Source organism: Balaenoptera musculus, chromosome 1, assembly GCF_009873245.2.
Source record: "Balaenoptera musculus isolate JJ_BM4_2016_0621 chromosome 1, mBalMus1.pri.v3, whole genome shotgun sequence".
Classification (NCBI taxonomy): domain Eukaryota; kingdom Metazoa; phylum Chordata; class Mammalia; order Artiodactyla; family Balaenopteridae; genus Balaenoptera; species Balaenoptera musculus.
In genome coordinates, this window is record NC_045785.1 from 161,113,052 (window position 1) to 161,234,947 (window position 121,896).

Here is a 121,896-nt window from a genome sequence, read left to right on the forward strand (position 1 = left end):
TGTGCAGTGAAGCGGAGCCCACCTCACACCCCCGCTCGGCAGAACCACGTGAGTGTCCCCGGCCTCAACTCCTCTCTGGCTTTGGCTCCCCAGGGCTAGGGCTGAAGTCACAGTCTGAAGGTTAGGGACTACCACCACTACCCCTCTTCTTCCTCCTCTTCCTCCTCTTCCTTTCCTTCCCCTTGAATGTCCCTGAACCTAGATATTCAGTGCACTCCACAGATTAGCAAGAACAAAACTCATGTTCATTCCCTCAGTATATTCAGGGTAGGAAGGAAGGACCAGCAGCATTTGCTGGCAATAGAATAAGAAAGTCTATCTAGACAGCTGCTCCTCCAATACAGCAGTCACGAGCCATAAATGGCTATTTAAATTTAAATGAGTTTAAAAAGTTTAAAATTCAACCCCTCAGCTACATGAGCCACATTTCAAGTGTTCAAGAGCCACATGTGGCTACTAGTCACTGAGCTGGACAGTGCAGGACACAGAATTGAACATTTCCATCATCATAGAAGGTTCTATCTGCCAGTAGTTCCACTCCTAGGTTTATACCCTAGAGAAACCTTCACATATGTGTTCCAGGAGAAACCACAAGAATCTTTAGAGCAAAATAATCTATAATAGCAAAACACTAGAAACAGCTTCAATGTTCATCTTATGCACAGACTATATGGACTACAATGGAAATTAATAACATCTTTACACATTTGTGTGGATAAATCTCACATAATGTTCAATTTAAAAAAGCAAGTCAGGGACTTCCCTGGTGGCACAGTGGTTAAGAGTCCACCTGCCAATGCAGGGGACACGGGTTCGATCCCCGGTCCGGGAAGATTCCACATGCCGTGGAACAACTAAGCCCGTGTGCCACAATTACTGAGCCTGTGCTCTAGAGCCCGTGAGCCACAACTACTGAAGCCCGCGTGCCTAGAGCCTGTGCTCCACAACAAGAGAAGCCACTGCAATGAGAAGCCCGTGCACCGCAACGAAGAGTAGCCCCCGCTCTCCGCAACTAGAGAAAGCCCGCGCACAGCAACGAAGACCCAACGCAGCCAAAAATAAATAAACTTATAAAATAAATAAATAAATAAATAATAAAATAAAAGAGCAAGTCAGCCTTCCCTGGTGGCACAGTGGTTAAGAATCCGCCTGCCAATGCAGGGGACACGGGTTCGAGCCCTGGTTCAGGAAGATCCCACATGCCACGGAGCAACTAAGCCCGTGCGGCACAACTACTGAGCCCACGCACCTAGAGCCCGTGCTCTGCCACAAGAGAAGCCACAGCAATGAGAAGCCCGCGCACTGCAACGAAGAGAAGCCTCCGCTCACCGCGACTAGAGAAAGCCTGTGTGCAGCAATGAAGACCCAACACAGCCAAAAGTAAAAATAAATAAATTTATTTAAGAAAAAAAAGCAAGTCTCCATCAATGGACAAATAGATAAACAAAATGTGGCATATCCATACCATGAAATATTATTTCGTGATAAAAAGGAATGAAGTACTGATACATGCTGTGATATGGATGAATCTTGAAAACATCACACTAAGTGAAAGAAGCCAGTCACAAAAGACCACATATTATGAAAGGCCAGAATAGGCAAGTCCTATTTTTTCTGTCCTAGAGACAGGAAGTAGATTAGTGGTTGCTTAGAACTGAGGCTGGGGCTGGGGCTGGGGAGAAAGGAGAGTGATAACTAGAGTTTATTTCTGAGGTGATGAAAATGCTCTAAAATTGACTGTGGTGATGGATGCATATATCTGTGAATATACTAAAACCATTAAAATGTGTACTTTAAATGGGTGAATTGTGTGTATGGTATGTGAATTATATCTCAATATGGCTGTCTTAAAATAAAATGAAGGGACTTCCCTGGTGGTCCAGTGGGTAAGACTCCGCACTCCCAATGCAGGGGGCCTGGGTTCAATCCCTGGTCAGGGAACTAGATCCCACATGCATGCTGCAACTAAGAGTCTGCATGCCACAACTAAGAAGTCAACATGCCGCAACTAAAAGACCTCCGCGTGCCACAACTAAAGATCCTGCATGCCACAAGGAAGATCCCGCGTGCTGCAACTAAGACCCGGTGCAGCCAAAATAAACAAATATTTTAAAAATAAATAAAATAAAATGAAAAAGCAAGTCACTCAAGAATATATATATGATTCCATTTATGAAGCAGATCAAAAACAAGACCAAACAATGTATTGTGTAGCTTACATATTTGGTAAACTGTAAGGAAAACAAGGGCATGATAAACACAAAAAATCCAGGAGAATGGCTGCCTCTGGGGTGGAAAGGACAGAGACGTGGTCACGGAGGTGGACACAGAGGCCTCCAATAGTGTTGGGAATGATTCTGTTTCTTCAGCAATGTGATGGGTCACAGGGGTTTAACTCTGACATGAGAATGTCTTACAATTACTGTCAGCAGATGGCAATGATGACATAGTTGTCGTTGCCTGGAACATATCTTTTTTTTTTTTTCAAATTTTAATTTTTCAGCTGTGCCGTGCAGCGTGGGGATCTCAGTTCTCCAATCAGGGATCGAACCCGTGCCCCTTGCAGTGGAAGCACAGAGTCTTAACCACTGGACCACCAGGGGAGCCCCAATGCCTGGAACATACCTTAGTACATTTTTTTCATTTATATTTGCCTTTTTGTGTATGCACAGTTACACAGGCCATAAATCTAAATCTGAAAGACCTCTTTCAGCGAGTATAAAATTTAAAAGTCTAAGTGATAAGAAGAATACAAAACAGAGAAGAGAAGAGGGGAGAAAAAGCCATCTGGGCTGGGTGAGAGTAGAGGGCCGGGAGGGGGTGTTGAACGCGGAGCCCAGGAGAATCTGGGGTGGAATTAGGGAGCCAAGAAAGGAGTCACTAGAGGTACAGCTGGGAATTACAAATTGGCTCCTCCTCAATGCCCTTCAAGAGATTTGAGTACAGGGTGCAATCCTCTTAAATTATTTACAGCCTGTTGTTGTGATTCTTCACACGTGCCGCAGCTTCAGGTCAGAACCGCAGGGGTCAAGGAGTCTACAGGGTTGTCATGGGCAGATGGCCTTAATTTAGCATTGATTCATTTCTATCTGCCTCTTCGCAACAAAAGCAGCAGAAAAAAGGACCAGAGGTGAAGCAAGCAAGTGCATTTAATCTCCCTGAATCTCATTTTCTTCACCTGACAAATTGGGCTCCTGATGCCAAGTGTCCAGGTGTCCAGGTGACCAGGTGCGAGGCTGCAAAGATGCAACGAGAACACAGGTGAAGCACCAGCACAATTGCCTGGGACGAAGTAAAGCTCCAGAGCTGCCTACTCCCTCCCCCATAAATACCTGTGGAATCATGTGACTGTTTCAAATGAGGTAATAGGGGTAGCAACGCCCTGAAAGCAAAAAACCTCTCAGTGCACGTTGTTACTGCTGTCTTTAATTTCACGTGCTTTACAGATCTGAACTTGACGAAGGAAATGTAATAACAGCTTGTCCAAGAAACTTCAGGTATTTTACGCCTTTCCCAAAGCTCTAATGCTGGGAAAGGGAGTTGGGCAGGGAGACATTTTTAGTCCGTCTCCCTTAAAGGTGCCGCAGAGAGAGGGAGGGATGACTCACTGTTCTCTAGCTCTACCTGAACCGCCAAGGCTCAGAGAGGAGGGACCAGCCTCTGGAGTGGTGGGGTTGAGGCTTCAGCCCACCTAGTTGGACTCCTAAGTGAGCACTCCTGGCACCATTCAGCTGCACCTGATGAGGGGGGCACCAGAGCTGTAGATACAGGGGTGTAACTGTTAATAAACCAAGCCTATGGTCATCTGCCTCTCTGCCTGCGGGGGCTGTTCCGTCAAATGGGAAACCAGAACAGAACCTGGATGGGGCCCTGGCTGACCCAGCAGAGAAATTCCGTGGGAAAACTTCTCAGCCCAGCTGACTGCTCAGTTTACACTGACAGGTTGCATGAGCTGCCACTGCCCCCTGGACAGACACAGGGTTACCCACCCCACTCCTTAAAAGTTACTCCCCCTCCCAGCCAGGCTCTGCTCCAAAGAAGCTCCCGATCACCTCTAGGACTTTCCCCAGGGTCCAGGACAGGTGGGAACCAAGGTCTCAAGTTCATTTGCAAGGGATGCATACAACGGGGGTATCTCTGCACAGGCTTTGAGAATCACTTGTATTTCTTCCCCACCCACCTTCGAATCTTGCCCTTCTCCCAGGAAAGGCATGCCTTTGTCCCCACGTGCCTGACAGCCTCTTTTTGTGATTCCTAAGCATGAATTCCAACTGTCACTGGGGGGAGTGCCACCTTATTTGAACCTGTCACTGTTTCCTGCTCACTTGCCTGCCTAACCACCTACACTCACCTGCTTTTTAAAAAGGCACTTAAAGAATTTCTCCACCAGTTTCCTCTACTCCTTCTAATTGAACTTGTTTATTTGACTTATCTTTAAGAGCCTGGCGGCTCCAGAGTCAGGGCCTGGCCCAGGCCTGGCTCAACAGTATTCCAATTTGGGAGCTCCCTGGCGACCTAGTGGTTAGGATTCCGGGCTTTCACTTCCCTGGCCTTGGGTTCAATCTCTGGTTGGGGAACTGAGATCCTACAGGCCACGTGGCACAGCCCCCAAAAAAGAGTATTCCAATCTGGTGTTTCTCTGCCCACCCATCTCCAGCGTTGCCCAGTCTGCAGTGCAGAGTGACGGTAGGCAGGTGGGTGGGCAGCCCTGACCCCTCGCCTTCTCTTCCCCACCAGCCCGGGGTCCTTGCCGACACTGTCCCAGTAGGCACTGCACAGCCAGCCTTGCGTGCTGATAGCGCCCAGCCCCCGGAGCAGATACGTCATCTAACAAAATGTGAAGCAGAAACCGCACAACTCTGAAGGATTGCAGGGCCTAAGAAGAAAGATACTTCTTGGCCTGTTAAGCTGCCATCCGTCAGCCAGGAGGCCCTGCACTGGGGACTGGGGTTGAGAGTTCCAGGGAAGATTCTACCCTCGTCAAATTACACACCCGCTCCCCACCTCACCCCCAGGTTCCTGGGCCTCAAAGGGCCTCAGAAGTGCTGGCTCCAGATGCCCTGGAGACACTTCAGAGAGGATTACCAGGCTTGCTCAAACAAGATGATGGACGTGAGCCTGCTCGAAAAGCAAAGGCCCCTCGCACAGGCAAACTGCTGGTATTAGGATTATTGTGACTACTATTAAGGTAAATGCTCTGCAGGCCTAAAAGCTAGCCAGGGAGAAGCAAGAATGGCTGATCCAATAAGCCCTAAAGTGTGCTGCCCTCTTCTGGAAGTCCTAACACTACTGAAAACAGAAAAGGGGATTCTCGGAGCTGAAATGTACATGTCTCTGTCCCTCTGCAATTCACCATCTGCTATTCGCCCTCTTTAGGACGAGCTAAGGGGGTCCAGTGCCAGAAGTGCTCCTAATGACCTCAAGGAGACTCCCCGCCTGGGCCCCTACGCTGAGCGGTGGGCGCAGCCAAAGCCAAGGCCCGGAGGCTATTTTCTACTTTTCAAAAACTTCTCTCAGCTAAGATCCTTCTGCAAAAGGCTGTCTGCTGCAGGTGGGACTTCTCCCGCCCTGGTGGTTGGGCGGTGATGAGCCTGGGATGGCTCAGGGATCCAGTGCAGCCACAGCCCAGACCTGACTGTGGGACCGTGGCTCTGTCCCCACCCTCAGGGTCTCAGATCTGAAATGACAGCCCTTCCACCCTCCTCTAAGGACTGCCTTGAAGCCAAACGGGGCAGGTGTTCTAAATGCCTCCCACTCTTCTGAGCAACCTCTGCAGAGTAATAAAAAACTGTTGGAATTACAGACTGTCCTCAGCCAGTTGCGTGGAAGCAGGTGTGGGAGGAGCTTTGCCCTCAGCCTCCAGCAGAACCAGAGAGACAACCCTGGCCTTTGTGTGGCTGGGCCTCCTGGGAGGGGAGCGTGGGCACCAGCAGTGCTGGGGATGAACTACAGCCCTGCTGAGGGGACCTTTCTCCTCCTCTTCACTCCCTCAAGGGACCAAGTGGTTGTAATGTGGGCCCCAACCTGAGGCAAAACGGGGTGCGCCTGGTGTAGGCCAACCTACAGGAACCCCGTTACAGTCACCAGCTTTGAGGTAATTAGTGGAAACGAACCAGAGGCAGCTTTTCAAATTACTTATATTTGTTACAGGATTATTCAACTCAACAAAGATTACCCAGTATAAAATTATCTAAACTAACTCTTTTGATGTAAAACACACACCTTTCTTTGGAGTTGGGGTAAAAGGCCACACGTACCTTAACTTCTAGGTGGGTGTCTGGGACGGCGGGTCATCCCCCACCCCAAACTGGTTGTCGGTTTTATGTACCTGCAAATTAGGCAACCAAATATATTAATGTAGATAGGATAAGATGGCCTGCATATTAGGATGCTGGCAGCCCTCATGAGCTGGTACTGAGTCATAATTCATACACTCTACACAAATGGGCTTTAGTCTCCCTTAGCACAGAATCAAAATTCTAAGGGCAGTCCCATTAGTTCTTCTCAAACTGCCCCTTCCCAGCAAGTTCCTCAATGAGTGGGAAATGAAACCAGATGCTAATCAGTTCTCCCCTCCCCCCAGCCAAAGACAGAGCTTGTAAACATCTGGAATGCAGGCTCCTACACTGTCAGGCTTCCTACATCCCTAGCCTGATATCCCCTGCAAACAACTACACAGGGACGCAAAAGAATTTTGGATGATAATGGCAAAACATGTCCCCTACCAGAAGCCCATATGGACGGGTAGAGCTGACCCAGACTGGGCCAATCATTGTAACTTATCCTCCTGCCATAGCAATTGGTTTGGAAAGGGACATGTGACCTAATTAGAGCCAAACATAGGCTTCCCTGAGATGAATTTATGAACACTGGGAGAGACTCTCCTTCATCTGGAGTCACCAAGCCAGGAGGACATGAGACCAGGGCAACCAGCAGTCACGGTGCCTGCGATGAAGTAGCACAAGCAGGGGTAAGCTAGGCCAGATGGAAAGAGAGACAGTCCCCAAGAACTTTGTTTGAGCAACTGGATCTACTTGTGCCTAAAGTGACAGCAACCCTGTTATATCAGCAAATCGAATTTCTATTTTCAAGAAAGTTTGTTTTTTCTGTCAAACCCAGTATTTCTGATAATGTAATGGTTGTATATTCATGCTATTATTTTCATACCTCCTCATGGTGTCCACATAACATTTATCAGTGTTCACTGACTTACTAATTAAGGGTGTATACAATAGCTAAAGTTTCTCTACAACCATGGTTGCCCTCCAAGGCAGCTAAGCTAATCCCTATGGGGCCAGGACACAGGACAGAGTTCCATGGACTCTAGGTTACCGAAGCTCCCATCCTGCTCTTTTGAAACGTGTACAGAAAATGTCCATATGTCTCCTGGACAGTCTTATTACCTATAAACTTATGATTTGCCATCTTGGCCAACCAGGTCTGTGTAGTCAGATTAAAAACAGGAAATTATTATTAGGATGGGTCCGCTCATCTTGTTGTCTCTCTTTTATGATCACCCAGAACCTAATACCAGCAGTCACAATCACGATCATGATAATATTCCACACCTACACTTATCTAGGTATTTTAACATATGGTCTGGTTATTCAGTTCAGGAGGCTCAAATGTCCTCAATTCACCAGGGATGATCAGGCCTTAGCAAACTGATTTAACTGAAGTTCCAAAGAAATGACTTGAGGAACCAGAATGACTATTTATTAATTTAGAATGAGAGACATGACATTTAACCTTTAATTGACAAGATTGGAGAACCTACACTATCCGCTCTGAACATTGTCTTCTTGGTAAGAAAACCTACTTGAGAAATTGAATTAAGGAGGCCATTGGGTAAATATTAGATGAGACTAATGGTCTTGGATAGTCACGTTGTTTATGTTTCTCAGGGTGGAATAACCAGATGACTCATGCTTATCCAGTTGTCAGAGGGTCATTTCCACAGATCAGCCCATCCCCTCCAATGGACAGAGCCACCGACTTCCTAAGAAATCCTTCCATGTTCACATAACAGTTCCCTTCTCCCCTTTCCTCTCTGTGTATTCAAGTTGTTCTCATCATTCAAGGTCAATTTCAACAAAAGACTCAGAAGAAGGTAACCAAGAATGGGAAGGATCTAGAACCATCTCTGGTTGCCCACCCCTCCCTCCTAAAAGAACTCCAAGTTCTGAGTTCTGAGTTCCAGTATCATGTTCATCCCATGCAGCCCACGAGCTTCAGGGGAAGTTAAACTATCACCAGCTTTAGGAGCTGGTCTAATTAGTCTCCGGGTACTCGCATCTCCCTTGAAGTGAGTGGTTCCAGCAAGGGCATGTGACCTAATTTAAACCAATGAGGTGACGGCTTCTGGGAAGTTAGCTTCACGTTCCTCCTGTGAAAATTCTCCTATTTGACCACGAGGCTGAATTTGGGCTGCCATCTTGCACCAGCCTGAAGATGAATCCAGCACCCAGAGGAGGGCTGAGTGAGAGGCTTGCAGAGAAACAGAGCCAGAGGCTCTGGAAGGTGTCCACCCTGACACTGACCCCGCTCTAGGACTTGAGTATGCAAGACAATAGCTGTCCTTATTGTTTAAGTGAGTTGAGCTATGTCTTTTATTACCTGTGGCCATAGGCAACCTAGCTGAAACATTCCCTCATTTGAGGATTATTTGGAAAGACAGGCATGTTTGTTTGGTATCCTGGGGCAGAGCACAGTAAACTCTTTTCCTTTAACAGTTATTTGATTAGACTCTGAACCAGTGTAGGTGAATCAATGACCCCGCCCCTGCCCCCACCAGATCCCTAATTAGTTAACTCACACGCTTTATTTACTCCTACTCTTAAAGCCTGTCCAAACCCAAGAGAAAGAGAATGGAGGAAAAGGTGAGGTAATATGACTGGGGCAGAGGAGGGTTTGAGAGTTTTACATAGAACAGTTTACCAAATGAAAGGTTCAGGGAGCCTGTGGGGTGGGTAGGTCTTCTCCAGGCCTGGGCTGGGATTCTGCTGCTCACTGGGAGATGGGATGAGCACAGGGGAGGGAGGAAGCAAGAGTTACATTATTCTAAAGAGCTGTCCAAAGACAGCCCCAAGGCCCCCAGAGCCTCACCTCTCCATCTCCCAATTCCTGCCTCACCCTTCCCAGATAAGACTGCTTCAACCTTTCTTTAAAGCACAAAGTTGTTAGGGAACCTTTGACCAAAACCACCCATCTTGGCCAGGAATGATGATAGCCGCTTGCCTGACTTGCCTCACAACAGGAGGTCCCTCTAAGGAACATGGTGAAGGAATCGGGAGAATTCGGGAGGGTCCAAAAGGAGGCAGAAGACACCAGCCCATAATATGTCCTACCAACCTCTCAGAATCCTTCTTTTTTTTTTTAGATGTATTTATTTATTTATCTTTTTATTTTTGGCTGCGTTGGGTCTTTGTTGCACACAGGCTTTCTCTAGTTGCGGCGAGCAGGGGCTGGTGGTTTCTCTTGTTGCCAAGCACGGGCTCTAGGCGCACGGGCTTCATTAGTTGTGGCATGTGGGCTCAGTAGTTGTGGCTCATGGGCTTAGTTGCTCCGCAGCACGTGGGATCTTCCTAGACCAGGGCTCGAACCCGTGTCCCCTGCATTGGCAGGCTGATTCTTAACCACTGTGCCACCAAAGAAGTCCCTCAGAACCCTTCTTGCTGGAGTCCATCTTGGCTGAGAGATGCGTGTGCCACCAGGAAAGACCCTGAGTCAGACCAAATATGGACCAAGCAAGATGACTGGCCAGAGACAACCCGGAAACTAACCTCGTCACCATAAAACCCGAGACTGAGAGCCACGTGGTGGAGCAGTTCCCCTGCGGCCCCTTACCCTGCTGATCTCCACCCCGGCGCCCCTTCCCAATAAAGTCTTTTGCTTTGTCAGCACATGTGTCTCCTCGGACAATTCATTTCTGAGTGTTCCACAAGGGCCCACTCTCGGGCCCTGGAAGAGGTCTTCCTTCCTGCAACAAAATCATTAGATATGAATATTCACCAAACTACCTTTAAATAAAATTTAATATATAAATATTTTTATAAATAAACATAAATCAAAATATTGTAATGAAGAACAGACAAGGTAGGACTTCCCTGGCGGTCCAGGGGTTAAGATCCTGTGCTTCCACTGCAGGGGGCATGGGTTCGATGGCCGGTCGGGGTGCTAAGAGCCCACAAACCTCGCGGCACAGCCAAAAAAAAAAGAACGTACAAGGTAAAACAAAGCTGACTCGACAATGTATGTAAGCCAGTTATGGGAAGAAACCTCCATTTCATAAAGACATTAAGTGAGAGACCTTACATGACATGCAGTCAGAGAGCTTCCCCTGATTCTACCATGACGTTTGGCCTGGAGAAGAGAAGACACAGGGAGGACACGGGAACAGTGGTCTCGTAGAGTGAGCGCTGACTTGCTGTGTGGTCCCAGAGGGCAGGACTAACCCCAGGACAGGCTACCTCCCAAGCTTTCTTCTCCCTGCTTCCTGCCATCTCCCCGCAGATCACCGCCCTAACACGCTGGCTGGCAAAAACAGCTTCTTTGTGATTGGTACAGAGCAGGCAAAGTTATTGGTTCACTCTCTGATGCACAGATAGTAAAAATGGATTCCAGGGCAAAGTCTGATGTGAGCCCCTGCCTGAGCCTTCCCACCATCAAGGGAGAGGAGTCTGGCTGAGCAAGGAGGAGGTCCTCAACAAGTGAGAGAGAATGCAAGTGTGTTTATTCTCCAGGGAGGAGAGGCTGTTTAGATTAGAAGTTTGGCTTAAGTGGATTCTCCGCCCTGGGAATAACCTCAGGCAAGTATAGACTCCAAAGTAGCTGCAACCCTCTCCCCACCCTTCCCTTCCAGGCTGAGCACTCACCCATAGCCCTGGGGCCAAGCCCACTGTGAGAGGAGGGAGGGGGGACCTCATCAGCATTTTTAGCTACCAGAACTTAGCCTGCCTGAGACTCCAGCTTTGGTTTTCGGTTTTTGTTTTTAAAAATGTATTCTTTTTTCCCCTCCTTTCCTTTTCTTTTTACAGATGAATGATTTCTTCTTTTAATTAAAAAGTTTGCATGTTCAACTTTTTTTTTCAAATTCAGGCAAAAAAATGTAGGAAAAAATCCTACTACCTGCTAACAACTAGAAATGAATGGAACAAGAGTTGGGCAAGACCTTAAAACAAATGGAAGGACACAAAGGAAGGCTGAAACTGAAATGGCACAACTCAGATTGGGACTTGAACCCACTGTCTTTTTTTTTCTTTTTTTTTTTTTTTTTTTTTTTTTTTTTTTTTTTTTTTTTTTTTTTTTTTTTTTTTTTTTTTTTTTTTTTTTCTTTTTCTTTTTTTTTCTTTTTTCCACTGTCTTTTAATTGAGATCACACACCTGGTCTCAGGACTTAATGAAGCTCATCAGAGAAAGAATTCGGTGAGAGACAAAGTGATAGGTAAGACATGGATTTATTTAGAGAGATACACATTCTGTAGACAGAATGCGGTCCATCTCAAAAGGCGAGCATGGCCTTGGGAGAGACACACTCCACAGACAGAGTGTGGGCCATCTCAGAAGGCGAGAGGCCCTGAAATGTGTGGTGGTTATGTTTTTACGGGCTGGGTAATTTCATAGGCTAACGAGTGGGAGGATTATTCCAACTATTTTGGGGAAGGGGTGGAGATTTCCAGGAATTGGGCCACCACCCACTTTCTTGCATTTAATGGTCAGCCTTGGAACTGTCATGGTGCCTGTGGGTGTGTCACTTAGCATGCTGATATACTGATATTACAATGAGCATATAATGAGGCTCAAGGTCTAGTGGAAGTCTATTCTTCCGCCATCTTGGACCTAGTTGGCTCTAATCAGTTTATGTTGTATCTTCAACAGCTATGTCATTCTTTTCAAGGTTGTGCCCTGCCCCTTTCCCTCCTGTTTCATTACCAATGGAATATTATGCCATTTTTTTGGATAAGAAGACTCAATAAAAAATATCAGTTCTCCAAAATTTAATTTACAAATTTGAGGCAATCCATTAAAAATACCAAAAAATACTATTTTTTTTTAACCAGACAAGCTAATTATAAAGTTTATATGAAAAAAGGAACAGGAATATCTAGGAAAATGCTGAGGAAAAAAAGCAGTGACGGGTGATGAGGCCTCCCAGATATTAAAACATAGGGTAAAACTTCAATAATTAAAACAACTCAGACAGACCAATGGAACAGAAGTGAACATTTTTAACGGGCCCCCAAATATAGAAATTTTGTATATAACAAAAAGGCCCTCAGTCGATGGGAGAGAAGATGAACTATTCAATAAATGGAGTAGGGAAAACTAGGTAGTCATGTGGAAAAAATAATTAAATAGGAGTCATGCCACACAACAGCATAAGACCAGGACAAATTCCAAATAGATTAAATGTTTAAATAAAAGAAGAGAAGGAACCATAAAATTACACTGAGCCCAGTTCATTCACCCCCCAGGTTTGGGCTACTGGCTCTGTGGAGAACACTGGCCACTGATGCCATAGCCTTGTTCCCTGGCACCATCACCATCGCAGTCTCCAGGATGTTAACCAAAAGACTGAGTTCACCTCTTGGTGGCTGTTAAGCCAAAAGACACAACCAAGATGGGAAGATGGAAGGACTTACTACTCGCAGCAAGTAAGGGGAGCACCAGGGACCATTCCCAAAGCAGTGTCTCCCCAATGGCAAAACCGGGGAAGCTTTAAGCTAAGGGAACATGCAAATTCACAAAGGAGCTTGAGCAGAGGAGAATGCAGCATAGAATTGGGGTACAGGTTGCCAGAGTCCAAGCTTTAGTTGATTGAAGTCACGAGGATCAGAAAAGGTCATTCCATTCTCCACCTGAGTGGGGGGGGGGGGGTCTTAGTTCCTGCAGAACTCAAAGATATGTATCATATTGTTATGTAAATCACTTGAGGAGGATGTAGAACACTGGTTTTTTCCCTGAACTATTGTTTCTTGACTGCTTTTCCTTTGTTTATGTATTCCCTCACTTCCCTTAGACCATTAATTACTGAGACCTGTTCAAGGGCAAGTGTGGTGGCCAGACTTAGATCACAAAATGACTTAAGCCAAAAAATGGCTTCTCTTATGCCAAGAAAGCCATGCCTGGTTCTCTTTCTCTGGGGACCCACTACCCTATCTGCTTTCAGTAGGGGTCTGGCTCTGGGATAGCCTCCACAGTGACACCACAGCAGGAAACACAGCACTGAAAACACGGCCAACTCAGTCAAACCCACAGAGCCTCTGACTCCTCCCGCCACTTCCAGATTTAGATGGAGCTTGGGGCTGTGAGGTGTGAGACTTGACTGCCCAGAAAGGCCACAACCCGGAAGTCCAGAGCAATCAATACCACCACTTTTTTTTTTCACATCTTTATTGGAGTATAATTGCTTTACATTGTTGTTTAGTTTCTGCTGTATAACAAAGTGAATCAGCTATATGTATACATATATCCCCATATCCCCTCCCTCTTGAGCCTCCCTCCCTCCCTCTCTATCCCACCCCTCTAGGTGGTCACAAAGCAAGGAGCTGATCTCCCTGTGCTATGCAGCTGCTTCCCACTAGCTATCTATTTTACATTTGGTAGTGTATATAAGTCCATGCCACTCTCACTTCATCCCAGCTTACCCTTCCCCCTCTGCGTGTCCTCAAGTCCATTCTCTACATCTGCGTCTTTATTCCTGTCCTGCCCCTAGGTTCTTCAGCCCCTTTTTTTTTTTTTTTTTAGATTCCATATATGTGTGTTAGCATACAGTATTTGTTTTTCTCTTTCTGACTTACTTCACTCTGTATGACAGACTCTAGGTCCATCCACCTCACTACAAATAATTCAATTTCCTTTCTTTTTATGGCAGAGTAATATTCCACTGTGTATATGTGCCACATCTTCTTTATCCATTCATCGGTCAAGGGACACACCAATGAGAGACAAGAGTCAGGAAGGAGCAAGTGGATAATTTCTCTCCCTTCCACCTCCAAGGGGCTTTTCTGAAGCACGGCAGCAGAAGACCTGTTTGGAAGCAAACTACTATATTTCTTGTGAAGGCATGGCCTGCTTGATGACCTACTACCTTGTTCATGCCTTCCTGACTACCTTCCTCAAACCCCTTTTACCCTCTCTCTTGCTGCTCTGGGATCGCATCTCCTAATAAAGCATTTGTATATCTTTGCCTCATACTCTGTTCTCTAGATCACCTGGGCTAAGACATGAGAGAAGAGAGCGTGGTAGACTTCCATTGTAAACTTGGAATGAGAAAGGTCCTTCTAACTATGACTCAAAATCCAAGAGCCATAGAAAAAAAGATTGGCAAATTTAAATACATAAAAATCTTCTGCATGGCAGAGAACACCATAAGCTAAATCAAAGGCAAACCACAAACTAGGGGAAGTAATTGCAATTCCTATCTCAGACAAAGGGTTAATCCACCTAATGTATACAGGCCTCCTAGAAGTCAGTAAAACAAAGACTCACACCTCAATAGAAAATTGGACAAAGGATATTAATACAAAGTTCACAGAAAAAGAAATACTAATGGGTCCTAAGCATGTGAAAGGATGCTCAATTTCATACAAAATAAAAGAATGCGAATTAAATCCTCACTGAGAAATATATAAAGAACTCATAACTCAAGAAGACAACTCAATAAAAAATGAGAAAGAGATTTGAAAAGATACGTCACGAAAGATACAAATGGCCAAGAAGCACATGAAAAGAGGCTCATCGTTAATCATCAGGGAAATGAAAATTAAATCTATGATTAGATACCACCATATACCCACTAGAATGGCTAAAAGTTAAAAGACTACAAAGTGTTGATGAAAATGTGAAGCTATTAGAACTCTTATACTTTACTGATGGGAATATAAAGTGGTACAACTACTTTGGAAAGCAGTTGGCTAGTTTCGTAACAAGTTACACATACATGTTTTATATTATTCAGAAATTCCACTTCCTTTTCTTTACTGAAAAGAAATGAAAACATATAAACACAAAGAGATTTATTTGTACATGAATGTTCATAGCTGCTTTACCCATAATTGTCCCAAACTGTAAACAACTCAAATGTTCACCAACATCTCAATGAAAAACAACACAACTGGGACTTCCCTGGTGGTGCAGTGGTTAAGAATCCACCTGCCAATGCAGGGGACACTGGTTCGATCCCTGGTCTGGGAAGATCCCACATGCTGCGGAGCAACTAAGCCCGTGAGCCACAACTACTGAGCCCAGGCGCCTAGAGGCCATGCTCCGCAATAAAGAGCTCGCCGCAACTAGAGAAAGCCCGTGCACAGCAACGAAGACCCAACGCAGCCAAAAAAATATAAATTTATTAAAAAAAAACCACAACCAAAAAAATGTGGCATATTTATTCAATGGACTAATACTCTGCAAGAAAATAGACTGAACTGTTGATACATGAAACATTGTGGATGAACCTCAGAACTGTGCTGAGCAAAAGAAGCCAGTTATAAGACAATACACATTGTATGATTCCATTTCTATGAAATTCTAGAACAGGAAAAACTAATTGATTAATTAATTAAAAACTAATTAATGCATTTATTTATCATCACTAATTTATAGTGATAACTTTCAGAGCAGTGGTTTCCTGGGAAGGCATGGCGAAGGTGTTGATTAAAAAGAGGCATGAATGCACCCCAGTGTTCATTGCAGCACTATTTATAGTAGCCAAGACATGAAAACAACCTAAATGTCCATCGACAGATGAATAAAGAAGATGTGATGCATATGTACAATGGAATACTACTCAGCCATAAAAAAGAATGAAATAATGCCATCTGCAGCAACACAGATGGACCTAGAGATTATCATACTAAGTGAAGTAAGTCAGAGAGACAAATACCATATGATATCACTTATATGTGGAATCTAAAATATGACACAAGTGAACTTATCTATGAAACAGACTCACAGACACAGAGAACAGACTCATGGTTGTCTGAGGGAGAGGGGGTTGGGGAGGGATGGATTGGGAGTTTGGGACTAGCAGATGTAAACTATTATATACAGAATGGATAAACAACAAGGTCCTACTGTATAGCACAAGGAACTATATTCAGTATCCTATGATAAACCATAATGGAAAAGAATATGAAAAAGAATGTATATATATGTATAACTGAATCACTTTGCTGTACAGTAGAAATTAGCACAAAATTGTAAATCAACTATACTTCAATAAAATAAATTTTTTTAAAAAAGAGGCATGAATGAAGCTTTTGGAACAATGAAAATGTTCTATATCTTAATTGGGGGTGTTGGTTCCTCAGGTATATACGTTTGTCAAAACTCTTTGAAGTATACAATTAAAATGAGTCCACTTTATTGTATGAAAATTTAGTTCAATAAAGAAGATTTAAAAACCATACTGAGATACACATCACCTATCAGATTGACAAAATTCCAAAAATTTGATAACAAATTCTGTTGGCAAAACTGTGGGGAAAAGTCACTCTCGACAGTATACATTAGTACAATGCTTACAGAGGGTAATTGGCCAAATTAATAAAAATTACAACTTCATATACCCTTTGACCTAGCAATTACACTTCTAGGGCTGTATCCTACAGGAATACTTGTGCATATACAACATAATGTATGTACGAGGCTTTTTACTGAAACATCATTTGGAATAGCAAAAGTCTGGAAACAACGTAAAGGCCTATCAATAGGACACTGTTTTTAAAAATCATGACACTATCATGTTCTATCACAAAGGGCAACTATACAAACACCGAGGATGTTCTTTGTACTGATAAAGACCTCTGAGATATATTGTTAGGTGAAAAGGTAAGCTACAGAACAGCATGTACGTATAAAAAAGGGAGAAAATAAAAACATTTTTTTCATTTACTTGTATATGCATAAAGAAACTCTAGAAGTATACATAAGTTGTTATAATATAGGATAAACCAAAAGATATTATCATAGAAAAGAGGGGGCTCTGGAGGGAAACAGGGCAGATGGATCTATAATGAAGACTAATTACTGATTACCTTGTAAGTGTATTTTTTAGTTTGGGACCATGAGATATAATACGTATTCAGAAAATTCTGTGAAACAGTTTTGAAATTTAGCAGTATAGAAAAATGCAAAGAAAAAAAAGAAAGAAAGAAAGTAAGACAAAGAAAAAGGGAAGGGGGGGAAAGGAGAGGGGAAAGATGAGGAGAGAAAAATCTCCCAATCTCATGGCACCACAGCCGGCAGTAACATTAGGTGACCATTGGCACACACAAAGAGAAGGGTTTGGTCAAGGTCTCTCCTGGCTGTGTGTCCCGGCTGTGATAACCCCTTCCCAGGCATAGCTGGGAGAGAGCCTGCATGGTGGGAGCCCTCGCAGGCGTTGTACACATAACCAGTGTCTGGAGGCCATAGGGCCACTTCAGCAAGAAAAGCCGAGCTCTGCTAGCTCGCTCTGTCCCACCTGTCATGCTCAGATGCCAGCCATCTTCAGAAACCCGTTATTTCTGCTGCTCTCCAGGGGCACCTCAGGTGTACTACGGAACAAGTCCTGGCTGTCATGTGCCAACTGCCACTTTCCCTTCCTCTCCTGCTCTCCTGGCGCAGGCCCCTCCAGCAATGGCTACTGTTGGCCCCTTGGCTGACTACCAAGCATCGTGAAGGTGCGCTGCTGCTACTTCTGGGACTATGTGTCCCCATTAACTCTGCTGCTACTTCCCATGCTGCCACTGTTGGTGTGGCTGATATGCTGGACTCCTCAGGCTGCCCAGGCTGGGCAGTGGTCTGTGGCAGTGCAGGAACAACAGTCTCTTTCTGGAATGTTTTCCAGAGAGGTCCTGAAGCAGGACTGCCTGTGCACTGATGACGTGGGAACATCATAGTTGACGCCCTGACACCCATTCCACCCAAATGAATGGTCTAATCCAGTCCCAGTGATTGCATCCACACGTCCCATCTGGAGCTGCCAACATTGAGGCTGGCACACTAAGAGACAGAAAGAGCCCTGGAATCAACCAGCCTGAGAGTCTGATTAGCTGTAAACTTTGCTATTACATGAAGTAATAATATTGTCTAGGTCATTTTGAGTTGAGGTTTCTGTTTGAAGCAACTGGAAGAATCCTAATTGATTCCATTGAATCAGCGAATTTTAGTAAGTATAGCTCTTCACCCTCGCTCCCTCCTTGGTCCATGGGGAGCAGAACTGGTGAAAATCCAATGACAGATCTCACACTGGGCTCACAATCCCCCTCCCCCTTGGACAACCAGAAGACCATGCCAGGAGCAACTCCAGCTCATAGGCAAATGGCACTGGGTGGGTACTGGACCATGACTTCACACCTGTGAGATGGTGAAAGAGCAAAGGCTTTGGAATTTTGACCTGCACTCAAATCTCATTTCTGTCACGTGCTTGTTCTCCACCTCCAGCGAATTGTTTGCCCTCCTTAAACCTCAGGGTCTTACCTGTAAAATGGAGAGAATATAATATCTACCTCAAAGAGTTTATCCATCCATTCATTCACTCCCTGGATCTTTTTTGAGTACTGCCCACGTGCCAGCGTCCTAGGCACCAGGATATAACCAGGAAAATTAAATGACACTTGGGGTGAAAGGTGTTCAATAACCTTCTTTTTCATTGAAGTCAGGGAGCTGTAATCTCTTGGAGGTCAGGAAACCAGGGCTGGGAAAGTTGAGGGAGGCATCTCCTGTTCCCACGGGCCCAACCCACAGCAGAGGGGCGACCCCCAGAATGTGTAGACCCTCACTCCCCCTACCCGGCACCAGGACCCGGGGGTGGGGTGAGGGAGAGGCTGGACCCCGCTGTCCTGCGGCCTCCAGACACCAGGGGGCGCTGCGAGCCGGCGGGGTGGGGGCAGAGGACCATGCTGCACCCCGACACCTTGGGGCCAGGGAGCCAGACCCTGACGGTCCCCATCTCCACCCAGACCCATGCTGGGAAAGCTGGTGGCAGTGGTCGTGGAGTAGGGCGGGGCCTACGATGGTGAGGACCCATCCTCCAGAGGCAGCAGCTGTGAACCCGGGCTCCAGGGCCCTGTCATGATCCACTGTCCCATTGGACTTCACTTACAAAAGCACAAATTCACAAAATTACTCAGCATTTCAAGGGCAGCCACTACAGAGCATTAAACCGAAAGCGTGGGAGCCCTTCTGCCTGTGGACCCCTGTACCACCCATGTGCTATCACCCATGAGGCCAGCCCTGATTTGAGGCTATAGTTATAGGCTCTCAGAAAATGCTTGTTAATTAATTTGAGCCTCTCTGAGGATTTAAAGCAACTGGAAACTTTTGCTGAAGTTTATTCATTTTGCTGGACTGAGGTAGTGCTTCTCCAAGTGTGGTCCTATTGACTCCCTAGGTTAAAATGCAGATTCCTGGGTCCCACCCCAGACCTCCTTAATCAGAATTCTGGGAGTGGGGCCTGGAAATCTTCATTTCTAGACCTCCTCTTCAAGGTTCTTCTAGGATGTAAAGATTGAGAACCACTGAAATCAGGCAACGAGGGCAGAAAGCATGGGGTCTGATGAGGGACCCCTCCCTCTATGTCCCTATTCTGCCATGAACTTCACCTGCCTGGGACCCTTCTACTTTGTCTTGCATCTAGAGATGGATACGGTGTCTCACCAGCTCACCTAACAGGGCTCCTGGGAAGGCTGCTGTCTCCAGCTCCTCTCAGAACCTTACATGCTGGAGCCAAGGAACCTGATTCACAGGATTCACATCTTGTGAATGTAACCCAAGTCCTTGGCTCTTCAGCCTCGAGACTTCACTGAAGAAATGTTCATTCAATTCTGCCACCCATTCTTCTCCTTCCTCCACATCTCCTTTTCTCCTCGCCTAGTGCTGGACACTCAGCGATGGGAGGGTTTATGATGATCATGAAGGTAGTGACCTGGGTGTCAAGGGTGAGTCAGGACAAGCCGCATGCCCACCACCTCTGCTAGGTTCCCTGTCAAGGCATCTAGTTGTTTCCACCTTCCCAAGGATCAAGGCAAAAAGACAAGGGGCTGGTCCTGAGCCTGGGCTATCTGAGCCTTGGGCTACAAGGGCTCCCAGACTGGGCTCCATCAACACCTCAGACCCCTCTGAGCAGCCAAGGGGGAGGGAGGAGGAAAGAACAAGCATGGAGGCTCCCCAGAGAAACACTTCATCGCCCACTGAATTAATTTTCTCAGCAGATGTCTCCTTGAGTTTTATGAAAACCTGTTTGCATCTGATAGACTAGAGCAAATCAACAAGGGAAGCTGATACTCCCCGGGGGCTCTGTCTCTGCAGAAGGGAGTGGGTTGCTTCCCACAGACTCCCCAGCAACTGCTCTGAAGCTTGTAACCACCAGTCAGCATTCCCTCCTTTCCTGTTGCTGCAAATAGGCTGGGTTCTGTCTAAGAGCCGGGGCCTGAGGCTGGTCAGACTTATCATCATGGATTCTGAGCCGTCCCCATCACTCTGAGGGGCCAGCCATTCCTGGGTCCCCCTGCCTCGTCTATACATGGACAGTCAGTGCAGCCCCCCGCCCAGGGAGGGCCCTGGGACCCCAGTGTTCCTCCCTGCTACAAGCCCAAGATGACAGAAAACCCCACAGCTCTGTCCTAAGCTCCCGCTTGCCGCTCTGGAAGGAAGACGCAGAGCCCTGAGGCTCAGCTCCAGGGGTAAAAATCTCCCACCCCTGGCACCCCAGCCCAGAGGAAGATGTTGGGCAGAGTTCACCCTCAGAGCCCGAGGAAATTCCCAGCCCTGCCAGAGGTAAGCTGACAGCCCCAAACCAAAGCTTGGATGTCCCTCTACTGGGATAACCTAATTAGACTTCCATCCTTGTCCAGCGCTGTCTCCAGCAGGGCCGGTGCTTTCATTAATACGGTGGAGCCTGGAGCCCGCAGCTGCCCGCCAAGCCTCCAGCTAATTGGAAATTGATGACAGCCTCTGGGTGAGGGATAAATAGGCTCTGCCAGCAGCCTGGCAGCCCGGCAGCCCAAGACCCTCAGCCCAGGCTGTGTTCCCCGGGCTCTGCACCGTCCCATGGTCGACACCATGTTCGTCATTCCAGCCTCCCTTCTGATGGACACATTGGTAATCCTTCCTCAGGTGTCAGGTTCCTGAACAGGGAACAACCCAACCACACCCTCCAGGCCCCCACTGCCCTCTGTGCAATTCCAGGATGTGCAGGGCAGAGTCAAATTCTTAACCAGAGGATGTGGACAACCCGCTTCCTCATTTATAGGTGGCTATATATTTTTCACTTTCACTTATGTGAAAAAAACCTCTTAAATATGTCCAGTCAGAGTAGTGACTCAATTTAACAATTAGTCAATCCAAACCTCCGCATGTGTGCTGTGAAATTTTAAGAGTGCCAAGCAAGGGCTATCTATCCAAGCAGTTGTTCTGTTACAGGTGCTATGGAAATCCCTCCACCAAGATACAACTCCGTTTTGTGTTGGCATTACCACTGCCTTCTCTGGGCTATCCAGAATCAGAGCTGGGGACCCCAAAAGGGGCTACCCCTGGGGCATTAGGATGCTGCTGCTGGCTCGAGGCCCTGTGTTTGGGCATCTGACTGTCTGGTGAGCGGGAAAGATCCCCCGCCCAGGGCACAGATGATGAACTGCTGCCCGGGGAACCAACTGTGATCGAGGAAACTGACCAAGCACGGACCTGGCTCCCCACCACCATGCCTGACCAGCTCTCTCATCACATGCCTGTGAGATCCCACAGACAGGATGGCCACGTGGGAGGAATCTGCGGTCCGTAGCTGATGTCCCCACTGAGAGTTCCTGGACAAAGGCCCAGACACTTGCTGAAGGAGAAGGAAAGCCATCTTTAAAGATGTGTCCCAGTAAGAGCAGAAAGGCCAGCACCACCCTCCTTGCTCTCCCTTTGCCTCACAGGGACTCTCACACCTCTGTCATGAGCTTGTGACTCCGAAAATGTCAAGACAGCAGCATTGAGCCCCCAGTCGGGGCCACAGCTTGGGCCACAGGCTGAGGAGCCAAGCCCTTCTCATCACGTCCCTGTCCTCTGCCCAAAGCCATAGCTGCAGTTGGGGTATCACTCAGCGGGGTGTAAATAAAGAGTGACTGAGTGCTTCCAGCCTGTGGAAGTCCCAATTGTCCGTGTCCTGGGGGCTGGGAGGCCATATCCTTATTTCTTAGGAAGGAAATGTCTGGCTCAGTCCCTGAAGGGCTGCTATGGGAGGTGGCATTTGAAACACCCCATTTTTTATCTGGCTAACCTTACACTGCCCGCCCTGAGAGGTCTCCACGCCCAGCTCACCCAACCCTCGAGCGGTAGCCCCTGCCTGACTGTGGCCTCCACACCCCAGACAGGGGTCTTGGGTGCCAGCCTTCCAAAGAGGAAAGTCAGGGAGGTAGGGCCTTCCTTGCTGCCTGTGGCACATGCCCCCAGCACACTGCCTTCTGTCTCCTCCGCCTCAAAGGAGGCTCTCCCCTTCCCTGCGCTCACGCACCCCCCTGTCTTTCTCTCTAGGGGCTGAGAATCTCTCTGGCCTTGGCTCTCAGCCGAATGATTGAGCACTTTAATTTCTTTACCAGGAGATGCCTTTACAGCTCCGGCCTCAGTAATTCACACGGCAGCAGTCTGCTGGGATGGGTATAATTCAGTGCCGAGAGGGCTCTGGGATGTGCTGCTTGAGATAAAACTGCTGGGAAGGAGGCTTGGAGCAGCAGAGCGGGGAGAGGCCCTGCGGAAGGCGGGGGCGGGGGGGGGGGTTCTGCCCCAGCTGGGGGCTGGCTTAGTGCATTTGTGCGTTAGAATCGCCTGAGGGCCTTTAAAAACGATGCTCCCCCAGTCCCACCGCAGACCAATCAAATAAAGCATGGGTGTTTTTAAAAAGCTTCTCTGGTGATTCTAAAGTTCACCCAGAGATGAGATCAACAGGCTCAGCTACAGCTGCTGGGGAGGGAGAGAGAGGATGGGCCACCCCCGGTTGAAGGGGTGTCAATCCCGTCACCTACCTCCCCCTTTAAGGCCAGAGAACAAGGGGACAGGGGTGTAGACCCTGGGCGAGTGCCCCGGGCTCTAAGGGAGAAGGTTGGCCTTGCAAAGCTTGGCTGGAGGCAGAGTGGCGGGGGGAGTCCCCGATGCTCAGATGCCCCAGATAGTAACCGGAGAAGGGGGCAGAGAAGGGGGCACCGAAGTAGCTGGGCCTCTTGCCGTGCTTCCTGACCTCACCTCCTGCTCCCTGAGCCCTCACCCCCACTCTCATCCTCTAAATCCTCCCCATCCGCAAAGGCCCAGCTCAGATGGCACCTCCTATTCATTCAACAAGCAAATACATAGCACCTACTGTGTGCCAGGCCCTGGTTTCTGGGGTGGGAAGTGGAGACATGGTTCCAGCCTGAAGCTGCTCACGGCAGAGGGACCCTGGGAATCACAGCTCTTCATATGGTGTAGTAACTGCCATGGGGGTGCTGGGAGCCCAGAGGCAGGGCTCTTAAATCAACCTAGGTGTCTTCCCAATGGGGCTTGAGGTTTTCTGGGGGGATGTGACACTTGAGCAAAGTTTTAAGGGGCAACAACCTTCCCTGGAGGCTTTCTCAGACTCCCACAGCCTCGATTAACATCCCCCTTTTCCCTGTGACCAATGCATGGGCACCTTCTCTCCACCAGGTGTCCCGTAACAGATGTTTTGTGGCTGCATCTGTGAACAGAAGTGAGGTGCTTGGGTGGGAGGAGGGTGTCTTACCTTGGTAAACCCAAGGCCTAGCTGGGGGCCTAGTGTGCAGTAGGTACCGGATGAATGGTTGTTGAACTAAATACAGCCCCGGCTCACTTTGTTTTGTTTTGTTTTGTTTTAATTTATTTTATTTATTTATTTTTGGCTGTGTTGGGTCTTCATTCCTGCGCACGGGCTTTCTCTAGTTGCGGCGAGCAGGGTCTACTCTTCATTGCGGTGCGCAGGCTTCTCATTGCGGTGGCTTCTCTTGTTGCGGAGCACAGGCTCTAGGCGCGTGGGCTTCAGTAGTTGTGGCACGTGGGCTCAGCAGTTGTGGCGCACGGGCTTAGTTGCTCCGCGGCATGTGGGATCTTCCCGGACCAGGGCTCGAACCTGTGTCCCCTGCATTGGTGGGCGGATTCTTAGCCACTGCGCCCCCCAGGGAAGCCCCCGACTCACTTTCGTTGGGGAGGGAGCAGCACAGCAAGGCCTTTGCCGCTGCCACGTACTCAAGCCTCTGTGACGCCAGGCCCTCCGCCCCTCTGTGCTCCGAGCACAGCACAGGCAGGAGGGGAGGGCATGTTCAGTGGAGGTTACTGGTGCTGGGGCCGCTGCAGACCCTGAGGACGGCCGGCAGGAAGAAGGGGTGAGGAGGGCTGTGGGCCTGAGGTGGAGGCCAGACGCTGCCCCTGCAAGGAGGGCAGGATGGAAGCTGCAAGGACGGCCCCTCTGGAGGGCACCGAGTGGACAGGGCTTCTCACCCGGGGGGACCAGGGCCAACACCACAGATGTACTCCAGGGCTGTGCACGATTCACAGGAGGGATAAGGGACAGAGAGAGAGACTGAGCAGGGCCTGGAGGTGTTTTGTGGAGAAGAACGGGAGAAAGGAGGAAAGAAAGCACGTGAGGTGTGTGGCAGATTAAAGTGAGGTCAAAGTGGAAGAGAGACGCGAGGCCTGAGGCCCCTGGGAAAACTTGACCGGCAGCTCTGCCAGGTGGGAACCCCAGATCCCCTCACAGGGCAAGCCTGCCTGGGCCTCAGCTCCTTCTCCCACCAGATCCAGAAGTGTATGAGGATCACATGGGGAGATTTTTCAAAAAACACTGGCTCAGGGGCTTCCCTGGTGGCGCAGTGGTTGAGAATCTGCCTGCCAATGCAGGGGACACGGGTTCGAGCCCTGGTCTGGGAAGATCCCACATGCCGCGGAGCAACTAAGCCCGTGAGCCACAACTACTGAGCCTGCGCATCTGGGGCCTGTGCCCCGCAACAAGAGAGGCCGCAACAAGAGAGACCGCGACAGTGAAAGGCCCGCGCACCGCGATGAAGAGTGGCCCCCACTTGCCGCAGCTAGAGAAAGCCCTCGCACAGAAACGAAGACCCAACACAGCCAAAAATAAATAAATAAATTAATTAATTAAAAAAAACAAAAAAACACAGCTTGGTGCTTTGTGACCACCTAGAGGGGTGGGATGGGGAGGGTGGGAGGGAGGGAGATGCAAGAGGGAAGAGATATGGGAACATATTGTATATGTATAACTGATTAACTTTGTTATAAAGCAGAAGCTAACACACCATTGTAAGGCAATTATACTTCAATAAAGATGTTTAAAAAAAAAAGACAAAAAAACAAAAAAACAAAAAACACTGGCTCAGGCCCATCAGTCCCAGAGGTTTTGATCTGGACAGGGGCCCAAGATGTGTATTTGAGGGGGAATAAAGGAAATTAATACATGTAAAGTGCTTAGAAGGGCTCCCATAAGCACTCAATAAATCTTAGCTGTTTTATTCATTAGTTTCCAAAAAGCCTCCATATTTTGAGTATCTGCGCTGCACTGGAAATGCCAACGCTGATAAGCCAACCCCTCTGCCAGCTTACAGAAGGAGAGATTGAAACTAGGGAATTCAGGGAGTGCTAGATCCAACCTTTCATTGAGGCCTGTCTTTCCTGCCTCCAGACCCATCCACTGCTCTCCATCCGCGTCACGCACAGCCATGGTCCAGGCCAGCGTCCCCTCTCACCAGCATGGCTCCAACAGCCCTCTGCCTCATGTCCTGCAACCGTTCATCCAGAGAGATTGTCTAAAGGCACATCTTCCTCCTCTCCTGCCAGCCCCCACATCTCTTCTAGAGCATTCTGCCAGGAAATGAAACAAGACGACCAAACTGGGGTGGATTAGATCTTTCTTTCATCAACATCAGGCTTAGTTGTGCAGTTCCAGTGATGCATGTGTAGGGGGTGTGTATTGGACACCATCTAGTGGACAGTAGGACAACCTATTTCCAGGCTATGGAATGAACTCCCCAAGCCCTAGTCAGACTTCCTAATATCAAAGATTTAGTACATAGCCAGATTTTCAGAGCAAAGATTGCTTTGGCTCCACAATAAGGTCAATGTAGCAAAGGTGACTTACAGCCTTCTTGGAAGGCCCTGGCAGTAGCTCCAGGGAAGGGAAGATTAGGGTTGTTCCACACAGAGGGTGACCTGGCCTCAGGGCTGGCTCTGCCTCTAAATGCCTGACCATGAGCACTTTTCCTAGTGCCCAGGGCCTCCACTGCCTCATCTGTAAGCAAGCAGCTTATACTAGATGAATCCAAAATCCCTTCCAGCTCTAACAGCCTATGGTCCAATTAGATCACACTCCTCCTGCCAAGCACAGGTATCCTGGAAGTGGGGTGACCATACCATTTATCATCCAAGCCAGGACAGTGTCTTCCAAGAGAAATGCTAAACCAGATGGACACCAGCACTGCAGGTATAAGTTGGACTGTCCTATGCAAACCAGGACGAATGGCTGTCCACCTATAAAGAGGCAACTCTTTGGAACCGTCAGTCATAGGATGAGGGCATACACTCATAACCTCAATGCTTTCCATGCTTGTCCCAACGATAGAGTGAAGAGGGAGAGAGTCCCTCTTTCCAGAGTGCCTTGGTTTGGGTTCCCTCAGAAGCAAACCTGACACAAGGATTTGGGTGGTGGTTTATTGCAGAGTGGGAGGGAGGTGGACAAGAAGTGAAACAGAAGAGGGACCATCACCAAAATAGGCTGCTTTAGGTTCCCTCTGAGGGCAATTGAAGCTTAATCCGGATGGGAAACCCTGGGAGCTTCGGAATGATCCCACCCCCAGGGCAAGGGAGCTGGGGTATTTCTAGTCGTCAACCAGAGCAGATCCCAGCTACTGGAATGGAGGTGGGCACATGCTGAATAGAGGAGATGAGGGAATGTGCTGGGAGCACCCCCAGAGTCTACTACACTGGGCTTTGGGGACGTTTTCATGGTATATAGGCAATGTTTTCAAGAGAAAAGAAGGAAGGAATAAGAGATAGCTTTGCCTCATACTTATTTAATAAAAAGCTGGGACTCATAAATGTACAATGAACCCATGAGCATCCCCAAACCCACCACCATCACTGTTAAGAGGGAAGGATTCTTCCTCACTCCTGATGGGAAAGATTTTCTAAGCACATTCTTGGCCTTTCTTTCCTCCTTAAGGATGCTCGAAGTGGTCCTATGGGGTGATATCCGGTTCCCCCTGGGCCAAGGACACCTGCCCCTCCATGTCCTTGTTTACGCTACAGACAGACCCCTGCAATCAGAGGGACAGCACTCAACAGACAGGCACTGAAATGGATAGGGTTTCAAACCCCAGCAGACAAACCCACTACAGGTAGAGTCAGACTGTTCAAGGGCCGTGGGCTCCCCAACAGGTTCCTTCCCACCTCTGTGGACAGACTGGGTCAAAAGTGTTATGGAGAGCTTCCATCTAGGTTTGTTTGGCGGTGGTGTGTTGTTTGAAATTGTTTATTATGAACTATGTGAATGTGTACATTATGTGCAACCCTTTTAAAGCATAATAATAGTCATGTACTCATCATCCAGCTTGATAAATAGAATTACACCAATAACTTTGAAGCTCTCTGAGTTGTGTTTCCCTCTATCTTCCCAGAAATAACCACTATTGAATATGTGTTAATCATTTCCTTGCTTTTCTTTAATGTATCATAACATATGTGTGCAATATATTGTTAAACAATATATTGTTTAGTTTCCCACTGTTTTGAATTTTATATAAATGGATGCAGTCTAAATGAATTATTCTCTGACTTTTTTCACTCAGCATTGTGTTTTTGAGGTTCATATATATTGATACGTAGGCTGTAATTCATTCAGTTACATTGCTGTATAGTATTCCATTGAAAGATGGGTGGTTTCCATTTGGGACTGTTATGAAGAATCCTACTACCAACATTTTTGTAATGTTCTAGTCTTCCTGATGCTCATGGGCAAGTATTTTTCTAGCAATGGAATTATGGGTCAGAGGGATGAACAAGTTCAACTTTATTAGGCAATGGCTGGTTGTGATTTTATTCTGCACTGGGATTGGCTCTAAATGGGGCAGTCACCGTTGTTCATTTATTTTGCAAATATTTGTTGAGTTCTCTTTGTGCCAGTCACTGTGCTAGGTAGAATTTCAAAAATGAGCCAGATACTGCCTTTTTCCTCAAGGATTCACAGGTTAGAAGGGAAAGCCAGCTATGTGAGCAGATTATTATAAAACAGGATTCAGCACATGGTTAAGGAGAGTCCATGAGTTTAGACTCTGGGCAGCTTTGAGAGAAGCCCTCTTTGGTTGTGTCTCCAGGGCACTGTCCCTGGGTCTGGAGAGGGGCCTTGCCCTCCATGCCCCATCTATGGTATAATCCAGGTGACCAAGCCTGTCTTGGGGTTGACCTGGCTCCCTGAGTCTCCATCATCACTGGTTTGCTCACTGCTGCTTCTTTATACCCTTGCCCACACCTTTGTCTCACAATAAGAGAATGCTTCTTTCCAGAACACTAGCCCTTGACTCATATAAATTAATCTTGTTCCTTACTGGGGCAGAGTGGGGAAAGCCTGGCTGGAACAGCTGTGCTCTCTCCACTCTGCCCTCACTAGCTGGGTGACCTTTGGGAAATCACATTACCTCTGGCCTCAGCTGTAAATCCAGGAGACCAGACACAACTCCAAGATCCCTCCCTGTTTAAAAAGTCTGGGGGTGGAGAGTGGGGCTGTTGGGCTGCTATTAATGTATTCCAGGGAATTAAATTCCACTCAGTTATTTCTCAGTAAGTCAAATAACAAATCACACTACAATAGTGTTCTACTGTAATTCAAACAACCAAATCTTAAAACATTAAATTATTTGTGTGTATTTAGTTCTAACTAAATTTTCTGCCCTCTGAAATTGTACAGAAAGGAGAATCACTGATTTTGATGCTATTTTTTTTTTTTTTTTTTTTAATTTTTATAGCTACTTTATTTATTTATTTATTTATTTTTGGCTGTGTTGGGTCTTCGGTTCGTGCGAGGGCTTTCTCCAGTTGCGGCAAGTGGGGGCCACTCTTCATCGCGGTGCGGGGACCGCTCTTCATCGCGGTGCGCGGGCCTCTCACCATCGCGGCCCCTCCCGTTGCGGGGCACAGGCTCCAGACGCGCAGGCTCAGCAGCTGTGGCTCACGGGCCCAGCCGCTCCGAGGCACGTGGGATCCTCCCAGACCAGGGCTCGAACCCGCGTCCCCTGCATTAGCAGGCAGACTCCCAACCACTGCGCCACCAGGGAAGCCCTTGATGCTATTTTTAAAAAAAAAAAAATAGTTATTGAACAATAAATCATAACAGTTGAAAGGCGCCTCTGTGTGAATGCGGTTAGGAAATCTGCACTCTGATGAGAATTACGCAATGATTTCCAAAGCAGCTCTGTTTCATAAACACAAAGATTCCCAACTGCATCGTAATGTAACTGTGACTTGGGGAAGCTATTACCCTCTTGAATTGGGAAGCTACCCCTAACTTTAATTTCTTCCCTTTCCTCCTTTATATGTTTTGTAAAAGAACAAAGGAGTAAAATAAGATCGGCTTAGTCACTAAGAGAACAGGGACAGAGATCTTCAAACTAGAAACAAGGGAATGAAAATATACATTATACGTGGCTTTGCTCTCACTCGAGAAATGAGCTTGCTGCCAGCGCTTAAGTTCCTGCATCGGCCCCAGACCTACAGGCCAAGCTTTGATCTTCATCTTTCTAGAATATTTCAGTTCATCCCAACAAAGTCCCGTTCTTGACAGAAAATCAGCGTCCAGGACAATTGCGTGGGCTTAGCAGGGAACATAATTTTCTGAGGCAATTGTGAGTTTCTTTATGTCAGCCTCGTGGTTCAAAATAACGAGGCTTACTTGCTTTGTGAGAAATGCGCTCAGGAGACGGGCACAGGCCAGGGCTCAAACCCGCCGGCTGAACTGTGTCCTCCTCTGGGGGGCTCTGCTTTTCACCAGGCCCTGTTGGACTTGCCCTCACTTCTTTAAAGGCAAGTCAAAAAAACTTTTTTTACATATTTATATATGTATTCAATCATTGATTCATTCATTCAGCAAATGTTCACTAGGTGCCCACCATGTGCAGATGCGAGGCTAAGGGTAAAGAATACAAAAGAATTCATGTGTTAAAGCCTACCTCTGTTGCCAAGTAGGAGAGCTGTGTTATTCACTCACTCATTCATTCATTCATTCATTCACAGGGCACCGCGGGTATAATATGAGTAAGACTCTCAAGGAGCAAGTGCCAGTCCTCAAAGGATTTACAGTTTAGTAGGAAATGCGATTGGCACGATGAGGGTCACTGTAGGGGGGCTGCCTTCCATTCATTCATTCGTTCACTTCTAGAGAAGTTGTTTTTTCTAAATTGCCTGACCCAGGTGTCCCTTTGGAATAATCTGTGTTAAGTGTTGCCAATCACTCAAAAAGTCCAGAGCCCCCCATTACCCCTTTTTGAGGTGAGGCCTCCAAGTGTTCCCTGCCTAGGACTCCTTGGTGTGCAGATCTGGTACTGGGGGGTGGGAGAGAACAAAACTGCAGAGGCCCAAGGAGACTCTTGGGAGAAAAATGCAGACCCCAACCTCTCCACCCACTCATCAAAACTTCTCTGACTGATTGAAATGGTTCCATCCGAGGTCCACAGCAACAATGGCCTTGAGGGCCCCGAAGATGCCAGGGCTCAGACTGATGGGGAGGGGTACCGGTTACAGCACGACTGTGGACTGTATATTAAACTAAACAACTAGTCTCTCATGGAGATTCCCTGTCCCCCACCAGGGGCCCCCACGAGGGCTCCGGGCTCAAGATGCTCCTTCAGCTCAAACTACACGTCTTCCTGTTGCGCGAGGCTTAGGAGGAAGTCTTCAAAATGAGGGGGGAGCTCTGAAGTCATCCATGTCGCCGCATTTATGCCAGGCACTGCTCCAGGAGCCAGGGGCCCAGCAGTGAACAAGAACCAGACGCACAGAGGGCCTGCCCGAGGGCACCTCCTTCTGGGGTAGCCATAAAGACGTTAACAGAGCAGGAGTCTTGCATCATTTCTCATCCTCGAAGTCATGTGGCTTGGCTTTGCTTCTACAGGCTGCAAGTATTACTTATATAATCAGGAAAAACAACAAGGCTGTTTATATTGTGGCTTTTTAAAAAAGAAGACAAGGAAAGGATGGTGAGGCCACGTGCGGTGGAGGCAGCCATGGAAACAGCCCTTCTCCGCCTCTCACTCTGCACAGACCCCTGGCTTCAACCGCCCACCCCAGTCTCCCACCATCATTTCTGTCTTCCCTCCTCATGCAAGAGCATTATTTTCCTCTAGCCTCACTCTGTTAATAAACCAGGCAACATAACGTATGGTAAAGAGCATTTGGAAGTTAAGGACAAACAGGGACATAAAGTAAGACATGTTTATATCATTTAAAAAGAACTATGACTCTTAGAGTAAACAAGGTGGGGAATATTTTTTAATGGGCAAAAGGTAGAACAAGAAATTCACAGAAGAAGAAATTGAAACAGCCAACGAATATAAAAAAAGATATTCAACCTTACTGGCAATCAAACACTATTTAAATAAAAATAATATTAAAACCCGATAAGAGCACCAAAAGATATGTACATTCCAGTGGATGGTAACGAGATTTGAACCAGCCAAAAATATCCTAAATATCCATCAACAAAAGAACAGAAGTACATCGAGGTGTGGTCACCCGGTGGAATAGTACATGGCAATCTGATGAACAAAGTGCAAGCACACACAACCACGGGGTGAATCTTAACAGACGTAATGGTAAGCAAAAGAAGGCAAGCACAAAAGAACACAGAGTGTATGTGCCCATCTGCATGAAGCTTAAAAGCAAGCAAAACTATAAAGATAGGAGCTGAGCAGTGGTTGGTGGGAGGTGACAGCGGGGAAAGGGCATGATGCTTGTGAGGGGCCGCGAATGTTCTGTATCCTGAATTGGGTGGTGATCATGCAGGTAGATTCACTCAGTAAAATTCATCAAACTGTTCGCTCAAGACGTGTGCACGTCACTGTATGTTGTTCTTCAGTAACATCATTACAAGCAAATCCAGGAAGTCATTATATTCTCAGAATTTAAGGGATTGTGCATTTCCCCACACTTTCCCAATTTCCAGTGGATATTGTTAGTCTCAAGCACTGCTAGAGGAAGTATAAAGCAGTACAGCCTCCTTGAACAGCAATTTGCCAGAGTCTCTAAAAATGTTTATTTCATCATTCCACTTACAGGAATTCATCTCAGAAATCATAGCAGGGGTGTACAAAGACACACGTGTAAAGGTGAAAATGGCAGCATTATTTTTAAACCAAAAAAACAACAAAAAAACAGTAGGCAAACTAGGTTTTTATAAAAGCCAAGTGAATTAAGGGGAGACAGACTGAGTGCATGTCATCTAATATCCATCCCACCCCAAATCCATGAAGTTGGAGAAGAAATATTTTAAAGTAATGAATAAGCCCATAATAGCACAGGAAAACAAGAAAGCGTGCTGTCGGTGTATTCTTTTTTTTTTTTTAAATGGTAAGTTACCTTTTTATTTATTTATTTACTTATTTTTGCTGTGTTGGGTCTTCGTTTCTGTGCGAGGGCTTTCTCTACTTGCGGCAAGCGGGGGTCACTCTTCATCGAGGTGCGCGGGCCTCTCACTATTGCGGCCTCTCTTGTTGCGGAGCACAGGCTTCAGACGCGCAGGCTCAGTAGTTGTGGCTCACGGGCCTAGTTGCTCCGCGGCATGTGGGATCTTCCCAGACCAGGCCTCGAACCCGTGTCCCCTGCATTAGCAGGCAGATTCTCAACCACTGCGCCACCAGGGAAGCCCCCACTATCGGTGTGTTCTGATCACCTCCTCATCACCCGATTGGTGAAGGAGGGATCCCCTGCCCTAAACAGTATGAGATGGCTAAACACGTGACAGCTGACACTGGGCAGATGAGGACGACAGCAGTTTATTAATCACCTACATCACAGCCCGGGGTGGAGGACACCCCACACCAGGAAGGGCCACGCCGGGGCTGTACTCGGGAGCAGAGTGAACAAGCAGTGACTGTCAGAGGCAGGCTTTGTAGTGACAAGAAGGTGGGGAGACCTTTGGTTCCCACGGGAGAATGTGATTGGCTTATCTGAGCAAATTTTCAGACTGTCAGGAAGGTGAAACCCCTTAGGGTGGGGCTGTGAACAAAGAATATCGCCTGCCGTTTTGGTAAACAAGGACGTTGTAGCCTTCAAGTCCTCAGCCACTGCAGCCACCCCTGATGGTGCGCCCTGGGGGGATTCAAGATGGAGAAAAACAGGATACTGGCCCTAGAGAATTAAGGTGCATATCAAAGGCATAATTTCATTAAGCTCCGACTCTTGCATCTTCCCAAACATAGAAAAGTACTAAATTCATTAATTTGAGATGTCTGGTTTTTCTTTAATTAACAGTAATCTTTTTATTTATTTGTTTGTTTGTTTGTTTGTTTTTGGCTGCATTGGGTCTTCGTTGCTGCCCGCGGGCTTTCTCTAGTTGCGGCGAGCGGGGGCTACTCTTTGCTGCGGTACGCGGGCTTCTCATTGCGGTGGCTTCTCTTGTTGAGGAGCACGGGCTCTAGGCGTGCAGGCTTCAGTAGTTGTGGCTCGCCGGCTCAGTAGTTGTGCCACACAGGCTTAGTTGCTTGGCGGCATGTGGGATCTTCCTGGACCAGGGTTGGAACCCGTGTCCCCTGCATTGGCAGGCAGATTCTAATCACTGCACCACCAGGGAAGTCCCAGCAGTAATCTTTTGATGTTCAACTACCTGTTTTTTTGTTTTTTGTTTTGTTTTTTTTCAAAACCCCCTATATATCCTGGCTCCTCCCTTGTCTCTTTCGAACAGGCCCTCAGAGCTATCTGAGGGAGGCTGGCTGCCTCCTGGGCTTGAGTCCTCAGTAATGCAGCAAATAAAACATAATTCGCAACTTGTAGATTGTGCATTTTTTCCAATCAACGGGGTTCAGGTGGGTGGGGTACTGCTGGTCCAACTGATAGAGGAACTAGCTAGTGGGGAGCCTTTCTTGTCTTGTGGGGGACACACTGGTGAGAGCCGGGGAACTCAGGGTTGGGCCCTGTGAGGCCCAAAGATGGCAAAGCAGCATGTGGCATCCCAGGCCTTACAATACACAGTGGGCCAATACCTCAGGAAATCCTGAATGGTAGAGAGCAGGTAGGGTAGGATGTGTGGGGAGACCCGCAGATGACACCGCAGGAGAAGTTGCTGCAGGGGCAGGACTGGGTGTTGGAGGCTGGAGGGAATGACAAATGCCCACCGAGCTGAGAAGGCATCTTAAGACTAAAAGAATGAGGCCGGCAGCTCCATATTATAGGGTCACCTACTCACAGGGTGGGATCAGGACCGGGTAGACGACAATCAGGAAGCATTTGCAGCTGCACTCTGCACCTGGGACAATTTTATAGTGAACCTAGAGAACGGAGGTAGGTGCTTGGACACAGGACACGCATTCCTAAGTCAAGATTTACAAATGGGTAACTAGTCTCGTGGGCGCCAGGAATATATCAGCAAAGGTTTTCGTCATTGTCTGGGGAATAACAGAGCATAGAGGCTACCTGGTCCTAATGATTATTAAACAATATCTATTAACTGAGAAGCCCTTGACAACAGAGAAGTGATTCACTGCACAGTACAGTCCTGAGTAGGATCAGCAGAAGGACAGGAGAAACTGTAAGTGCCCAAGATGGTGTCAGTTATGCTAACAGCCATACAGTGGGTAAGGAAAGCTGCACACCCAGACAACAGCTGAGAGGAGGAAGAGGGGTTCAGGGGCATTAGTCAAGGCTATGAGGGCACATCTAGGGTAGATGTGGGGACTGGAGAGACTCTCATGGCTCCAGGCTTCTGCTGACCCCAGGAGGGGTGTGGGAACTCCTGAAGGCAGAAGACAACCCATGAGCACCCCCATCGCAGGAGCATGCACCCACCCTCACCTCCCCCACCTGCTTCCCACACACAAAATCACCAGTCATGGGCCATGGAAGACAAAACCGGAGATGAACATATATATAACCTCAAATACACAAATCAGCAGATGACCAAGAACCATTAAGCGTTTGAAGACTGCCGACACTACGAAAGCCACACACAGGAAAACCCAGTGACAGCTCTGGCTCAGAGTTCAGGTGATTGGTCGATTGGTCATGGTGCCCTTCTTCCCCATGCCTTGATTCTCTAATAGGGGCAAGATAAATCTTAATCTTTGGAGGAGATGGAGGTCGGGGGCATGGAGGAAAGAGCAGCCAGGTAAGGAAATGGCAAGTGACCCTCTTCAGAAGTGGAAGGCAGAGGTTGGATCCCTCTGTCCCAAGTATTCTTCAAATCCAGATTTCTGGATCAGACTGACAAAAGAGGAGATTCCTGGAAATGCTGCAGCTGTCCAGAAATCCCAGGCAGTTGCAGGACCCGAAACTGCCCTATCAATATGTAAGCCAGAGAGGACAATTGCCACCAGCTGGCTATAGTTGAAAGGCTCAGAGCAGTCCTTTTATTAATCTCACGATTATACAACCTCAAAGTTTTACGACTTGTGTTTTTTTGGGGGGACCCTTCCTGGGGTCTATAAGTACCAAACTTAGCAGAAGAACTAACACCTAAAGAAACACTATTAAAAAAGCAATAAATGCAAGAGTATATCCATAAAAACACCAACTAGAGATACTAGAAAGTAAAACATGTAATGGCTAAAATGAAAAAGCCAATAAAAGGTGGAGTGGAGAGCACAGAGGACACAGCTGAAGCACTCATTAGTGAGCTGGGAAACTGAGCTAAGAAAATCTCTCACCAACCTGCAACAGGTTAAGGAAATAAACAGAAAGTTTTGCAATTGAGAGGATATTTCCAAAATGGAAAAAGGTAAATAGTCAAAGCAATGATAGGGAAAATATTTTCCCAGAACTGAAGACCCAGCTTTTTAGATGCAATGGCCACTTCGTACTAAGAAGAATGATTCAGAACGAAACTGTAGCAGACACTGCCGGTTGTCCACAGAAATCTGTTCCGGCCTTCTTTTGGGACCCAGGCTAGATTGCATCCCCACCTCCCTTGTACCTAACATGACATGTGACTAGTGGAATGGGAACCAAGTGCATATGTGCAACCTCTGCCTCACTTGCTTGATAGGAAATCCCTGGGTGGGCTTTGGGCCCCCTTTGCAGTCAAAATTCACACCACTATATACAAAATATCTAAACAACAAGGACCTACTATAGCACAGGGAACTATATTCAATATCTTATAATAACCTACAATGGAAAAGAATCTGAAAAGGAATAGATATATATATGTATATATATAATTGAATCACTTTTCTGTACACCTGAAACATTATAAATCAACCATACTTCAACAGAAAAATCAAAAATTTAAATTAAAAAAAATTTTAATTGTGTTTCTGTGTGTCTTCTTTCATCTCTTAATCAATTCTGACAGAGTGTTTGATTTTTTAAAAAACAACTTATGAAAAAGAAGAATAAAGTTGAAGTTCTCACACTTCTTGATTTCAATACGTATTACAAAGCTACAGTAATCAAAACTGTGTGGTACCAGCTTGAAAGCAGACATACAGAGCAAAGAATAGAATATAGAGCCCACAAATAAATCCTCGCATGTATGGCCCAATGATTTTCAACAAGGATGTCAAGACCATTCAATGGGAAAAGAACAGTCTCTTCAACACATGATGCTGGGTATCCACATGCAAAAGAATAAAGTTGAACCCTTCCCTTATACCATATACAAAAATTAACTCAAAATGGATCACAGGCCTAACCATAAGAGCAAAAACTATAAAACTCTTCAGAGAAAACAGGGGAAAAGCTTCATGAAACTGGATTTAAGAATGATTTTTTGGTTATGACCAAAAACACAGGCAACAAAAGTAAAAAGAGATAAATTAGACTACATCAAAATTAAAAACTTCTGTGCATTGAGGACACATCCAACAGAGTTGGAAACCTATAGAAAGGGAGAAAATATTTGCAAATCATATATTTAATAAGGGAGATAATATTCAAAATATATATAGAAGTCTTACAACTCAACAATAAGAAAACGACTCAACTACAAAATGGGCAAAGGACTTGAATAGACATTTCTCCAGACATACAAATGCTGACAAACATATTAAAGGATGCTCAACATTACTAATCATTTAGGGAAATACAAATCAAAACCACGTTGAGATACCATCTCACACCCTTTAGGATGACTACTATAAAAAAAAAAAACCCACAGAAAATAACAAGTGTTGATGAGGATGTGGAGAAATTGAAATCCTTAAGCATTGTTGATGAGAATGTAAAATGGTACAGCTGCTGTGAAAAACAGTATGGTTGTTCCTCAAATTTTTTAAAATAGAATTACCATATATACCCAAAATATCAATATATATTCTGGGTATATACCCAAAATAATTGAACATAGGACCTTGAACAGATATTTGTACACCCATGTTCATAGCAGCATTATTCACAATAGCCAAAAGGAGGAAGCAACCCAAGTGTCCATGGACATATCAACAAAATGTGGTATATACATACAACAGTATATTATTCAGTCTTAAAAATGAAGGAAATTCTGACACATACTACATTACAACAAGGTTGAACCTTGAAGACACTATGCTGAGTGAAATAAGCCAGACACAAAAGGACAAATACTATATGATTCCACACCTATATGAGGTACCTAGAACATACCTCCAATTCACAGAGACAGAAAGTAGCATGGTAGTTGCCAGGGGCTAGAGGGCTAGAGGGAGGAACAAATGGGAAGTTGTTGTTTAATGGGTATAGACTTTCAGTTTTACAAGACAGCAAGAGATCTGGAGATTCATTGCACAACAAAATGAATTTAACACTACAGCTGAATACATTCTCTTTTTTTAATTAATTTTTATTGGAGTGTGGTTGCTTTACAATGTTGGTTAGCCTCCACTGCACAACAAAATGAATCAGCCATACACATACAGATATCCCCTCCCTTTGGACTTCCTTCCCATTTAGCTTACCACAGTGCATTAGGTAGAGTTCCCTGTGCTGTACAGTATGTTCCCGTCAGTTGTCTATTTTATACATAGTATCAATAATGTATATGTGTCAATATCAGTCTCCCAATTCCTCTCCCCCCACCTCTTTCCCTTTAGTATCCATACATTTGTTCTCTACATGTGTCTCTATTTGTGCTTTGCAAATAAGATCATCTATACCATTTTTCTAGATTCCACATATATGCATTATTATATGATATTTGCTTTTCTCTTACTTACTTCATGCAGTAAGTATGATACTCTCTAGGTCCATCCACATCTAATACATTCTCTTAAAAATGGTTCATATGCTTAAAAATGATTAAGATGGTAAATGTTATGTGTATTTCATCACAGTTAAAATAAATTTTAAAAAACCAACTTTTGGCTAGCTGATATTTTCTATTTTACCTTCATTTTTTATTTCACTGATCACTGATTTCTGCTCTTGTTTATTTTACTCTGTCTTTATACTTACCTTGAGTTTATTCTATTGTTTTTTGTCACTTCCCTTTTTTTACCTATTTTTTTAAATTGAAGTACAGTTGATTTACAATATTATGTTACTTTCAGGTGTAGAGCAAAGCAATTCAGATATATATATTATTTTTTTTCAATTCTTTTCCATTATAGGATATCATAAGATATTGACTCTAGCACCCTGTACTATACAGTAAATCCTTGTTGTTTATTATTACTTTTTAAAAATCTTTATTGGAGTATAGTTGATTTACAATGCTGTGTTAGTTTCTGCTGTACAGTAAGGTGAATCAGTTATACACATACATATATCCACTCTTTTAGATTCTTTTCCCATATAGGTCATTACAGAGTATTGAGTAGACTTCCCTGTGCTATACAGTAGGTCCTTATTAGTTACCTATTTTATATATAGTAGTGTGTATATGTCAATCCCAATCTCCCAATTTATCCCTCCCTCTCTTTCCTCCCTGGTAACATAAGTTTGTTTTCTACTTCTGTGACTCTATTTCTGTTTTGTAAATAAGTTCATTTGTATCATTTTTAGATTCCACATATAAGCGATATCATATATTTGTCTTTCTCTGTCTGACTTACTTTACTTAGTGTGGTAATCTCTAGGTCCATCCATGTTGCTGCAAATGGCATTTTTTCATTCTTTTTTATGGCTGAGTAATATTCCACTGTAATATATACCCCATCTTCTTTATCCATTCATCTGTTGATGGACATTTATTATCACTTCTTAAATATGGACATTAGCTCACTCGTTTTGAGGCTTTCTTCTTGTCTAATATAAGTATTTAAGACTATAAATTGCCCTTAGAAGGTCAATCTTGCTGGATTCCACAACTTTGAAACAAAATGTTTTCACTATCATTCAGTTCTGAGCATTTTAATTTTTTATTTAGTCTTTTTTTTAAAGAATAACCATTTTTTTAAAAATCAAGGTAGGGACTTCCCTGGTGGCGCAGTGGTTAAGACTCTGGGCTCCCAATGCAGGGGACCCAGGTTCAATCCCTGGTCCGGGAACTAGATCCCACATGCATGCCACAGCTAAGAGTTCCCATGCCACAACTAAGAAGCCATCTGCCACAACTAAGTCCCAACGAGACCTAATTAATTAATTAATTAATTTTAAAAATCAAAGTATAATTTACACACAATAAACTACACAGATCTTAAGTGTTCAGTTTGGTGAGTTTCAGCAGCTGTAAACCCCCGAGTTATTAAAACTCAAAACAAGATGCAAAACATTTCCATCACCCCAGAAAGATGCCACATGCCCCTTCCAGTCAATACCTGCCCACCCACTCCTGCTGCAATTACTGTTCTGATTTCTATCACCAGAATCATATAGTATTAATACTTTGTAGTTGGCTTCTTTTACTCAGTATGATGTTTTTAATATTTGTCTTTATTGTTATCAGTAGTTTATTGCTTTTTACTGCTGAGGCATAGTCCTTTGTAAGAATATAGTATAATTTGTTATCTATTAACCTATTGAAGGGTGTTGGGTGGTTTCTAGTGTTTGGCTACTGTAAATAAAGTTGATATGATTCTTTCAGTCTTTTTATGGCACATGTTTTCATTATTCTTGAGAATATAGGAATGGTATTCCTGGATCATGCCATAGATGTACATATATAATTTATAAGAAACCGTCAAAGAGTTCTCCAAAGTAGTTGTTCCCTTTATAATCCCACCAGCAATGTAGAGGAGCTCCACTTCCTCTACATCCTCACCAACACTTGGAATTGTCAGCCTTTTTAATAGTAGCTGTTCCGTTGGCTATGAAATAGTATCTCATTATGATTTTAATTTGCACTTCCTGCTGACTCATGCTCCTGAGCTCCTCACATGTGCTTATAAGACATCCACACATTTTCTTTTTTTTTAATTAATTAATTAAGTTATTTATTTATTTAGGCTGCATTGGGTCTTCGTTGCTGCGCTCAGGCTTCCTCTAGTTGCAGCGAGCAGGGGCTACTCTTTGTTGCGGTGTGCGGGCTTCTCATTTCAGTGGCTTCTCCTGTTGCGCAGCACGGGCCCTAGGTGCGCGGGCTTCTGTAGTTGTGGCTCACTGGCTCTAGAGTGCAGGCTCAGTAGTTGTGGCGCATGGGCTCAGTAGCTCCGCAGCATGTGGAATCTTCCCGGACCAGGGCTCGAACCTGTGTCTCCTGCATTGGCAGTCAGATTCTTAACCACTGTGCCACCAAGGAAGTCCCATCCATACATCTGCTTTCCTGAGATGTCTATTCAAGTCTTTTGCTCATCTGTATTAGGTTGCTTGCTTGTTTAATATTAACATATAGAAGCTTTTTATTGATATATAGTCTGATTTCAAATTCCTCATCAGATACACCTGTTGCAAATATATTCTATAACTTGTTTCTTTGGCGTCTTAATAGTGTCATTTGAAAAGCACAAGTTTTAAATTTTGATGAAGTACAACTTATCAGTGTTTTCTTTTACGGAAGCTCTCTTGATCATATAGACTGATACTTTTAAAACATAACTCATGTTCTTTCTCTATGTCCTCACATCTTTGTCTGTGTTCAGACCCTCCCCAAACTCTACCTCAGATGTTTCTCCAAGTTGAAGCACACTAAATCATGGGTGGCTCCTTCAAATTGGTGCTTTTTTCACTAGCATGTGGGTTATTAAGTATAGTAGTATTATTACAAGAGGGTTCCTTTGCCAGGCCCATCAGAATGTGCAGTTTCCACTTCCACTGACACTTCAGCTCTCTCTGTGTTCTTGCCTTCTTTTTTTGTGTGATCAAAATGTGGAAAGCCCTCTGAGGCCTTGCCTGTTTTCTCCCTATTTTGTCTCTTTTTCCTCATAAGGTCTGACTAACGTCTACGGTTTATGGTGAATGTGTTAATTTGCTAGTTAATCTTGATGTCCGTATCTTCTCCTATGAAAGATATCTTTCCCTCTGAAGTCTCTCTCTGATCAATACTACACCATTTTGCTGTTGGAAAATCTGATGGCAAATTGATTCTTGTTTCTTTGTGTGATCTTCTCTTTCTTTACAAAGGTTTTTACAATTTTCTCTTTATTTTTGGTATTCTTACACTTCTGTATGAGTCTATGGGTGGGTTTTTCCTTTTCTTTTCTCTCTGGAATTCTGTGGATCTTGCAACTGAATGTCTTTCATGTTTGTTGCCTTTTTTTTTTTTAATTTTGAGGAATTACCTTCATTATGTCTTTTTTCCTTTCTTTAATTTTATTTTTTTTATTGAAGTAGAGTTGATTTACAATGCTGTGCCAATCTCTGTTGTACAGCAAAGTGACTCAATTATACACATATAGACGTTCTTTTTTTAAAATATTCTTTTCCATTATGGTTTATCACAGGATATTGAATATAGTTCCCTGTGCTATACAGTAGGACCTTGTTGCATTATTTCTTGAAATATTTCCTTCTCTCCATTTCCATTCTTCTCTTTCTGGGATTCCTATTATTCAGATATTAGCATTTCTACTTCTGTCTTTAATTTGGTAGGTGGTAATGCCAATATCCAAAACAATGCATTCTGGAGAAGGATCAGGGTTGTGGAAAAACAGGAAGAGTTCACTGTCTTTATTTTAAAAGTCTTGTATTACTTGTTTAATTTAAAGCAACTCTATTTGCAATTAAAGTATTTATGGAAAATAAGAGAATAAACTTTTTCAAAAACAAACAAAAGCACAATATACATACAAAATCTGAAAAATATAGCAAAAACATAACTCAGGATAAAGTATATAGCCTTAAATACACATTGGAAAAAAGATAAAAATAAGTGACAACTCAGGGAGGGAAGGAGGTTTGATGATGAAGTAGAACTTTCATCTTTTGTTCTGTACATGTTTGTATTCTCTAAATCAACTCTGCCCAAAAGAAATATAATGCAAGACACGTATGCAATTTTTAATTTTCTACTAGCCACATTTTATTGTTTTATTGAAATATAGTTGATTTAAAATGTTGTGTTAAGTTCTGCTGTACAGCAAAGTGATTCAGCTATACATATACTGTATACATTCTTTTAAAATTTCTTTTCCATTATGGTTTATCACAGAACATTGACTATAGTTCCCTGTGACTACTAGCCACACTTTAGAAAAAGAAACATAAAATTAATTTTAATAATATATTTTATTTAACCCAATATTCCAAAATAGTATCAATTCAACATGTAATCAATATAAACCATTACTAATGTGATATTTTTTTCATACTAAGTCTCCAAAATCCAATGTGCATTTACACGTACAACACATCTCACTTCCAACGCACTGCATTTCAGGTGCTCGGTAGTCACATGCGGCTAGTGGCTGCTGTATTGAACACAGGTCTAAATATTTTACAAAAAGAATGTGTTTGTATATCATGTGTGAAATATGAAAACTCAGTATAGATAAAATAAATATAAATAACATTGTCATCTCTCCAAACAAACCAACAAAAGTATGGTTCATCTATTTTATAAATTTGCCTGCAGCCAGTGAAAGAAGTATCTCTGGGATATTAAAAAAAATGTAGAGTACAATACGTACATAATATGATCTCATGTGTGTGCGTGTGCGTGTGTGTGTGTGTATAGAGAAAGAATCTGGCAGGATATAGGAGGAACTGTAAACAGTGATGAGTGATGACCTCCGAAGTGTGGGAACAGGAACAGGGAGGGATTGATTAAAGGCTTTCACTCTTTATTCTATTTATGCCTGTATTAGTTAATTTGTTGTTTGTTTTTGTTGTTTAGTTTTATCAAAGGAAAACCACAATAAATCCCTTAAGCTCAGTCCCTCACACACACACACCCTTCCCCCACAAGACAACAATATGTGGCCTCAGGGGCTCCTCAGGCATCTCTGGAGGTCCTGAGAGGTGGTGAGCAGGTGGGGACACATTTCCTTGCTCCTACTCCGTTGCCCATCCCCACACACACCAGGAACTGGGGTTCCTTTGGAGCTGGCTAGACAACTAAGAGAAAATTGAGGGTGCTTGAAAAACAGGGATCTGATTAAATAAACGTCTTCTGAAGGCTACTAAATGCCAGGCATCAAGCTGGCATAGAGAAAAAGAGTTGGGCAAAACAGAGTCTCTGCTAAGGAAGAGCTGAAACCTAGCGAGGGGCCAGCTCTGGCCACAGCTGGCTGCAGTGTGAGGAAGGGCCTAAGACAACAGAGCTTTCAGCACAGAGAGAAGGATGGAGGAGACAGCAGCTTAACCTGTAAACTGAGAGGGAAAAGGCAGAGGTTCAGTTCTCTTCCTGGCTTGAATACCAGGTGACCTTAAGCACATCCATTCATCTCTCTGTGTCCTCGTTTTCTTACCTGAAAATGAAAGCATGTAACTTAAAAAGTGAACCCAGAGCACTGAGCACAGGATTGAGTCTGCCCTGAGAGGGGAGGGCAGCTGCCACGCTGCGAGGGAGCCCAGGCCACGTGGAGGTGTTTCAGCTGAGAGCCCCAGCTGACATCTCAGCCAGGAGCCAGCTGCAGCCACCAAAGGAAGCCTCTGAGAAGACTTCGGCCTCATCCCCCTCTGACTGCGACCACCTGAGACCCTGGGTGAGACCCACCTGGCTGAACCCAGCAAACCCCCGGAAACGTGACAGGTAATGATCATAAATGACTTTTATTGTTTTTCACCTCTTAGTTTTGAGTGGTTGATTATGCAGCAATAGATAACTACAACAGAGAAGTAGCAAGAGGTCAGAGGACAGCAACAATTGAATACTCCATTTAAAAGAGCAACCTCCATTCAGCTCCAGCCAATTGTTGCCACGTGAGAATGTAAGGGCCCAGTGATCCCACATTTCAACATTTTCAAGGAATATGCTGAAATCCAGGCTTTTATGAGAAATATCCAGGTTTTGAAATGTTGACAAATAGTTCAAAACAATTTTAAGCCTATTCAAGACAATGTCGTAGGCCGAATGTGGCCTTCAGGCCACCAGCTGTCTGGGTCTGGTTCGGCAAAGTGGAGTGACTATTGTCCGCCTAGCCCCTTCTTTCTCTGGGGACATCCCTCACCCCATTCACATGGTTTTAGGAAAGCCCCCATGTTCTTACATGACTGTACCTCTGGGTCCCTGTTCATTGGTCCAGGGGTGGGCATCTGACCCACAATGGTTTCATCAGAATTCTCAACTGGAATGTCTTATGCAAAACAGAGGAAAAAAGACCCTCCTCCTCGTGGTAGGAGCCATAAAAAAAGAGAGGTCAAGAGACATCGGTGGCCTTGATCTCTGCCGTATGTGGCAGAAGCCGGTCTCCTATGAGAAAGATGCTCTGGAGAAGCAGAGACAAGAAGCAGACAGAGTCCCAGAGGCATCTCAGTCCCTAGATCCCACCATCTCTGCTGTCCATCTGCATTTAGTCCTTCCCATGGTCTGCTTAATTCTTCCTTCTGTTCTGTAGATACCCCAGTATACCCCCTCCCCAAATCCCCCTTTTGGCCTATTTTTTTTTCAAGCCGGGTTTCTGTCACATATAATCAGAAAGTTTTAATACAGGGATTCAACAGAGGGGTTTGAGCAGGTAGAAGTCATGACCAAACTTGTTTTTAAAAAAGATAACTTTGGCAATGGACATGTTGAAAGAGGGTGAGAAGAATAATGCTGCCGGGAGAGGTGGTGAAGACAATGGCAGAGGGAGGGAGAGGAAAGAGTTAGGAGAGGCAGCAGACAAGGCTTAAATGCCCAAGGGATGAGCAAGTCTCCAGACCTGTCGGGTTCATGTTCTTACGTGAAAACGGGGATTAAAAATACCTAGAGACACTGCCGAGGCAAGTGAGAGCAAGGGGCGCCGAGCAGCTCTGTGCCTCCCTGAGGAAAAATAACTAAACACGGGCAGAGGAGGTCCTAAAAAGCCTGAGGCCAAATGGCATCATAGGCACTCTGGGTAAACTTGCTGGGAGGAGCTCAGGAAAAACCATCCAGATGCTTCGGTCAACTTCTCAAGACGTTCTTTAAAGTGCTCGGAAAGGTGGAAAGCCTTGTCTGCCAAAGAGAAAGGAAATTGGAGAAATGTCAAGAGTGGACAAGGCCCCTTATAAAACAGAAATGAAAACTTTTATTCCTCCCAAAATGGAAACCAAAAGAAGTTCAGGGATTTCAACCACCCAAAAAGCCTCCTTTGGCCTCTTTCTCGTCTTCTGAGTACCACCCCCAAACCACAGGAGATCCTGGTCTGTCTATTGGCAATGATGCAAAGAAACTGGGAGAGATGTGAGTGACAGTGCTGAGGATGGCAGGCAGCCTGAAAAGAAGGCTGTTCAGAGGAAGGAAAAGTACCGAAAGGATCTTGCTGCATCCTGAGCCAAAGGAAAGCTGATGTGGCAAAAAAAAGAAAAGGAGGCTGTCAAGGCTGATCCAGACAAGAATAAAAAGGTAGAGGAGAAAGAGAAAGAAGGAAAGATGAGGAAGAGGAAGATAAAGACAACAAAGTTGAAGATGATGATGATGAATGAAGTGGTTCTAGGGCAGCATTTTTTTTCTTGTCTATTAAGCATTTAACCTCCCTGGACACAATTCATTTTTTTTTTCATTCCTTTTAAATTAAAAAAAAAAAAATTGAAATGTAAAGCTGGGTAAGATTTTCTTTTAAACTGCCCCTTTTTGGGGTGGGGGGTTATTGTTAACAAGAATTCCCAAATAATTTTTTATACAACCCTGTCCTGGTGATATTTTCCAAGGCCACTAACCTTACCTGGTATTGTATACGGGTTGTGACCCAGCATGGGAATTCAAAGCAGGTTCTTGTAGGTGCACAGGACAAATTAATTATATAGGGGCACTGTCATTTTTTCAGTTGTCTTTCATGCAGCTTATACGAAATAATTGTTCTGTTACTGAATTCTACTCTGTAATTAGGGGTCGGGGGAGTTGTAACGGTTTTGTGACAGCCTGAATGCTTCTAAGTAAATATAATAGTTTATTAGTTTTTTGAAAAAAGAAAACTATTTTACAGCATTATAATGATAAGCAAACAAAATAATGTTTGGGAAGCCCCATTGTAAAACACGAAAATCTATATAAGTGTGAAGGAACCTTATTATTAAGCAGGTGGGCTGTGCAGAGGAAGTGCCAAGTGTGGATTCATTCATTCAACAAAATATTTTGAGTGCTTGGCACTCTTCCAGGCACTGAGAATATTACTACATGCAAAACTGATAAAAACCCCTGCCCTGGTGGAGCTTACATTTTGGTGAAAGAGACAGACAATAAACATATACATGTGTATGAAATATGCTTAGGAGTAATAAGTGCAAAGAAGAACACAAGCAGGGCAAGAAGCTGAAGATGGCATGCAGACGAAGCATCTTAGCTGGGATCATCACAGTGATGTGTGAGCAGAAGCTGAACGAAGAGAGGGAGTGAGCCCTGCACTCACTGGTAACAGGAAACGTAAATGCAGATCTCCGAATCTCCAAGGTGGGAGTGAATTTGTGGCGTTTGAGGAACAGGCAGGAAGCCGGTGTGGCTGGGGCAGCTGGAGCCCTCAGGAGAGGGTGGCCATGAAGTCAGGGTAGCAGACAGGGCTCAGATTCAACCACAGGAAGAATGGCTTTTATTACAAGTGTGATGAGAAGCCTTTGAAAGGTTTTTTGTTTTGTTTTGTTTTTAATTAATTTATTTATTTATTTATTTTTGGCAGTGTTGGGTCTTCGTTTCTGTGCGAGGGCTTTCTCTAGTTGTGGCAAGTGGGGGCCACTCTTCATCGCCGTGCGCGGGCCTCTCATTATCGCGGCCTCTCTTGTTGCGGAGCACAGGCTCCAGACGCGCAGGCTCAGCAATTGTGGCTCACGGGCCCAGTTGCTCCGCGGCATGTGGGATCTTCCCAGACCAGGGCTCGAACCCGTGTTCCCTGCACTGGCAGGCAGACTCTCAACCACTGCGCCACCAGGGAAGCCCCACAAGCAGGTCTCTTAACTACCGCAATTTAAGTAGTGATGAGCTTAATACTGAGTTCTCTCCAACAATCGTAAAGTGATACGAAAGCACCTGTGGTAACTATTGCTGACAAAGTCAGGTATTGCTAAGACTCCCGGAATCTGTATCCATGCATTAAAATTCATAATGAAGGCGATGCTAGATTTCAGTTAGTATTGGGTCCCAACGGTCTGCGGACTGCAGTTAGAACGTCCGCCGAGGGCCAGCCCAGGTTGACCTCTCTTTGGCAGATCAACCACATTCCCGAGCCAGCCCAGCGCCTTCCAGACCTGTCCGCCCTCAGGGGAGAGAGGATACACGTATTAAAAAGGGACGAGGGTGGAATTAATTGTGAGAGCATGTAAGCCCTCCTGGGGGCAAATGGTTAAAGGGGTGGCGCTTCGTCCTTCAAAGAGCTACAGGCGCTGGATAAGCCCGGCTTCGGTTCGCAGCAGCCAGGGTTGAGCTCCCGAAGCCTCAGGCGCAGGGGAAACGCCGCCCCACTGCCGGCAGGGGGCGCGCGCGCCGGCGGCCCCGCCCCGTGAGCGCGGGCGCCGGGGCGTGGCCGCCGCCAGGCATCAGCAATCTATCCGGAGCGGCGGCTGGCCTACGCGGCGTGCTCGGAGGCGGCGGCGGCTGCGTCTCTAGACGCTCGGGCGCCAGCGGGGAGCGGACCGGCGGGCGAGGCGGCGATAGCAGCAGCGGGTCTCCAGGTAGCGGCGTCGGGCTCCCGGAGCTGCAGCAGCTCGAGGAGGAGGATGGCGGAGTCATCGGACAAGCTCTACCGGGTCGAGTACGCCAAGAGCGGGCGCGCCTCTTGCAAGAAATGCAGCGAGAGCATCCCCAAGGACTCGCTCCGGATGGCCATCATGGTGCAGGTGCGGGCGGAGAGGCCGCTTTGTGCGAGACTGGGGCTTCCGCGCGTCCGGGGAGGGTGGGGGGAGGGCTGGTCGGGAGCTGCAGGCCGGGCCGGCCCCTCCGAGCCCGCGCGGGGCCTGCGGGCGCAGCTGCTTCCTCTCGTCCCGTGTATGGCCCGCCGGGTGGACCCTTCTGGAAGGTTTTGCTGATCTTGCAGCAAAAGCCCGGGAAATACGGTCAGGAGCTGGTGATGCCTTTTACTTTGTAAAAATAAGCAGCCGCTTCTGTCCTCATTTCTGGGTTTGTTTTATTGCCATTCGCCTTGGGAAGAAAACGTACGCGTGGTCTTTTGAAGCTAGTCTGGTTTTGACCTACCTTATTCTGGAAGATTTTTGTCCTACATTGATGGTGGCGACTGGCAAGTGAGGGTTTTCTTTTTTTTTTTTAATCTATTTTTGGCTATCATTTCAACACCCGCTCACTCTCATTTTTTTTTAATTATGCAAAACTATGCAAGTTGGTGTCATTTCAGTACAGTGCATTCACTTTTGGCTTAATTTATGGTTTAACATTTTCCTCAAACTTTCCAAGTTCACAGACACGTCCTCCTGATACCCTTGCAGCTATCTGGTTTGAGTAAGAGTGGCTCCTGGGGTTCCTCAACTGGGCTTCTTGACAGAGTCGGGATTTCCCTCCGGTGGTCCCTGAGGCTTGCCAGATGGCGGGAGGGGTGTTGGAGTGAGGTAGTGCGTCTGGAGGTTCCTGCCTCCTGTCTGCCTGCCTAATCAGGGTTCCCACCTGCCCTGTCTTCCCCACCCCCAATAGAAAGCTTTTATCCAAGCTTAGTGCTCATGGTAAAGGTAACTTGATTTTCCTTTTCCCTCCGGGCGGTGAGGCAGTATGTGTTTTATGAATGACCGGATGGTACTGCTGGATTTGCAGCAGTTACTGGGTGGAGGGGAGTGGGTACCATAGTGTACTCAGGCTGTCTCATTTCATACTATGGCAGAGACTGAGGTTGTCATCTTGGAATCATCCTCAGCACCATCTAGCTCAGTACCTGGCACACAATACTTATTCGTTCAGTAAACACTCGCTGAGTAGCTGCTAGGTTCTGGGCACTGTGTTAGGTACTAGGGGCACAAGGAGAGACTCCACCCCTGGGAGCTTCCAGTTTGGTTAAAGGGGTGATGACTGGTAAACATTGCTGTACAGGGGTGGGTGCCACCTGATGGAGCTGTGCCCTAGGCATGATGTGCCCAAGATGGGAGCTCACCACAGAAGTGGCAGGAAGTTGAGGATGGAGAAGTGGGCAAGGCCTACCATTTGAGGCGCTGTATCTCCCGCAGAGCATCTTTTCACCCTAATGTTTGGGCCGCCGATCGTATGAAGTTGCCATTATTGCCGGGGCTCTTAACCTGGAGTCTGTGGGATGGCAGATAGAACTCAAGAGGTCCATGAGTTTCTGTGAGAAAAAATATGCATCCCTATCTTCACTAGACTTAAGTTACAATTCATTACTTCCTACCATTATGAATGTAACCTGCAAAGCAAAGGCGCATTAGCAGTACCTGTGATTTTTGTCATCAGTAGTAGTTACTGTTATTTTCACATCACTTTACAGTTGTTGGGGATTTCTTAAAATAACCATTTACACACATCGCTACAAGATCACAGTAGTTACTAAAGTGGGTACTGTGTCTTGTTATTTAATGCTTTAAAGCTTGTAGATGACTGTATCCCAGTAAATGTTTTAAATGTTTTGATAATTATTTCAATATAGTTGATTTCCTTTGTGAGCCTATGTATTTTACCATGCACTTTAAAATGTTAGTCTGAGAAAGGGACATGCATAGCCTTCACCGGACAGCCAAGATGACCCTGTTCTATTGGGAAAGACAGACAGAAAACCTCAGTCCAGCCAGTGTGTGGAGACGAGGACACTGGTGAGGAATGAAGAGGTGGGTTGGCTCTCTCTATCGGAGTCCAGGCGGCAAGAAAGTCTAACATTCTGGATCCTCCCTCTGCGATAGTGAAGGAAATTATTATTAAAATTAAGTGTGGTTTTCTCTGTCATTGGGGGTGGAGTTTTAACTCAGAATGTAACATTGGTCTTGTAGGCTGCGCTGGCGAAGGCCAGAAAGAAAGAAGCCATTCTTCCCCGCCTGCCCGCCCCGCCCCGCCCCGCCCCACTTCCCTTGGATTTAAATACCTTCTTTTACATTTTGTATGGGAGGATTGTTCTCTGAGTATCAAATACCTGATACTTTAGCTGGCATGCCCTGGGGCAGCCTCGAGGGGATGAACTGGGCCTTCCAGCCTTTTGACTTGTTGGTGTTCTTGGGAGGGCCTGCAGCAAACTGCATGGTGACTTTCTTCGTTATAGTGGTCATTCCCTCCTTTTATGGCCCGTTTCTCTGGAAACAGACTGAGAGTGGCTGGGTGAGGACCCCGGTGTGTGGTAGGCGCTCATGTTTGCTGAGTGTACAGCCAAGGATTCTGCTGCTTGCTCGAGCCTGGTAGCTGCCGAGTGGAGCCAGTCGTCTTGTGCCCTTGGTCCAGTTCCCTTCTGGCTGTATCATTCTCAGTCCTGAGTTCTAAAGTAAAGCCTTGCCTTGGTTAAGGGGTCTTTCCTCTTTTGGGGGAGGACGGGAGCCCTAACAGTCCCCCACGCCTGTGCTGTGAGTACACCCTTGTGCAGGCCTCCTCTCTGGTGCCTGGCAGTGCGCCAGTGGTTGGGGGCATGGCACCCAGACCGAAGTTTAAGGGGCAAGTGTCAGGCCCCAGCAGAGCCAGGAAGAAATGTCACGGCCATGAGTTCCAGTGGGGGGCAAAGCCACTGAGCCACGTGCCCCCCTTTGCTCTTAGAGCAGGCTTAGACAGGGGTCCCAGGGCAGGAAGACCCAGGTCGAGGCCACCACAGATGTTGTAGCAAGACGTCCAGACGCTTAACGATGTGTCGGCTGCCTTGGTGAAAGTTTGAGAGCCAGGGCACAAGTCTACTCTCTGAAATGCCGTTTGTTGTCTGGTTGGGGGTGGGGAGAGCTGTCTTAGGTTTGGAGGGAGCGTCTTTTCCACGGCAGGAGTTCCTCCATCCCACCTTTCTTCCCTCTTCCCTCCAGACTTGGGGCACTCCACAGACACTGTTTGAGTGCCTGCCGTGAGCGGGCGTTGCCGGTTGCTAGCAAGACAGGCATCGTGCCTCTCTGGGAGCTTCTAACCCGACGCAGGACACAGACATTGATCAGATAATAACCCAAATGGATCTTGACTCTGGGGGGCCATGGGAAGGGGTGTTATGGGACCTGAGGAAGTGCTGTTCGCCCCAGGTAGGGCTGGGGCACATTCTGGGCCCAGCGAACGGCCGGTGCTGCTGTAAACCCAAGCTACTTGATGCTGAAGAGTCCTTGTGCCCCAGCCTTATTAACCCTACGCTTTATTTAATACCGTATATTAAATCCAGAGAGAGGCCGCTCACCTAGTAGGAGAGGGCCAGTTGGGAGATCTTGTCACTGCTTTTTCAGAGTACTTCCCCTGTCCGCACGACTCCATCCTGAAAGTTCTGCATGGTATTTATTTTTAATGCTGTTTTATGCCATCTGCTTGACATTTAGATTTATGTTCTATCAAAGCAGATGTTTGGGGCCTCTCTTGCTCCGGTCAGACCGTTTGTATATTTTTAAGTACCTCTTCCTGCCGAGCAGTGTAGTGGAAAGAACCAACTGTGGTCACTGTTTCAAGTTGAGGCTGAGTCACTTGCTGCCTGTCTGACCGCCACCCCCATGCAACTGTGAAATAAGGGTGCTGGCTCCCCAGAGGCAACTGCAGGGTGTCCCCTGGTGGCTGGTGAGGGGCAGGAGGGACCTCCCAGCTGCTGGGGGTGAGGTGACCCCCCGCCCCGTCCCTCTCACTCTCCCTCGTAGAAGTTCTCCATCGCATGCACATCTGCGTGGCTCGCTGCCGGCGTGACACTTCTCTGACACATTTGCTCGGCCTGGCGCCTGAGCTGGGACTTGTTCCGCGTTGTTCTAAGTGCACAGAGCCCTTTGGGCCTGGCGGCCGGGCCTGGAGGTGGGGCCTGTCCGCATGTAGGCGTGCAGGACGCAGGACTTGCGTCTCCTGTGCCCTCACTGAGCTCTGGGCTGAGCCTGTGACTGAAGCGTGGCCGCGACTTTGGTAACGGTACGCTGAACTCTTAGCGGAAACGCCGGTCAGTCCCGAGGGACGTCCTGGTCCCTGTCCCCACGGCAGGCTCAGCAGCAGGCGCAGCAGCTTTCATAGCTGAGGGGTGGGTGCTGATTGCCCATCCGTTTGCAGCTTTTCCCCTGCGACGTCGGGGAGTGGAGAGGAGGCTGCCCTTGGTTTACAGGTAAGCAGGCGGGGGCTAGGATGCCAGGTGCTGAGGGCCGGGCCTGAGACTCACTGCTCTTTTCCTCCTCTGGTTCCGCCCCTCTAGTCGCCCATGTTTGATGGGAAGGTCCCGCACTGGTACCACTTCTCCTGCTTCTGGAAGGTCGGCCACTCCATACGGCACCCTGACGTCGAGGTGGATGGGTTCTCCGAGCTCCGCTGGGACGACCAGCAGAAGGTCAAGAAGACGGCCGAGGCTGGAGGAGTGACGGGTGCGTGCACACCGGGGAGGTGCGGGGGTCGCCCCAACCCCGGAAGCTTCCTGGGTTGTCGGGGGGAGGGGGAGCTTTTCTGTGGGAGCAAAGGAAAGGTCCTTCAGCTTACCCCTCTGTTATTTCAGCAGCGCCTCAGTGACCCAGTGTTCTGTTTGGTGCAGGATATTATTTCTCCAGATGCTTGAAATGTAGCCTTTGAATTTGTTGCAGTTGTTGTCTTTAATAGACCTTGTTTTTATTTTTTGTTTTTATTTTATTTTTTTTATAAACTTTTTTTTTTTTTTAATTTTTTTAATTTATTTATTTATGGCTATGTTGGGTCTTCGTTTCTGTGCGAGGGCTCTCTCTAGTTGTGGCAAGCGGGGGCCACTCTTCATCGCGGTGCGCGGGCCTCTCATTATCGCGGCCTCTCTTGTTGCGGAGCACAGGCTCCAGACGCGCAAGCTCAGTAATTGTGGCTCATGGGCCCAGCCGCTCCGCGGCATGTGGGATCTTCCCAGACCAGGGCTCGAACCCGTGTACCCTGCATTGGCAGGCAGATTCTCAACCACTGCGCCACCAGGGAAGCCCTAGACCTTGTTTTTAAAGTAGTTTTAGGTTCACAGCAAAATTAAGCAGAAAGTACGGAGAGTTCCCATGTACCCACAGAGGCATGACCTCCGCCACCATCAACATCCCCCAGCAGATGGTCCATTTGTTACAGTCACTGAACCTGTACTGATACATCATCACCCAAAGTCCATAGTTTATATTAGTCATCACTCGTGGTGTTGTACGTCTTATATGGGTTTGGGCAAATGTATAATGACATATATCAATCATTATAACGTCGTACAGAGTATTTCCACTCTCTTATAAAATTCCTCTGTGTTCCACCTGTTAATCCTTCCCTCTCCCAACCACTGACATTTTTCCTATCTGCATAGTTTCATCTTTTCTAGAATGTCACATAGTTAGAATCAAACAGTATGCAACCTTTTCAAATTGGCTTATTTCATTTAGTAATAATGCATTTAAGGTTCCTGCATATCTTTTCACAGCTCAATAACTTACTTCTTTTGGGCACTGAATAATATTCCATTGTCTGGAGGTACCACAGTTTATCCATTCACCTATTTAAGGACACCGTGGGTGCTTCCAAGTTTTGGCAATTATGAATAAAACTGCTATAAACATCCATGTGCAGGGTTTTGGGTAGACCTAAGTTTTCAACTCATTTGGGTAAATACCAAGGCACACAATTGCTGGACTGTATGGTAAGAGTGTGTTTAGACTGCGAGCTGTCTTCTAAAGTGGCCAAACCGTTTACATTACCACCAGCAATGGATGAGAGTTCCTGTTACTCCACGTTCTTACCAGCATTTTTTACCAATGTTTTGGATTTTGGCAATCTAAAATGTTCGTAGTGATATCTCATTTTAATTTGCAGTTCCTTAGTACCATATGATGTTGAGCATCTTTTCACATGTCTATTTGCCATCTGTATATGTTCTTTGGTAAAGGGTCTGTTCAGATATTTTCCCAATTTTAGTCAGGTTCGTTTTACTGAGTTCCTCATATAGTTTGGACAACAGTCCTTGATCAGATGTGTCTTTTGCAAGTATTTTCTCCCAGTCTGTGGGTTGTCTTTTTCATTCTCTTGGCACTGTCTTTCACAGAGTAGACATTTTTGATTTTTTTTTTTTGACATTTTTGATTTTAATAAAGTCTAGCTTCTCAATTATTTCTTTAATGTACTAGGTCTGGTATTGTGTCTAAAAAGTCATCACCATACCCAAGGTAATCTAGATTTTCTCCTGTGTTATCTTCTAGGAGTTTTATAGTTTTGTGTTTTATCAATACATTTAAGTCTGTGATCCATTTTGAGTTTATATTTGCGACAGGTTTAATCTGTTGTCTAGATTAAATTTTTTTTTTTTGCACGCGGATGCCCAGTTGTCCCTGCACCACTTGTTGAAAAGGCTGTTCTCCACTGTGTTGCCTTTGCTCCTCAAACATCAGTTGATTGTATCTGTGTGGGTGTACTCCTGGGCTGTATTCTGGCATATTTATCAATTTGTGTATTTCACCAGTACCACACTGTCTTGATTATATAGCTTTATAGCAAGTCTTGCAGTCAGGCAGTGTCAGTCCCCTGACTTTGTTCCTCTTCAATATTGTATTGGCTATTCTGGGTCCTCTGCCTCTCCATATAAGCCTTGGTCAGTTTGTCAGCATCCGCAAACTTGCTGAGATGCCTTTAAATTTTAAACAGTTTTTTTTTTTTTTGTCCCCATTTGAAGGAGATCTCCTGAGACTGCATTCTCATTTCTCTGCCTTGCTGTGAACTGACCCAGTTTAACCTGTTGTTGTGACTCCAGGCTGTTGATGAGAACAAAAAGTTAAATCGTCCCAGATCCTGTAATTCAGAAAGAACTATCATTAATGTTGCAGGTGTCTTATTAGAAAATTATTTTCTATTCAAATATTGATGCGTGTGTGTTTGTGTGTTTTCATTCCTGCAGAAGTGGGATTCTACCTTAAGTATTAACTTTTTTTAATGTTCAGTCACCTTTTCTTGTGATAAAGTATACATAACACAATATTTACCATCTTAACCATTTTTAAGTGTACGTTTCAGTGGTATTAAGTGCATTCACGTTGTTATGCAGTCATCACCACCATTCACCTCCAAAACTTTGCCATCTTCCCAAACTAATACTCCATACCCATTAAACAGTAATTCCTCATTTACCTCCCCCCAGTCTCTGACAACCACTCTTATTTCTGTCTCTGTGAATTTGACTACTTCTAATTACTAAGTACCTCATATGGGTGGAATCATACAGTATTTGTCTTTTTGTGTTTGGCTTATACTATATTTGTCCGTTTGTGTCTGACTTATTTCACTCCACATAATGTCTTCAGGGTTCATTCATGTGGTGTGTGTCAGAATTTCCTTCCTTTTTAAGGCTGAATAATATTCTGTTACATGGCCATACCAGATTTTGTTTATCCATTCATTCGTTGATGGACACGTGTGTTGTTTCTGCCTTTTGGTGATAGGCGAACGTTGGTATACAAATATCTGTTCCAGACCCTGCCTTCTGTCCTCCTGTGTATATACCCAGAAGTGGAATTGCTGGATCGTATGGTTATTCTATATTCAATTTTTTGTGTAAACTGCAGTACTATTTGCCACAGCAGCTGCGGGATTATACATCCCCACCAGTAATACATGGGGTTCTGATTTCTCCACATCCGTATCAACACTTTTATTTCCTGGATTTTGGCGGGTGGGGGCGGGGGGTTGGTTTTTCAGGATTTTTTTTTTTTTTTAGTAATACTCTTCCTAATGATTTGAAGTGGTATTTCACTGCGATCTTGATTTGTATTTCCCTGTACCTACCTATTGCATTTTACAACTTAATATTTACTCTTCATGTTAAAAGTTACAGATTTCCATCATTATTGTTAAAGGTACGTAGTAGTCATTTCTTGAGGTCTTGCTAAATTTTGTGCATCATTCAAGTATTTGACATATATTAATTTCATTGAATCCTTGCCCCAGCCCTTTACCAGTTTTTCCAGTTGAGGAGCTGAGACACCTAGAGGTTAGGTAAGTGGCCCAAGGTTACGCTGGTGGTAAATGCTCGAGCTGAGATTCAAGTCCAGACTCTCTTGCTTTTGAAACTAGACTTTAAACCATTTGGCTCTATTACACATAGAGCTGCCGCAGATTTCTGGTATATCCTGGGCACCTGTCCATTTTTTTCTTTAATTCCAAGAGGGGGAAATACTGCTGAAAGAGATGAAGTATTTGAAGGCCTTCTGTGTGTGTGCCAACTTCCCTTTCAGAAAGGTTGTATCAGTTCCACTTGTACCAACAATATGAGATGTACCCATTTCTCCACTTCCACACCATCCCTAAGTATTCTCATTCCTTTTCATTTTGCTCCTAGTGACATGGAACATTTTGTCATGTGTTGATTCAGTCATTTGTGTTACTTTAATAGTTGTGTGTGTCTTTTCCTCATTTTTCTCTTAGGGTATTTTTCTTTTCCTTAGTGAAGTACAAAAGATACCAATTCTTGGTCTCATGTTTTGCAAATATTTTTCCTGGTTTGACATTTTTCTTTTAGATAGGTTTATTTTCTGTTTCATCGTATTGAAGCTTCATCTTTGACTAAATGTTCTTGTTGTCATATCTGTTTTCTCACTTAAAGTATCTGTTTTTGGTATTTTGAATAAAGTATCTGTTTTTGGTATTTTGAAATCTTTCATCCGGAATTTTAAAAATAATGTACATACAGTTATATGCACAGACTTTACGTGTACAGTTCAGTGAGTTTTGACAAATGCATACACACATCACACATATTCACCCCATCAAATTTCTGTACCCGCCACCCCCAGCAAGGTCCCTTATGCCCTTCTGAGTCATCCTCCCCCTCAGCAAGGTAACCACTGTTCTGATTTCTATCCCTTTGGATTAATTTTGTGTGATTTAGAGTTTCAGGGAAAAAGGAATAGTATCTTTTTCTCTCGTAAGCTGCTTTCGCTCAGCATAATGTCTGTGAGACTTATCCAGGTTGTCTCATGTGTCATGAGTTCTTTTTTTATTACTGAGGAGTAGTCTTTTAGTATATCACACTTGGTTTATCCATTCTCCTGTTGGTAACTTTTAAGTTGTTGACAGATTAGGGCCATTACAAATACAGCTGCTACGAACACTTGTGTACAAGCTCTGTACGTACATGTGCTCTCATTTCTCTTGGGTATATACCTAGGAATGGAGTGGTAGATCATACGTTAGATGTACGTTCAGCCTTTTAAAGAAAGTGCCAAACAGTTTTCCAAAGCAGTTGTACCATTTTACGTTGCCACCAGCACTGTTTGAGAGTTCCTCCACATCCTCATCAGCACTTGGTATGGTCACTCTTTTTGATATTAGCCATTCCAATAAGTGTGTAGTGATATCATGGTTTTAATTTGCATGTCTTTATTATTGAGTTGTAAGAGTTCTTAGAATATTCTAGGTGCGTGTCCTCTATTAGATATAAATAATGCAAATACCTTCTCCCAGTCAGAGGTTTGTCTTTTCATTTATTTACTGACTTTTTTTTTTTAATTAATTTATTTTTGGCTGCATTGGGTCTTCGTTGCTGCGCGTGGGCTTTCTCTAGTTGCGGCCAGCGGGGGCTACTCTTCATTGCGGTGCGCAGGCTTCTCATTGCAGTGGCTTCTCTTGTTGCGGAGCAGGGGCTCTAGGCGCGTGGTCTTCAGTAGTTGTGGCTCGCAGGCTCAGTAGTTGAGGCTCTCAGGCTGTAGAGTGCAGGCTCAGTAGTTGTGGCGCATGGGCTTAGTTGCTCCACGGCATGTGGGATCTTTGCAGACCAGGGCTCAAACCCGTGTCCCCTGCATTGGCAGGCGGATTCTTAACCACTGCGCCACAAGGGAAGCCCTACTGACATTTTCTGAAGAGCAATAGTTTTTCGTTTTGATGAAGTCCAATTTGTTGTTTTTTTGTGGGTTTTTTTCTCCTTTTTTGGGTAGTACTTTCTGTCTCCTAAGAAATCTTTGCCTACTCTTTAAGGTCATTGAAGGATATACTCCAGAACTACTGGGAGTTTTGTAGTTTTAGCTTATCTTAAATTATTTAATTTTATTTATCTTAAATTAACTTTTGTGTTAGGTGTGAGGCACACGTTTTTTGGTTTTTTTCCCACGTGGCTGTTATTTTGTTCCAGCACCATTTGTTGAAAAGACTTTGGCTTCCTTATCAAAATCAGTTGATGATAGGTCTGTATCTGGTCTCTATTTGGTTCCATTGATTTATACTACTCCACTGTCTTAATGATTGTAACCTTAGAGTAAGTCATGAAGTCTTATAGTGTAATTCCTCTAAATTTGTTTTTTGTTTTTTGTTTTTTTAATTTTAGTTATTTATTTTATTTATGGCTGTGTTGGGTCTTCGTTTCTGTGCGAGGGCTTTCTCTAGTTGTGGCAAGCAGGGACCACTCTTCATCGAGGTGCGCGGGCCTCTCACTATCGCGGCCTCTCTTGTTGCGGAGCACAGGCTCCAGACGCACAGGCTCAGTAATTGTGGCTCACGGGCCAAGTTGCTCCACGGCATGTGGAATCTTCCCAGACCAGGGCTCGAACTCGTGTCCCCTGCATTGGCAGGCAGATTCTCAACCACTGTGCCACCAGGGAAGCCCCCTAAATTTGTTTTTTTTCAATGGTATTTTGACCTTTCTAGGTCCTTTGTCATCGCCTTACAAATTTTGTGGTAAACTTGTCAATTTCTCCCTCAGCTTGCTAGGATTTTGATTGGCATTGCATGAAATCTGTAGATCAAATTGGGGATTATTGACATCTTAGTAAATAGAGTCTTTCGGTCCATAAACATGATACTCAGTTCTTCTTTAATTTCAGCAAAATCTTGTAGATTCAGTGTAGAGAGAGATCTTGTATGTCTTATTGTCTTATTAAATTTATCTAAGTATTCTGTGTATTTTAATGCTGTTTAAATAGTAGTGTGCTTTTCTTTAGTGTGGTTAAAAATTTCTTTTTCCAGTATGTTTATTGCTAATATATAGAAATGTTTTATATTGACCTTGTGCTCTGCAAATTTGCTAAATTCACTTAATAGTGCTAGTAGCTTTTTTGTAGATTCTTAAGACTAATCCCAGTTACAATCATGTCATCTACAAATGGAGATGGCTTTACTTGTTCTTTTCTACACTTAAGCGTTTTGTTTCTTTTTCTTGCCTACTGCACGTATTAGAGCCTCTAGTACGGTGTTGTTTGTGGTAAGAGAAGACAGCCTTGCTTTATTCCTGATCTTAGGAGAGAAACATTCAGTCTTGGAGTTTATTTTTATATAAGAAAAGAATCTAGTTTTTGTCCCAAATGGTTGGCCATTTTTCCCCAAGATTCTTTATTTTTATTTTTTATTTTTTTTAATTTTTTTTCTTTTTTTTTAAATTAATTTAATTTATTTATTTGTGGCTGTGTTGTGTCTTCGTTTCTGTGCAAGGGCTTTCTCTCGTTGCAGCAAGTGGGGGCCACTCTTCATCGCAGTGCGTGGGCCTCTCATTAGCGCAGCCTCTCTTGTTGCAGAGCACAGGCTCCAGACATGCAGGCTCAGTAATTGTGGCTCACGGGCCTAGTTGCTCCGCGGCATGTGGGATCTTCCCAGACCAGGGCTCGAACCCGTGTCCCCTGCATCGGCAGGCAGATTCTCAACCACTGCGCCACCAGGGAAGCCCAAGATTCTTTATTGAATGATTCAATCTTTCCCCGCTAATTAGGAATGCCACCTTACCACATATTTAATTTTTTTTTTCTCTTGATTATGGAGGTTTTTTTGGTTTTTTGTTGTTTTTTGTCAGCTCTCTTGTTTTTGTTTTTTTTATTGAAGTATAGTTGATGTACAATAGTATATAAATTACAGGTGTACCATAGAGTGACTCATGTAATATATTACATTTATATTTATAAAATATTGGTTATATTCCCCGTGTTGTACAATATATCCTTGTAGCTCCACATATTTAATTCTTACATATACTTTTATCTGTTCCTATATCAAGATAGTCCCTTTAACTCAACACTCAACTTTGATAATGAAAGTGTAATGGAAATTAGAAGGCAGTGTTGGAATTTAGTATGGTACAAGGTTTTCATAGTAAGCACTTAAGTTCTTTCCAAAGTGAAGAAGGGGGCTACAGAGGAAATAGAGAGAGGGGGACAGTGAGACCACCACCAGCTAACATTGTGCTGTTTCCAGGAGGCTGTCTGAGAAATTTTTTTATTTTATTGCCAGAAAAGAAGCTCTGTTAACCAACCACAGTGGTTAGAAACAAGTGTAGATGAGATGGACCAGCTGTGGTCACCCAGAACACAAGGTGTCCTGGTAGAGGAATCCCAAGAGGTAGAGGAGGAGGACAGGGGCTCCTTGGCGCTGCGTGGAGGCTGCTGAAATGAGCGTGGCTGTGTTTCATGCTTCAGGCAAAGGCCAAGGTGGAGTTGGCAGCAAGACGGAGAAGACACTGGGTGACTTTGCGGCAGAGTATGCCAAGTCCAACAGAAGCACGTGCAAGGGCTGCATGGAGAAGATCGAAAAGGTGAGAGCTTTGGACTTCACCTGTCTGACTTTCTGGATTTCTTGTGTTGGATGTCATTGGATATCTCAAAAGAAAAGAAAAAATAGGGGCTTTAGGTGCTGACTCAACACTAGTGGTTAAAAAATAAAGTGAAGATTTTAGTAGAGACAGGAGATGACAGTGACTTTTCTTCCAGGCAGGTCTGGCCCTGATTATTCATGGTCCAGTCCATGTACGTCTCTGCACCTGCTTTTAGGAGACCTGGGAGAGTTTGAAAAACATTTACACAAGGGCTCTCTCCTGGGCTCTGCAGTGGCTGGGGGAAAGCTGTGTTTTATGGTAGGATTAAGTTTAAGGAGTGTGTTTGTTCCCTGGTATGAGCCTCCAGGTTTCTTCCCCTTAATCAGGAACTTCATTAACCACCCTTCCCTACCAACTCTGATCCCTGAAGAATGACAGCTGGTCTGGCAGAATGACGGCTATCTGAGTAGCAGGGACACAGGTGGAGGGGTTGGCCTGTGCCCTTTAGCCTCATTACCCAAGATGCTTTGATCTTAGGTAAACATGCTGGTTGATTAATTCAAGGCATCGATTAAAGGTTTCTACCTCCTTGGTATTATACAGGAAATTGAGGTGAGTCAGTGGGTGTTTAGAAAGGAAAAACGTGAAATTGCTAGATCTTTTCCAGCTACCTTCAACCACAAGAATTTGAGGCAAAAGGTAAGGTTCCAGAGGGAATGCCTGAGGCTGCGTGCTGCTGAGTGTTGCTTGGCCTGAAGTGGAGTAGTGTCAGTGCTCCTTGTTCCGAGGTTTCCAGTCTGGGCTCACAGGCGTGAAACTCACTCGGAATGTCAGGCCTGGGAATTGTAAACCTGGGGAGGATGGCAGGACTAGATTCTAGCTTATAGATAGTTTATTACTGCATTTTAGGGGGTCTTCATATGTGTAAAGAGACTGAAGAGTCTGGGTGGGGGGATTGCAGAAAGTCCCTGCTAGAATTGGGGCCTGCACTGGCTCCTTCTGAGCCTGCAATAATATAGCAACCCAGGCGTTGTTCTTAGGTCTGCACCAGGTCAGCAGAACGTCCTCAGGGTAATGCTGTTACTTCCTCACTTGCACAGGCAGCTAGGTAGGTGGGTAGCTGGTTGGACTTAACCCCTTCTTAAATGGGGTGCTGAGGCTTGAGGGTAACACAATCCTTGGTGGCATAAAAGAGCCAAAACCTCCCAGCACCCCTCCCATTGCCTTCGGTGTGGACCTGGTCACCCCTGGCCCCCCGATGTTTGACCATCCTTCCTTGTCTGTCTTCGGTAACACATGTGGATTCTCCTACAGGGCCAGGTGCGCCTGTCCAAGAAGATGCTGGACCCTGAGAAGCCCCAGCTAGGCATGATCGACCGCTGGTACCACCCGAACTGCTTTGTTCAGAACAGGGAGGAGCTGGGCTTCCGGCCTGAGTACAGCGCGAGCCAGCTCAAGGGCTTCAGCCTCCTCACCGCAGAGGACAAAGAAGCCCTGAAGAAGCAGCTCCCGGGCATCAAGAGTGAAGGGTGGGTGCAGGAGCTGGCAGGGTGGAGGCTTCACACAGGCCCAGAGTCCATATCGCTCCTGTGTTCCCCTTGCTGCCCGTCAGAAAGCTGGGGGGCAGCAGAGCTCCGCCCCTTCCCCAGCTGAGGCGGCGGGGGACAGAGCAGGGAAGGACTGGGGAGCCTGCAGTGCGGGTTCCTGCCGCTCCTGGTGGTCTGTTCCCTGTCCCGCATCTGACCTCCATGGGCAGGCAGAGAGCACATCCCACTTCCCCCTGCTCCGTCTGAGCGTTCCCCTAAGCGAGAGTCCACCACCACCTTTCCTCTGACCCCTGCATGACCCACTTTCACATCCCCCTCATGTCCTCGTGTGTGGATGTGTCCCTGTGTGTCTGGGTCTCTCTTGAGAACGGCGCTGGGAGAATCTTGACTATTTTTAAATAGGGGGGTGGTGGGCAGTCGATAAGTTATCTGGTTGAGAGTTCAGAATGGTGTGGGTTTCATACGGTGCTAACATTTAGGTCTATGTTGATCCTGTGGACACTTCCTTCCTGTGTTCCCTCTGCTGGTCCCTCGGCCGCAGTCTAGTTGCTTGGTGACGAGCCCACTGAGGGGGGCGTGGCAGGGCTGTGGTGTACACTGTGCTCCTTGGACAGTGTAGGGTCGGGGTGACCCCACCTCCCCATCATCAAGCGGCCTTCGCGCAGTATTTCAGTTCAAAACGCACAAGTTTATTGCACCGCACACGTGGCTCTGGAATGTGAAAGAAAACTGGAAAGTCGGACCCACAGATTTAAAAAGCCTCAGGGTGCTTTGACATGGGGTGTAGGTGTAGGAGTGAACAAGCTCACATTTATGCTGTAACAACCAGAATTGGTTGAGCACTTTTGGTGTGCCGGGCACTATGCTAAGCCTTTTACAGAGGATATTTCATTTAACCATCACCACGATCCTACAGAGTAGATGGTATTCTTTTCCCTGTTTTTACGGATGAGGAAAAATGCAAGGGTTTGATCTCAGGCCTGTGTGATGGCTGAAAGTGAGTATTAACCACCGTGGCTGACCTGCCCTGTTTCTAGGGCCTACTGATGACCCTCAGTGCCCTCTCTTAGGTCAGGAGTGATGCTGCCGAACTTGGTCGGCAGCGTTTGCTGACCCGGCTGAGGCAGACTGGTTGGCAGCGCCTAGACCACCGCTTCTTGTTGGGCTTTAAGTGGCAGCACAGCCTCCCCGGTCTGAGAACAGCCTCTTGGCCTCAGGAGCAGCCCTGTGTCTTAGATTGAAAGGCTCAGCGCCTGGCACTGGTGCTTTGTCTTTCTGCAGTCCCTGCCCTCAGCTGTGGTCTTACCTCTGGCACAGTCCCTGCCAGAACCTTCCAGGCCATCTCATCTGTGCTGGGCCGGGTTGTTCCAGGGCCCTGGAGGGACCGCTGGCCCCTCCTGGCAGCTGTGCTTCCTGAAATGGATGACGTCAGCCACAGACACTGCCTGAGCAGAGGGCCAGCTCCTCAGTGGGCAGCGCCTGGCTGAGCCGCAGGAGAATGGCCTTAGGATGCTGTGTCGCCAGAGCTGTTGGCTTTCAGGGCTTTAATGGCTCTGGTTCTTTCCCTTACATCCTTCCTCTCTTTCAGAAAGAGAAAAGGCGACGAGGTGGATGGAATGGAGGAAGTGGCCAAGAAGAAATCTAGAAAAGAAAAAGACAAGGAGAGTAAGCTTGAAAAGGCCCTCAAGGTGAGTCCCGAGCTGGGCGTCTCCTCTCGCCATTCAGTCTCAACTCTCTTCCTCATTCTGGGAAGAAAGTTCAAGGAGGTGCGTGTGTCCTGCTTTAATGAGAGCCTTAAAAATTCCCAACTTGATAGCTGTTGTTAAATAGCCTGGCTTTTCCCCCAGGTTTTCTTCCCTCCTCCCAAAGCAACAGTTCTTATGCGAAAGCACCCACAGTGGGCTCTAGGCGCCAGAGCAGCAGTAGGCGGGCTCGGCAGGAGCTGAGCTGTCGCTTCCCGCTCGGCGGCCTCACGCTGGGGTGGGCACGTCATGCTTCAGCCACACTGTGCGTCACTGTGCCTCCCGGGCCTGTAGCACGTTGGAAGCTGCGTATTGAATTCAAGGATGCCACAGGTTCTTGGCACAGACAATGGCTGGAAGAGATGGAGTTCCATGTTTTTTAATGAAAATCTCTTGTTAAAAAAAGTAATAATAAAAGGCATGTATTAAGAGGAGCAAACTGCCCGTTAGATCAGCGGTCATAGACCAGAGAAATTTGTCACTGTGTTGGTTACGTGTGTGTCGAAACGAAGTAAAAATTGTTAACCAGAGAAAGGTGAGTGTTCGGGAAACTAGGGGAGAGCAGTCAGTCTCTTCTTGGGAATGTGATTTCCATGAGCCCTCTGCTGCGCTCTTACGTGAGTATTCCGTTTTTGCCGGTGGTGTAAAACCTTAGAAGCATGTTCTGGTGTGGTTCCAGCTGCTTGATAAGAATCACAGATTCGGTGTGGTTGTCCTTCAATTAAAAATGTGTCAGTTTGGTGCCAGCCCCAGCTGCAGTGGAGCTGGGGTGCTCTTTTGCATTTGCCCTTCGTGCCCATCTTCCCTGTCTCCAGAGTTGTCAGAGGTAAAAAGAAGGTCAGAAGCTGGGAACGCTGCCCATGGTCCCCACCCTGGCACACCCATTTGTGCTGGCCTCCCATCCTTGGTCGCGCAGATGAGATAGTTCTGCTTCTCTGATCTAACCTTATACCCTTAGACTTTTGCCTCGTGCTCCCTCATCTCCGTCACCAGTGGCCCAGCACGTGGCGCTGCAGGCAAGGATGTTATTGAGAGGCCCTTTCAGAGGCTGGGAAAGGGCGCGTGTGTGCGATGACAGTTGTCGTCAAGCGAGTTAAACTCCTCCTCGCTCGGTGCAGAGAGGGCCGGCATTTTCATGTTTTGCAGAGGTGGTGGGGTCTGAGACTGAGTCGTGAGTAACTCGCCCACCACCCTCAGACAGGAGGAAGCTCTTCCCTGCCCTGCCTCTGACGTCGGGAGGCTACTGTCTTGCTGGCCAAGGTGGTCGTGAGAGTGCGTGCGATGGCGTGAAAAGTGTCCCACGCAGAGTAGGCGCTGCATGAATATTACCACTGAGGTTTAAAGTTCCGTCTTCAGAGGAGCTTAAGTCTGTTCCTCCGCGATTCTGAGGATTGAGGAGGTGGGAGGTGTTTGGGGATTGCCCCTGCTGCTCGCTTTCAGGTTGTCGAGGAGCCGCCCCTTCCTCCCTTGGGGGCCAGGTGCTGGGGCAGATGAACCTGGTGCTTCGGGCGCGTTCCTGTGTGTCCTGGGATTTGTCTCTGGGGGGCTGGTTCCGGGGACCCCGGCGCCTGGGCCGTGGCCTCCCCACCTGCCTCGGCCCTCCCTGAGCACCCGCGCCCCAGGCCGACACCGCGGCCGCGAGCTGGGAGCACAGTCCTGGGGATGCGGCAGCCCCGGGGCAGCTCAGCTGAGCGCGGGGCTGTGACTAGAGGCAGAAGCGAGCCAGGGTGGAGTCTTCCTCCAGTTGGGTTTCTTCCTTTGAGAAGGGCTGGTCTCTCAGCTGCTGGCTCTCGTGCACAGGCCCAGAACAACCTGATCTGGAACATCAAGGACGAGCTAAAGAAAGCGTGTTCGACGAATGACCTGAAAGAGCTGCTCATCTTCAACAAGCAACAAGTGCCCTCCGGGGAGTCGGCGGTGAGCTGCCCTTGTGTTACGGGCACCGGGAGCCGAGCGGCCAGGCCGTGCGTGGTGACTGTCCCGGTGGAGTGTGGGAGGCCCTCCGGGTGAACACCTGCTGGTAGTAATTGGGAGTGAAATTCCGTAGTCATGTTGCATGGTCATCGCCATCGAGGTCGCCGTTTGCGGGGCAGGAAGGGGCAGGCGCTCAAGGACCGAGGTGGGCTGCACATCTGCCTCGTGCGTTCATGCCACAAGCTTTGGCCCGAGGAGCCCTCTCTGCTGCCTTCGTCTCACAGACTCCCCGAGGGCTGCGAGGGCTGTCTCCCCTGCAGGCCCTGCCCTGCCTTCCCTCTGGCGCAGAAACAGTGGATGTTCTGGGTCCTCCCTTTACTTCTAAGTCACCGAGGGAAAGGGGAGCTGCAGGAACCCCTCAGGCATGGAAATAAGGTCTCATAAAGCACAAAAATGCAAGCTCCAACTGTAAACCACCTTCTCCGGGGAATGTTAGGAACCTCAGGGCAGTCCCTCCCTTCTTTTTTAGCGAGTGGAGTCCGTGCAGATTCTTCATCCCACATTGGTAAACGTCCTCTCCTGTAGCTGCTCCTTTCCTCCTTGACTTGCTTCTCTTCTTCACTGGCTTCAGATCTTGGACCGAGTGGCCGACGGCATGGTGTTCGGTGCCCTCCTTCCCTGCGAGGAATGCTCAGGCCAGCTGGTCTTCAAGAGCGATGCCTATTACTGTACCGGGGATGTCACTGCCTGGACCAAGTGTATGGTCAAGACACAGACGCCCAACCGGAAGGACTGGGTGACCCCAAAGGTAAGTGGGGGTGTGGATCCTGTGATATATTTGCAGAAAAACCTGGTCCCGTCTTCTGGGCTTGTCCACACGCCAGGTCACCACGACTGCAGAGCAGAGTTTCTCAGACCTCTTTACATCGAGGCCATCGTCATAATCAGATTATAGAATTATGTCCTTGGTTCTGTACATTTACAAACTACACAGATGTAGTACCAAAGCACTTCCAACTGGAGCACAGGTTTGTCCAACTGGTGTAAAATCTTGCTTGCAAAGACTGTGAATTACTTTTATTTCTGTTTATCAAGTGCCTACCCCCTGCCAGGCACTGTTCTGGGCACAAGGGACATGGTGGTGAACAAATGGTAATTCCTGCCTTTATGATGGGAGAGTGTTTCTCAGAGCAAGACATTTCCTTGCCTTGGAGCTAGATGGGGAGTTGGGTCCAGAGTTCACGTCTCCTGTTGATCTCTCTCTCTCTCTTGAATTCTCAGAATGTAAAAAACCTCAGTTGGGGGACCTTGTTAGGAGCCGCGCTGTTGGGGGAGCCAGCAGTGTCTTGGGGGGCTTGCTGCTGGAAGGACTCTCCCGTGCCCTCAGACTCGGTGCGAGCTGGCGCCCCACCACCTGGGGCTGTCGTGGGCTCCCTGGGCTTGGGATTTGATGTCCGTCAAGTTCCCTCATCGCCCGTGCCTTCTCCCCGGGTGGTTGAGCATTTGGACCAGTGGCACATAGTAAGCGCTCCATAATTGTTGCTTGTGGGTCCTGGTGGCACTACCACCTCAGCATCCAGAGCTGAACTCCACTTTCCCGCTTGCCCCTTCCACTCATTCTTTCCTTGCCTTCTCTGTTCACTACCATAATTACTGTATACGTATCTCTATACTTCTGCTTGCTCGGTTGCTCTACAACAAGTCTGACCTTGTCCTTTCCCCACCCTTAAAACCTTAGAGTGATTCCCCATTTCTTCTAGAAATATTTTCCCAGTTTTTCTGAGAATGCCATTGTTACAGGCCCGTTTGTGGTATTTGTATCCCTTTTAATATCTTAGGTTAGGAAAAAGTAAGATCGTGATATGAACTATTTAGTATTTTATATGTCAGTTGCACTGCATCTATGTGTATTTTTAAAGGGTTATTTTAAAACGGTACCTACAGGTGCAAGACATTTTGTCAGGTGGACAGTGCTTGCTGCCCATGCAAATTCATGGATTTACAGACCATGGGTAGGGACTGTGCTGCCCCCAGGGGCTTGGATCACAGAATCACGGTCACCTCCTTAGCTTGAACTCCCCTCCCCCAAAGCCCTCCATGATCTGGCTCCAGCTACCTTCTGCAACCCCTCTTTCTGCCACCTTTTTTCTCCTCACATACCACTCACACCACCCCTACACACACACACACACACACACACACACTCACCCTCTCTCTCTCTCTCTCTCTCTCTCTCTCTCTCTCTCTCTCTCTCTCTCTCTCTCCCTCTCCCTCCCTCCCTCCCTCCCTCCCTCTCCCTGCCCCTGACTTGGCAGGTCACTGCCTCCGAGGAGCCCTCCCAGCATTCCCAGTATTGCAGGTCACTGCCTCCGAGGAGCCCTCCCAGCATTCCCAGTATTGCATCGCTTCAGCACGCCTCTGGTTTAGAAGCTAGCTCCTATGTAGAAGTTGCCTTCGTATATCTGACTGTCGGTCAAGGCTGAGCTCCTTTCTCAAAGGCAGAAACTTTTTCTAAACTCACTGTGATGTGTGGCACTGTGTTAGATGCCCAGCATACGTTTTATCCAGCAGGCAGTCGTTGACCATGGATCTAGCAGGGAGGGGCTGTTTCTTGATGGGAAGAAGGCTTAGGAGGGTAGGGACCTGGTCCCTGAGCCTGGTGTATGTGATGTTTATTGAGTGACCACTTAGAGCACAGCCCATTGTGAATCGCCTGGAATGCAGGTGGACCGTGCTGGCGGCAGAGTTAATATTGAACACTGACTGTTGATGGGCTCCCTGCATTCACGGTCCTTTCTTCTAGGAAGGGAAGGGAATTACCCTGATTTCCTTTCGGGTCATAATCTCTCTCCCAGGCTCTGAGGAGTCTGGGGGGGCTTTTGGTCATGGAATGGACATACGACCCCAGGAAGAGGCCTCTTCATTCTTGAGGGGAACAACTCCAGAATGAGGCCTGGGGGTTGTAATCAGGTTCCAGCAGTGGTTCCCTGACCAGATTATCAACTGGGTTTTTTTGTTTGTTTTGTTTTTGTTTTTTTAAGGAAAATATTTTTTCTCTTCAAACATCACAATACCAACTGTATTATAAATGTAGAAGTACTGCAAATAAGCACCATATCAGCAGTAATACTGTGTTTCGTACTAAAAGCCTCAAATTTTGCTATTTTGTGTTATTCTTTATCGTAAGAAGAAAAACATTCTTAAGTTCTTTTCTCTATCGGGTGGTTATTTCAAGGGAGAACTGGTTTCTTAACTAAAACTTACACTCCTTAGGAATTCCGAGAAATCTCTTACCTCAAGAAATTGAAGATCAGAAAGCAGGACCGTATATTCCCCCCAGAGACCAGCGCCCCGCTGGCGGCAGCACCCCTGCCCTCTGCAGCCTCAGCGCCCGCCACTGTGAACTCCGCTCCCCCAGGTGCAGCTCCGGGCCAGCCTCGGGCGGGGGGCGGGGGGGCGGGGGGCGGGGACTGGGGCCCTGAGCTTAGGGTGGGGAGGGTGTCTGTCTGGGTTCTTTGCTGGCTGATTCTGGGGGGAAGCTCTGCCCTTGTTCTCCCCATCCCACCCCCAGCAGGAGGAGGTAGGTTGGGGAGGGGGCTTCTGAGAAAGGCCAGGGAGACAGTTACCTGCGAGGGGCATTCAGACCCTCCTGCCTGACTGCGCTACGCTACAGAGCAGCGTTCCAGGGCTCAGCTTCGTGCTTCCGGGCAGCCGTGCCCTCACCAGTCATCCTGAGCCTGATGTGATGCTGGGTCTCTGTCGCCTGCAGAGACCTGCCGTACGTGTTGTGATCAGTGTCAGCGAGAAATACTCCACACCAACAAAGACAGTGAGATGAGTTTGTGTTTGTGTGGCAGAAGATACTGCTGTCTTTGTTTACTCAGGGACATGTGGCGTAGTCTAATGGTTACGGCCACCGTATGCTGGCTGGAGGATGAGGATTCTTCCGTGAACGTGAGCCCAGCAGTGACCTCCCTCCATCCTCTGGGGAGGGGACGTGTGGGCGGTCATCCCGAGTTCACCCTGCTGCTTGCAGCCTGGGTCCAAGAGCACGTGTGGTGGGCCAGGCGGGGTCGACGTCCGGGCCCTGCCCTGAGGGTCCCTTCTGCTTTCCCCTCACTTGCAGTTCACAGCTAAGTGATTCCGTTCCCTGCGGAGACCTCGGCCAACTTTCAGTTAAACCCTACGGGTATCCCTAGTTGTTCTCCCTCACAGGGACAGCTTAAAGGACTCCTCCCCACAGCATCTCTCGTGGAAGTGTGTAACCAGCTCTGTATGTTCCCGTCTGCAACAAACAGAAGGCACACCCCTGACCCAGGTCTTTCTGGCCGTGGTCAGTGCTAAATACCTAAAATGCCAGGGTTCTTGGTGCCTGAATCAGTTCTCTCAGCTCAGTGTGGTCAAGCTGACCAAAGCTTTCAGTGACTGCCGTGGACAAGGCTACTTTTTAATTTAATTTTATTTTATTTTAATTTTTTTTTGGCCACGCCGCACGGCATGCAGGGTCTTAGCTCTCCAACCAGGGATCGAACCCATGCCCCCTGCAGTGGAAGCGCGGAGCCCTAACCACTGGACTGCCAGGGAATTCCCCAAGGCTAGTTTTTTTAATGGGGTTGATTAATAAGCATCCTGTGAGAACTGTCGTTTGCTTTTAGGCATGGGGTGGGAACAGAATGACAGAAGGAATTGGGAGTTCACACGACCCCGGCGTCCCACCCTCTGGCCAGCCTCCTGGTCCTTCCTCGTCTGTCTGTGGAGCAGACCCAGGGCGCCCCCGGCCGCCTCTGCTCGAGGCCTGCTGTGGAGAAGTGTCAGTGCAGGGCTTCTCCCTGGCCGGTCCTTTCAGTGCTGAGGACTGGGTACAGGTTGCTGTCCTGTCCTCTGCTTTCCTGCTACTCTTACTCTTTTCTTCTGTTTACGTAGACTTCTCCTCAAGGAGATCCCTTTCTCCCTGATCAAAGAGGGTGCTGAGGCCATTTGAGGGCCTTGCAGCCGGTCTGGCTTTTCCCTGGGAGCTGCCGCCTGGTCTCCTGCTCCCACCCTCCACCCCGGGCAGCAGCCCTGCCTAGTGATCCTTTTCTCCCATCCCAGACAAGCCGTTATCCAACATGAAGATCCTGACTCTTGGGAAACTGTCCCAGAACAAGGACGAAGTGAAGGCCACAATCGAGAAACTCGGGGGGAAGTTGACGGGGACCGCCAACAAGGCCTCCCTGTGCATCAGTACCAAAAGTGAGTTCAATCTGCCTGTGAACCAGAGGGATCCCTGTCTCTTGTGGTTGTGTTGAGAATTAAATGAGGTGAAGTGCCGAGCGCAGTGTCTGACACACAGAGGGACCCCAAAAATGTGTCTCTTATCATCGCTGGCATTGTTCAGGTTCTCTGTAAAGGGATGTGGGCACTTGTACTTGGCATTGCTGCTCCGTGTTGTGGTCTATATTCACGTATCTAAAACTCCCAAGTAAAGACTGTAGCCTACTCTTCTCACCTTGTTCACAAGATGTTGGTAGGTTTGCCTCCAGACAAAAAGTTCGCAGCTTAAGCAGGTTTGGAAAATGCAGAGTTAAACAAAGGTGAACAGGTTTCTTTGCAGGCTTAATATGCCGACGACCATTGTAAGTCTCCAAGGCCAGAAAACAGTGCACCGCTCTTCCCATGTGAATCTGACTTCGTTTCTCTGTGTAATACCTGTTAACATCTCGTTCTGTAGAAGGGTTTGGAGAAAGCAGCTCTCACTCATCACACCTTAGAAAAAGGGGGATGTTGCTGGTGAGAGACGATTGTCGAAATGAACCAAGGCCCCAAGCACTAGATCTTGAAGGAGAGGAGAGCTGTGGGTGACGAGGGTTGGGAAGTACCCAGCAAGTAATAACTGTGTAGTGATTTGAGATTTCAAAGTTCTTTCCCTCCGATTTGAACAGAGGAGGTAGACAAGATGAATAAAAAGATGGAGGAAGTAAAAGAAGCTAACGTCCGCGTCGTGTCTGAGGATTTCCTCCAGGACATCTCCGCCTCGACCAAGAGCCTTCAGGAGTTGCTCTCAACCCACCTCTTGTCCCCCTGGGGGACCGAGGTGAAGGCGGAGCCTGTTGAAGCCGTGGCCCCAAAAGGGAAGTCGGGGGCTGTGCTCTCCAAGAAGAGCAAGGGCCCCGTCAAGGAGGAAGGTGAGGCCCCGAGCTGCCCCGCCCTGCCGTGGCCCCATCCCGCCGGGGGCCGTGGCCTCTGCCAGGCTGGCCAGGTCCGCCTGCGCACAGCCTCTCCATTGGCGCCCAAATGGTCTGTTGAACGCTGCCCACACCAGTTTTCTCATTCGTTTTCCCTGGGCGCAGGATGGTGCGAGGCAGCGTACAGATGCCATGTTGACATCTGACACAGGTGAAGGTGACCCACTCGCCCTGCCTGCCACCTTCCCCTTACTTTTTATTTATTTTTAATCTAATGTTTGCATTTCCCTATCCCCTTCCAAGGTACCAACAAATCTGAAAAGAGAATGAAATTAACTCTTAAAGGAGGAGCAGCTGTCGACCCTGATTCTGGTAAGGAAGCGGGAGTGAGCAGAGTGAGCTGTGGGCACCCCGTTGGGTGAGGGAAACCACGTGGGACAGGGCCGCGCCTCGCCCCCCAGCCTCAAGGCTCCCCGGTCCTGAGAGCGCACACGTCTTGTGGGGAACCTGCAGACCCCCTTCTCCCTGTGGGAATCGTCACAGGAGCTCTGTCCGTGACAGGTCTGGAACACAGCGCACACGTCCTGGAGAAAGGCGGGAAGGTCTTCAGCGCCACCCTCGGCCTGGTGGACATCGTTAAGGGAACCAACTCCTATTACAAGCTGCAGCTCCTGGAGGATGACAGAGAGAGCAGGTGCGCCGGGGGCGGGAGCGGCTAGCAGAGCTGTGCTGAGAGGCTCTCGGTGCTCCTGGGGAGCCAGCCGCCTCATGAAGGGCATGGGTGCGTCGTGAGGCCTGCAGTGAGGGAGGGAAGAGGCCCTCGCCCCGGACAGCCTTTCTGTCCTCACTCATCAGCGTTCCCTCGGGCTCCCCAGTTACTAAAGGCGCTTGGGTTTGCATCTGTTTGTATGTTTTATTTTGAACATAGTGGAGGCAGGTAAGAGCCAGTTCTGGGGTGCTGAGGGGCTGGGCTGGCTTGGCCACGCACACTTTTCTAGTAGGGGCAGTTCTCTGCCAAGTCAATGGGCCCTCATTGCAGCCAGCACAGAACAGGAGCTGTATGTAAGTGGGGAAGGTGTGTTAAGTTCTAAGGGTGGGGGGGAAAGCCCTTTCATATATTAAACTGACCTTTCCTTTTTAGCAAATGAAAACAATTTACACATTGGAACTCTAGGAGATCGAAAAAGCTTTCCTCGTTAAAAGGCAAACCCCTGTGAGAGTGGCAGCCCCCGGGGGATACAGTCAGCGCCCGGTGCATCTTGGCCAGACGCAGGTTGTAGGCAGTGGCAGGCTCAGGCTCTTCACATCCCTTCAGCTTCTCACCAAACCTTGCATTGAAAATGTGAATGTCAGAAGTGACCCTTAAAAGAGCACACAGTATCTGTGTGGCTACTTAGAATTTCTGAAGAAATAAAATCCTGTGTCGTTTAGTTTACTACCTACTCTTGTTGGAGATTTGAAGGTCAAAGTAGGGTATCTTGCTTGTAAAACATACCTTCCAAAAGCTAGATGTGTATTGGAGTGCAGGAGAAGGGATAGGGTTTTTGTGGAAATGTGCTGAGTGCCAGAGTGTGTTAAACAACAGGCGAATGAGAACAGAATTGTCCACCTCCAGCAAGCAAATTCTAATGGTGATTTTGGACATGGGCGTTATTCTGGTGGCCTAGATTTATTGGTTTTTAGAGGGAAAGGACAATGTGGGCTGTTAGAGTCAGAAGGTTTTTTTCAGGATAGGTCAGCATGGTGTCTTCCAAACATTTCCAGAGGGAAATAACCCAGCAGAGAATGAATTTGTATTTCTCTGGGCAGTAGCCCAAAAAAACAGCAGGAAGCCCCAAATCTTCTTTGAAATCTCTGGTTTTATTTTTAAAATGCATCCGAATCTTTCAGGGTTTCCGATATATCTGTGTTTATTGTGATGTAAAATTTAACTTATGCATGATTTCCACTAAGAAAAATGACCTCGCCCAAAGCTAGGCAGCACAGCCCGCAGGGTACCCAAGACTTGGCCCTAGATTGAGATAGAAACTGAAGATGCTAGCTGGGTCTGTAGGTGGCTGACCCTGCAGGCCAGTGACCCACCCCCTCCCATTTCATCACATCTCAGCCTCTGATCTGAGCCAAAGGTTCTTCATTATTTTTAATACATGTCGTTGATGGTTGCATCACCTTGAGCGCATGACTTCCAAGTGTTACTTGCCGTGTTTCTTTGGGGAAGAGAATTGGATATTCTTACGTGAAGGTCTGTAGGCCTCAGGATTTACTCCTCAATTTAGGCTGCCAGATCCAAGGTTAACCTGTTCTTTGGTACTTTTTATAGCCCATTTGCCAATATGATTTGGAAGGGCATTTTTTAATTACTTTAAACTTACAACGCTCAGTTTAATAAGAGTAAAATAAAGGTCCTTCATTGTAATACCAGTTCCTTTTGTTCCTCTTTGTCAGTCACCATCATTTTGGGGTGTTTGCAGTTGTTTCTCCCTCAAGGGGAATGGCAGGGAAGGGAAACTCATTCTGAAATACAACAGGCTGACCCATGAATTTGTATCTGATGTTCCTCCTCTCCTCCCACAGGTATTGGATATTCAGGTCCTGGGGCCGCGTGGGCACGGTAATTGGTAGTAACAAACTGGAGCAGATGCCATCCAAGGAGGATGCCATTGAGCAGTTTACGAAATTATATGAAGAGAAAACCGGGAATGCCTGGCACTCCAAAAACTTCACAAAATATCCCAAAAAGTTCTACCCTCTGGAGATTGACTATGGCCAGGTAATCACTTAATGCTCTTACACCTTCTAGTTCTGGTAAAAGGAAGGGACACTGTTCTTTTAAAAACATGCCATGGATCAGATGGCATCATTGGTGAATCCTGTCAAATGTTTAAAGAATTAATACTGGTGCTTCATAAACTTCTCAAAAAAGAGAGAAGAAGAGGGAACACTCTTCAAATCATTATGTGAGACCAGTATTATCCTGATACCAAAGACGAACAAAGACATCACGAGAAAACTCCAGTCCAATATCCTTATAAATATAGATGCAAAATCCTCAACAAAATACTAACAAACTGAATCTAGCAGCACATGAGGATTTATGCACCATGACTGAGTGGGATTTATCCCAGGAATGCAAGGTTGGTTCAACGTGCAAGTCAAGTCAATGTAATACAACATGAATAGAATAAAGGACAGAAGCCACACAGTCATCCTAGTAAACATAGAAAAGGCATTTCATAAAATCCAGCACCCTTTCATGAATAGAATCTACACCGTGAAATATGAGATGGCGCTTAGATGAGAACAGTGTGAGCATTTGTAAGACTGTCAAGGAGAAACAGTCTTTGAAGTTGCTCCCTAAACACAACAGGGAGTAATTCACAGATTCCAGGTGGTTTCTTATCTGAAGCTATGTTGAATCATAGATCACGTGACTTGCTTTATCATCAAGATAGAATTATAGTGATTTGACGTGCTCCAGTAGGTCCCAGTTTTTAGTCCCAAATTATTTCCTAATAATTTCCCATTATTTATATTTGTTGCTTGACCATCTGCCTATATATTACCAGACAGCCTTCCGTTGTCTCTTGGCTGATACTTGTGGCCATTGGTTTTGACAAAATGCTTACCTTGTTTTTATTTTATTTATTTTTATTTTTGGCTGTGTTGGGTCTTCGTTGCTGCACGTGGGCTTTCTCTAGCTGCAGCGAGCGGGGGCTACTCTTCTTTGCGGTGGGCGGGCTTCTCATTGAGGTGGGTTCTCTTGTTGCAGAGCACGGGCTCTAGGTGCGCAGGCTTCAGTAGTTGCAGCACGTGGGCTTCAGTAGTTGTGGCTCGCAGGCTCTAGAGCGCAGGCTCAGTGGTTGTGGCCCACGGGCTTAGTTGGTCCACGGCACGCGGGATCTTCCCGGACCAGGGATCAAACCCGTGTCCCCTGCATTGGCAGGCAAATGCTTAACCATTGTGCCACCAGGGAAGTCGCACCTTGTTTTTATATGAAAACTTACTGCTTTTATAATGGGGGGTGGTGCACACTTATTTTGCAGAAAGAAAGAGATTTGTAGATGGTACAGATTTAATTCCAAATTTTTGAGCCCTAACATGTCTTAAAGGGGGAATTCTTTAGTTTATAGAGAGTGTCATGAGCTCCACCATTAAAAATAGAAATTAGCTCTTATATAATGTTGAGGTGGAGAACTTGGAGTTTAGCGTTGCACAGACTTGGTCTAACTCAGCAGTGCCCCCTACTGAGTTTATTTTTCCCATTTCAAAAATATATACAGTTGAACAACACAGGTTTGAACTGCATGGGTCCACTTACATGTGGAATTTTTTTCATTAGCAAATACTACAGTTCCACACAATCTGTGGTTGGTTGAATCCACGGATGCAGCACTGAGGATAGGGAGAAGCCAGGAATATGGAGGACCAACTCTGTTATTCTCGGATTTTCAACTGCACAGAAGGTTAATGCCCTTAGTCCCTGAGTTGCTCAAGGGTCAACTGTATTTGTTTTAGAAAATTTTGAGAAAGACAGAGGCACAAAGAATTAAAATCATGGTATATGTCTTTATATACTTCTTTCACTTCACAGCTACTTTTCTCCACTGTAACACTGGAGTCTTTCTTTACATAATGTGTTGCCACCACCAGCTTTTGGCCTTACTGTTCTAGGAGCATTTCCTCATGTCTTCTAGAGCAATGCTGTCCAACAGAGAGAGATAGGCAGCCACTTAGGCAATTTTAAATATTCTAGTAGCTGCATTTTAAAAAGCAAAATGAAACAATGAAATTAATACCAGTTATGTATTTAACCCAGAATGTCCAAAATACTATCATTTTGATATATTAATATCATTGAGATATTTGTACCTTTTTTTTTTAACTGAATATTTGATAGCTGGTATATTTTTAGCTCTTACAACACAGCTCAATTCAGAGTGGTCACATGTCAAAACCAGTGACTACTGTATTAAACTGCACTGAACTAGAGCATCATTTCTTAAGTCTGTATAGAATTCCATCCTGTGGGTGGCCATTATTTGTAATTTACCAAACAACACTCTCCCATGCCCCAATTAGATATTTAGATTATTTCCAGGTATTTGCTATAATGATGCTGATATACTTATCTCTGTGCTTGTTATCATTAGAGATTGAGCTACCAGGTCACAGAGTATATGTATTTAAATAAGGCTTTTTAACATACTGATAGTTTGCCTTCAATGAAGTTATAACTAGAGCAGGGGTCCCCAGTCCCTGGGCCACGGACCAGTACCTACTAGGAACCGGGCCGCACAGCAGGAGGTAAGCGTCAGGCGAGGGAGCCAAGCTTCATCTCTATTTACAGCCGCTCCCCATTGCTCGCGTTACCGCCTGAGCTCCACCCTATCAAATCAGCGACAGCGTTAGATTCTCGTAGGAGTGCGAACCCTACTGTGAACTGTGCATGCGAGGGATCTAGGTTGCTCGCTCCTTAACGCGCGATGATCTGAGGTGGAGCTGAGGCGGTGATGATATCGCTGGGGAGCGGCTGCAAATACAGATTATCATTAGCAGAGAGGTTTGACTGCCCAGAGACCATAATAATAAATCAGTTGCTTGCAGACTCATATCAAAACCCTATCAATGAGTGGCAAGTGAAATCAAGCTCAGGGCTCCCACTGATTCTGCATTATGGTGAGTTGTATAATTATTTCATTATATATTACAGTGTACTAATAATAGAAATAAAGTGCACAATAAATGTAATGCGCTTGAATCATCCTGAAACCATCCCCCCACCCCCAGTCCGTGGAAAAATTGTCTTCCACAAAACCGGTCCCTGGTGCCAAAAAGATTGGGGACCACTGAGCTAGAGGATAAGAATGCATTTAAGACTTGTGTTGAAAACTTGTGTTTCAGCATTAAGAGTAGGTGTATTGTGCCCCTGACAGCAGCAGCCCTGAACACTAGCACACAGGTTCCTCTCTGCAGCTTTGTTAAGCCAAGCAGATTCCAGGCTCAAGGCCCAATGCCAGTTACCTTCATTCAAAACAAATACCAAACACCGTTAGCTGTTAGGGACACCGTGATGGTCATAGTCCCTGCCCTTGTGGGTTCAAAAGTGAGAAGGGTTAAGGCGTTTTCCGTATAGCCGGGTCTTGGCTCAGCCTGGATTCCCCAGATGGCAGGGGTAAAGGCCTGTGCTAGTAGAATATTAGGAAGAGCAATCCCAGGGAACAGGGGTGAGAGGTGCAGACTTGGGAGGGTTGATGCTAGGATGCGCTTTAACACTGTCAAGCTGCCTGGCAGGAAGTCGGACTGTTAGCTTGGTCCTCTGGCACTATAGAGAAGGCTGTGTGGATTCAGTCTTGGGGGAGGCAGGGCAAGAGAAGAAAGGAGACAAGATTTGTCCATCAGTCCAGTGTCCCCTGGGTCCAAGATCACCCTTATAGCTGCCCAGCACTTCCAGGTTGGGCATGAGTGGGCCCCGGGCAGGTTCCCAGTCCCAGGGCACCAGCAGCCCCGGCATGGGAGGCAGTGAGGGAGGAGGTGAGGGCATGAGGGGAGTGTGGGTGTCTGCGGGTCTGCCTGTACAGAGCTGGATGCTTCAGTGGCGTCTAGAATAAGAATCTGGAGCAGCCAAGAGGACTTGGAGGGGTGCACAGGAAGTATCTGATCCTGTACACACTCATATATGCCTCTCCTGGCAACTAATGCCAAACCTTTTTGATTAACAGCTTTTTTTTTTTTATTTTGGCTGGTGGCACTCCGTCCTGTGTCCTTTCTCTGCCAAACACCACCACCACTTTGCTTGGGTTGTTTAATTGTGTCCCTTCCTGATTTTCTTTTTCCCTAAAGGATGAAGAGGCAGTAAAGAAGTTGACGGTAAACCCTGGCACCAAGTCCAAGCTCCCCAAGCCAGTGCAGGACCTCATTAAGATGATCTTTGATGTGGAAAGTATGAAGAAAGCCATGGTGGAGTATGAGGTTACTGCACTTTCGTTTTATTTGTGAGCGTTTGCTGGGGTTGATGATTTGAGTGCCGAGCTGGCAGCGAGTTTGGTGGCTGGTCTTCAGCCTGAGACATGCAGGAGCTCTGAGGCCCGGGGTGCTTGCTCTTTTGCAGAGGATCGTTGGCCTGCTGTGAAATAGATGGTGTGTTGTCCCCTGGGTCCCTAGACCCACTTGCACTTTTCCCCTTGTTGCCATGATGGAGTGTGGACATGGTCTTTTGTGGCCCAACCAAGCGGGCCACCTGGAGCTGTCATGGGAAGTCCAAGACACGGCCCACTTACAGTAAAAGAACTGCTGTAACCAGCACTGACAGAAGTGCAGAGAGCTTCTGGCACTTGCTTCATCAGATAAAATTCATACCAGCTGTTTTTAAGAAGAGATTGGGCTGGGTGGGATGGGGGTGATGGAAATGTTTTTGTCCAGGAAAAGTGGCGGGGACCCTGGCCAAGGCCAGGCGTTTTCAGTTTGTTTCCCTGGGAAATGGGTGCAGAAGGGCCCCTTGTTCTTGCTGCCTCTGGCATCAGAGCTCTTGAGTGCTGACCCAAGGGGCAATTCCCACAGAGGTCATCCAGGCGCTGCTGGTATCTGGCTGGCAAACAGACTCTCCCCTCTTCTCCAGCCACCGAGCCCAGAAGCTTCAGGCTGCTCTGAAAAACAAGCAGGGACCAGCAGAGAGAGCAAGAATTGCAGATCGGCCTTGGGCATTACGCCCCTTCGCCGCTTGCTCCCTCCCTGCTTCTTCCCAGGGCCTTCCCAGAGGCTCCAGGCAGCCTTGGAGGGGGGCGGGACAAATCTGGGTGGTATAAACCACTGGCAGCCTCTCTTCCTCAGCCCGTATCTCCCTGTCTGGAGCTCAGCCTGGCAGGACTGCTCAGGCTCCACTGTTGTTAGAAAACAGAGTGTTGGGTCACCTCCTAGGAAACCCCTAATGGGTTTGAAGATAGCCAGGGCTTGTACGGACATCTTGTTCAAACAGATAAACAACCCGACTTCTGTCTGGGAGGTCTGACTAGTTTGAACAGCTTGTGGGTGGGCTCACCAGGAATGCTGGCAGAGAGACGTGCGGGGAGGCGGGGAGGAGGGCAGGAGGCATCTTCGTTTCATTAACGTTTCAAAAGAAATGTCCCACGTGTCATTTCCGGCTTCCTGTGCTGTGGCTTATCTGTGATTCATAGAATTTATCAACTGTGATCAGACCCAGTCTCTTTCTGTGAAAATGACATTTTTTTTTTTTTAGCTTGTTTTACACTCAAGACAGGGAACTAGTTGATTAGCAGGAAGCAGAGGGCCAGGGGCCTGCTGCTGGAAGGCAGGCTGTGTTGAGAATGCGGAGGGTGGGGCGCCCACTCCCAGCCTGATGGGCTCTACGTGGGATTGGGTGGCCAGGTAGATGAGTAAACATGGTACCCAGGGGAACTGAGCGCTCCCTGTGAGGCAGGTGAGTCCTGAGCCCAGAGCAGAGTCCCAGCCGAGGCTGGGAGGGTGTGTGCTGTATCCAGAGTCCGGGCTACATCTCTAGAAGGCTCCCTCTGGCTGCAGCTGTGGCTCTCAGGGCCCTGACCCCAAGGCATCTCTCCCACTTTTCACTTTCTCCCTAAACGCAGCTGCTGTGGAGCCCCTGCCCCCAGCCCACAGTCGGGAGTGGAGGCAGCTTGTGTTGGTTGAGCCCTGTTCCTGTTCTTGTGGCCTTTGTGTGTGTGTTGAGGGTGTCGGTTAGAGAGACCAGGTCTTTTTTTAAATAAACACCAAAATGAGACAGCTCAGGGAAATCGCTCCCCTCAGAGCATGTGCTCTCCCTCTGGTCACACTGCCCTTGGTCAGAGCATCTTCCGGAGTTCCTTCTTTAGAATTGCTTTCGAGCCAACTCACGGTCCATGCTAAGGTCACTCTGTTCTTTTATTTTACTGTGGTCTTGGCTCAAAGTACATTATCCACCTTCTTCCCCGGACTGAGCGCCAACTGTTTAACTCCTCCCAGAAACCAGCTCTCCCCTGGGGATGGACAGTACGGAGGGTACAGAGACGCTGACGTGCCATAGCTTGTCGTCATTAGACGCTGTCACCACTGGCCCCTGATTGGTTCCTGATGGGCTGTGAGCACTTTCACATCCTATTTCATTTAATCGGCATAGTGGTCTCATCTCTCAAGTGCTTGTCCAGCTCAGTCTTTGTTCCAGGCCCTGCAGGTGCTGGAGATGTCAAGATGGGCAAGGTGCAGTCCTGGGGCCGGGAGCTCAGAGGGTCCACTGGGAACAATCCTGGAGACAGTGGCTCAGGTTTCAGAGTGAGGGGCCCCAGGCGGCACTGAGGCGGGAGAGGGGCCGAGCCAGCGTTCGGGCAGGTCACTGCCACAGGGAGCGGGTGCCTCGCTCGCTAGCTGGCGACCAGACCTCGGCCCCCAGAGTTCATGCTTCTGCCGCGGCAGCCCGCTTGCCGCCTCCCTGGATGCTGGTTCCCAGGGTATTGCGAGCAGCACTGTCGTAGGGACAGGTGTTTAACCTGTGGGGTGACTGACTGGAAGGGCACACTGTTGATTTGGTATAAGCATGTGTGTTCAGGAGTGTGTCCTTTTAAAAATCATTTTCACTGCTTTATGGTTCTTAGTTTCCGGGTGGGAATGGCCTTGGCTCTGAGACCCCAGGGAGGGTGCACCTTCGTCCTCACTTTGGAATTAGATGGGAGTCCTGCTGTGTCACCTTCTTCCAGAAGCGTGGGGCTGTTTCAGGCTGAGTGCAGGGGTGGGCGAGCCCTGCTTGGCTTATCCCTGCCGTAAATGCAGTGAGCCGGAATCTTCCCTCACAGACTCCTGTCCCCTGCACTGGGGGCGAGGCTGCAGAGCCTGTGGAGCTGGGTCACCGGGTCTCCCCGGGAGGACCGGAAGGACTTGTGACTGCTTCTGTAAGGGCCCAGGAGGCCTGGGCTGCTGCTTGGTCTGGCTCTCCCGTCATCTCGCTGCACAGTGCTTTCAAAGGGAAAAATACCCCTGTCTCCTCAGATTGACCTTCAGAAGATGCCCTTGGGGAAGCTGAGCAAAAGGCAGATCCAGGCTGCGTACTCCATCCTTAGTGAGGTCCAGCAGGTAAGCGAGGGTCCAACCTCTCCTCCAGCTGCCCGGGGGGTCTCCTGGCTGGCCTGTCATGGCAGGGGGCGGTGGAGAGCATGCAGCAGTACATTTACTCAAGGTTACCTGGAATAGACGTACTGATTCATGATGATTTAGATGTTTTCAATTCAACAAGTATGACAAGTGCCTGCCACTTGCAAAAAGATGGTCGCAATACTAATGAATTAGCGGTGTTTTCAGTTATCAGCTATGCAGTAAACACCCTATACACCTAATGAGGAATTTCATTCTCCTGCCTCATAAAAATGTTCTGATTTTATTTTGTGTGTCCTTAAGAGAAGCTGAGTTTATTTTGCAGTTACTAGGAAATCATCAAATAGGAAGTTAAATGTTGTCTTTCTTTCATTTATGTTCATTCACCATCAATTTGCTGAGCATCTCCAACGTCCCCCAGTCCCCGGAGCCTGATTTAAGCCTCTGCCCTGAAGGGGCTGGAGGGTTCCACTTGTATTTGGGAGTGGCGTGTGAAAGAAGAAAAGCACACAGGAAGCTGAAGTGGGACCAGGGAGATGGGCTCTGGCTGGTGCTGGAGAGGAGGCCCTGAAATGTAGCAATTAAATCTGGTTACAGCCGGTCCTGAGCAGTGACCCCTTTCCTCGTTACCCACTGCCTGAGACCTGAAAGGCTTTCCTCAGCCCAGGCTCTTTCCTGTTCCAGAATGCTCAGATGGAGGGGCTGGGGTGGTGTCCTTTGCCCATAGCACAGAGCAAACTGCAGCACAGGCAGAGGTTTATGGTGTGGACAAGCCCGTGTCACAGTGAGAAGCAGACTTGGAGCTTCGTGCCTGCAGGGTGCCGAGTCGCTGCCTCTTTACTGTCCTGTGGGCCCCTGGGGTGCCTGCCAAGTATGCAGTGACTAGTGCAGCTCCTCCACCGCTTTGTGCATTTGCTGAGCACCTTCTGCATAGAGCACTGATTGGCATTGCAGCATAGGGAGGGGCTCGCCTTTCTGTGCCTGGCCCTGGCCCTCCGGGGGCACCAAAGACGAATTCCCCACCTTACAGATGAAGGTCAGTGGCCAAAGGGGCCTGACTGAATTTGATAGCAGTGGGGTTTTTTTCTCCCTTTCAGCATTTTATTACGAAATGTTTACAAACATACAAAAAGTTGAAAGCCATGAGCCCACCACCTAGATGCCGCAGGTGACGTTTTGCGGAGTGGTGGAGGTTTATGTGTCTGTAACTACACAGCTCTCTGTACAAGTGAAGTTGTGTACGAGAAGCCCCGTGTGTGCCAAGCCGCACAGTTTGAGGATGAGATCCTGCCACCGCCCAGTTGAGTGACACCCCAGGAAGGAGGTTTCCTGGCCCGTGCGCACCGCAGGCTGCCTCGGGACTCGGCTGCAGCACCCAGCTTCCAGAGGAGAAAGCCCAGCCAGGTGCTGGGGACTCAGTGCTGCTTCAGTCTGTTCCCTCTGTCCCCTCTCCTGAAGGCAGTGTCCCAGGGCAGCAGCGACTCCCAGATCCTGGATCTCTCCAATCGCTTCTACACGCTGATCCCCCACGACTTCGGGATGAAGAAGCCTCCGCTCCTGAGCAGCCCAGACAGCGTGCAGGTAGCACCGACGCTCAGCAGGGGCCCCGGGCCCCGGGCTCCGCAGGGCTGGGTGGTGCTCGCGTGCCACTGCCCCTCCGTGTCCTGATTCCTGAAGGCAGCGGCCAGTGCCGGAGGCCCACCACTGGGCCCTCGTTTTGAAGTGGGGTTTCTACCCGTATTGGGAGCCTGCCCCAGGGTAGAACGGTTGGCTTTTCCTGCCCTTGCTGGACCACGTCAATCCGGGGGAAAGGAGCCTTATGAGAGGGGGAGCGTCTTCCTCCCTGCTTTCCCTGCCTGCTTCATAAGGGAGCCAGTGATCAGTCCCCACCTGTCAACCAGTGCGTGCAAGAGGAAAGACCGTTCTTACCATCACCGTGTGGCTTCTGCCTCTTCTCCCCCAGAGAGCCAGCCTCCTTAGCATTCCAGAAATCCTTAGGAGTGTTCACTGTGAACGGATGACGGGCTGTCCCTGAGCAGCTAGGAGGCACCTCTTCACTGTCTGTGTTGGACGTTACCTGGGTGAGTCTTTCTCCCTCACCTTGGTCCTTAGCTCAGGGTTTTTCTTGTGTTCCTCCAGGCCAAGGTGGAAATGCTGGACAACCTGCTGGACATCGAGGTGGCCTACAGTCTGCTCAGGGGTGGTTCTGATGACAGCAGCAAGGACCCCATCGATGTCAACTATGAGAAGCTCAAAACTGACATTATGGTAACAGGGCCTGCCCTTTCTGAAGCATCCAAACCCTTCGTCCCAAGAGCAGTGGTCCCCAAACTTGAATGTGCGTCAGGATCTCCTGGAGAGCTTGTTGAAACAGATTCCTGGGGTCCGAGGATTGACCGTCCTAACAGGTTCCCAGGTGTTGCTGCTTGTGGTACTCTGAGAACCTCAGAGCATTTCACCTGTAAAGAAGCACCTTGTTTGCGAGGCAGGCTTCCAAGTCAAGGCCTCAACTTAGTGTAAAGACCTGTTTTTGTGGGGCCTTAAAGTTTTGTGTTTCCCCTTAATCTAGAGAGGATCTCTGTTTTTGGAGGTTGTTGAGGTGTGAACTCTGCAAGGTCTGTTACTGGTATCCTACTTCAGACGTAGAAGCGCCTGATGGCAGCTGTAATAAAACTATGGTGCCTGGGTTCATGTCGTCTGGAGTCGAAGTGGCTCTGTTGGTGCACATAGTCCTTGAACTTGGGTGTGCTGGAGGCTTGGGCAGCAATCACCCTGCCTAGGCCACCCGGTGGAGAAATTTTTGCCTCAGCTCCGAGCTTACCCTGGCCTTGAGCCTAGTCTCACATCTCCCGTGTGCCTCTCACTTCCTCAGCCCCTGTGTCCTTCCCTGCAGTGTTAGGAGGTTCAAGTGCACTAGGATCTGTTGAGCCTGGTGTTGTGTGCTTACGTCACTAGAAGAGTCTTTGCTTCGTGCTTAGGACAAAGTATCAGTCTGTGGGTGTGTGCAGGGTAGGACACCAAATGGCCTGGTTCCTCATGAAGGGATTGTTTTTCTCTCCATTTATGATTCTGAAGCCGTTTAATTAAGAGGCAATGAGGAAGACCAGAATTCCTGAATTCTCTTAACTTTGGATAAGAATATGAAAATGTAAGAGAACACACGTAGTGTTTCCCATAACACACTCATTTATTTAGGCAGAGATTGCATTATTTGATGGTTATTTGGTGGGTGTCTGCTCTGAGCCATGGTGTGCATGGCCCTGAGGATTCAGAAGAGATGGAGCATTCATCCCCATCATCAAAAGCCCTGTAGTCTGTCGGGTCCCTGCTGCTCTTCATTGCAAGTCTTGACTGCAGGGTGTCTCCTGGCCCCGGTGTTTTAACTCATGGTGAGCTGGACCGTTACCTGGGAGCCAGCTCCTTGTTCTAGAGGTTCCCTGTTCCCAGACAGTGAGCCCCGTGTTTCTAGCTTTCCTGATATCCCAAAGCACAGGGTTTTAAGGCGGAAGGAACACTGGGCTCATCCAAATAGGTGATGCAGAAGCCGATGCCTGGGGAAGTGGGGGCACTGGCCTGGCGCCTGCCCCGGAGCAAGCGTGGTAGGGCTCGGAACACAGGCTGGCTCTGCTGGCTCTGTCCCGCCCGGGCTCCACGTGGGCCGTTTATTACCTGTGCATCAGCTGAGCCTGTGATTGCTCCTCCTGCCTCTGTGCGGCTCTCTTGGGGTCTCCCTTGCTCTAATTTCCAGACGCCTTTCTTCTAGGTGGTGGACAAAGATTCTGAAGAGGCTGAGATCATTAGGAAGTATGTTAAGAACACTCACGCGACCACACACAACGCATATGACTTGGAAGTCGTCGATGTAAGGCTCTCTCCTCCCTCCGCCCCCTTTGTGTCCTGCCAGCTCTTCCCTGCTCATTCCTCCAACCTGGGCCTGGGTAGAAAGGAGCAGTTAACTTTGCTTTAAATCACCAGAGGAAGTGACTCAGTTGTTTGTAGAACACAAAAGTTCATAGTCCTATGGTTTGGGGTTGGCTTTTTATTCTGTTTTTAAAAGACATTTCCTACCCCAAAGCCTAGTTTTGCAATCAGAACTGTTATCAGAGATCCAAAAGAGCCTCAAGTGTGCATCTACACGTAGCATTAATTTTAATAGCTAGTCTCTGCTAAATGGGACCTTGACTAGCAGCGTTGCTCCGTCCCAGCCTGATTGAAGCACCTTACATACTGCAAAAGGCCTTAACGTGTTCCAGCTCTGGGGACAGCTGGTCGGTTCTCCTGTGTCTAGTCAGATCTTTCAGTTAACCAGAGTGACAAGTGGCTCCTCCTGGCCTCTCTCCTTTATTCAATACTCCGACCAGATCTTTAAGATAGAGCGTGAAGGAGAGAGCCAGCGTTACAAGCCGTTTAAGCAGCTGCATAACCGAAGGTTGCTGTGGCACGGGTCCAGGACCACCAACTTCGCTGGCATCCTGTCCCAAGGTCTCCGGATAGCCCCACCTGAAGCACCTGTGGTACGTGCCTGGCCCGGGAGCTGTGGGGAGAGAGGGGTGGGCAGTGCCTGTTTCTGCTGCTGTCTCCACCAGAGCTTTGTGGGTACTTGCGTGAGAAGTGCACATGCCCCGGTGAATAAGGGGCCTTGTTTAAAGATGTAGGTGTATAGCCATGGTTGATAAGGTGAATGTTGCCAGATGTCCCTCTCCTGACCCTCACTATCGAGAGCATAGCTGCACACGTATCAAGCACAGTTTCTGGAACAAAAGAAGTAAAGTGTCCAGGCCCTGCTTTGAATGCTAATTGGGTGTGTTGACTGACAGAGAGCAGACTTTGGCCGCAGGCCAGGCTGAGTTCAGACCTGCCTCTGCCACCTCCCAGCGGGGGACCTCCTTGAGCTTCAGCATATGCCTCGGTGAAATGTGCTGATAAATGAGTAGAGCCTGACCCAGACCTGAGCGATTGCTGTGTCACCTGCTGGGTTATAGACGTGACCCACCAGGCAGGGACTTAGGAATAGTCTTCCAAGCCCCTCGTCTTCCAAGCCCCTCGTTTTGTACTTGTAAAAAGAGGGGAGCAAAGAGGCTTAATGACCGGACTCATATGAGTGCTGTGTGGTAGGTAGCAAACACCCTAACCTCTCTGAACCTCGTTTTTCACTTACAAAAAGGAATAAATATAATAGCCATGTTTACTGGGTGTTCACATGTGCCAGGCCCTGGTCTAAGAAGCTGTTATTAACTCATTTAATTTTCACAGCAGCCCCCTGGGGTACTTTTCCCCAGTTCAGAGAAGGAAGTGGGGTCCAGAGAGATTAGGTAACTTCTCCCAGCCCCTGGGTACCCGGCAGAGCTGGGGTCTGAACAGCCTGCTCCTGAGCATGGGCCTCTACCGCCTGCCGGGGGCGCTGTGGGAAGTGGGGACACGCAGTCAGTAGGTGGTGCTGCTAACTTCCCCTGAGAAGGTTTTCAGCTGTCCCTTTTCCATCCCTCCAGACGGGCTACATGTTCGGTAAGGGGATCTATTTCGCCGACATGGTCTCTAAGAGTGCCAACTACTGCCACACATCCCAGGGAGACCCAATAGGCTTAATCCTGTTGGGAGAAGTTGCCCTTGGAAACATGTGAGTAACCCTGGCTTTGGGGCTGGTGGCACTTGATGGGGGTGGACGGGGTGAGCTGTAGGAAGGAGAGCTTCCCTTGGCTGGGGGTTGATCCTGAAAATTCCCCACCATGATTAAGAGGACCCACCAGTTAGGCAGTGGGTATCAGACGCCAGTGCATGTTAAGCAAACAAGATACAGGAACGCCTCACAAGCCCAAGGACAGGAATGCAGCCAGGCCTCAGGAACTGGCAGTGTCCATTCTTTCTTTCTGTGGACTGCGAAACAGAGAGGTCGACTTGCACAAAGGATGGCCACCTCACGGCCCCTGTCCCCCTGCTGATGTGTACATTTTCTGTCTGAGACCAACTCAGATTGAACTGGCATCTCAATCCCAGTTCCAGATTCCCTGCAGAGAAAGTCTGATTGGCCCAGCTTGGATTGATTGTCCACCTTGGTCCTATCAACCATAACCCAAAGAGAGCGGGGTTATGGAACAGACCAGGAGGGGTCCCAGGTTCATGAGCTGGACAGAAACCTCCAGAACGGCCAGCCACACCACAGCTCTAAACAGGCCCTTTCCTGAAAGCGGCCCCGTGGCCGTGATCATGGGCATAAACCATTCAAAAGGGGCTGCGCCGTCAGTTTCTAGAACCAGAGAAGGAGGGAGTTCCTAGCAGGGAAGGCGGACTGGGTTCTCTGAGTGTTTATCTCAGCAGCTGCCGTGGCCTAGCTCGGCTAGTCATACTGTTGGTCTGAGAGCCCAGTGACCTTGGGGGCTCTTCTGAACCTGTCTTCTCTCAAATAGGTATGAACTGAAGCACGCTTCGCATATCAGCAAGTTACCCAAGGGCAAGCACAGTGTCAAAGGTAATGTGTTCCAGAAGCTTGCTGCTGCAGCCCCAGGCACCCTGGATGGCGCAGGGAGGGGGCTTTCTTTCCCCCAAAGCCACAGTTCCTGTGGCTAGCTATTACAGGTTCATTAAAAAAAAAAAAAAAAAAAAAAGACTGTGGCCACTAGTATCGCAAATGCCATGGAAGGGTCCTGTTTGGAGCTCCAGTAACCAGGGGCACTGGCTCTGGGTTTTAACCTGACTGTTAGCTTCAGCACTGAGGGACCTCTGGTGGCATAGTGGTACCTGGAGCTTCTTGAATTGATGCAGCTCGTAGCCTGTGATGATTAGGACCTCCTACTGCCTAGTTGAAGCGAGGGCTTTGGAATTCTGCTCAACAGAAAGAGGGGCAGGGGCACTACTATGCTTATGAAAATCAGTTAAGGCTGATACCCTGGAACTTGATAACGTACCTACAGCTTTATGTCTGGAAGAAGGATGATGCAGTATGGGATGGGATTTGTGTGTCTTTTACATGAACACATAGATCTCATCTCACTGGAGCATTTTCAACATCTGTTGCCACAAATCATATCACTTCTGCCTTCTGTTTTGCAGGTTTAGGCAAAACTACCCCTGACCCTTCAGCTAGTATTACTATGGACGGTGTAGAGGTTCCTCTTGGGTCCGGGATTTCATCTGGTGTTAACGACACCTGTCTACTGTATAACGAGTATCCTTTTGCGAGTGTGCTGTGTGAGCCCAAAGGAATGTTCTGGGGCTGTGGAGTCACTGATAACGCAGCCAGTTAACCTGGGGTGGGCTGGCTAGAGACTATCCTGTGGTGTGTCTCATGGTGAAGACTTCCTCTCAGTGGTCTCCCTGGTCGGGGTGAGAGACCTGACCCCCCCCTCCGCCGCCGCCACCCCGTGAGGGTTTGCGGGGTGTGGCCAGTAGGCCGGCTTAGGGGCAGCAAGCGCACTCTCCGCGTGGAACCGTTTGTACCTTGACATGCTTCCCCTCCAGGTACATTGTCTATGATATTGCTCAGGTCAGTCTGAAGTATCTGCTGAAGCTGAAGTTCAACTTTAAGACATCCCTGTGGTGAGCTGTGAGGCGTGGCAGCCCAGAGACTGCGGTGTGAACTCGCCTGACATGCTTTGCACCGACTGACCAGGCAGAAACTTCAGCTGAGTTGCCGAGGGATAGTACCTTCACTAAACCTCCTTAGAAGGGATTTTATACGACACTAGGTCACATGTTAAATGATTCTCCCAACTTTTCAAATCCCTTGTTTGTGTTGCTGGGGGGGGCGGGGCGCGGGGCGGGGGGTTGCTTTGGGTTTTTCTCCTGCCAGCCATAACCCTGGTAGGTACACCTAACAATAGAGGAAAAGTTGGGGAGGGTTTTTCTGTGTGTCTAGACTAGTCCAATGAAAGAACCTTGCAAGCCACGTTAGAACGTCTGCCTTACTGGTTTCCCCAGGGAAGGAAAAAATAATCTTCCACCCTTATTTCTAAGTGTTCATCTTTAGTTTTGGAAAAATGTTAAGCATTTATTTTGAGGTTAAAATAAAAACTAATTTCATACTATTTAAATTTCCTTTTTTATTTTGCATTTGTTGTCATCCTTTTAGCTTTTTGTTGGTGGTGTTTGGTGAGGAGTGTGAGGAGACCAAAGGGAGGAACATGAACAATTTCTCATACTTAGAAACGAAAAGTGCTTTCCTTTTCTAGAGACGCTGGAACGTGGCAGCTCTCAGAATATGTAGTGTAGTAATTTTAAGTTGCATTTGAAATTCTCAACTTCCCTCTCAACAATTTTGTCTTCTAACTTAAAACTATATCACCAAAATACCAAAGGGCTAATAGTAATTCTGAATTAAAATTGAAATGGCTTCTGTACTTGTGTATTGTGTGTCTGGTCTCATTCTGAGTGCAGATCTTTTCATCTTCACAGTGCAAGGTCCACAAAGACTGTAGGGGGATTGTTTGTACCCGTATCTATGAAACCACAGAATGTGCCAGGCAACAAATGGCAGTGCCCAGTAGGAATGCCCTGTCTGAGTGACAGAAGACCAAGCATAGGAGGGCATTCTTCTTTTTCTTCAGTTTATCAGATACTTAGTGGTGATAAAACACATGTCAGCATGTTGTTCTATTCTGTGGGGTACTATTTTACATATACTATATTGCCTCATACTACTACTGTATATTTGAGTGTGGTGCTTATTAAATATTTACATTTAAGTTCCCTGAAAGCCAGGATGGTATCTTATGACACTTTTGACCTTTTACAGAGGAGAACAGGAAGTGTGGGCCAGAAGGTAGAGTCACAGGCAAGAGAAGGCAGCAGAATGAGCTGTTGTCTCAAACCCAAAGTTGCACCGGAATCTTTGGTCAGAGAAACAAAAGACAGACATCATTCTAGACAGGAAAGAAGAAAAACACATTTTCTCTGAGCTGAGCTACATCTTAGTGATTATAATGGCAGGTGCAGTTTATGAACTGTGGCTGTGTCCCGTCACAGGCATGTTTGTGACTTTCTGCAGTCAGCAAACTTTGAGGGCCACACAAACCCAAGTTAGGGTGTCTGATTTCAGATACGGACAAATCAACTTGATAACAGTCTCTGTTTTTTCAGTGTCCTTAAATTTTGATGGAAATCCTTAGCACCATTGACCTGAGGGCCCCTCTCCCGATCAGCCAGCCATTCAGTAATTCTCTCAGGCTCCGTAGATCCTGAATATTCTGTATTCTTCGCCTTTTTTATCAGCACAGAGAAAGGCAATTACCCCCACCTGATTAGACAGTATTTTTAGGTTGGAGTGATTGCTTAATAGGTTCTCTGTAATCAAAACTGATTTCTTTCTTAAAGAGAGATTCACATCTCTGATGCCGTATTTTTCTTGTAAAAGAGGGAACCTGCCATGTTATGATTCAGTATTCATATTTTGGTTTTCTTTCTTCACTTTATAAAAATTCCGGGTAGCAGCGAAAATGTGCGCAGTTAGTTTAAAATTTAAATCATACAGAAGCACAGGGTGCCCGGTGAGACAAGGTACTGCCCTTGGCCTCTCCTGGGAGCTGCCAGCCCTCCTGCCTTGGCTTGGAAATGCCCTTGCACGACAGCCGCGTCTGCCCAAGGCAGCACGTGGCTCACGTTTCAGTCCACACCGTTCCACACCGTGTAGTGCACGCCCGAGGTTTAAACTTTCTGAGCAGAAGCACCCCCCCACTGATCCGATGTGTTAGCCAGTGGGTTTGGCATTGGCTCTTCTCTCTTGCCGCTCTCTCTTGGAGACTGAGAACAGTTCCTCCGACAGCCCGGAGGACTCCTGTGAAGCTGCTGTAGTGGCATGACTGGAACTTCGCTCTGGGGTGAACCCCAAAGCACTGTGCTTTTAGGGAGTCCCCTGAGTGAAGCCCGTGGCGTGTGCAGAGCGTGTGCTCCGTGTGTTCAGTGTTCACGCTGAAAGCCCTTAGACCTCGTGTAAGGTGCTCCAGGCACCTCGTGTCTTCTCTCCACGGAGATCTGAATATCAGGAGCGGTTATCTCCAACCTGTTGGGCTCCTTGTCACCCGGCTACTTTAAGGATTTCACATTTCCAAAGGGGCCTCACTTCCCTTCCCCTTCAATTCTGTGTTTCAACTCCCCAAAGATCGGGAGTTGTTTTTTTTAAGGAATAGTGTTTCTACCACTTCAGACAAGGCCTTTTATATTGTGACTTACTGGGGGTTAATAGCCAGTTTTGAACCTCTGCCTGGAAGATGGGACAGCAGCCTCAGTTTGCCCGTTTCTCTGGCTTAAGAGAGCAGAGCCAAGCCAGGATCTAGGTTATAAGCAGGTAGATTTGGGGAGACTCGTTTTGAAAAGTAAAAAGAAAACAGGGCCTGCAAACGTTTTCCTCAGGTACGAGGTTGCCGACTGGTGGGCGGTGCTGGCGATGGGGACACCTGGACTTTAGCCCCGCTCCACCACCATGCTGTGTGCACAGCCTTGCTTCTGGGCGAGGGGCTCATCCCAGCACAGGTGGTGCGTGCAGCAGTGGCCTCGTGCCCGTGAGTCCCCGTGTTTTGCCACAGTCGCCGTCCCTCGGAAGCGGCCTGACTGAAGGCGGAATGGCTTCTGATGTTTCGGCTGTGAGGCAGCACCCTGAGGGGATGGGGCTCGAGCTTCTAGGCCCCGGAATATGCTTTTTTTCTTCTTTATAATTTTTATTGGGGTAGAGTTGACTTACAACACTGTATTAGTTTTCACGTGTACAGTGCAGTGAATCTGTTATACATATATCCACTCTTTTTAGATTCTTTTCCCATACAGGCCATTACAGAATATTGAGTAGAGTTCCCTGTGCTATACAGTAGGTCCTTCGTTATCTATTTTCTATATAGTCATGTGTATGTGTCAATCCCAATCCCAGTATATGCTTAAAATCAGAGACCAGACTATGGTCTGGGAAGCAAGGGGTGGCGTGGGAGTAGCTCCTGGCTCTTGGCACATGTGACTTCCCCTGGAGCTCTGCTGGTTTGGAAGTCCAAGGTCCTGAGGGAGACATGCTTCCCTGGGGGCCACAACAGTGGTTCCAATGAATTGGAAGATAAGGCCACCACCTGGCTGTTTGGGGCTCCTGAAAGGCCACCATCCCCACAAGCAGGGAAAGGGGTTCCTCTACTGGCTGGAGTGACTGATTACCAAGTGGGAAATTGGGATGCTGGACCGTAGAGGCGGGAGGACGGTGTCTGCAACCCAGGTGCTTTTCAGCATCACCGCGTCCATGGGGGCTGGTCAGTGGAAATCAGCAGCTCATGACAGTGGCGGGGCTTTTGAGGACTCAGACCCGCAGGAACGAAGGTTTGGGCACTTCACCAGGTCAAAAACTGATCAGCTACAGTTCTGGCTGAGGGCAGAAGAAATAGGCAATGGACAGTTGAAGAAGGAAGCTACAGGTAACAACTGTGGCTTTATGGCCAAGTATAGAAATGGTTGAAGCAACCAGATAGGGGGCTGGAGACAACTGGCCTAACTGGCCTGAGTCCAGGATTTGAGATGTTGGGTTAGAATGGCTATAAATATAAAACTGGACTCTTGTTTATGAAGTGTCTATAAATGTCAATATAGGTTACATTTGTAACCCCAAGCTCCCCACCCCGCACGTAGTTCGGTGGATCCTGAACTCTGAGGGATACTGTTGCCCCCCCTAGAGAACCGATGATGGGATCAGCTTTGGGGAAGGACCCAAAGGAGAGAGCCCCTGTATTCCCAGGGTCATCTGAGCCCTTTCAACCAGGGCTCTTTCTCTTCACCGCAGAAAGATGAATCAAGCCATTCTGAATCCCTGCAATCTTTTGGTACCTACCTCTGAGTTGCTCTGAGAATGTGTGCTAATTCCTGTAAAGTACTTAGCGTGCTTCCTGACCTTGATATGCCCTCAGTAAATCTTGGCCATTATTGCTGAAATCCTAGAGAATGCCTTTGCTGGGGTATGAGTCAAAACAGGAAGCTCCAGGTAAAACATGAGAAACCAGGGACCAGGACAAAAAAAACAAATCCTGTGCTCGTTGGGAGCCGTGGGACAGTCAGGAGGAAGAGCCCAAGACTGTAAAGGTGACCTTATGCCCACGTTGTCGATCTCTTGTGAAACCTCGCAGTGACACTGGCCTCCCCTCAGTGTGGCTTCATCTTCCCGTCCCTCCCCGTCACCCACCTTAACTGTAAAGGGACAGACTCTCCAACAGTGTTCCCCCCAGGCCCAGCCCCACTTCCAGCCAGGCCTGCTGGGGCTCAGAATAGCCCAGCTGCTGTCTCAGCAGATGGCCAGGCTAATTTTAGCCGTGTGGTGCTCACCCAGAGACCAGGCTAGGCTTTTTAGATTTGAATAAGCCAGTGTGCAACTTTGGTTTGGAGCCAATAACAAAGCTTTGAGTTGTTGTGATCTGTGTGTCTGCCTAGCGCTTTACAGGCATTCCAGAAATATAATTTTTAAAGGATTTTGTTTCTCTGAAAACCAACAAGACCCCAAACTGTAGAGCCAGCAGGCAGTCAAGCCTGCGAGGTGCTGGGGACAAGCCAGGAGGACGGTGAGAAGCAGATGATGACACCAGCTCCTGCCCTGGGCACACTTACCCCTGGCTGCTCTCTTGGTCCAAATGAAAGAAGAAAGCCTTAGCTTCCTGGTTCATCTCTGGAACCACTTCTGGTTGATGGGCTGCATTTTGATGCCGTGGAAGGACTGATCAGGAAGAAATTAACCACAGATGCAAACAAGAACCTACTTTGGCAATTTCACATACAGTCCCTTAAGACAAGGTAGCCTGAAGTAGCAGATGTGGAAACAGTGTCAGAGAGGTGAGACTGTCCCAAGTTCCCAACAGAGGTTGGAATCGAGCAGGTTGAGAACCTGTATTTTCCAGCAGGATGTTTCTTACGCATCATCCCCCAAATACGAAGACTGCCTTGCATACAAATTCCCTCAGAAAATTAAGAGACAGCCCAGTGTGGCTTGGAGATCTGTGATCCGGCCTGCCTTTGCCTCTCTGTGGGCTGATGCTTGGTCACTGAAGGAAGTTGAGGACCTGAGAAGACATCGCTAGAATGATGAGACCAGACTCTAGTTCATGGCTTCCTAAGCTGGGCCTGTGAACTCTTCGAAGATGCTGGATGGTCATCAGGAAATCCGCTGTGTCAACGGATGCTTTCAGCGACAAGAAAAGGAAAGCCCAACTAACAGCTGCTCCAACCATAAGGACATATGTAATCTCTGTCAAGAAGCGGTCAGTGGCAGGACTGGGTAATTCAGCTCTGTATTTCTCTTGGCTTTCCCTTCACGGTTGCAGGATGGCAGCTGGGCTCCTAACATCAACATCCAAAGGAGAGGGTTGCCCCCTCATCCTTCTCTTTTTACCAGAAAGACAGACTTTTCTCCGTTGCTCCTAGTAGACCAGTCTCACTGGCAAGGGTTGGGACACAGCTATAAGGGAGGTTAGACACGGACTATCTGGTATTTTCAGCCTGTTTAGAGGGAAGTGGGCTCTACCAGCAAGGACCAAGGGGGTCAAGAATGGTGGCCGAGTGCATGTCCGTCCCTGGGAAGTATATGGGAAGGGAGTTGAGGCCCAGGCACACTTTTTTCTGGGCAGTGGGTCCATAGAACCCACCAGATTCTCAGCAGTCTGTGAACGCAAGGCTTTTCCAGAACTGCAGCTGTGGAGAATCACTAAGGCTCACTCAGCTGCTCTAACATTCTGTGATTTTCGTGAAGAAAGATGCAGACCATCATGAAAATAGACACAGTTGCCCAGAATAGTTTAAATGGCAGTACTTAGTGTTCATCTCACAGACAAAGACAGGCTTCGATGACACTACGGAGGTCATGGTTAGAAACCCCTGGGACCACCAAGTTTTTCTTTTCCTCCTTAGCTTTATTTTTGTTTTTGCTGTGAACCCCAGTGTCCTTGCCCAGAGGATGGTCCTGCCCTGCTCGTCTGGAGCTGAAATCCTTCATCTGAGCAGATACTGGATTTCAATTGTACTAGTGGTGATTCCATTCCTTCTTGGGGTGGGGCAGCCACTGGAAACAGCTCCAACTGGCTGTGACAATCTGAGGAGATCTCCCAGGGAAGGGTTAGTGACTCCCTAGGGACAAGGGCCTGTGGGCCACAGGCACCAAGAGCTGCATTGAACCCGGTGAACTGCAGCCTGGTCTCCTTGGTTAACCCCCAAATTATCCCCAGTGCAGGGACCTTCTCCTGGCAGGCCCTGGCTTGTGGCAACTACTGCAAAAACACACCTAACGCCCCTGCCAAACAAAACACACCTTATCTACATTACACTGAACAAGCACAGCTTGTGATCAGAACCATTTCTTTTTCTCCCACTGCCCTTTTAAAATTGTTCAGTGAAGGAAGCTTTCTGCTGCCACCAGAAGAAAATTCTGCAGGCAGGCCCTCTGACGCTTTCCTCTATAAAGACAGATGGTCTTTTACACCCCATGGTGACTCCAAGATTCAAACCGTTTCAACTCAGCAATTGGAATGCCGAGTCCAAGATAAGAATCAAATCTCCGGACTTGGTTTCGAGTTACCATTTCTCCCTTCCTTGGCTCCGTTGGGCCTACTTCAGCCTGGAGGCCTGTGGCGGGAAAGGGACACAGTTGTTCTCTATTTGTCGGCCTCTCCTCTTCCTGTCTGAGTTTCTGGCCAGTTTCAGGGCCCCAGGGAGGTGAAGGGGAGCAAAGGCTGAGGGCTGGGAAAGGTCTCCCCTAAGCTGGCACCTGCTTAGTCTGGCTCTGGCAGGTATGTGACACTGGCTCTTTCTTAGGGTGCATTCTTTGTCTTTGCAGGGGGTCCCTGGGTGCGTGTCTATTGTGGTCGCCTGGGCAGGCTTAGCAATCAGACGCTCACCTCCAGCTTCCCGCTGCCAGGCTCCTCCCCACACACAGGCAGCCCCACTGGACAGGCCCCGAGAGGACCCCCCGCTGCACTTCCCCGGTCCCCCACCATCCCCTGCCCTGACCGTCTCTAGGAGCTTGGCCAATCCCACTGCAGTGGCACTCCCCAACCTCTCCTGCAAAGCACTCAATCTGTCCTATCTTTACCTGGTGGGAGACGGACCCCAGTCCACCAAGCCCCCAGCAGAAGGGTTCCAGATAAACCTTCCGAGGAGACAAGCCACCCACTTCCCCTTCCTGGGGGAGGAGGATGGGCTCTCGGCACAGCTTTCTTCTAAGATAGCCTTCTTACAAGGTGCTCCCCTTCCACACGCTGATTTCCTTTATATCCCCGACCTGGCTGAAGGTTCTAAGAGTCATAAAACTCTTCTCAGACTGTTTCCTTTGCACTTTGTATTTTGGAATCTCCACCTGAACTTCAATCCTAACATCCTCTTGCACACTGTTTAATTTCATCCTCATGCCAACCCTGTGAGGTAGATATTATCCATGGTCTACAGATGGGAAACAGGCAGAGTGAGGCTAAGTGACTTGTCCAAGGTCATACAGCTAGTAGATGACTATTCTACACATGCCTTTCATTGCCTGACCCCTACACAAATCCTGCTGAATGGGTGGACCAAGTGACAACCACCTTCACCTAACCCAAGGCCAGCAACTGATGCCCAATGTGTTCAGTAATTTGTACAAAGGAAAAAATGATTGCTCCTCCACGGGATCCTTTTCAGGTGATGGAAATGTTATGTATCTTGACTGCGGTGTCAAAGTCACTGAGTTGCACACTTTAAACAGATGTATCTTATTGTTATTAAGTTACACCTTAGTGAAGTTGATTTTGAAATAGCAGTCGATTAAATAATAATAATAACCTCTTGCCCCTCAGTGGTGAAAACTAGAGCTGAGATGTCATTATGCAGACGTGGATCTGGGAACAAACTTGGACTCTGCATGAAGAGCTAGTGGAAGTTATGAAAGGGAAGGTAGGTGCCCAGCAGAGTTCCAGAGAAGTCACAGGACCCACACCTAAAAGGGAAGAGAAGACCTCAGCTCCTGACTTTCTACTTCCCACTTCCTGTTTCCCACAGATCCAGATCCCCTCTGTTTCCTTCCTTTGGACTCCCAAGGCCTCTGTAACTTTATCGTAAGCCTTCCTCTTTTCTTGAGCCAGACAAGTGGACGACTGTTCCCCACCCCAGCATGTGCACCAAGGGGACCCAAGTGCAGGCTCTTGGGCCCGAATTCCCTGCCTGTGTTCCCGACTGTCACGTTTCTGCTGGGCTGGCCCTCTCCTTCTGGGGCTTGCGTACTCATCCAGGTACCCTGATATCTGACAAGCTCACCCTCACATCCCTACAGAGTGCCACCAGGGCCTCTCTGGGAAAAGGGCCAATGAACAGTGAAATGTATGATGATTGTGTGAGGCCAGACACAGTCTGCTCCCTGCTGGTGTGGCTCCTGCTTGGAGAAATGAGGCAGAGAGAAGCCATAGAGACTAACGAAGCAGGTTAGGCAAAGGGAGCATCTGAGCCTGCTCTCTGCATGAGGGGACAAGAGGGATGGAGCCACTGATGCCTGAAATGAAGCAAGCACTGGATTTGCCCAAACGTAGGAGGTTACTGTGACTGTTCTGAACCCCTGTAGCTTGAAGGGCAGGGGGCCTGGCGTGGTGAGCCCACAGCCCAAGCCCAGGGGAGGAGAGCATGGTCTCCAGCCACACTGCCTGGGCTTGAAGTGACCTCGGACAGGTTACTAAACCTCTCTGGGCCTCATATTCCTCATCTGTAGGTAGGGATCACGGTACCTACTCATGGAGTTGTTCTCAGGGCTTGGGGTAATTTTTATCTCTTTAGTTTCTACGAGTTAGAGGTGTGGCGTACTTACATCAGTGCCTGATATAGTTGTGACTTGTGTAGCCACAGCAGCAGGGACCACATGGCTTCGGAAAGTCCCCTGAGAGTCAACAGTGAGCACTTCCCATCCCCCCAGCCCCCAACACTCCCTCCTCTCAGCCACCTCTGCCAATTTTAAACATTTCAACTTGCTTAAAGACATTTCAGTTTAAAACAAACTTGCCTTTAAACATTTCACTTGCTTATCACACTATCTACATATACTCATCTCATTAAAATTGAAATTAGATTTAAAATTTAATTCACAAATTAAATTTTTTAAAGCTATATTCTACAACATGATGCAGTTCTATAAGAAAAAATGAAAATATGCATGCCTAGAAAAAAAAGGATTGAGAAGAAAACCCCAAAATATAAAAGTAGCAGTCTCTACGTGGTAGACTTACAGGTAATTTTTATCTTTGGGGTTTTTCACATTTTCCCAAAATAAGCCTTTATAATCAGGTAATAAAAACAATAAATCTTTTTAATATAGTTGGGAAGTCAACCTTCCTGTCACACTCTCATTACCCCTGCTCTTTACCACGGATAAGCACTGGTCCTGGGTCCCCTAAGTCTTTTCTACGTTTTCCCCTTGACAGAGCCTGGGTGCCCTCAGCCCGAGACAGCAGGCACTGTGGCTGAGGCGTTGCGGGCACCTGCGGGTGGCTTTCTGGTGCCTCCCCTCCAAGGCCAGCTCCTCAGGCACCCAGCCAGGGCTGTTCACCTCCAAGATGCTCGGGCCTTCACTCCCAGAGCACAGGCCTGCGGGACTGCCCGCAGGCCTTGTTTTCTAAGAAAACGTTTTCCAGGCCTCACCCCCCCGGGTGGGTTATAACTGCCCACTGGGGAGAGACAAAGGGGCACTCCTTTTTCTGCACTTTTCTGGCTGGGAAGTTGCGTTTTACAGAGGAAAAGGTCCACGTGGTCAAAGGTGGACTCCAAGGGGAGAGGATCGGTGAGCTCTGCCGGCTGATTAAGGATAAGGGAGAGGGCTTCCCTGGTGGCGCAGTGGTTAAGAATCCTCCTGCCAATGCAGGGGACACGGGTTCGAGCCCTGGTCGGGGAAGATCCCACATGCCGCGGAGCAACTAAGCCCGTGCACCACAACTACCGAGCCTGCGCTCTACAGCCCATGAGCCACAGCTACTGAAGCCCGCATGCCACAACTACTGAAGCCCATGTGCCTAGAGCCTGTGCTCCGCAACTAGAGAAGCCACCACAATGAGAAGCCCACGCACCACAACAAAGAGTAGCCCCCGCTCGCCACAACTAGAGAAAGCCCGTGCGCAGCAACAAAGACCCAACACAGCCAAAAATAAATAAATAAAATAAATAAATTAAAAAAAAAAAAGGATAATGGAGAGAGGAACTGTGGAGAGGAGGTAAGCCCTTGAAGGTTCTGGAACCTCGGGAACTTCCCCACATCAGCCCTGACTGTTAGCAGTTACCTGCTCCCATAATGCTTAGCAGGAAAACTCTTGAAATGGAAACGGGTCTGCATGCTTGCCTTTGATAGCAGCAAGAAAGAGGGAAGCAGGGAGGTCTGGATGGCCCCCCTCAGCCCTCTAAGGGGTAGAAGGGGGCGGCCGGTCAAGGCCTCCTGCAGAGGGGGGAAGACTGCCGGGTGGGGGGGCCGGTGGTCCTGACCCAGAGGACTCTGGGCCTGAGCAGCGGCAAGTCCAGAGTGGAGTCCCCAGCAAAACTCCCCTTCACATTATAAATCCCACGTCCTAAGTGAAGCTCAGGAAGGCTGGTTTAAAACCCAGATAGTAACTTGTTGAATTTTTAGAGGTCAAAGATACTTCTTCCTAGTACGTCATCTTTTGTCTATGTTGCCTTCATTGTTTACTCATTTGTTTAACAAACACAATATAGTATGTTTTATTTGCCTGGTTCTATTCTAAGTGCTTCAAAGAAAAAATCAACCCGTTGAAACAACTGTATTTCATTTAAAAATAGAGGAAAAGAATTAATTTTTAAAAATCTCACTCCATATTTTTTTTGTAATTTTTAAGAGAAAAAACTAAATATTTCTTTCTGATTGGCTTTTATACAAAACTCAAGACCATAGGTACTTTCAACTAGGTTGACAGTGTCTCTTTGTAGTTGTCATTTCTTTGCGGCATGCATGAAACACTGCCAACTTATCTATCAATCATCCTACAGATTTCAGGAAGTATATGAAACAATGGGGACCGCCCCCTTTACCATGCTGTGTGTCCGGTTAACCTGCCGGGCCCTGCAGGGCTTGGTGATGAATTGTGCCCGCAATTCAGTTGGGGACCAGCGGGTGCCCCCGTGGCGAGGACACACAGAGGCTTAACTTCCCGTGTACAAGAGATCAACAGGTGGGATCTGGTGCCCGAGGAGTGGGCTCCTTGTCCATTTTCCATGGTGCTTCATGCCACAAACGCTGTCCACTTCCATCCCAAGAGGGCCTGTGAAGGTGTTAGGGGAAACACTGACTGAAACCGCCCACCCGGGCCAGGCAAAGACAGCAACAATTTGCATGAGTTATTTTACAACAGGAGATCCTGGTTAGGAACACAGAACTAACAAGCCACTACCAACCAGAAGAATCGGGAAAGGTCAAAAGGAGAGAGGAGACACCTGTCCACATGTCTTACCAGCCTCCCAGAATCCTCCTCGCTGGAATCCATCTTGGCTGAGCGGTTGTGCGCCCCACCGGAAAGGACCCTGAGTCAGAGTGATTGGCTAGAGACAACCCGAAACTAATCCCATCACCATGAAACCCAAGGCTGCAAGCCGCGTGGCAGAGCAGGTCTCCTGCGGTCCCTCACCCTGCTGCTCTCCGCCCGGGGGGCCCCTTCCCAATAAAGTCTCTCGCTTTGTCAGCACGTGTCTCTCCTCGGACAATTCCTCTCTGAACGTTAGACAAGAGCCCACCCTCGGGCCCTGGAAGGGGTCCCCTTCCTGCAACAAAGGGAGGCCCCCTCCCACAGACCTGGTTTTGCCAGCACCTCCCATTAAAACTCAGATCTCTGAGGAAACCGCAGTGCCTGAGCCTGACTGTTCCAAAGGTGATCAAAGGGGCAGCAAGAAGCAAAATCGGCAGCATTTCCAGGCCAGGAACAACACCTGGACCCTGTTGTTAAAACCCCTTTGCTCCACTGATATTTTGCCCCAAGGGGCTCAGCTGAGGTATTTCAAGGGCAGGCAACCAAGTATATTAGAGTTTTCCCCCCTTTGATCTATCAAAGCACTGGGTTGAGAATGCCATTTTATATCCAGAAGCCTGTAAGCCTCTCCGTTCTGAAAACAGAAAATTGTTACCAAGAAATGATTTTGCAGAAAATCTTTTAAAAATCTAGTAAAAAAAATATATATTCTGTTCTTTCTTATTCGAAGGAATCTTTCTTATTCTCTTGGAACCACTCTCTTGGAAGTTGCTCATATTTAATGGAAAGCAAATAAATTAATGGACTGGAATTAAGGTGTCAGGAAATCCGTGAATGGACCTGAGTGCATCACTTAACCCGCTGTCCTTCACTTTCTCTGATAGACAATGAGAGCTACCTTTACTTGCAACGTTAATAGTCCTACTTGTTTTATGTCTCATGGGAGGAAGGTCTTGAAATCCCAGCCCAGCTTTCTCTTGAAATGGAGTCTCAACTCTCCTATCTGTAAATGCCAGTGGCCCAGCACCTCTGTTCTGCTTTAGAATGAAATCGAGCGACAGTATATTTAGAATGAAATGGACGATAACACAGTAAATTTTAAGGACCTTGGACTGAAAACCCAGAAGGAGGTAAGAAAAGGCATAATGTGAAAACAGGAGCTTGAACTATGGCTGGGGGGTGTAGAATACTGAGGGTTTTTTTGTTTTGTTTTGTTTTGTTGTTTTGCCAGTTTCACCTGTCCTTGCGGATTTCCTGATCACGGGTTGTTAGATTGTATGTGTTGGAGTTGGAAGGAGTCTGAGGGGTTTTTAACTTTAGGGATTCCCGTGGAGGGGCTGCGGAATGTGTGAAACCTCAACTTTGACATGTAAAATTTTGTTGTATGTGGGTGTGTTGATTTTAAGATATGCCCACAAATTCTTTGATAATTCTCCCCTCAAACAGTGAAAGTTAACTACTCTCCCCTTCCTTGTGGGCTGTATTCAGAGACTTCCAGAAAAACAGTCATAAAGGCGCTTCATACAGGCCCTCCTTGACATCTCTCTGTTCGCCTGGGGGAAGCCAGCCGCCATGTCGTGAGGACAGCGCAGCCCTCACCAGACACAAGAGTGACACAACCTCAGAAGGGGCTCCTCCAAACCCAGTCAGGCCTGTGGACCAGGGCTTCTCAGCTTCAACACTATTGACATTTGGGGATCATTTCTGTGTGGAGAGCTCTCTTGTGTGCTATGCGAGGTTTAACAACATCTCTGACCTCCACTCACTAGATGCCAATAGCACACACAACACGCTCTTAGTGATAATCAAAGATGTCTCCAGACATTGCCAAATGTCCCCGGGGGGCAAAGTCACCCCCAGGTGAGAGCCACTGTGTTAGATGATTGCAGCTCTGGTCGACCTCTCGACTTTAACCTCATGAGCCAGAATCACCCAGCTAAGCTGCTTCTGAATCCCTGACCCACAGAAACTGTGAGATAATAAGCCACTAAGTTCTTGGGAGTGATTTATAATGCAGCTGTACATAATCAGTTCAATGGACATGTGAATTTTCAGAGGAAAACAAAGGTCCTTACCTTTCTTCAGGTTCTCGGAGGCACCTGACCATAAAAGGTTTAAGAACCCCGGATCTAGCCCAGCCTCCTAACCTATGTAGAAATCCTTTCCACAACATCCTTGAGTGTTGGTCAAACCAACACTACTTGAATACTTCCAGTATTCCTACCTCATAAGCTCACTCAGTTCATTTTTTTAAACATTGACTTGTACTGAGCCAAAATCTGCTACCTGAGCTTCCGCCTATGTGGCTGGTGGCCTGCGTTTTTTCAGATTTCCTTCCCAGCTCCTCAGTCCCTATCAAAACTTAGCTTGTCTATGTCCTGCCTCTTTTCTTTTTTTTTTTTTAAGACCCCCGTTAACTAGTGAACTATTTCTTGCTGCGCTGAAAGTATCAGCTCCAGTGTATATTACGTGTAGCACTTCTGGAAATAAGAATGCCAGGCAAGGGGGCTTCCCTGGTGGCGCAGTGGTTGAGAATCTGCCTGCCAATGCAGGGGACACGGGTTCGGGCCCTGGTCTGGGAGGATCCCACATGCCGCGGAGCAACTGGGCCCATGAGCCACAATTACTGAGCCCGCGCGTCTGGAGCCTGTGCTCCGCAACAAGAGAGGCCGCGATAGTGAGAGGCCCGCGCACCGCGATGAAGAGTGGCCCCCGCTTGCCGCAACTGGAGAAAGCCCTCGCACAGAAACGAAGACCCAACACAGCCATAAATAAATAAATAAATAAAATTTAAAAAAAAAAAAAAAGAATGCCAGGCAAATCAGTTCTAAGAGTGGTCCCTGCTGGTGGAAGTCCCCGCTTGTGTTTAGGGCATTAGCAACTGTGAATTGCTGGTCCTTTCTCTCCAAATTCCCTGACATCATGGACTTTCTTCAGCCATAGTTTCCTCCTGTCGGCCAATCGCCTTGGTCTGCAGCGATGTTTATGGTTTCCTTCATCAAGTCAGAGGACTCCCACCAATCCTTTCTCACCTGTTGGTCCTCCTTTCCTGGACTGCTGCCTTGAAGGCCCCTTTAGTCCTTACTGAAATCCAATATGACACTTTTCCTTTGCTACTTTGAAACAGGTCCAGCCCTATTCCTTCTAAAGCCAGCCACTGTGGGTCAGGATTACTTGCCAGAAACAAAATTGATGCAAAAAGAAAGGCCACAGAGGAATGACATCACCCTTTGCAGAACTCACCCAACCAAAGAGAATGCAGAGATACTCACTGCTGAGAGCTTGTGCTATAGGAGGCTCGTGCTCATAGGCTCAGGGTGCACAGCACAGCCTGCTCTCATTGGCTAAAAATGCATGCACGGTACTCTCAGAACAGAGGAAAGTTATGTGAAGAATTGTGCTGGCTTTATTTTTTTTTAATGAAAAATGTTTCTAAAGACACATAACCTCATAATGAATTACTGCCATGCAAGATGGCCTTATATTAGGGTGTGCACCTATAGCCACTCTTCTACTTAGAAAATAGACCAGGGCTTCCCTGGTGGCACAGTGGATAAGAATCCGCCTGCCAATGCAGGGGACACGGGTTCAAGCCCTGGTCCGGGAAGATCCCACGTGCCGCGGAGCAACTAAGCCCGTGCGCCACAACTACTGAGCCTGTGCTCTAGAGCCCGTGAGCCACAACTACTGAAGCCCGTGCGCCTAGAGCCCGTGCTCCGCAACAAGAGAAGCCACCGCAATGAGAAGCCCGTGTACCGCAGCGAAGAGTAGCCCCGCTCACCGTAACTAGAGAAAGCCCGCATGCAGCAACGAAGACCCAACACAGCCAAAAATAAATAAAATAAAAATTTTAAAAATTAAATAGACCAAATTAAAAGCATGCGTCTCCTGAAAAGCCATAAAAATGTAATCTAATGATAGAACTTTTAGATGCCTTCTACCTTGTTTGGCCACCCCTTATAAACTTGATAAACTATCAAAAGCAGTTGGTATATTTACTTGTGTGTTTCGCTCTTCTAGTCTGAGGTCCTGGCAGGTAGGACCTAAGTCTGGTTTATCTTTGGCTTCTTCAGTCCTCCATGTGCAGTTAATGAGTTTGTACACTGCACAAGGATGCCCAGCCAAGCGGGTAATGGAGGGCTGAAATCCAGCCTGCTCTTCCTGAATCAAGCTCCATGCCTTGTGGGGTTGTATCCACCCAGAGGAGGTATACTTTTCCTATTTTACTTGATATATAACTTTTTCTCATTCCTCAACAGTGCCCTTTGATTTCTCATCTCCTGATCATTGTGGGAGCCCAATAAATGTTTGTTGAAAGAAGAAATAAATCAATGAAAGAATGAATGGACATATTTTGCTTTCAAAGGAGGTGAATGGGCAAGGCAGACACTATTTCTTTGCCAGCCCAACAATCATTCCCCTCCTTCCTGGCCCTTTTTTTTTTTTTTTCTGATATCTACTTCTCCCCAGCTCTCTCCACTTAGCTCAGGGTAAATCCTGAGGAGTCTAAGCCAGTGGTCCTCAATCTTGGCTACACATTAGTACTACCTCGGAAGATGTTTAAAAATCCCTATGCCAAGGATACAGCCCAGAACAATTAAAGTGGACGGTGAGGGGCTGGGCATCAGGGGTCAGTGATTTTTAAAGCTCCCCAGGGTATTCCACATACACGTGGCACCTGGCTGATAACTGACACCACTGGTCTAAGCCAACTATGGGGGTCCCGTTCCCCTTGCTGGCACATCAAGGAAGGAGCATGTGACCCAATTCGGGCCAATGAGGCATAAGAAGAAGTCTGCCAAGAGCTTTTGGAAAAGACGTCCTCACTGTTAAGAAGTAGAAGAGGGGGCTCCTCCCCCTGGGCACTCTGATGTCTGGATGCCTAGATGTGATGTAATCATCAGTCCCCACGAGAAGAGCCCTCTCGAGTACAAGGTGATATGCTGAGGAAGGCAGAGCAAGGAGAGAGAAGGGCCCCAGGCCCTGCTAACCTCGCCAGACTGCACACCCACCAGCCTGAGGCTGCCCCTCCTCCAGGAGTCTCACCGCCTGAGACAATACCATTTCTTTATTGTTTAAAGCCATTCGAGTGAGGCTGTTACAAAGATCATAACTGATACAGTTAAGAATTCTCAATATATAAAGGACTCAATACATAAAGGACTTTGAAAAGATTTTCCTCATTGGAGGGAAAGCTTAGTGTGTGTGTGTGTGTGTGTGTGTGTGTGTGTGTGTGTGTGTGTGTGTGTGTTTCCCCTAAAGGAACAGCAACATCTAAGGAACCAACGAAACAGAACAGGAAGGCAGAGGAAGAAAGGGGAATAAAAGCCAAGAGCTAAATGTAGACAAAACCCATATACATCGTTCGGTAGGAGATTATGCTTTGGAAGAGGAATTGGAATGATACAGGAAGAAATTAAGAGGAGGTGCTGAATAACTTTGAGAACTTAAAAATGCTGATGATTAACAGAGAGGTAATATGGTTTGCTGAACACAGAGGCCCAGGGGAAGGACTAGAATTAAAGAGCTAAGGTAGTAGGAGAAAGAACCAGTTCTAGGACCGGGGCTGGAGGCAGTGAATGCAAAAAGAGTTATTAAGTACCCACTCCATGTTTGCTCATGGAGGTGACACAATAAATCCAAGAACACTTGCAACCAAAGTACAAGGTTTGCTCTCAAAAAAAACAATTGAGAGCACTCTATTGGGTGCGCATAAGATGCACACAATGAATACTGGCTGAATAAAGTAGGGACTATATACGATCAAGAAGCAAATTGTTGGGTCAGGGCTATTGTGTCTTCGGAGCACAGAGAAAGGAAAATTAGCAGAGTGGCTGGAGTGATTCTGGAAGGGACCGTGGAAATATAGGAGCTGGATCTTGAAATTTACAGAGAATTTATTTGGGCATAGAAAATGCAGAGGGACTTAATGACATTGTAGTGGGTCATTAAATTCTCAGTCATAGATGCCTGGCAGTTGCTGCAGGCTAAATAATTCCTATTATTATGATCCAGAGACAAGCACGTTATCGACGCAGTAGCATTTGATGGGTGACTAATTGTTTTTCATTTGAAAAATAAGAAGTATTTCATTCAAACAGAAAAAAAAAATGTATGAAAAAGCTTGAGAGTGACTAATACAATCTCTGTGCCACTCTTTTCAAAGTTAGCAGTTTTTATATTTTTTAATTAGTAACAGGCACCATGCAGAAGCTTAGCTGAAAGAGAGCCTTTCTGAAGCTAGGTGCTCATGTCGCTGAGAAATTGAAGCTGTCATAGTCGCTCAGTGGTGAGGAGCATAAGCCGCCTAACTGCCACTTGCTAGCAATGTGATCCTGGAAAGTTTTGTAAACTCTTGGTACATAAGCAAAATGAGGATAATAATGGTGCTTCTCTCAGTAGGTTGTGAGAATTAACTGAGAAAAATTCAGGTAGTGTTAACCAGTGACTGGTATGTAGTGGGTATTCTTAAATGGTAACTACTAGTTATTATATAAATGCAAAATAACAATTATCACAAGCATGCAAAATAGTCTAAGGCCTAAAATCAGGTAGGCCAGAAAAAAGAACAAAGTAATAACCGATAATTATCAAATAATAACCAAAGTTACCTATTATTGACATTTTCGTATATTTCTTTCCTGTCTTTTTTCTATATAAAAATTTTTAATAATATTATTTAATACATTTGAGACATCATCCATACCAAGTTAGCTTTACTTTATTTATTTATTTATTTATTTATTTTATTTATTTATTTTTGGCCGTGCCAAGCGGCATGTGGGATCTTATTTCCCCAACCAGGGATCGAACCCGTGCCCGCTGCAGAGGAAGCACAGAGTCTTAATCACTGGGACCACCAGGGAAGTCCCCATAGACAATGTTTGAGTTGTAACCCTACTGTATATACAATTTTGCATCCTACTTTTCTGGGAGGAATTTCTTAAAATCCACCACCTTCAAATCAACCTACAATATATTTTGAAGTCTGTTCACGTACAGTCTTCTGAGCTCTCTTTTTTTTTATAACGCTTTTGGATTGGCAGAAATGCCCACATTGTTGGGGACTCTGAAGTGTCAGTCTGCCTCAGGCAATGATGCTCTTCACCCTGTTCTATGATTCTTGAGAGTAGTGGGCACCGTCTGATTCAACTCTGCCCTCTCAGCTCTAAGCAAATAAGTGCCCGACATCAAGGCAGGACTGAGGACACTCTGGCTGAATGAATGAATGAGTAAATGAGTTAACAAGGATATAGGTTGCTTGAAGCTTATTTAAGACTAAGTAGACCATTTTAAGTTCAGCCAGCTTTATTCTGAATTGGATATTCTCTCTCCCTCTTTCCCTTGTGCTCCCTCCCCCTCTCTTGCTCTCTCTCTCTCTCACTTTCTCACTCCCCAGATGCTATGCACATGTGGCAAAACAGAATCATTTCTAGATTATGACACTCATTTTTACATGACCTTGGCTCTTTTCCCAAAAATTGACATTTGGTGAGGCACACAGATACACGCTAGAGATCAGAAGGCCTGACCTGACATCCTGGGCCAGCACTTATGAGCCGTGCCGTTTCACACCTCTTTCCTTAGGCTGGAGTGAACTTCCCACCTGCATTGACTGGATAAATTATCCTTTAAAACTCAGCCCAAGCATCATTCTCTCTGGGAGCCTTTCCTGACCCCAAATACACCCCCAACCCTGCACTACACGTCTCCTACGTTTATCACGTTCTGCCTAACTCCCTCACTAGATTGAAAACCTCTAGCAGGCAGGGACTGAGCTATTCTCAGTGCCTTGTAATTAGCAGATGCTCAGTAAATGCTCCGTGAGTGAAAATGGATGTGATTTTGGACAAGTTACTAAACCTTTCACTTTTATCTATAAAGTGGTGATAATAGTAAGATGATGGATGTAAGTGTATTTAATGTAAAATGTAAATTGGCTTAATGTAAAATAGAAAAATCAAGAGCTTCTGTGACAATGTACCAGCATCATCTGGATCCAAAATTACTATCTTTCCCTCAGTAGTATTTATTCAGGGGGCAAGAGTGTCAGGTGATTATCTAAAACATATGAGACCATAGAGGAGTCCTGTACACTGAATAACACAATCAGCCACCATTTATAGCAGGTTTAAGCCCAGTGCTGTGTGAGATGCCTTAAGTTTCTTACTTTTCCACTTTCATTACAATCCAATAAGGTGGGTTAAATTGTAACCATCATTTAGCATGAGGAAATGAGGTGCATGGAGGTAAAGTCACTTGTCCAAGGTGGTAGCAGTAGGCTGTTGTATTGATGGCTCCCAGTGAAACATGCCTCCCAGTATGTACGCCCTTTACCTTGCATCTGACTTGACCCATGGCTTGCTTTAACAAATAGAATACTGCAAAAGTGATGCTGGACCAGTTCTGGACCTGAGCCTGAAGAGACCGGTAGCTTCTGCTTCTGTGTTCTTGGAAGCCCTGAGGCACCGTGTAAGAAACTTGGCTAGTCTCCTGGAGAGGCTGGCTGAGAAGGCTACCTGAAGGAGGAGAGGCCCTAAGCCTGCATGGAGAATGAGAGAAGGTTCTTATAATTTGATAATCAAATGTATTACAAAATAATACATAATTTACTTAATTCTACTACGAATGTCCACTTAAAATCTTCAGTTCTGAATTACAAAGGACCCCAGATGGAAGATCATCATTTTACTATATATATATATTTTTTAATTTATTTATTTATTTTTGGCTGTGTTGGGTCTTCGTTTCTGTGCGAGGGCTTTCTCTACTTGCGGCAAGCGGGGGTCACTCTTCATCGCTGTGCGCGGGCCTCTCACTATCGCGGCCTCTCTTGTTGCGGCGCACAGGCTCCAGACGCGCAGGCTCAGTAATTGTGGCTCACGGGCCTCGTTGCTCCGCGGCATGTGGGATCTTCCCAGACCAGGGCTCGAACCCGTGTCCCCTGCACTGGCAGGCAGATTCTCAACCACTGCGCCACCAGGGAAGCCCCATTTTACTATATTAATAAACTGAGACTGTCCAGCTTACCTGCTGATTTGAAAGCAGGTGTATCTACCTTGGGCACAGTGAATAATGGATATGGTCAGTATTTATTCAAGGATGACTGTGATTACCCAAAAGCAAAATAGAGATCTAACACATTTTGTAAAAGGTGATCTCAAAAGGAAACAAAGTATGTTTCCTTGAGTTGTCCACTTTGTATGATTCACTAACTGAGTGTTTAGAAAACATAAGTACTAAAGAGCCAAAGGAAGGAAGGTTAACATCTGCAAGGCATGTTAAGTAGATGAAATGTTTAAAATTCTAATTATTGAGGAAGATTTCTGTTTCCAGCCATGACAGAGTAACAGATACCATACATGCTCTCCTGCTGTAAGGAAACTGGGAAAAACAAACTAAACAAATGTTCTTAGACATTGCACAACACAAAACTGTGATCCTTGAGAAGGGAAAGGAATGAAATGAGTATAAGGATCATGTAGGCTTTCTGCCTGGGGATATTTCCCAGACTGCTGTCGTGGAAGAAGAGAGTTTCATTGAGCTGAAGGACGGATTGGTTTCAGGAGGCTGTGATGGCTGGAATTTGCAAGGCAGAGTAACAGAGAGAAAGGAGCCCAGAGAAAGAGCCCAATAAATCTGCACAGGATCCCTTTGAATCTCATGTGGGAGACTAAGCTGTGTATATCTAACATGAAATTCTACAAAGTCAGGCAAAAAATAACCATGAGGAAATGTAAGTTGGACAATTACCAGAGCTCACACTGAGCTGAGAGATGCTTGAGTTCTGTCTTAGTCTGTTCATGCTGCTATAACAAAATGTCATAGATTTGGTGGCTTATACACAACAGAAATTTGTTTTTCACAGTGCTAGAAGATGGGAAGTCCAAGGTCAATGTGCCAGCAGATTCAGTATCTGGTGAAAGCTTGCTTCCTGGTTCACAGATGGCTGAATTCTCTCTGTATCCTCACATGGTAGAAGGGGCAGGAGAGCTCTCTAGGGTCTCTTTTACAAGGGCACCAATCCCATTCATGAGAGCTCCACCCTCATGAGCATATCACCCCCCAAAGGCCCCACCTCCAAATACTATCACACTGGGGATTCAGTTTCAACATTTGAATTTGGGGGAGAAGCAAACATTCAGTTTATGTCAACTTCCAACCAATCAGAGTGAAAAGTATTGATTAAACACCTGAGATATTTAATAGAGATCCCCAAAAGGTCACACCTTAAGAGTAGAGCTAGGACTTCCCTGGTGGTGTAGTGGTTAAGAATCCGCCTGCCAATGCAGGGGACATGGGTTCGATCCCTGGTCTAGGAGGATCCCACATGCTGCGGAACAACTAAGCCCGTGTGCCACAATTACTGAGCCTGAGCTCTAGAGCCCGCAAGCCGCAACTACTGAGCCCAAACACCATAACTATTGAAGCCCACACACACTAGAGCCTGCAGGCTGCAACTACTGAGCCCATGCGCCACAGCTACTGAAGCCTGCGCACACTAGGGCCTGCGTGCTGCAACTCCTGAAGCCCACACGCCTAGAGCCCATGCTCCACAACAAGAGAAGCCACCACAATGAGACGCCCATGCACTGCAACAAAGAGTAGTCCCCACTCACCGCTACTAGAGAAAGCCCACACGCAGCAATGAAGACCCAATGCAGCCAAAATAAATAAATAAAATTAAAAAAAAAAAAGAGTAGAGCTAAAATAGCCCTGGAGCAGTGATTCTCACCCAGGAGTAATTTTGCTCCCCAGTGGACGTTTCACAATATCTGGAGAAAACTTTTGTTGTCATGACTAGGAAGTTTCTACTGGTATCTGGAAGGTAGAGGCCAGGGATGCTGCTAAACATCCTACAATACGCAGGGCAGTCCCATAACAAAGAATTATTTAATCCAAAATGTCAAAATTACCAAGGTTGAAAAACCCTGCCCTAAAGTAAAGATTTCTCTAGAGCCACCCTAATGGAGCTTAAAAATAAGACTTGAAAGGATCAGACGAACCCACAAGTTATATAACTGCTTATTGAAACAAAATTCAGCATTTTTTAAAGGAAAACAGAAACCCATACATTCAACAATATAATATTTACAATGACCAACATCCAATAAAAATTACTGGACATGCAAAGAGACAAGAATATGTGACTCATAATCCCTGGAGAAAAATCAGTCAGTAGAAATAGACCCACAAATGACAGAGACAAATGAATTAAACAAGGACATTTAAAAAGTTATTACAAATATGTGTAAAGATTTAAAGAAAAACAGAGACATAATGCAGAGAAAAATGGGAAACATAAAAAGCAACCAAACTGAATTTCTAGAGCTCAAAAACGCAATGTCTGCTGAAGAAAATATCAGTTCACTTGAAGACACTATCCAATAAAACTATCCAAATTAAAACACAGAGAGAGAAATAACTGAAAACATGAACAGAAACTTAGCGGCCTCTGTCCCAATATCACACAGTCTAATATATGTATAATTGGAGTCTGAGGTGGAGGGCAGGAAACATAAAATATTTTTAAAAATAGTAGCCAAAACTTTTCCAAATTTGATAAACCATAAACCCAGAGATCCAAAAGGCTCAATGAACCTGAAGCAGGAAAAACACAAACAAACAACATGCCAAAGGACATCATTATAATCAAATTGCTGAAAACTAGTGATAAAGATCTTAAAAGCAGACAAGAAGAAAAAAGACATGTTACATATAGGGGAACAAACAGTTTTTATCAGCAACAAAGCAAGCTAGAAAAAAAAGAATGCCATCTTGTATAACTGATTCACTTTGTTATAAAGCAGAAACTAACACACCATTGTAAAGCAATTATACTCCAATAAAGATGTTAAAAAGAAAAAGAATGCCGTCTTGAAAGTGCTGAATGAAAAATACTTCCCAGTCTAATGAAATAAAGATATTTTCAGGTAAGCAAAAGCTGAGAGGGTCATTTCCAGCAGAACTGCATTATTAAGAAATGTTTTTAAAAGAGTGCCTCAGGGTGAAGGAAAATGATACCAAATAGAAAAATCAGAGCTGCACAAAGAAATTAAGAGCTGCTGGGCTTCCCTGGTGGTGCAGTGGTTAAGAATCCGTCTGCCAATGCAGGGGACACAGGTTCAATCCCTGGTCCAGGAAGATCCCACATGCCGTGAAGCAACTAAGCCCATGCGCCACAACTACTGCGTGTCAATGAAGACCCAACACAGCCAAAAATAAAATAAATAAATTTTTTAAAAAAGAGTGGCTGAAATGGTAAATACATGGATAAATACAAAATACTTTTTAAACTCTTTAAAAGACAATTGATTATTTAAAGAAAAATCAACATATATTTTGGGCTTTAAAAGATATACAGAAATAAAATGTATTACAGCAGCAGGATAAATGTTGTAGGGGAAGGTGGAGGTATACTATTAAAAGTTACTATATGTAAAGTAGGCTATCAATATTTAAAGATATGAGGTAAATTAAAGTTTCATATTATAAATCCTAGTGTGAAGTTTTTTAAAAAAGAAGAAAAAGAAATAAAAAAGAGGTATAGCTAATAAGTCAATAGACAAGAAAAAAATGGAACCCTAAAAATAATCAAAAGAAGGCAACAGAAAAAGAAAACAAAAACAAAGAATAAGTGATGAAAAACAACTAGCAAGTGGCAGACTAAAATTCAACCGTACTGATAATTACATTAATACAAATAATCTAAACATTTCAACTAAAGGCAGACTGATTAAAAGAGCAAGACCAAGGACTTCCCTGGTGGCACAGTGGTTAAGAATCCACCTGCCAATGCAGGGGACATGGGTTCGATCCCTGGTCTGGGAATATTCCACATTCCACGGAGCAAATAAGCCCATGCGCCACAACTACTGAGCCCACACTCTAGAGCCCGCGAGCCACAACTACTGAAGCCTGCATGCCTAGAGCCCGTGCTCCACAACAAGAGAAGCCACCACAGTGAGAAGCCCGCCCACTGCAACAAGGAGTAGCCCCCGCTTGATGCAACTAGGGAAAGCCCGCATGCAGCAGCGAAGACCCAAAGCAGCCAAAAATAAATTTTAAAATTAATTAATTAATTAAAAAATAATAAAATGAAAGAGCAAGACCAAACTGTACACTATCTAAAGAAATGTACTGGGCTTCCCTGGTGGCACAGTGGTTGAGAATCTGCCTGCTAATGCAGGGCACACGGGTTCGAGCCCTGGTCTGGGAAGATCCCACATGCCGCGGAGCAACTGGGCCCGTGAGCCACAATTACTGAGCCTGCGCGTCTGGAGCCTGTGCTCCGCAACAAGAGAGGCCGCGATAGTGAGAGGCCCGCGCACCGCGATGAAGAGTGGTCCCCACTCACTGCAACTAGAGAAAGCCCTCGCACAGAAACGAAGACCCAACACAAACAAAAAATAAATAAATAAATAAATAATAATTAAAGGTGCTAATAATTAAAAAAAAAAAAAGAAATGTACTTTGACACAGATTAAGAATAAATGAATGAAAAAATACAAACTCTAATCATAAGCAATCTAAATTAATATCAGATAAAGTAAACTCCAGAATAAGGAGTACTACCAGAGATTTTTTTTAATTTTCATAATGACAAAAAGGACGATTCATCAAGAAGATAAGAATCCTAAGTATGTGTATACTTAGTAAATGAGGTTCAAAATGCAGGAAACCAAAAATTACACAACTGAAATGAGAAATAAACAAATCCACAATTACAGTTGCACATTTCAACAATTCTCTCTCAGCAACTGATAGATTAAGTAGAGAGAAAATCAACAGGCACAGATTTGAACATTATCAGTCAACTTGACCTAACTGTTATTTATAGAACACTCCACCTAACAATTGCAAAATATACATTCTGCTCAAGTGCAAATGTAACATTCACCAAGATAGTCCATATCCTGGGTATAAAACAAGTCTCACATGAAACAATATAGAGTATGTTCTTTGACCCCAAAAGAAGCAGAACGGCAACAACAACAAATCAAAAAAATGACAATACCCTCACCTTCCAGGGTAAATCTCATCCAATTAGATGCTCATGTGGCCTTTTCTATCTCAACTCAGTTCGGGCAACCTCACTAGTTTGAAGCATTTCCGTAGTTTAGATCACCAGGTAGAACTAACCATTCTATCTCTTTTGCCTGCACTGTGTTTGGTGTGAATGTTTGTATATAAGTATGAATATGTACCATGCAATAAATATAATGTTGATATTTTATGTACAGAAACACATATGGAATCCTTATTCCATAGTCAACCTCATCTAATCCTTTTATTTTTGATAAAGCACTGACTCTAAAATGAAATTAAGAAAATACTGTAGAGCTTCCCTGGTGGTGCAATGGTTAAGAATCCGCCTACCAATGCAGGGGACACGGGTTCGAGCCCTGGTCCGGGAAGTTGCTCCGGTCACAGAGCAACTAAGCCCATGCACTGCAACTACTGAGGCTGTGCGCTAGAGCCCATGAGCCACAACTACTTAGCTCACGAGCCACAACTACTGAAGCTCACATGCCTAGAGCCCATGCTCCGCAACAGGAGAAGCCACTGCAATGAGAAACCCGTGCACTGCAACGAAGAGTATCCCCTGCTCGCCACAACTAGAGAAAGCCTGCACGCAGCCAAAAATAAAATAAATAAAAATAAATAATTTTTAAAAATAAAATAAAATACGGTAAACTATAATGGAATATAATCTGCAAAAATACTGAGTCACTGTGCTGTACTCCTAAAACTAACACAGTACTGTAAATCAACTATACCTCTGTAAAAAAAAAAACAAAACAAAAGTAGCTAGAAAAAAACGACAATACCAAGTGCTGACAAGGATGCAGAGCAATTGGAACCCTCATACATTGCTGGTAGGAACATCAAATGGCATAATCACTTTGGAAAATTATTTGGCAGGTTCTTATAAAGTTAAATGCACAGCTATCAGACACTCTACTCCTAGGTATTTACCCAAGAGAAATGAAAACACATGACCACAAAAAAGACTTGAACACACATATTTATGGCAGCTTTATTCATAATACTCCAAAACTGGAAACAATCCAAATGTGCATCTATATGCAAATAGATAAGCAAACTGTGGTATATCCATACAATGGAATACTACTCAGCAATAAAAAGGAGCAAATTGGGGCTTCCCTGGTGGCGCAGCGGTTGAGAATCTGCCTGCCAATGCAGGGAACACGGGTTCGAGCCCTGGTCTGGGAAGATCCCACATGCCACGGAGCAACTAGGCCCGTGAGCCACAATTACTGAGCCTGCGCGTCTGGAGCCTGTGCTCCGCAACAAGAGAGGCCGCGATAGTGAGAGGCCCGCGCACCGCGATGAAGAGTGGCCCCCGCTTGCCGCAACTAGAGAAAGCCCTCGCACAGAAACGAAGACCCAACACAGCCATAAGTAAATAAATAAATAAATTAATTAATTAATTAATTAAAAAAAAAAAAAAGGAGCAAATTACCAACACATGCAACAACATGGATGAATTTCAGAAACATTATTGCTGAGCTAAATAATCTGGGCTCCCAAAAGTATTCATATATTTATATTTATATATCTATTATATATATATACATATCTTTTTATATAAAATTCTAGAACAGGTAAAACAACTATATAGTGACAGAAAGCAGATCAGTGGTTGCCTAGCATTGGAAGGGGGTGGGATTGACTGCAAAGAAGTATGAGGGAACTTTTTAATGATGAAAATGTTGTGTATCTTGGGAATTCCCTGGCGGTGCAGTGGTTAGGGCTCCGCGCTTCTACTGCAGGGGGCATGGGTTCAATCCCTGGTCGGGGAACTAAGATCCTGCATGTGAGCAGCACAGCTGAAAAAAAAAAGAAAATGTTGTGCATCTTAACTTTGATGATGTATACACAGGTGTCAAAATTCAAACTATACACTTAAAATGGGTACATTTTATTATATATAAACTTTACTTCAATAAAGTTGAGTTAAAAAGAAAAAAATTGTCAAGATGTTATATATTTAAGATGTGCATTTTAGTAAATGTATGTTATGCTTCAATTTTTTAAAAAAAATTTAAAAATTGGTTGTGGTGCAAATTATTCACAGACATAAAAATAAAGGCCAACATTCACCCATCAAATAAATTAAGCTGTTCTCATTTTTCTTCTTTGCCTCTCATCCTTCGCTCATATGCAGTTTAGTTTAACTACAGCATAGAAATACAGGATAGTGAGGCATTGGGTTGCGAAGAACCCCAGGGCGGGAGTGCAGCCAGGCCTCAGAAGCAAAGCAATGGAAAGAGGCCTGAGAACACTGCTGGTGTTCAATCCCTCTCTTCTCTCTGAGCCTCCTGTGAGTCCACCACTTTCTTTTCTCTGTGGACGGGCTTTTTCTAGCCACAAGACAGAAAACATAGACAGAGAAAAGGACAAATTTGTGCTCTACTGTGTAACCATTTGGAAAGTGACTAAGTCCACTCTTATGGATCCCATTCAGCAATCCCTACAGGAGAGAATCACTGATTCAGTTTCCCATCCTTGAACCAATCACCTGCAGCAAAGTGTGAGAAAGAAAATCTTGGGTAGGAGTTACCTTTGAGCCAATCAACAGTGACCTGCAGGTCCTGGAGGAGCAAGGATATTCAGGACAGAACAGACATGTGCTAACAATGCCTGAAATAAATATTGACAATTTTGATGAGCAACAGTTTTCATTTCTGGCAGCGATGTATATTCTTTTTTTTTTATTTCTTTTTTTTTTTTTTTTTTTAACAATTCTATGATTTTTTATTTTTATTTATTTATTTATGGCTGTGTTGGGTCTTCGTTTCTGTGCGAGGGCTTTCTCCAGTTGCGGCAAGCGGGGGCCACTCTTCATCGCGGTGCGCGGGCCTCTCACTATCGTGGCCTCTCTTGTTGCGGAGCACAGGCTCCAGACGCGCGGGCTCAGTAGTTGTGGCTCACGGGCCTAGTTGCTCCGTGGCATGTGGGATCTTCCCAGACCAGGGCTCGTACCCGTGTCCCCTGCATTGGCAGGCAGATTGTCAACCACTGCGCCACCAGGGAAGCCCTGTATATTCTTATCCATGAAAATTACAACAAAATTGGACCTAGAACCAAAATGAATTGTGACTTGAATGAAAACATTGAGAAAAGACTATTGCATTGAGCCTTAAGTGTCATCGTATTCAACACAGAAAATAAGCTACTGCTACAGCAGAGGTCAGATGCTAAAATTTCCTTTCCAGGTTGTTTTACCAACACTTGTAGTTATCCATTAAGTCATAAAGGAGAACTTGAAGAAAATGATGCAATTGGACTAAGAAGGGCAGCACAGAGGTCTTTAAAAGCTGAATTAGCAATTCCCATGGCACAGGTTTCCCCAGAACATGATAATTTTTTAACGCAAATTCACTACAAGGCTCAATCTGATGATATTTGGGGTGAAATTGGGTACATTTTGTTTGTGAGGAAGAATGTAGCTTTGGATTCCTATCCCTGTGGGATTAAGAGCTATTGTTATGTGTCCAAGGAAGAACTAGAGGACTCTTGAGAAAAGGAGCCAATGGTGTAATCAAGATAACTTCGTGGTTTAAAATGATCACACAGACTTTTCTCCTTACATGTTGAGGTAATTTTTTTGAATCAGTTTGTTGAACTGACATGGACATGAAAGTGTGGCTGAATGATTTTACAAGTACTGAAAAACTGGTCTCTATTAAACTTAGATTAAAAAGAATCAACTCTGAGACTTGACATCCTTAAGATCTTTCAGATCTTTGGTGGTGGCACAATCTTCACCATCCTCTCCCCCAGGATTTGATTTTGGTTTTGATTTCATATCCTGTGGGGGGAAACAGAGGGTAGTTTCAGAGGCTCCACTTACCCTTTTAACCTTCCCCACTACAGTAGCTCTTCTTATCCCACAGGCCGAGGACCCAGTGAGGGGGATCCTCTAACTGCCAAGTTCTACTCTCAGGGACTGAGGAAATGATCACCAAGTGAGTCCACAGACCCACTGGACTTACTGGAAGCCAGGACTCCGTTTATGACTTCCTGCCTCTACCCCATATACCCCAACTTTAAAGGAGGTTGATGATGACTTCAGGCCTATGACTATCAAACTCAGATACGTGTTCGATAGTCCTTGAAACATCTGGGTTTCCTTTCCTCAGTGTACAGTCACCTGAATATATAGGTCCCTTTGAGGAACAACTAGGAATCATTACAGTGTACACTTGCCACACTGCTCCAGGGCGCTCCCTCCTAGGGACCTGGCCAGCTCTTCAATCAATGAGTTCCAGATCTGAAATTTGGCTCAGGTCTGGGAAATGAGCAAGGTATCAAGGCTTTTCATTAGGGTGACTGCCCTCCCGCTCCTACTCCTCCAATCTTGTCTTGATTGTAGATATTAATTACCTGCTTTGTTGGCTACCCATCTATTTTGCCCCTAGAGACACCATGTCCTATTAATTATTTCCATTTCCACATGTCCCTGTGGGTCAGCTCCCCTTGGCTGTCCCTTCAACCTTGCCAGTTTTTATGGCAAATGCAGCCCCCTGCTCTCCCATGATTAAGCACTGCCATCTGGCCTCTGTTATTTTCAATAGGCCATGCATCATTCCCATCACTCCTGAGTGGGAAACTTACTGCTTTGTCAGAGAGAAGATTCTGCAGTGTCTTCCTGCATGGGAGGAGTGCTAGCTCTTAAAGGAGGGCTGGGCACCTCTGCAACTCTGAGGGCTCCGGAGAGTCTGCAGAGCCGGATCCTAAGGGGCATCCCCCTAAAAGTCTCCTTTCCATGTGTCACTGTCAAAGGACCTCAGGTTTTCTCAGCTAGGACTCTAACCTTGGCGTAACAAACCTGCCTTGGCTGAGAGATTAAATGTCTCTGGAGCTCAAGCTATTAAGTCCTGCTCTTACCCCTTAGCTGTGTTCACGCTTCAAGGAGGTGATAAAGGCCTCCTTATAAGCTACCAAAGAGGCCCTATGGCTCTCTACTTAGTGTTTAGGTGTTTGATAACTCTTTTTTTTTTTTCATTATTCCTATACAGGACATCAGTGCAGTTTAGTAATAACCAGCCAACTCCACTGTCCTCATAAGCACTATTTTCCCCTTTTCTTTCAATGCCTGAATCATGGCACCAGCAAAGGTGTGTTCCCCTGCCCCGGGATATTTGCCAGGACACCACAGGTGGAATCTTCAGTCACCACGTGGCAGGCATTATGCTCCACCTTCCACTTGGCTTGGGATAGTCCCTGCCAGCCGGGTGATGAGTTATCCAGTTCAAAATCCATTGTACCACTTGCTTTTCCAGACCATTTCCTAATACCTGCTGTTCCAGTTCAGGCTCTCTGAGAAGCAGATGCCAGGATAGAATCAGATATGCAGAAGATTTATTTGGGGAAACACTTTTGAAAGATATAGCAGAGAGGGATCATGAGGATGTGGGGAGAGCCTCAGACCAGATTGCAGGTCTGACACTTATAAAAGAGAAGGGAAAGGAAGGGAAGGCAAGGGAAGGGAAGGCAAGGGAAGGCAAGGGAAGGGAAGGCAACGGAAGGAGCATCTCATGGGAGGAGCTTCCAACTGCAGTGCAGCTCTGAGGATATCTTGGCCAGGCCAGTGGGGAGGCTGGGCTAATTATGCTTTAAACACCTTACATGTTTGCTGCAAAGACTCACAGGACTCCAACGGTTTATACTCATAGTTTTTTGTTTGTGTGTTTTTAGACTTTATTTTTTTAGAACAATTTTAGTAGCAAAATTGAATGGGAGGGAAGGAGGTTTCTTATATACCCGCATCCCATGGCACGGCTTCCCCTTTTATCAACATCCCCCACCAGAGTGGTACATTTGTTACAGCTGATGAACCCACATGGATACATCGTTATCACCCGAAGTCCACAGTTTACATTAGGCTT

At 46.7% G+C, this 121,896-nt stretch overlaps 1 protein-coding gene and 1 pseudogene across 1 annotated transcript; both read left to right on the plus strand.

Annotated features, from left to right (window-relative positions):
- The first annotated feature begins 48,090 nt into the window (after nt 1–48,090).
- Nucleotides 48,091–90,595, plus strand: PARP1 (poly(ADP-ribose) polymerase 1). Its single transcript, XM_036867163.1, has 23 exons — nt 48,091–48,393; nt 52,830–52,995; nt 60,994–61,109; nt 62,424–62,638; nt 64,245–64,344; nt 66,199–66,315; nt 66,944–67,120; nt 69,586–69,730; nt 71,404–71,544; nt 72,234–72,476; nt 72,780–72,848; nt 73,038–73,170; nt 75,051–75,246; nt 79,317–79,445; nt 82,467–82,550; nt 84,027–84,149; nt 84,708–84,836; nt 86,332–86,430; nt 86,930–87,082; nt 88,058–88,185; nt 88,973–89,034; nt 89,616–89,730; nt 90,024–90,595. Exons 1-23 carry the CDS (start codon nt 48,274–48,276, stop codon nt 90,103–90,105), a joined length of 3,042 nt encoding a protein of 1,013 aa, XP_036723058.1. The 5' UTR covers nt 48,091–48,273; the 3' UTR covers nt 90,106–90,595.
- A 3,179-nt stretch (nt 90,596–93,774) lies between these two features.
- LOC118882003 lies at nt 93,775–119,602 on the plus strand (annotated as a pseudogene).
- Nucleotides 119,603–121,896: the final 2,294 nt, after the last annotated feature.

Coding starts and splice junctions, on each gene's coding strand:
- PARP1 (XM_036867163.1), top strand. CDS start 48,274: ATGGCGGAGTCATCGGACAAGCTCTACCGGGTCGAGTACGCCAAGAGC. Junction 84,150..84,707: donor GCAGCCCAGACAGCGTGCAG/GTAGCACCGACG, acceptor GTGTTCCTCCAG/GCCAAGGTGGAAATGCTGGA. Junction 89,731..90,023: donor ACCTGTCTACTGTATAACGA/GTATCCTTTTGC, acceptor CTTCCCCTCCAG/GTACATTGTCTATGATATTG.